This window comes from Lygodium microphyllum, chromosome 17 (assembly GCF_053477565.2).
Source record: "Lygodium microphyllum isolate KBCC chromosome 17, Lygodium_microphyllum_v1.1.10, whole genome shotgun sequence".
Taxonomy (NCBI): domain Eukaryota; kingdom Viridiplantae; phylum Streptophyta; class Polypodiopsida; order Schizaeales; family Lygodiaceae; genus Lygodium; species Lygodium microphyllum.
In genome coordinates, this window is record NC_141151.1 from 3,471,049 (window position 1) to 3,615,227 (window position 144,179).

At 41.2% G+C, this 144,179-nt stretch overlaps 1 protein-coding gene across 4 annotated transcripts; it reads left to right on the forward strand.

Annotated features, from left to right (window-relative positions):
* Nucleotides 1-14,116: 14,116 nt before the first annotated feature.
* Nucleotides 14,117-50,961, forward strand: IPK1 (inositol-pentakisphosphate 2-kinase 1). Of its 4 annotated transcripts, none has more exons than XM_087696918.1 (9): nucleotides 14,117-14,614; nucleotides 15,834-15,873; nucleotides 40,047-40,155; nucleotides 48,881-49,099; nucleotides 49,205-49,358; nucleotides 49,488-49,537; nucleotides 49,668-49,778; nucleotides 49,863-50,444; nucleotides 50,613-50,961. In XM_087696918.1, the coding sequence occupies exons 2-9, from the start codon at nucleotides 15,866-15,868 to the stop codon at nucleotides 50,766-50,768; spliced, it is 1,389 nt and encodes a 462-aa protein (XP_087553044.1). In that variant the 5' UTR covers nucleotides 14,117-14,614; nucleotides 15,834-15,865; the 3' UTR covers nucleotides 50,769-50,961. The 4 variants fall into 4 exon arrangements, with proteins under 4 accessions (XP_087553044.1, XP_087553048.1, XP_087553046.1 ...); XM_087696922.1 differs by having other exon boundaries at nucleotides 40,057-40,155; XM_087696920.1 differs by lacking the exon at nucleotides 15,834-15,873.
* The last annotated feature ends 93,218 nt before the right edge of the window (nucleotides 50,962-144,179 follow it).

A 144,179-nucleotide genomic window follows, 5' to 3' on the forward strand; every position in this document is an offset into this window, starting at 1 on the left:
AACTGTGTATATATTTTGGTGCAAGTATGATGGGAGCGCTCGTGCATACTTAGATATTACGTAGTTAGAAGATCGCGGGTCTGGTTCCTCATAACAATGTGTGGATGAAGCAAAGTTGTTCATGTTGAGGAGAAGTGCACAGGGAGGTGTATGAGATATCATTTGTGTTGTGACAACACAATGTAGCATGATTGAACTCAGTGACACCTTACTTTCGGTAGCGGGTAGCTACTTATATTGCTTGATGAGGAGGTGTACTTTCCATGGCTGTTCGTGCATTGCTTACCACAATTGATTGCAATGGTATTAAGGTGGAGTGCAAAAAGGAATTGTGCAAATGGGTCAGGGTGACAGGTCTAACCATAGGCAAGACAAGCTCCCTAGGTATGTCCCACCCTTGATGTGCCCTGAACAATTGTGGGGGATGTGTAGAGGGCTAGGGAACTAGGGACAGAGCCAGTCGACCAAGATCACTGGGCGTACCTAATTTGAAGGCCCCAAGGTGTCATGATGTGATTGTGAGTGCTTTTTTTTTCTTTCTTTCTTTCTTTGTTTATTTCTTTCTTTTTCTTTTTCTTTTTCCTTTTCTTTTTCCTTCTTTAAAAAAAAAAGAAAAACATGAGTACAACCATTGCAATACGTTGAGGCTATCAACCTTTCAATTGGATTGGGAAATGTCGAGATTCAAAGGCTGTGAAAATGGATATTACAACGATGATTGTGTCATAGCCTCGTTGCTAGAGGAATGATTGTTGAGATGGGGAGATACACTTGAGATTTGCGAAACCTCTTTGTCATGTGTGATGTTGGTATAATTGAGGTAACAGCTATCATGAGTGCTAGGTGTAGAGTTTGACCTAGAAAGAGAGAGTGGCCACTGATCATGCTTTGGGCCGTGCGATGTGGACGATCGGCAAGGATGATTTTCACTTTTGATAGTGAGGCTTCATCATGGCTCCTTGTGAGATTGGTGGTCTTGCGGTGACTTGGGCATTGAACACTTTTGTACAAAGATATGTATCATCCTGCATCCACTTGACACTTCGTGAGAGGATATGCAAGTCACATACATCAATTATAATGATGGATGCAACACAAAAAGATATTACTTTATCAAAATCCTATGGTGCTGACTACAATGCATATCATCGGCACTTGTTAAAGATGTGACATGTATTAGTAGTAGGTAAGGAAGCTTTGTGTAGTTGGGGAGCCTGCCCCTTTAACCACTTAAGGACAAAAATTTATGGCAAGATGGCCTTTGTTAAGCAGCTTATACAACATAGGTTGCCACCCTTCGAGCATTCCCTTGAGCCTTTGTTTTCCTGGCTTGGGAAGTTTTTGGCCTGCGTCCGAGGCGATGTCACTTAGGGCCTCTTTTCGGTGCATACCTCTTAAGGGTAGGCACATATCGCTCTGGTGGAGGCACTTGTGCATTATGCTCCCTTCTACGAAGGAAAGCTTCCTTGCATGCCAGCTGCATTGTGTACTTCATGATGGCTACTGTGGGGAAATCTGCAAAATGTGAACCAAGGTTAGGCTTTGAGGAAGGATAGAATTATTTGCATGAAAGGGATTAAATAGTGGATTATCAAGCGCATATGAGGAGGAAGGGTGAGGTGAGGCATGCAGTGTTTGTTGTGGAGGGATGGCCCCCGTGATGATATTTGTCTTGCTTCGACTGCGGGGTGTATTCCAACCATTAGCAGATCTTGGCTTATGCTAAGTTGCATGGACTGGTTATGATGGAGTGGAGCAGGGCTCGTCCCCAAAAGGATAGACCGAAAAGGGGAAAGGTGTATAGAAGGGGATGGCGCCCCGTCTACACCGTCAGAGATGTTGGTCAAGGCTTCCTATGGCGGTAATGAGGGTTGCATGCCCTCCTCGTGGAGGCAGGAATGGTCACACGACTTCTAGACGTGTGGTGAGAGGAGGACCCGAGGAGCTTAGCCTGTCAAACCCAACTCTTCTCCATGCGCTTGACTATCATTGCTTGTGTGTGTTGATATTATCTATACAGGGTCACAAAACTCGTTGTTTATTTATGCATATATTTATGAATCCATGTCACTTCATGAGGATAAAAACCAAAACTCACAATTGTACTGTAGTGTGGCACACACATCTAGTACTCGTGGCAGCTTACTCAATAACAATCAATATTTTGCAACATCGAGTAGCATGGTACCTTGTCCGAGTCTACTGGCAACATGTAACTCCTCCTCAATGAGGACCTTATCAGTTAGAGAGTTCTCTTGGCTAGTTCAAGCTAAGTCCGTACCCCGAATGGCAGTCAGTATTACTTGAATGGAAGTTGGTGCCACATAGGTTGGGTCTCTTTGAGATCACCATTTGGCCAATCACTCCTCTGTGACTGTCATAATCTGGGCTCCTAGTTTGGCCATTGTAACACGGTTTTCAAACCAATGTTTTTCGAATTAACTTCAATGCTCTGATTGTTGCTTCAATTGCTCTATCTCTAAGAGATTTGGTTGGCAGAGCACATCATTGAATATCACAATTAAGCATAGTTCATTGGCTTCCTCGTCAGAGATGAGCCACATGCATTCATGCAGGAGCCTGTCATAGTGCTCGTCAAGATGTTCTTACTATTCCCAGGATAGGGAAAATGGCAAGTATTCTTTCAACTGTCCCCTAGGGAATGCTCCTATGTCTGCAAGGACGTAGACACGTGAAAATACTTTGAGTTTAGCATCCAACTCCGTTAAGCATTCTGCAACACTTCTATGTTCAATGAGGGCTTGCTCGGTTGCTATCTCATGCAAGGTTCTAGGAGTTTCCCTAGGCTTTAGCATAGTTGGGGGCTCAAGCCTAGATGAGCAAGATTGGTCAATTCTGGGGTTGCTTATGTCCTCAGGGTTTCCATGTTTCTCCTTAGGCTTTGTTATTGCATCATGGTTCTCCTTGGATGTGACTGGTATAGATTTGTCACCCTGTTGTGATAGTGGTCGTATCCACTCTTGATTGGTCAATGCAAGTTCTGTTGTCGGTGAATTGAGTGTTGCAAGCAACCGCCGCTGATGGTGATGGTTGCTCTGACTTATCAGAGCACACAGATGTGTCTGAGGTTTCACCAATGTTAGGAGAGATGGCAATGGACTCATTGGTAGATGGACTCAACGCTTTATTCCTCAGCTCTTCGGCACCCTTGTCTCAATCTTCTTGGGGACAACAACCACTTGCAACTGCTATTGTTGTTTTTGTTCTTTTCTCTTCTTTTTCTTGGGCAATCAAGGTGTATCCCTTGAAGACTCGAGACCTTGAACTAGGTTAGTTGTTGTGTTTGGTTGGGCCTCAACATTATCTTTCTCTAATGTGTCCTCATGGGGCATGGCTGCGGCTTGCTGAATAGCCTTAATAGGTCGATTGGTCAGATGCGCCCTCTCCTTGGCCACCTCTTTGAGAGATTTCTCTTGAAGCCTAGGCTTTAGGTGCTTTGGGAGTGTTAGAGGTGTCAAGGATGTTGGTTGCGACACCTCTTCCACTAGTGAATGGCTAAGGACACGTTCCGCAAGGGGCATCATCACGGCCAACAGTTGTGATTGTTGCAGTTCCTGATTGGAAGTAGTAATGACCAGTTCAGCGGACTGGCCATTATTGGTAGACTGTAGTGTCAAGTCCTTAAGAAGATCAGAAGTGGCCGTTTCTTTTGTTGACCTTTGTGCATTCACTTGTGCAGATCGAGTCTCGGTTATTAGGTTGCATAGGCATATCCTTGGGTCGAGAGCTATGGGTGGTGTCATGTCCCACCTCTTAGACATTTGGAAGCTTAGATGGAGATAAAGATTGGGATTGAGCAGCTACACTTGACAACTACTGTTGTGCTTCCTGTGTCTGTTTCAGGAAAGAGGAGGTAGGAGACTTGGGACTCCTAAGTGACTTTGACACTGGCTGGAAGATGTACTCATGGCTATTAGATGATTTTGCCATTTGCTTTGTTGAGCATTTAGCCTTGCCATGAGCAATGTTATGCCTACGATGCATGTTATCCTCTTGGGAAATCAAAGGCTCCTTCAGCACTCGTGGCTTTTTCTTACCCTCAATGATTACATCTAATATCTACTCATCAAGCACGCTAGGCTAAGGATCTACCCTTCAAATAGTCCTGTTTAGTTTCTTGATTTCGATCGTGAGGGGCTCGGTCACTCTAATGTTTTTGACTCGAAACTTGGTTTTTCGTTTAGATTTCCTCTTATGCTTCTTTGCTCTTGATACAACCTGGCCTTCAACTGATAGGTGAGGTTTTAGCTAGGGGTTTTGGTATCCAAATCCATTGGTTACCTGCGTAATACCCTTGAGCACGTAGCAACGCTTTGGATATCCATCGCAGTGTTGTGTTGGCTCTCCATCAATACCTTCGTCTACAAGGCTTGGGCTTCTTTTGTGGTCTTCTATGATATTTGTAAGTCCAAAGCCTATCCTTGGCATTGCCTCTTAACCTCCTTGTTTCAAGCATGGCCTCGCTCACTAGTTCTCTTTGTTCAACATGCGCTTCTATCAACTCTTTGACCAAGTCCTTGCTCTCGTTACTAGGCTTGCCTTGTATGTCGGAATATTCTATCTTTCCCTCGAGGTTTAATGAGGTCACCCTTACTAAAGGTTGTGATTATCCTCACACCCAGTAGTGTCAAGTGTATCCTTTGTGCTATGTAATCGGCCTCGCACTTCATTGCCCTTTTGAAGGGTCATCCTATGAGGGTTTCCTTTCTGCAATTAACACTATTTGGAGGGAAATGGAATAGAATAGACAAGTTTTCAGTTTCAATGGTTACAAGGATTTTGCACTTCCCCATAAGTGCTTGTGAGTGTCCCCCATAAGGATTAAGAGTTCCATCAGTTTGGTGCAAGCTTTGGTTGGCATAGTAGGGTCCATGCTTCACAGGTCAAGATATTAAAATTAGCTCATTCGTCGATGAGAGCGTCGACAAAGTGCTCTCTTTTTGCAGTGAGTTTGACCCTAAGATAAGTAGATGGTACTATGTCTTCGTCTTCCAGGCCTTAACTTATCATTTTAAGCCTTTTGACAAATGCCCTTGAGTCCCCAACTACACGACCAGATGTGGATTCTCCATTGATATCTTGGATTGTCTATGCATTGCTATTCAAGGTCCATCTATCGTCAGGACCGTCATATCTAGTCATCTCGCAATTGTAGCTTGAGGTTGTTGCATTCCGCTTTGACTGGATGCAGTCCGGACGCAATCTAGACATGTTTTTGTGGTATGGCCTTTTTGCCCTTGTAGGCTAGATTGGCCCATTGAGGTTCTAGGGTCTCTGTTTGTCTTTGTTCAAGTATGGGCTTTTGGTTGCTCTTTTGCAATTGAGGATCCATGCTTATGTAGAGCCATTACTACAATAGGATCTAATTTGGAGGACCTGTCTCACGGCACATGTTTTCTCTCCAATCTACTTGGGGGAGGTGCGAAGGGGGTAGAGCCCCCTCTGCGAGGGTCCCGGTGGGGCAGTCCCCCTCAACCCGCAGGGCCGTTATGGTAAATGCCATGCACGATTTGAAGGACCATACATAGCAAGTTTTGAACTACTTGCTCTAGATTTCAGTCTAGTAATAGAACTATGATGTGCTTTTGGCTCTATGTGGTCTCTGGTCGGTTTCAGAATCTACAGGTTAGAATTTTAAAAAAATCCAAATTCAGCCCAGCAGGTTCGAATTGTAGGGGTCGAGTGGTAGGCATCCGAGTCGGTTGGTGTTGGGCTGAGTCACTCGGCGAGCCGAGGGACGAATATCAAGTTGGTTTGGAATGCTTGATTCGAACGGGTCGAGCGAAGGGCATTCGGCTACGATGGGCTGAATGGTTGATTCGGCCGAAGGCCGATTGGTGACTTGTCCAAGTGGGGTTGGCTGAGAGCTTAGTGTCCGAGTAGGCCAAGGGCCAAGTGGCCGATTGGATTGAGTGGTCCGAGGGCCGAATATAGGACACCAGGTCGAGGGCTGATTTTGGGACTCGGCCCAAAATCCCTGTCACTCGGACGAGACAAACACGATGCATCTTTTCCTTGGACTTCAAAGAATTTGTCGCACCAAGTGATTGAGGCCTTCCTACTAGTTGAGCGCCTCCAGATCCAAGCTACTCATGTAGGGAAAGGTGTGGAATTACCTATGGTGAGCAAAGAACTCCTCGATGGCAAGATCGAAGCGGGTCCACGCAATGAAGCTCTCTCTCCCTCTCTCCAGCTCTCTTGAAACCCTGCAATGCAAAATGTGGCCTTCCTTGCCACTCGTAGCCCCTTATCACCTTGCCCAAGCCTATACTCACCTTAATCTTTCTCCCCTCACCAATATTTAATTCAAAATTTGATTTTTTGCCCTTCTTTTCCCTGTTTTAGCCTGTTATACAACAATAGAAAACCCTATTGCATGCTCCAATGTTTTGCTCTTATCCTTCCTAAATGCAAGAAAAAATCATAAGGGAAATACCTACACTACTCTAACATGCTTTTCCAAGTTCAAAAACCAAAAACCTAGTTGCTAAGGAGATCAAATACCTCTTCAAACTCCCTCGCTTTCTACCTATCTACTTCAAGCACCGGTTCGGAAAAAACCCTACTTCAATGCTCAATTCGGAGCGCACAAGTGCTCAAGGCTTGAATTTATCAGTCCCCCGACAATAGAACCAAAATGTGGGAGCTCTCGCTCAACCGCCAAGACCCACGGACCACTTATTGTTTCAAGTGTTCCAAGCCGAGCACTAATGGCTACCTCTCATATAGCTGACGTGCCATCCATCTCTGTGGGTGTAGTGAGCTTACCTCCATGCCCAATCGAGTTACCTCCTCTCACGAGAACTCCGGTAGCTCCACAATCCAAGTGCAAGCTTTAAGTGAGCTCCATCCTCAAGCTCCTTGCTCCAAGTTCCATTGCCACGAGCAAGAGAAGAGAAGAGAAGAGAAGAAGAGAGGAGAAGATGGAGAGCTTCTCCTCCCCGATCCCTCACCCTCACACACTCACTTCCTTACACTCTCACACTCCCTCTCTCAAGCACAAGCTCAAGCAAGCAAGAAGAAGAAGAAGAAGAAGAGGAGGAGAGCCACTTTTGGCCACACAGAAGAATGAGCTTCTCATTCACTTTTCAACTTTATATACAAAACCCTAAATCTCTTTTGGGTGATCATCCCCTTATCCCCTTTTTTACATGGCTGGCCGTGGCCTAGGCCCTTTTTCCCATTGTCCTCCTATCTTCCTAGCTTCCTTTCCACCGCACGTCTACATTTACGAATTGCACGAGTGAGAGCCCTGTAATCTTAAAATAAATCATGGTGCGCCCTGTGAGTTTTTTACAAAAGTATTGACTTGCACTTTTTCTCCTGTGCCTTTCTCCTTGATTTAGGACTTTTCTGCACTTCTTATGTTTCCAATTCTTCTTGGCACTCCTTCATCTTCTATTTCACTTTTGCCTTGGCCTTGTCTTCTACTTTATATTTTCCATCTTTTTCACCTTGTTCGTTTGAGGGTTAACAGTGCTCCACAAGGCATGTATTTATAAATTTATTAATCTTCAAGCTCAAAAATAGCCCAATTTACAATTAGCATGATTTGGCTTTTGCTTTTGCTTTTGCCCAAATAAAGAATAAAGTGGTTGGGCGTCCAAAAAGTCGGGTTGTGCCCAAATACAATGTCCAATAATGAAATATTTAAACCGAGTGCCTATGCACATACAAAATAATAAATGTTTGTCAAGTGCTTCAATAAATAAGCGCGCCTAAGTAAATATTAGCGCCACTCCTTTAATAATAAGGCGCACATCCATAAAAAATTATAATTTCTTCTAGGTAATTTGAATACACGCCATTGCCCAGTGCTTCCCAATGCCACCGCTGCCTGCTCTACACATCAACTGAAGCATTCACAATTGTTAGAAAATAATAAGATTAAACTAACAAAAGTGAATACCTAGCAGTCTTCAGCTACAAAATAAATAAATAGGTTGGAACTCTGTCCTAATCTTAATTTAATATGAGTGCACTCTAAACTCATAAACGTCCATTAATTTAAATATGTATTTTGCGGAATCACCCATTATGGAATCACCCACGTGCACATTAAATTAATTTGACGCCCGAAAAGGACATGCGTCCCTGTCAACTTCTTCGCACAAGGAATCCACCTTGTGTACGAGCCCCAACAAATAAATGTAGTTTTACAAATCCACCGCAAAATCTTATGAACTCCATCGTGGTATAAAAACCTCACGGAATCCACCGTGGAATATGCCTCTTGGAATAACTCATCAATGAGGGTAAATTAAGCAATGGAAATTTGAGCACCTAGTGTGAATACAAGGATCACTTGGCAAACCTCTAGAGTGAAAAGAGACTTCCTTGGAAGCCACCATATCCTACTTGAATTGATTGGTCTTATCAAGACCCTAGTAAAAAAGAAAGTGATAGAGACCATGTCTGCTTCAAGCTCAAATGCAGGCTTGACCCTAGCAAATTTCCAACAAAGATCTAGTAGCTATTAGCACAATACAATCAGAAGATGAAGATAATGCATGTGGGAGATCATCACATGAGATAATATTAGATTTGGAAGAGGAAAGAAGACTAGGAAAAGATCTGCTATAGCAAGTCGCTAGATTCATGTAAGCATAGAGGACCGATAGGCAAGTGAGAGAGGCTCAACTAAACCAAGTCCAACGTACCTTAGCATTTGTAGAAAGAACTAGACTAAGAGCACACACCAATCGGAAAAGAGTCCTCAAAGTGAACCTCACCCTAGCCAAATTCTTGACCAAGTAGTTTATTAAATAATTCAACCAACGAATAAAGTAGTACAACACTATTACCTCAATCTCGGGTTTAAAATGGCACTCAACACTAGAAACTAAGTGAAAATTCAACCAACGAATAAAGTAGTATAACACTATTACCTCAACTCTCGGGTTTAAAATAGCATCCAACACTAGAAACTAAGTGAAAATCCCTATAGTCACAAAGCATACGAAGAATTACAAACAAGAGGACAATCTCTATAGGTTCATGGAAATGGTTCACTTTGCAAGCATGATGGGAAAGGGTCAATTATTAGATTATGAACAATGCTAAACAACATCTTGCTATCAAGTCTATCAAATACATCCCGACTTACATTGCACCTATGGCCATGTAGGTACTTGCCTTGACCCACAATCGACCGTTGGCTCCATTCGTATCTAGACCGTATCTTTAGTGAGCAAGAACCTCATGTTGCTATCAAACTAGGCTCAAGGTGATATCCTAATGGATATCCTGACCTACATAACACATGTAGGTGCCCACCCACATATATGGATCATTATGTGGCATTCAAGTACAATCCTCACTTTTATTATTGTTCGTTGCCACATTAACCATGTACTATACCACAATATATATCAATAAGGTGCACCTACATTACAAGAAAACATCCTCACACCTCAACATTAACATCTTCCCAAGTCATCCCTTGGAGCCCTAGGAAGTATTGCATTCAATTAGGTGGGGGGAGGGACACCTCAAAACTAATCTCATAACAAAAACAAAAAACTAGATAGTTCAATAGAAAAACTACATATTAGTAGAAGGCAAAAAAAAGGGGACAATTTTTTTGTGCATAAGCTGAATCTAAATTGTTATATTATAAAATATATATTTCCTTGATATCTCACCATCACATGATGTAGTAGGTTCTTTGAAATGGTAGGACAAGGAGACTAGGTCATGCAAGAGAGAATGATCAATCCCTATCTACCATTTATAGATTAAGAATAGGCCAAATACAATTTGAAGATAGAATTTAGGAGGTATCACCACTTCCGATACTATTGGATTCACAACCTTGAAAAAGTAGTGGCCAAGGATGCAAAAGCAAAAGATCTTGTGGATAAATATGGACTGAAGACATGTATAAGCTAGGGATTCAAGAAGTTTTCTATTACTAATGTGGGTGTAACTTTAGCATATCATGAAGGCTTGGGATCATTTTCTAGTGTTTTGAGCCATGTTCACATCAGTAATGCACTCCTTTGATTATAGATGGAGGAGAGAAGAGTGATGCACATCCTAGACTAGTTGTATGACCTATCCCCATTGTACCAAGAAAGAAGATGGGTTTGGGATGGGTGTTATTGCTATATAAATACAAATCATTTCCACTACATCCAAACAAACTTAAAAAGAATTCAATGGATAGAGAATGTGAAGGTCATAACTGCTTTCATATTCACTCCATCAAGAAGAAATGCAAAAAAGGGATGGGACTCTCTGCCTTTGCATCGACTACCATGGGCTAAACCAAGTGACAATCAAGAACAAGTATCGGATTCCAAGGATATATGAACTACTTAACCACCATCTTTTGGGATCACATATCTTCTCAAAAATTGAGCTAAGATCAAGCTATTACCAAATAACAATCAAAGGAGAAGACATTCCAAAGACTTCCTTCAACACAAGATATGATCATTATGAATTTATAGTGATGTCTTTTGGATTAACCAATGCACCTACAACCTTCAACAAGTTAATGCAATATATTTTTTGGGCCTATCTTGATGACTTTGTCCTTGTTTTCTTTGATAAAATCTTGACCTACTCAAAGAAGGACAAATATTATGAGCCGCAACTCTGAGTCATCCTTGAAACAATGAGGACACACAAACTTTATGCCAAGAAGAAGAAATGCGCCTTCTTCAAGAGGCATATTGAATATCTTGGATTCATAGTATCTAATGAAGGGATTGTAGTAGACCCTACCAAAGTCAAGGATGTGTAATAATGGGCACCTCAACAATGGTTAAGGAAGTCTGAAGTTTTTTAGGATTAATCGGATGGTATCGAATCTTTATCAAGGACTATGCCTTGATTGCTACACCCCTAACTGACTTACTCAAAAAGTAAGTTGCTACACTGAACAATCTAGTTTTGAGAAGCTTAAACAAAGCTTAATCACAACTCCTATCCCAAGACTACCTAACTTGAGCCAAGAATTTGAAGTTGTGACTAATGCAAGCTCTCTTGCATTAGGTTGTGTAATGCGAGAAGGTCATTCGATAGTCTATTCTTCTAAGAAGCTAAAGACTCATGAGAAGAATTATGCTACTTACTCTAGAGTTACTTGATGTAATTCATGCTCTCAAACTATGGAGGCACTATTTACTTGGTAGCAAATTCACTTTAGTCATTGACCATAAGAGTCTCAAATCGATCTTCACTTAGGTAGATCTAAACATGAGGCAATGACAATAGATACAAGTATTACAAGAGTATGATTTTGAGATCAAGTACAAGCCGAGTAAGGAGAATGCCTTTGTGGATGCCCTAAGTCGCAAAGCATTCTCAATGTCCTCATCTTAGAGGAACTCTAAAGCAAGATCTCTGGCAGCTATGGTGTCAATACTTATTAATTTGATAATAGAAATGGCCAAAGAAGAGGCATAAGGATCTAAAGCATCAACAAATGATAAAAGAGACCCTATCCAAGGACAAGCTCAAGTATTTAAACTTCTTTGTAAAGGAACAACTTGTTTACTTCAAGACAAGACTATCCATACCATCGAGTCAAGCGGGAAAACCTAAACATGCTAAGATTCCAAGAAAGCTCCAGCCACTTGACATTCCACAAATGAAATGAAAATTTTATGAGCATGCATGTTGTAGTTGGATTACCCTCCATCTAAGGAGGATATAACTTAATCTAGTGATTGTGGATATGTTGAATAAGGTTGCTCACCAATCAAGACCAACTATAAGGCTTCAGAAATCACAAGGCTCTTTGTGAAAGAGATCTTTAGGTTGCATGGATTGCCTAAAAGGATTGTCGATCGAGATTCTCTTTTCACTTCATACTTCTCAAAGAGCTTGCTTGAGGCCATTAGTACCCAACTTTATTTCAGAATAGCCTATCATCCCCAAAATTGATAGTCAAACTGAGTGGGTGAATCAAGTCATTGAAGACATACTTAGAACTTATTGTTGCATGGAACCAAAGCAGTGGATACGATACTTACCTTTGGTTGAATTTGCCTACAATGCATCCTATGATCAAAGCATTTAGATGACCCCATTCCAAGCTTTGTATAGACAAGAATGTCTAGCTCCATTGAACTTTTTTGACCCTACCCTAAGGGTAGAAGCTTCCAAGAATATGTTGGAAGAAATAGATGAACAAGTTAAGGCTATCAAACAAGATATTTAGGCTGCCAAGGATTTGCAAAAAGCATATGTTGATCTAGGAAGACAAGAATGAATCTTCAAGGAAGGAGACAGTTTTTGTTCGTGTTTATCCTAAGAAGAGTTCCTTGTCCTTGGGACAATTCAAGAAATTAAGCCCAAAATATTGTGGGCCATACAAGATTCTCAAGTGTCTCAAACTCATGCCTATAAGTTATAACTTTCTAAACACTTGAAAGTCCACAATATAGTTCATGTTAGCTTATTTAAAGGCTATATAGCCAACCCTAATCACATTCTTGATTATTGATAAGTTGTAATGCCAAGCCAAGGAGTCCTTGAGCTTCAACCTAATAGGATACTTGATGTAAAAGAATGCACCCTTAGAAGTAAAACACTTAGGGAGTACCTCATCTAGCGGAAGAATTACCATGAAGAGGATGCTACTTGGATTAATGAGGAAGCCCCGTGTAAGCAATATCTCTAGTTTCTTTCAAGATGAGAACATCTCAATTCCTCTAAGAGGAAGAAGATGCAATGTTCCTCCCCCTTGATATGAATTCTTATTTATGAGAAAAAGCAAGATAATGCAAACAAACTGCACTGAATCAAGTTGGTACTATCATTCACAAATCATCATGCATCATCATAGTTTCAGGCCATCCTGCCTCAATCATGTCGATACCATACAATTGTTCGATAAAAAATATCATCGAAAGGATCAAGAGTGAGAGGGAGTTTGTCACATGAGGTGACCATAAGTTGCAACAAGAGGGGAAGGATAGCCTTTAGCTAAGGCTTCGCAAATGTATGATTCCCATGTACCATTTCCACATATGCATAGAGAGAGAGAGAGAGAGAGAGAGAGAGAGAGAGAGAGAGAGAGAGAGAGAGAGAGAGAGAGAGAGAGAGAGAGAGAGAGAGAGAGAGAGAGAGAGAGAGAGAGAGAGAGAGAGGGAGGGAGAGACAAACTACAATTTGAACCTCTTACTTGATGCTAATAGCATTTTGGGAAGGTCAAGGTAAAGTCAAAGTGCAAGTTTTAAACTGTGTTGGAATTATTTGATTTGTTATTTTTTTGGAGCGCTTCAATGTATTATTTTTGGGCATTTGCACTATTTGTTGTACTTCATGGACTAAAAATTTTTGTAGTCATGTTGAAGGGTGTAGATTGTGACCTATTGCTAGGCTGCCAAGCTAGATGTAGAACACACCTGATTCATTGAAGCTAGGAGAGAGGGGGGAACTTGTAAGAGAGAGAGCGCAAGAGAGAAAATATAAAATTTAAAAGAGAGAGGGAGAGAAGAAAAAAAAAGAAGAAAAGGGAGGAGAAGAAAAGGAGAGAGAGAATATAAACATAAAGAGAGAGAATTATATAAAGGGAAAAGATAAAATTTACATACTTTGAAAGGGAGAGAGAGAGGGGGGGAACATGTAGAGAGTATTATAAAGAGAGGAAAGATAAAAATTAAAAAGAGAGAGACAATAAAAAATAGAGGAGAGAGAAAGAGAGAGAATAAAAAATTTAGAGAGAGAGAGAGAGAGAGAGAAGGAAAAGAAAAGAGAGAGAGGGGAGAATAAAAGGAGAGAGAGAGAACCAAAAGAGAAGAAAAAATAAACTAAAATAAAAGGCAGAGAAAGAGAGAAAAAATTACACAGGGAATTTGGAGAGAGAGATAGAGAGTAAATAAAAAAAAAACAAAGAGGGAAAAGAGAAGAGAGAAAAATGAGAAATTGATTGTTGAACAAAATTAATGTGCGATGACAACTTCGTTTGCCACGTTGGGGCACGCGTGCAAAATGCTAATGTTTTATTATTATGATACGTGTTATTCCACATGCCATGACCAATGGCTAATTGACGTTCCATAACCATGCCAAATGTTATTCCACATGTCATGTGAAAGGGCTAAAGGAAGTCTCTAACACATGTTTATGTCGCTCACTTTGACATACGCCATACATGTGACACACAGTGGCAGTGTCTGTGTGTGTGTTACTGTTCTGTGTGAACGGTAACTCACTCACACACAACACACACACACTCTCTCTCTCTCTCTCTCTCTCTCTCTCTCTCTCTCTCTCTATCTTCCCCCTCGCTTTCTCCCTCACTTTCTCTCTCAGGAGATTTCCTCCCTCTCCCTCACCCTCTCTGGAGTTCCTCTCCTCTTCCCGAATTGGTACTCTCCTCTTCGTGCTATGGTCGTTCCGCATTTCTGCTCACCTAGACCCGAGGATGCGATCATTATTGCTTTTTGCGTTGTGCGATCACCTGCAGTGGCTTTTGCATTGAAGGAGAAGGAGAAGAAGCAGTAGCAGGAAGGTGTCTGAAGACAGACAACAGGCAAACACGCCTAAACAGGGAAGACCACCATTAAAGGAAGGACGGTGATACTCAGGAGCCGCGCTGGTTGACATCACCACATTTGCGGACCGCCTACCACAGGTCAGTCGATCGCCTCACCATTTCTTCCCACAGGATTGATCAAACGAAAGATTGAGAAATGTGTGCCAACAGTGAAGTTTTTCCTCTTAAGGTGTCTACCTATCGATCGAGCTACCTGTGCAGAAGCTATGAAAAAGTTTTGTTTTTAAAGTTAAATATTTCGAGGTATCAGCTCTAGGACGTTTGCTATCTTTGCAAGCATGGATCACAGATTTGTTTATGCAGAATTTTGCAAGTCGATGAACGCTTTGATGACTGCGTCAATAGACACTTTCAAAGGCTTAAAATCCTGTGGACTTTCCTGCCAGATAAAGATCCTGACGCTTTAGAAGTCCTTGCCTATAGGATTGGTCAAAGTTAAGTATTCAAAAAGCTAGATAAGATTTATTAACCGATTAACAGATTTTGAAAATGAAAACTCCTAATTGACATCCTCAAGTGTTAGTTGCCAAGCATCTGGAGAAGATCTGATGTGTACCTATTATAGCTTATGAAAGGAGGACCGGAATATTGAGAAGCACATTGGCAATGGTAAGTGTATGTTTGACTTTATAGGCTCCTAACTATGTTCAGTGTAAGAATGTGCTGCAAATACCCATTTGCTCTGAGGAAGTCAGGGAACGTGAATTGAACACCTTCAGTTCCGGGTGGTGCTCATCCACCTTCAGCGGAGGCTCAAGCTCCATCCTATCTACCTTTGGATTAAACAAATGATGGGGTTCCTACCCCTACTTACCAAGGTGTTGATTAGCTGGTAGCACAGTTTGCCTCCATGGCTTTACCTAGTGGACCTGCTAGCCATTCCATTGTGCCCCAACCGACATTTATTTGGACAAGCTCAAGGTGGAGGTAGCACTTTCACTCCACCAGTTATGGACAACTCTTACATGTAGTGGATTTCGGATGTATTCACCTTGTATCCAATGTACTATGCTACAGTACCTTTGCCATGAGTTCACTACTTAGTGTACTAGTCACTATGAGATGTATGCAAATGAGAATGAGTTTTACCCAAGCATTGAAACTATACATTTACATTAGTTTATGATCAGTTTGTGATCAATTTGATATGAGTCTTGCATTAGTTTATGATGAGTCTGGAATCAAATTTTGATCAATTTCAGCTTAGTTTCTAATTAGTGAGAGATTAGATTATGGTCACTTTTGGATAAGTTTTGTACTACTTTCTGATCAAGTTTTGCACTTGATTTGTGATCAGCTTGGGATCACATTTGCAGTAGATTGTGACCAATGTTCAGGTCAGTTTATGATCAAATTATGCTCAATTTTCAATGGTTATCAGCTGGTTTCATGGACAAGAGCATGTTAGTGAATGCCATTGACAATTTTGGCCATGGTTTATGTTGAGTTTATGCTTTACTATAGTTGTGAAGTTAGAACAGTTAAGAAGCATAAGTTATGGATGCATCCAATGAGCTTCTAGCGACAGTTCTAGACCGATTCTCAGTTTTATATTATTTTTATATTGGCTGGAAATTTTCAACAAGTTTTGGGCATATGGCATGGTTAGACAAGAGTGGCCAATGCTGTGACTGAGATGCCTTATGGAAATTCTAGTGCAGTATGCTTTTGTTTTGACACAATATAGTGCAATCGAGAATAATTGTAGGGATTTCAAGGGAGAGGTTTATCACAGGGATGTGAAAATTGTGAAATGCTTTAATCTTGCTAGTAATATTTTTTAACTTAATAATCAAATGTGCAAGGTTGCTAAACACATGTAATGCACATGGCAATTATTTCATGGTTGATGGTCATAAACCTTGATGAGTTAATGGACATCAAAGGCAAAAGTGTTAGAGAGTCATTTCCTGGACAGCAGAGTGCCACGTCAGTAGTACGGACAATGCAGAGGAGCCATGTCAGCAGGCGCAGGTGCCACGTGGCACAACAATAGTTGGATATGATTTTTTTGCAGTCGGCTAGGTTTTTTGTAGAGTCAGCTACATTAAATGCAGTCGACTTGATTCTGTCTATTTTTTGTGATATTTTCTTCTATTTATTGTAGATTGATCCAGCACTTGAGATATTCTGGATTTTGAGATGTGATAGAGACAGCCTGCTGTGATTGATGGCAAGTGGGTTGACGGAGATCAAGGTCCTCAAGGCGGAGACAAACGCATATATTTTCTCTGCACCCGTGTATATTTCTGCACTTCTATACAGCATACTACATTGTAGATTTTTTGCGTTTCACTGTCTCCTCTCTCTTCTCTCTGTGTTCACTCTCTCTTAGTCTTTGTTCCACGCTTCCGCATCGCTGCACTCTGACACGGTTTTAGAGTGGTGAAATCGGACTGATTGATTGAAGAACCTACCTAAAGAGGAGATTTCAGCACTTCTAATTACACTGTAGATTTTTTGCGTTTCACTGTCTCCTCTCTTTTCTCTTTGTGTTTACTCTCTCTTAGTCTTTGTCCTACGCTTCCGCATCGTTGCATTCTAACATGGTTTTAGAGTGGTGAAATCGGACTGATTGATTGAAGAACCTATCTAAAGAGGAGATTTCAGCGCGACACAAGGCTGCGTTTTCAGCATTCGAGGGCGAGTGGGAGGGCTGCCCATTGGAACAAGGCTGAAGCAAGTGTGGGCGTGCGGGAAAGGAGTCCAGCTGGTGAATTTGCTTCAGGTTGTTGCTGTTCGAAGTGGAGGAAGGCTGTGTTTTAGGCCTTCCACTGCAGATTTTACCTTTCCTTCGCCTCTGGCAGCTGAAGAAGGTTTGGGAAGCGGAGGAAACAACTCTAATAGGTTGTGTTTACACAATCAGAGGGGGCTGATTTTGCGTTTGTGTAAGCATTGTAGGTGAACACGTCTACAGAGACTGATTTGAAGTTCAAGGAAATCATGGACAGGAAGATGCTTGTTCTATCGGCTCTTCCATCAGATCAAAAGCTTGATGGCGACGATTATCGCACTTGGCAGGTGATGATGTTGGCCATTCTGGAGTCTTATGATTTGGCAGAGCTTGTGATGGAGGAGATTAACAAGCCCTCGGTAAGAGATGAGTCCAAACTCTCTTCCAATGCTTGTGTGGAGTTGACCAAGGCCTAGTCTCATTGGGACAAATTGAATACCAGGATTCGTTATTTTCTTTTTCTGTCTCGCACTACAGTCGTGATAGCTCACATCGAGCACTTGATGGTGGCTCAAGAGATATGGTTAGAGCTCGACCAGATGTATAACCGGACGACCTTGATAAAGAGGGTCTCTTTGGAGGTACAGATGCGGACCTTGTTCATGAATAAGTCTTCTTTGCTTCGGGAACTCATCAACAAGCTTCGGCAGCTTCAGATGCAAGTTGAAAATGCGGGGAAGCTTATTTTCTCCGAAGACACGGCGATCACTTTGTTGTTCCAGTTACCGCCATGATTCGGTATCTTTTATTCCGCTCTTATTGCATGAGGACAGGAGTCGACTCTTCGTGGTTTCTATGGTCCTGGATCAAGAGGAACAGTTGAAGGGACATAATGCTTCCAAATCGGTGGTTTTAGTTGGTTAAGCCTCTCAAAAGAAGGGGAAGGACCAAAAGAAGAAGAAGGAGGACAACAAATCCAAGAAGGACAAGGAGAAGGAATCGACTTGTCATATTTGTGGTAAGACCGGTCATTGGAAGGAGAATTGCCCTGACAAAGACAAGGACACCAAGAAGAAGGATACCAAGGATTCTGGAGCGGTGGCTGCACCCTCAACAGTTGCTTTTCTACACTTAGCAGTTATTGAGCACTCTACACGGAAGACTTTTGATGTTGCGATGACAGCTCCCCAGGCTCGAGAGTGGATTGTGGACAGTGATGACTCACGGCACATGACTCTTTCTCCTGTTGGTGTTACCCATTTGCGACCTTCATGTGGATAGATTCTCATTGGAGACAGCTTTTCTGTGTCTATTGCTATGCGGGGTGAGATGCAGCTGATTCCAGATGGACGTGGTGATATCCACACTTTCGAGGTGTTGCGTGTACTAGGCTTGGGGTATCATTTGCTTTCGGTCCATAAGATTTGTTCTCTTGGTCTCTTGGTGGAATTTGACAGTGATATTGTTCGAGTTCTTGATCGTGGATCAAGGAAGGTTCTTTCTTCAGGATATAGTGAGAACGACATCTACAAATTGAGGTCTTCTACAACTCTTAACTCTCTTTTTTTAAGGTGTCGCGAGGATCGTTTGTTCGAGGTTTGCCGGACATAGTAGTGAGCCATCAGCCATGTGTCTCCTGCATTCATGGGAAACTGCATCGGGATGCGATTTCCAACAAAGCTTCGAGGCGGTTTACTTAACCTATACAGCTTGTATCTTCGGATCTTTGTGGCCTGATGAGGAGCGAGTCCTTGAAGGGAGCTTGTACTTCATGTTGATCGTAGATGACTATAGCAGGATGACATGGGCCTATTTTTTGACATTGAAGTCGGAGGCTTTCTCCCGCTTTAAGGATTGGCTTCTCTTTGAGGAGAACCGATTTGGCCGGTGATTGAAGACCTTACATTCAGACTAGGGCTATGAATTTATGTCTAATGAGTTTGCTGGTTTTTGTGCAGATAGGGGTATTCACCAGGAGTTTGCTAACACCAACACTCCTCGAGAGAATGGCATTTTGGAGCGGAAGAACAGAAGTGTGATCGAGATGGCGTGCACCATGATGGAGCATCGACATGCACCATGATGGAGCACCTACAAGGGTTGTGAATTTATGTCTAATGAGTTTGCTCGTTTTTGTGCAGATAGGAGCATTCACCAGGAGTTTGCTAACACCAACACTCCTTGAGAGAATGACATTTTGGAGCGGAAGAACAGAAGTGTGATCGAGACGGTGTGTACCATGATGGAGCACCGGACATACACCTCAGTTTTTGTGGGCCGAGGTAGTGGCTATCGCAGTTCACATCCTCAATCGATCTCCCACTTCGGCCGTTGATAGGATGATACCTTTTGAGGCTTACTTTGGGACTAAGCTTGATATCTCTTATTTCAGGATCTTTGGATGTGACGCCTATGTGCACATCCCGAAGACGCAACGTGACAAGTTTGCGGCGGCTTCCCGCCGACAGATTTTTGTTGGCTACAGCTCCCAGTCCCAAGGTTATTGTTTGTTTGATCCTGTGAAGCGGGATGTCTACATGAGTTGAGATGTGCGGTTCGTGGAAGTTCCGGCCACGGAGGGGGGTGAGAAGCACCCCGTCCTTGGAGATCCAGAGGGGAGAGTTGGGCTCTTGAGACAATTCCTTTGGAGCTAGAGCCTTGTGATGGAGATTCTTCTTCTGATTTTGAATCTTCCCTTCCACCGGCCACCCCAGTGGAGCTTCCGCTGATGGATGTTCCGGAGTCTTCAGCAGGTGGAGAGCGATGGGGAGAGGTCCGGTTGTCTCCTTGTTGGGCCCGTGATACACTCCGAGATTCAGGGATTGAGGGGATAGATCCGAACTGGAAGGCCACTTCACACTCAGATTCTTCCTTGGCGGATGGTTCCTGCTACCATCAGTTGATTGGATCCTTGATTTGGCTACTCAACACCCGTGTTGATCTTTGTTTTGCTATGGGTTTTTGGGAGGGTTCATGAGTGAACCCAAACAGGTGCATTGGCAGGCTGCCTTGAGGATTCTTCCGGTATTTGAAGGGGACTTCTGACTTAGGGATTTTATATTCCGTAGGTACAGATGCTTTAGATCTTGTTTTTGCTGGTTGGAGTGACTTGGATTGGGCTGGTGATGTGGACCACCGGCGGTCTACTACAGGCTACTGTTTTATCTTGGGTACAGGTGTTATCTCTTGGAGTAGCAAGAAGCAACCCATGGTAGCCCTTTCTTCTACTGAGGTTGAGTATCGGGCCGCGTCTTCCACCACATGTGAGGTTGTGTGGCTTCGGAGATTGTTGAAGGAGCTTGGCTGCCCTGGCAATGAGAGTTGCATTGCCTTGGTACGGAATCCTGTATTCCATGCCCAGACAAAGCACATTGAGATCCAGTATCATTTCATTCGGGAGAAGCTTCTGGATGGGACCATTGATGTGGAGTATTGCAAGACGGAGGATAATCTTGCAAATTTGTTCATGAAGGCACTTCCCCAAGCTCTTCTTTGGAGACATGCCAGATCCCTCAGTCTTTTGACCTGTCCAGGATTTGAGAGGGGGTGTTAGAGAGTCATTACCTGGACAGCAGCGTGCCACATCAGTAGTACGGATAGTGCAGAGGAGCCATGTTAGCAGGCGCAAGCACCACGTGGCACAGCAGTAGTCTGACAAGATTTTTCTGTAGTTGGCCAAGTTTTCTGTGCAGTCGGTTGCAGACCTGATTCTGTCTATATTTTGTGATATTTTCAGTGATAGCTTGCTATGACTGATGGCACGTGGGCTGACGGAGATCGAGGTCCTCAAGGCGGAGACAAACACATATATTTTCTCTTCACCCTTGTATATTTCTGCACTCCTATATAGCATACTATGCTGCAGATTTTCTGTGTTTCACTGTCTCCTCTCTCTCTCTCTTCTCTCTATTTTCACTCTCTCTCAGTCTTTGTCCTACGCTTCCGCATTGCTGCACTCTGACAAAAAGTTATGGCAAGTTATGCTAGTTGGGATTTGGTTGTCAATTGGCATCTGTTTTGACCCTAGGATAGTTAGTTGGCCATTAAGTGTTAGTGGTGATACTAGGGATGCATTTTGATTGGGGATCAATTTGGTGCTAGTCTAAGGGTCAATTGTGATTGGGGACTACTACATGTTGCAAATGGCCTAGCCACATTTAATTTTGGGTAGGGTTAGAAGGGCTGAAATTAATTTTGGTTCTAGTCTAAGGGTCGATTGTGGTTGGGGACCATTGCAAGTTGCAATTGGCCCAGCCATTTTAATTATGGATTGACATATTAATTTTGGGTAGGGTTAGAAGGACTGAAATTAATTTTCAGAATCAATTAATTATGAAAGTTAATTTGATAGCTGAAAATTGTAGGAAAATGAGATTAAAGATTGCCACTTGGCAAAAATACCCATGAAATTGAGAAAAGCATTTTCGGGGCTGGTGGAGAGCCCTTCAGTGTTAGCAATTTGAGAGAGAGAGAGAGAGAGAGAGAGAGAGAGAGAGAGAGAGAGGAAGGTTTACGCTGCCAGTCCAATTCTCTTCATAGATTAGCATTTGTTGAAGGTGACAGCCATTAGAGGGCTCCAAGAGGCAAGTGATTGCAGAGGGACTCCGCTGATCCAAATGCTCCTTGCCGTTACAACCGATCAGCAAGCAATTCGGGCCAATTGTCCCTTGATCTTCGCCTAGGACTTGTACAAATGGGACCACATACTAGCCAAATATTGCCCCGAATCAAATGGGATGGGTCGGTATCTGAAATCCTTGACATTTTCTTGAATTTCAGCCGCTGATTTCAGTGTAATGCCTCTATTTGGCCAGCATAGGTCCCAAGGTGGTTGCTAAACCCTAATTTCTACAAAGAATTAGGGTTTACAGTAGAATTCTCATTAATGTCCAGCAAATCTGACTAAGAACACCTTCAATTGTCTGAGATAAGCTGAAATACCTAGGGGATAGGTTGGAGAAGGTGAGAGAATGCTGAGATGAGAGAGAAATCAGAGTTTCCTTGCGAAAAATTGCTTCCAATTCGCTTGCTGCCCACTCCAACTAGCAATTAATGTAGGTGCCTATTGTCTAGAGGCATAAAACCTGCTGTTGCCTGCATTACATGCTGCTGTCTCCTATTCCTAACACCTAAATTCGTCACTTGGTTTTGGAGGGCTCCTTGCAGCTGTCACTTGCAGTCAATGGGCTCTTGTAACTCCCCAAAATTGATTAGTAGTAGCCTCTTCTCTCTTGCTACAAGCCGATGAATTGAATGAGACTCTCCGGCCCCCAAATATCCTTCTCTACCATTGTATGGGTATTTTTGCCAAGTGGTAGCTTCTAATCCCATTCCTACAGCATAATGGAGTAGTGGAACGGAAGAAAAGGTCACTTACGGAGATGGCAAGATGCATGTTGAAGAGAATTTGCTTAATTTTTTTTTGTTCGATGTTATTCTTTGTGTCCCTTATGTTTTGAATAGGTGTCCCATGAGAGCTTTACGCACCATCACTTCTTATGAGGCATGGACTGGCTCCAAGCCTTCTCTCTCTCATAGGAGAATTTTCGGATCATTGGTGTTGGCTCATGTGCCTTCTCAAAAAAGGCTTAAACTGGATAATAAGGCTGTTTGCTGCATATTTATTGGATATAGTGCTGAAAGTAAAGGATACCATCTTTATTAAGTGTTTACAAGCAAGGTTATTGTTAGTAGAGATGTTATCTTTGCTGAAAATGCTTCTCACCCCTTGTCGGATTGTCAAAAACAGCGTACTATTGATGCTTAAGATATTTTTGACAGCCTACTACCGCTTTTCTATAGTGACTCTACGGTTGATCCTTCTTCTCAGCCTTCCTTTCCAACTTCTATCGATACATTACAATAGTCTATTCAGCCTGATTTACAGTCACGACAACATCATGATACCTTGTTTGAAGAGCAACCCCTTGTTCTTGATCAATTGGAGCATACAAGGGTTGAAATAAAGAGTCCCTTCTTGGCTGCTAGACACTCCTTAGGACAGCAAGCAAGCTCTTTCTTTGGCTACCTGCACACAAGCCTATGCTTGTAAGAATCAAGGTAATCTTCTTGCATGTGCATTATGATCGTTGGGTGGAAGCAATGAGGGTAGAGGTTGATTCCATCCATTTGAATGACACTTGGGAGCCATGTGACTTGCCTCATGCAAGTGTGCAATAGGTACCAAATAGGTTTACAAAATTGAAAGAAAGTCAGATGGTTCTATTGACAAGGACAAAGCCCGCCTTGTTGCCAAGGGCTATGCCCAATAACAAGGAATCGACTTTGAGGAGATTTTTGCCCCTACCTCTTGCATTACTACCATCAGGAGTATTATTGCCCTTGTTGCCTACTTTCATTGGGAGGTGCTGTCACGAGGACGTGAAAATTTGATGCTTTGCTTATGTTTAATTGACATTTGATTAAAGGATTAATCAAATGTGCAATTCAAAGATGCACGTGTTGCACATGTGAGGTGCAAGCTACTTTTTTACAGTTGAAGGTCCAAGGACCCTGTGAAAAAGATGGGTGTCAAAGGCAAAAGTTGTAACAAGTTGCACTCATTAGATTCTAGGTAAATTTTGGTGTCAGTTTGCCCCTAGGACCATTAATTGGCCATTAAGTGTCAGTGGTGACACTAGGGACTAGGCATTAATTAATGGATTAATGCTTGTCCAAGGGTCAATTAATGCATGGGACTACTTTGGGTTGCAAATGGCCTAGCCAATTAATTTTTGGATAGGCAAGGTCAATTTTTTGAGCATGGATTAAGGGTTGAATTAATTTTCAGAATTAATTAATTCTGAAAATTAATTAAATGGCTGGAAATTGCTGAAAATGGATTATGAAAGCTGCCACTTGGCAAAACTTTCCCATGCAAGTGGGGGAAAGCCTAAATAGGGCTGAAGGGAGAGGGAAATCTCGTTTTTTCATTTTGGAGCTGTTGGACTGTTGCTGCCAGCTTTTGGGGCCATTTCCCAGCCATTGGAGACCATTTTGGTGATGGAGATTGCATATTCTTGACCTTGGGAAGCTGGCAATTGCTGTTGATGCACTTTCTCCTGAAGATCACAGTCTCTGATGCTCCTATTGTTGTTGGTGCATTCGTTTGGGATTGGTACAGCAGGGCAGCAACTGACTTTGATCAGTTCTTCGCGACAAATCTCAAAATTTTCTCTCTCTACAGCATTCTCTCATCTCCTTCAGTCTATGCTCAACCATTCGGAGGAGATCTCAGTCATTTTTGGTGGGCTGATCTGTAATTTCTTTAGTAAACCCTAATTCACAGCAGAAATTAGGGTTTAGCAGCCACCTTGGGATCCGTGCCAGAGATTGAAGGCTCAAGGGATTGAAATCAGCAGCTGATAATTGAAGATTATCAAGGGATTTCAGGAGCCAGCCCATCCTAAATTGATTTGGGGCAGCATTTGGCCAGCCAAGGGTCAAATTGGAGAAAAAGTCCTAGGTGAATCAAGGGGCAAATGACCGAAAAGGCTTGCTGGTCATTTATGATAGCAAGAGCAATTGGTTAGTAGGAGGAGATTGAAGAATCTCAAGTTGTACTCCTTCCAATTGAATGAAAGCTAAAGAAATACCGTAAGGGGTGCCAGTTTGGGGCCAACAGGGAGACTACTATCCAAGGATGTTATGGTAAAGTGTGTATTTCATTTTATGTGCATTTATTTATTGCTGTAATTAACTCTTAAATCAGGTTATCACCACCCATTCCAAGAAGGAAGGCTGGTTTCAGGTGCATTAATTGGACATCAAGATGACATTTCTCCATGGATATCTCACTGAAAAGGTATATTTGCAATTAAAGGCTCTAAGCACAAAGTTTGCCATGACTCGTCTCGAGAAGACTTTGTATGGTTTAAAGCAAGCTCCATGGGCTTGGAAGTTGGTATGCTTGCATACATTCTCATCTATTGCATCTTGGATTTCAGAATAGTCCTACTGAGGCTACTCTTTGCATTCGACATTTGGGATGCTTTACAACTAATTAGCATTTTTAAATAGCTCCAAAACATGCTTAATTAATGAAAAACACAAATTTGGTGCATGGTTCTTCGAAAGAGTTTCAGTGGTCCCCCAAAACCCTAATTTTTTGGAGCACCATTCAACATTTATAGATGGACAAGCTACCCACCATTTAGCCTCATCCTTTTGTGTAGGTTTCTCACTCTATCGTGTAGATTTCAGCCATTAGCCACCCACCATCACCGACTGTGGGCATCACTATCCAACCCTAGGTGGCTTGTTTTTAGTCATCGCTTTGCTGTTTGGAGATCTCCATTTGCTGCATTATAATAGTACTTGATCAACTTGCATTTTCAGCATTTGGTGCTAGGTGATAGATTGTTACAATCTCCCCCATCGGGCAACTGTTGTAGTACGTGTGTTTTTGTTGTCTAGCAGGCCGTCTACACCAGCAAATACTTCTCTTGTTATCGCCTGACAATTCTTTGCCTTGGGTGATTAGTTTTTAGCCTTTCTTTGGTGGTACATTGTTGCATTTACTAGATTTCAGCCTCTTATTGCTGTGTTTTGGTGACCAACCTGCTGCCCTTCATTATTCAGCACTCTCTTATCTCCGATTGGTGGTTACTGTACTTGGGATCCGTCTCCAGTGGATGTCCATTGCAATGCTTTGCCTTTGGGCATTCTGTATACTCTTACATTCATTCACTTTAGAGTTTCTTCTCTTTGTATTTGTGTGTGTTTGAGTTTTGAGTTTTTGCATTTTACATTTTGTGTTTTGCATTTAGAGTTTGAGTTTTGTTTGTCTCTGTTGGAGTCTTTGTGTTTCAATCTTGGTCGTACATGTTGTGTTTCCTTAGTGCAAACCCTAGCATATCCTCACAACACTAGGGTTAGGGTTGGTTTTAGGCATAGTGATAGGAAACGGTCGGAATAGCCCCCCGGCACGCGGAATCACCGTCCTCGGCACGAAGTCGTCATGGGATGCGTTGCAAATTGGTGAAACGTTCCTTGTCCCGTTTCAGATAGGGAATGCAGTGTTCCTTGTTTGAAATGGGATAGGGAATGCCATGTGGCATCCACATACACATACCTTTGGCCGGCCGCTGCTCCCGCCCGATCGTCTGCGACTGTGCGTTTCGCCTGCCTCTTGCGTGCTGCTCTCGCCCGAAATCGTCTGCTCGTTCCTCCCCCTTGACCAGTCCGCACAGCGCCCCCCGTTCCCTGTTGTCCCGCGCGAGTCCTAGCCTCCAGTCCCCCCGTCTCCTCCCGCCTCCAACCTCTCGTCTTTCTTCTTTCTTCTCCCTTCTCTTCTTCCTTTTTCTTTCTCTTCACTTCTCCCTTCTCTTCTTCCTTCTTCCCTGGACTTTCTCCCTTCTCTTCCTTCTCCTCTTCTCTTGAGTCTTTCTTTTTCTTCAAGTTCCAAGACTCTTGAGCGAGTCTTGACTCTTGAGCCTTCTTCCTTCTCTCGAGACTCGAGTTCTCACTTCTCTTGGGCCATTTTTATTTCAATTTTCAACGTGAAATGGCTTCTTCTTTCCGCCCCGCTCGTTGGGCTGGTGGTTGAGGAAGAAGGTCCGATGATTGGTCATGGTGGGAATAAGTAAATACTGACTGCCCATTGAGTGATGGAGGATCTTGACCGTGGACTTGCAAGCTTTGCCCATACAAGCGAGCTAGTGGAGCAGACAAGGTAATCCATTGAGCTGAACATTTGTATTTCGAATTTTTATCGATTTTAATTTTTCAAAGTTACTTAAATATTAGAATATGGAATATCAAATGCCACTTGTTCCATTTTATGCATAATCATGTCCGAGCTCATCTCCTACATGAGCCAAATTTAGAGGTATAGTTTTGTCGGAATGCGACCTTTGAGAAGCAAAGGAAGGTTTGTGACTGTGTAGCAGGTTAACAAGCTTATCTTGCATGTAGACCACGATGTGTTGCAGTTGACCGTGTAACTTTTGTGACACCATCCCCATCAGATGTATCTAAAGCAGAATCAGTATTAGGAAGTGCTACCTCCACACCTATTGCAGGCATTGCATCGGCCATGGCATCAACAACGCCACATGTTGTACGTAGACAAAGCACACTTGATGCTAGTTGGGATTCCAAGAAGAAGGAAAAGGTGAATACATCAGTGGCATGCTTTTTTTACCATGACCACATTCAATTTCGTGCAACCAGGTCAGAGTATTTTAAATTGATATGCAAGAAGATTGGTGAGTATGACCCTTCGTATGTACCTCCATCATCAGAGACCTTATGCACCACTTTTCTCAACAAGAAAAAGCGCCTTGTTGAGTAAGCAAGAGTGACTAGAAAGAGCATGTGGACTAAAAATGGAGTTTTCTTGATTTTGCTGATGGTTGCAGTGATATACGCAAGCGATCCATTCATGATATTGTTGCTTATTCTCGTGGCGAAATGTATTTCATATCTTCACACGATGCATTAGGGATAGGAAAGTCAGCAGATGTACTTGCAGTAGAGTGGGTTACAGGTATTGAGCTCATTGGCCCAGAGCATGTTGTGGGATTTGTTACAGATGGAGAGTCCGCAAATATGGCAGCAGGTGCTATTATCTAGGGGTACTATCCGCATATTACAGTTTCATATTGTATGGCTCATTACTGGAACAACCTACTAAAGGATATTAATAACGTGTCATGGATGGACTTGTCATAGAGCTGCTTTGTTTTGAATCACCAGTTTCTTTGCCGTCACTTCTTTTTGTGGTTAAAGAAGATACTTTTAAAATACTTTGATACCAGATTTGCCTTTAACTTCTTGATGCTAGGCAGATTAAGAGAATGCAATGGTGCCTTGAGGTAGTTATTTCTTAGTGATGAGTTTACCTCATCAACATTGGCAGATACTTCTATAGGTATCTTATGCTTGGAGAAAGCAAATAACTTCACTTTTTGGGATGACGTAAAGCGGATAGATGATATGGTATCACCTATTGTACATTTATTAAGGGTTATGGATGCTATGCAACCTTGTATTGGCAAGGTATATAAGGCTATCAATAGGTTGAATGAAAAGTTGCAGGAGTTGGCACCAAATAATGAGGCGTATGAGGAGATACGCCATTTAGTTGTGACGAGGTGGAACTCCTATAGCTCACCCATGCATGCAGTTGCATTTGTTGTGGATCTTGAGTTCCAGGGCAAGGGTCAGGAGAATGACATTGAGGTTATGGATGCATGGAGACTTATATTGTCTCGTCTAGTGCTTGATCATGGTACAAGACGAAAGATCAAAGATCAGCTTACTAGACGAAAGATCAAAGATCAGCTTTCATGTTATAGGACCTTTTGGGGTTCTTTTGGTTGTGGGGATGCACAGGAGGATCGCTGTAAGATTGGGGCAGCTTTGTGGTGGGAGGACTATGGTTCGGATGGTCTTGAGTTGCAACAACTAGCCATCCGTATTTTGAGTCAGTCAGTTAGCTCCTCTTGTTTGGAGCAATTGTGGAGTACATACGCTCACATTGCTTCAAAGAAGAGGAACCGTCTTGGTATGGAGAGGGCAAACGATCTAGTATTCGTTAGTACTAATTTGAGGGTGTTATGTAATAGTATGACAACAAAGCCCGATCCATTCACAGAGTGGGAGATGTAGCAAGAAGAGGAGACACATGCTGATGTTGAGGGAGATACATCAATTCATTCACAGAGTGGGAGATGCATCAAGAAGAGGAGACACATGCTGATGTTGAGGGAGATGCAGCAACTCATGGTACACATGATGATGAGACTGGCACATTAGGAGTAGCTAGAGCAACCTCAGATCATGATGATGATCTTTGATTTAGTTTACTTATCACGAGTCTCATGATACATGACAGATAATACATTGTATATGATATTATGATCATTGATGACGGTGTGACACTTGGGCTGTTGACAGTTGTGCCATGCTGATATCATATTTGTACTTGAGTCTTGCAGTCTTGGAGTTGTCCTTTGGGCTATTTTGGCTTGCCGCATTTTGCTTCAGTCTAGAGATTAGACTTTATATTTGTAGTTTTTCTTGGGGCAATGAGCATGTTCTTTCAAAGATTAGACTTCATATTTGTAATCTTTTAAGTTTTTTGGCAATGGGACCATAGGCATGTTCTTTTAGCTTAGACTTTAAAGTTTAGTTCATTGTTCATTGTTTTATCATTTGTGGCATATGTATTATGCATTTTATTATTTATAATTGAATAGCTTACCTCTTGAGCCTTGTAAGTTGCAATTCAATTTCTAATGAGTAGTTTAGAATGATGCATGATATCTTAAAGTTAAAACTTTAAATGATTTGTCCTTGTGGATTATATACCTTAGTTTTAACACTCCAAAGTCCATATGGATTTTGAGTGAAATATTAATTTTTTTTCATGAATTTTAATTTTTTAAATGCCGTTCCCGTTCCCATGTCCCCGTTCCTTAGGTTTGGCGTCCCCGTCACCGTCACCGTCCCCATCCCCGTTCCCTGTTCCCGTTCTCCTTTTCATGTTTCTGTGGTTTTAGGGTTTTGTATGTTGGTTAAGCCATTAGGGTTTCATTTTTGATTATTTAAAGACACCTTGTGCCTCATTTGCACAAGTGTGTGGCATTGTTTAGTGTGATTGCCTTGAGCATTGTACTCTCTCTCTCATATTAATATACTGCTTTTCATTCATGATCGAGTATTGTTGTGCATTGATTAATTTTTTCATTCTCATTCATTTTTCATTAATTTAATCATACAATTGCTCTTGATGTTGAAGATGTAGCGGAATAAGAAAATGCAGGTAGGATGGCAAAAAATGCAGCTGTTTCCATGCACAAAGATGACATCAGCAGGTCATAGCAGGTCATCGATGAAAATATTAGTAGGGCTTCCCACTCTTGATTGGAAGGCAGCAGTAGCAGCTTGGAAGACTTAGCAGATGACTCTGTGAAAGTTGTGTCAGCAGGCTGACTGTTTGCTAATGAGTTGGCAGGCTGGGTGGCAGTTGGAACAATCTTCCTCCACTAATGGCAATGTCCTCCAACTGAGCAGCAGTAGCTCCAAGATGGGGTATAGACAATAGTGTGAGGAGAGGTGGCTGTAAGCTGAGGGTAATGATGATTGATAAAAATGGGTTACAAGGATGCCCACAATTGACTCTATTGATTGAGGTTTTTAAAGCATTTGTCCTACTGTTCAAATTTTTGGTACTTAGCAATATTTGCTTTTTGGGGCTCTTTTAAGGGGAACTAAATAGGGGTTAATGCATAGTAATTTCAAATTGGTGCTAACCCTAATTTTAGTGGCTCAACAAATTATCCCTAGATAGAGCCATGGCATTATGCCACATATTTAGGGCAATTTTCACCACCCCAACAGGCAATAGATCGAAGCCATCATTCCACCACCATAGTATGGCACCAGCCAAGATGTGCAGCCCTCACTCCTGCAGCATCTCATGATAGGGATATTTATATGAGTTAGCATGCAAATATTACACATCTCTGCACTTCATCAGAAGTCCTCCTTGCCTCCAACCTCCATGAAGAAATGTATTATATCTTTAGGGGAGCATGTCTGTCCTTATTCAAGCCATCAAAAGAATGCTCACACTCCAAACTTCACCCTTTCTCATATTCAAGACTTCACCTAGGAAGGATGGATTGAAGAACACTGCATGGTACATTCAGACAACAAAATGCATCAAGGCTGTTGATAAGCAGCACACATCCACTTCACTAACTCTACTTGCGTTTGGACAGAGAGCATACATATACTAAAACAAAAATAGAGACTATAGACATATGGGATTGTGGTGCCTTACCGCATTTTGGAATTCCCCATATATATGACTGTTGGTAGGTGGAAAGGTGTGAAGGGAATGGCTGCAGATGCCCCAAAGTAAAGGCAAACATTGTCTAGTGTACTAAAGAGGAGAGAAGATATATGCATTCACCACATATGATGTGAGAAGTGGCTTATTTTTGTGAGGGGAGAGAATACTTGAATACATTGGTGGCTCTTTTGGTGTTTGATTTTGAATAGTAGATATTTCCATTACTTGGGTCTGTGTGCATGTGTTTTGCTATCCTATAAACTTAAACTATGTAGTTGCCAATGTGAATGCAAGTTATAGTGTGCGACCTACGGGATGGGAAAGCCAAGCTCAATCACTAAGATGCTATCAAGCACTCATCAAGTATATCATGTTAAAATTTGCTAATTTTGGGCTGTGCCCAATGTAACTTGTGTGGTGTGGACACTTATTAATGTGTCAATGTGGAAGTGTGGTTAGGTCGACCTTTAGACCTAAACCTTAGTTGCACTTTCATCTATTTTTTTCAGTTTTAGCAAGCGTTTGTTCATGTTGCCACCATCTCGGCTTGGCTCTCATGGAGGAGGACGAGGAGTTGCTGATGTTTGAGGAATTGTCTCGATTAGCTGCACGTTGATAGTAAGTAGCATGCGTATTGGACCCAAAAATCGCAAAAGCCCCTAAATTCTTGTACAAATGTCGAAGAAATTGCTCAATGTTGGCAATTTCAGTGGAGATTTGTGCATGGGGCTTCAAATTGGGCAAAAGCCTGACATTTTTGGGTATTTTCGCCCCCTCGAGAAGCATGTTAGTGGATTCAAGAGGTAGCAGTAGTGCTATGGTGGTGTGTAGGAGGCAGTTGTGTTGGCGGTGGACTAGAGAAGCAAGCGGCACAACCAAGGCAGTAGGCGGTGTAATGTAGGGCAGCTGGCAGGTGCGGCTGAACCTAGCAGCAATGCTAGCAGAGGCGAACTAGGACAGGCACATGTGTTGCTGCAGTAGCTGAGGTGTCAGGAGGTGGGAGTCCTAGGTGATGGCAGAGCAGTAGGTTGTGCTGCTGCTGGTGCTGTAGGCAGCATTGGCTGGCAATGTAGTACAACTGCTGGTGGACAGTGCAGTACACCAAATTGGTGGAGTTGGCGGAGAGGGCAAAGCAGTGTGGTAATTGGGCAGCGCTGTTGCTGGGCAGCACAGGGCAGATTGTCGCAACAAGCGGAGCTGGCCTTAGGCAATGTGCAGTTGATGGAGATAACTCCTCAAACGTCAATAGCTCCTCTAGCAAATAGGTGTAGTAATATCATTCAATTGCTGTCTAGATTAGATTTGGCAGAAAAGTTTATGGAATTTTGGGGATTTTCAGCATTAAATTACTGAAATTTGTATTTGGCATGCATTCCAAGGAAAGTGCAGTGGTGCTTTAGTGAATTGCTGTTTATTGCAGATTTGATACTGTTTTGTGCAATCTTGGCATGCATGTCGGGACACTTGACAGTTTTGGACAATTTTTGTACTTGCATTCAGATCCCATGTTGGGATCTTGGTACTTGTGAGAATACATTTTGCACTTCAGTTTGGAAGTGTTTGATTGTAGTTTGTGCACTTTATTGCTGCAATGGCTCAGCAAGGTCACAGTGACCACAACAATAAATTGTGTGTCCTCACTCAGGAGGATAAATTGGATGGCACCAACTACTTGTGGAGTTTCATGGTGTGTAATTTGCTTGTTGCCAAGGGTTGGTGGGATTTTGTGATTGGCGAATCAGCTAGAGCAAGAGGGTTTGCACCTTAGCTGCCTCAAAGAGGGGCTAGAGGACAGCAAGATGCCCTTGTTGCTACCCACATTCACAGAAGAACAAAGGAAATGGGAGGAAGCACATACCTTATCTTTGATTGATTTTTTAGTCAAGAGGGCAATTATACCTCATATCCGGTCACGTAGGACCTCAAAGGCAGGGTGGAATATCCTTGAACAAATGTTTGCAATGTTCAATGAGGCCGGAATCTCTTAAGAGAATTGGTAAATGCACACATGGATGAGGGTGATGCTATGACAAATCACCTTACTTACATCCAAGATTTGAGAGAGCAAATGCTGAATATTGATGAGGTGATCAATGAGGAGATGATCAACATCATCCTGTTCAAGAGTCTTATCTTGGTTTTCACACTCCATTGAATTTGTGTTTGAGGGGGGGCATAACAACCTTTGACATTCATGGAGTTGACTAGCCTCTTGTTGTGGGGGGAATAGACTCGAAAGAACATGGCTATGAGATTGGGTGATGTATCTATGCTCTCTAAAGTCTAGGTACAAAAGCAAGGACTAAGGCAATCAACATGTGAAAAATCAGCCTAAGGCTGATGTGGGACAGCTGTCTGGCAAGGCTGCCCAAGATTCAGATAAAGGGAAAAAGACAAGAAAATGCTACTATTATAAAAAGCTAGGCCATTACATTGAAGAATGAAAAAAAAGATTGGCCAAGGAGAAGAAAAAAGACTCCGGTTTGGCTGTCCAAGAGACATTAGCCACTCGGTTTTTGGATGGTGATGCTACAACCAACTTTGTAGGACTATGTATTTTTGACATGCAGTTATGACACCTCTATGGTTGATTCTACATTTGAAACGTAGCATACATGGTACTTTGACAGTGGGGCATCCAAGCACATCACTTCATGGAAGCGTTTTTTTACATCTATGCATTGAGCCCTTGTAGGGAAGAGAGTTACATGTGTGAATAACTCTAGCTGTGATGTTTGTGGCATTGGTTCAATGTTGATTATTGTGGTAGATGGATCAGACTTCATGCTTTGGATGTATTGTTTGTACCTAGGATTACCAAAAATCTCTTTTCAATTTCAACATTCAATAAGCAAGGCTTTCAGGTCATCTTTGAAGATGATAAGTGCATTGTTAGAGATAGAGAGCTTGAGTATGCTCTTCAGTTGTGAGGCACCTTGTATCAGGGCCTTTTCTTATTGTATACATATGGGAGGAGATCTCATGATGCTTTGGTATTTAGCACACTCACGTTGGCCATGTAGAATGTAGAGCTATGGCATGCTCGTTATGGTCACATGAGTTTTCACAGTTTGATAATAGTCCATCATTGTTAGATAGTGGATGCCTTGCCCCTTGTTGAGACTCCGCCTCCCCATGTATATGAAGGATGTATTTTGTTAAAAATGCGTCGTTTTTCCTTCAAAAAGGATGGTGCAATGCATGCTGTCTGTAGGTTGCAGCTTGTACACTTTGATGTATATGGTCCCATGTGGACATGAGCTCTTGGGGGTCATCTATATTTTGTCACCTTCATAGATGACTACTCTTGATACACGTGGGTATATGGTCTCAATGCAAACTTTGTTTTATTGATGCACCTTAAACACTTGAAAGAGATTTAAAAGTGCAAACACTTTGTATGGATAGAGGGGGGAATACATGTCTCCTGCATTTGAGACATTCTTGCTTGAGAATGGTATCGCACATCAAGCTATTGTGAGGATGATACCTCAATAGAATAGTGTTGCTGAAAGAAAGAATTAAACACTAATGGAGAGGACTAGATATATGTTGAAAAGTAAGGGTCTACCACATAAATTTTGGCTTGAGGGCTTTCAATGTGCTAATCATGTGCTAAAATGTGTTCCAACAAAGGCACTTTAGACTGTCACTCCTTTTGAGGCATGGCATGAGAGGAAACCGAAGGTTCACTACTTTCATGTGTTTAGATGCATAGCCTTGTTGAGATAAAACATGGTTTACAGTTGATTACCATTTTTAAATAGTCCCAAAACATGCTTAGTTAATGAGAAATTCAAATTTGGTGCGTGGTTCGAGAGAGTTTTAGTGGTCCCAAAAAACCCTAATTTTTGGGGGCACCCTTCAATGTCTATAGATAAATGGGCTGCCCACTATTCAGCCTTATCCTTTTGTGCAGGTTTCTCACTCTACCATGCAAATTTTAGCCATCAGCCACCTACCATTTGCTGTCCAACCATCATTGACTGTAGCTCATCGCTATCCAGCCGTAGGCGGCGCCTGTTTTGGGTCATCGCCTTGCTGTTTGGAGGTCTCCATTTGCTATATCATCATAACACTTGATTAGCTTGTGTTTTCAGCATTTGGTGCCAAGTGACAGGTTGTTGCCATCTCTCCCACTGGGCAATTGCTGTAGTACATGTGTTTTTGTTGTCTAGCAAGCTGTCTACATCAGCAAACACCTCTCCTATTGTTGCTTGACGATTCTTGATCAGTTTTCAACCTTCCTCTGGTTGTACATCGTTGCGTTTACTAGATTTCAGCCTCCAATTGTTGTGTTTTGGTGATCAGCTTGCTGCCCTTCATTATTCAGCACTCTCTCATCTCCAATTGGTGGTTACTGCACTTGGGATCCATCTCCGATGGACATCACTCTTCGACACTGCATTGCTCTATATTTGGGCATTTTGTACACTATCATTTACAGCATTCATTCACTTCAAAGTTTCTTCTTTGTGTGTTTGTCTTTATGTTTGAGTTTTGAGTTTTTGCGTTTTGTGTTTTGCATTTAGGGTTTGAGTTTTGCTTGTCTTTGACTGAGTCTTTGTGTTTCAGTCTTGGTCGTACATGTTGTGTTTCCTCAGTGGAAACCCCAATGTATCTTGACAAGTCTATGCTCAATTTCCAAAAGAGCTTCGTGGAAAGCTCAATGATAAGGCCTTAAAAATGTATCTTTATTGGCTGTAGTTCGGAAAGTAAAGCCTATCGGTTATATGATCCATGTACTTGCAAAATATTGTCAGTAGGGATATTATCTTTGCTGAAAATGTAGCCTTTTTGTATGCTCGATTTGAAATGCCACTGACATATGATTCAGGCGATGTTTTTGAAGGTCTTTTGCTACTTGCTTTTGGATCCGAGCCTGCTATAAATGCTCAAACAAATGTATTACAGCAAGCTGTTGCTGTTGCTCTACATACCCTTGATCAGCAATTAGTTGATCATGGTTTGCCTCTAGCAATGGAATATGTAGTTGAGGAAGAAAGGGCTGCTGTAAATGTAGGAAAAACAATCCCTAGATGGCTGTTGTAGACTCTCTAGGAGAGCAAAGTCGATGCTTCGTTACCTAAACGCACTAGAAGGGCTACTAGACAAGTAGCACGTAATGTAGAGGGGGCACACACATTTGGTTAACAGTATGGAAGTAGAGGCTCCTTTTGATGATCATGGGTCTATGAGCTTAGTGTTGGATAACGATAAGTCTATTTTCCTTGATGAAGCCTTGCAAGGTGCACATTGGTTGCGTGCCATGCAAGAAGAGTTGGACCCTATTGCTACTAGTACTACTTGGGATCTTGTTATGTTGCCACTTGTGAAGAAAGCTATTGGCACCAAATGGGTTTTTAAACTCAAGCGTAAGGTTGATGCACCGTTGATAGGTATAAGGTACTTTTGGTAGCTGAAGGTTATGCCCAAAAGAAAGGCATCGATTATGAGGAGACATTTTCTCTTAAGTTTTATATGGGCACAATGAGGTGTTTACTGCTATGGCTGCACATTATGGTTGGAAAGTGCATCAGTTGGACATAAAGATTGCATTCTTGAATGGTGATCTTCATGAGGATGTCTTTATCTCGCAATCTCCAGGGTTTGTGGTGAAAGGAAAAGAGTACTTGGTTTGCAAGTTGCATAAGGCTCTTTATGGATTGAAAGAGGCTCCTCATTCATGGTATTCAAAAATTGATGCTTACTTGGCCAGCATTGGGTTCAAAAATAGTCCAATTGCTCCCACTCTCTACATTAAGAATAAAGGGAGGGACTTGTTGTTCATCATTCTTTATGTGGATAATATGCTGGTCACTCGACCTAGAGAGGATTAAATTGCAGATTTTAAGGCTGATTTGAAATATGCTATTGCTATGTCAGATATGGGTTGCTTACACTATTATTTGGGAATTCAATTCCCCAAAATCAGCATGGTATCAACATGCCACAATCACAATATGTGAACAAGTTTTTGCACGGGTTCAACATGCAAGATTGGAAATCTATGAGCACTGTGATGGAGCCAAGGCTGAAGCTGTCCATGCATGATTGTAGTGAGATGTTTGATGTTGCAATTTATAGCTAGGCTATTTGTTGTCTTATTTATCTTTTGCAACACATGCCTTGATATGGAGTTTGCAATATCTCAAGTGACCACACTTATGCACAACCCATAGACAATATAGTGGCAAGTTGTTAAGTGGATCTTTCGCTATTTGCAAGGTACTTATACGTATGCATTGCTATTTCCTAGGGGGAGACTGTGGAGACTTGTAACTACAGGCTCACAACAATTCAGAATGGGCTGGTGAGTTAGAAGTCTACTAGTGGACATTGTTTCTTTATGATCCGTTCATGCATTTCATGGCTTAGCAAGAAACACTCTACTATGATTACCTTGTCTTGTGAGGCTGCATACAGTGCAACTTTCATAGCAATAATTGAATATGTATGGCTATAGAGATGTTGGCCGATTTACATATCTCATTGGAGGATTCTACACCCATTTTTTCCAATTGACAGTGCTATTGCAATAGCATGAAATCACATTTTTCATGCTTGCATGAAATACATTGAGGCTCACTATCATTATGTTAGAGAAAGATGCTATGCAGGAGAGATCAGCTCAATGTATGTTCCTACACAAGAAAATATTGTAGACATTTTCACTAGAGTGTTACCTTGTGAGAAGTTTTGAGTATTTTGGAAAGTCCTTGAACTTACTATCCTTTGGTGATTGATCTTCCTTGGTACATCACATTGGAACTGCAAGGGTGTCTTAGATTTTGCCAAATATTGGGTAGCGTCCAATGTAATTTGTGTGGTGTGGACACTTGTTAAAGTGTCAATCTATTATGTGTACACCTAGTGTCCTAGGATATTAAAGTAATGACGCTAGGCTCTAGAGTAAATAAACCTAACTCTAGTTAGTTGGTGGAAGTGTGGTCCGGTCAACCTTAGATCTAAACCAAAGTTGTATTTTCATCTATCCTTTTTAGTTTTGGCAAACAAGTACACTCTCGTTCAGCTCACACAGTCTACTGTTCATTGTCTACTCTCTTTTTTCTCTCTATCCTCCATAGCCATCAGCTGGTTCTTACATGTCAAAGTCAGAAAAGCTGGCTGATCAATGGGGTAGACATTAAATCACAAACCCTTTAATACATTAGCTTCCAGTTATACTAGTTATTTAAGACCAAGCCTTTGAGTTTCCCATAGTGTTGTTCATGCATTGCTTGCCATTCGTGAGGGCTTATAGCCAGCTTCCAAAAAGGTTTGTATTGTTAATACATAACTATTCATATACAACCTGCTAAAGCTATCAAAGCACATAAAACGTTTGACCAGCTCCCAGCTCAAAATGTTGTCTCATGGACTGCAATCATCAGTGGATATGCTGAAGATGGACTTGCTAATTAAACAACGGGATTTCTGCAGAACTTAGAAGATGCAGGCAAATAATGTATCCCCAGATGGCAATACATATTCATGCAACTTGAAAGCTTTTCACAGCCCAAAACCTACAAAAAGAGGCCAAGCAATACCAAGATGCTGGTAGTGAGGATGGCTATTGTACATGTGATGACACAATCATTACCATTGGGTCTCATTGATGGAATATATGCAAGCATGCGGGTCATTGAGAGGTATGATAATTCACATAAGCATGATGTACTACGTGGCTGTAGATGCAACCAAATTTTCAATAAAAATAAACATAAAGATGGTCGATAAGATGAACGTTGGTATATTGAGCAGTCTTCTATCCACTAGTGTGTTACAGAGGAGTTATGCTTCATTGTAGTGGAGGTTGTGCTTTTCTTGGTCTTGCTTGGTCATGACACCCATGATCGAGCTAGAGGCAATGCTGCTGCTAAGAAAGGTATGCAGTATGCTTTGGGCCACGGGCTTGTGAAGGATCAAGGGTGGGTGATGCAGGGGGAAAGGCACATCTGATCAGACATATGAGAAACAGTGGCTCAATTTTCACTTTTAAGCTCACCTATGACTGCACCACATTTTTATGTGAAATAGACGGACATTGATGTACGGTCTCTCAGGTCTCTCAGATTTTTCAGTTGGGATCCTGTGAGTTCAGTTCACCTGTCTCCATGTCTAAATTAAGATTGGTAATATAAAAGCATTGCAGTCTGAGGTTTAAACTTCAGTCACATTTTTCTTGCACGATAATCTTCTATCTTGAAGCTGTAACATTGAAGTATCACCTTTTACAATTAGAAATTTGGCAGTTTTTTTGAGCTGAGTCCCACACATACATGTGCTTTGACAGTGGCTTATCTGCTTAGAAAGTAGCAACAATATGCATCAGAGGCATTTATAGTAGTCAATAAGTACATATCCATGGTTTTCTGATGAGCTGAGTTGATAGTTTTTCACAAGTTGCCCAATGGCTTACAACTTGGCATGTCAAACTTGGGCTAAACAACTAATAGGAAGCTTCTTATTACATATTGTTGTAACTCAGAACAGAAGAATTGTAAATTTGTATATCCAGTGGTGTTTGCAACTGATGTATGAACTGGGGGAAGTCTTTACTTGCAGATTGAAGCCCATTGCTTAGATTATGATAGATGATTCAATGGTTGCGTTAAATTTGCTGGTCTACAACAACTGTTTTGTCCTGATCTAGATAAATTGGTATATTTGCATGACCTTTTCATGACCAAGCATTACAAGTTCACCAGAGTGTTTGTTGATGGTGATACGTAGGACTGAAAGATTCTAAATAACAATTTAAGGTCGCAAATTTCTTGATCTACCACCTTTCTTTGTTGGATGAAGTGAGTTGGACTTGCAGAGAGATTGTGGTGCAAGTACTCCACTGTCTTTTTGGCATCTTGTTATGTATACACAGTAGTGAAATTTTACGATTTGAAATCTTCTTTTTCAAATCTGGAATAATTGCAATTCATTTAATAAGGAACCTACCACTTGTGTCATTAGCTGTCACTGTAAGGCTTCCAAGTTTGTATTTTCTAGACCTGAGGAAACTCTCTTTTTGCAAGGGACACAAAGATGCTAAACTTAGATGCCGCTGATGCATCTTGCTGGTTCTATCGTGGAGAAGGTGCTGGCAATATTGTGCTCTTCTACCAAGGCTCTGACTCTGCCCTTGTAAGTCTTCTACTTCATCATCATAACCATAACCCTATAAGTTAACCAGACAAACTGTATCATCAAACTTTGATCTCATTGTTGAAGATTAATAAAACATTATTTAGTCTACATGCATTTGCTATAAAGCACATGAAACTGTTGTGGATTGATTAAACATTTAGAATGCATATAGTTTTGCTATTGGATTTAATGTGCAAGCGAGGATTTTAGGTTGTGCTTGAAAGAAACATTGTTTTGTGTCCATTCTCAGGGTCACCCAACAGTATGAAACTGCTTAATTTGCAAGATCGCAAACTCCGTCTAAAAAATTATTCTATGAATTGAGTTATATGCACAATAATTGTGGGAGTTTAACTTAGCAGGGTTTGTGTGACATATCATTAATCTTCTTAATCACACTTGATCAACATTGCCTTTTTTATATCCAAATGTTTCCCATTTAGCTATTCTATAAATGGATGTTTTTGAAAGAGCACACTTGCAGTGTAGCAGCTTAAGTATCTCTTTCGTTTAATAAGTATGTTTCATGATTCATCACGCACAGGGAGGGAAGGGGGAGTTGTTCAATGGAATTCTGAATTGGCCTCCAGCAATTTCAATTTGCAAAGTCTTATTTTGAAACTAAATGATTTTTTAGATTGAGAGTGTCCCTTACCAAAGGATAGATTATCTATCAAGTTTGTATAGCTGAATGATGTTAGTAGTATGGGCTTTCATCAATAGGTTCAACAGTGGCTTATTTTATGCTAGTGACGACAATTATTAAAAGCTCTGCACATGGCAAACTTTTTCATGGTGCAAATAAGTGATGCATCAGAATGCACACAAAAGAGTAAGAGATAAAGTGAAATGATAGGATGAAGCAATGAACTGATTTGCAAAGCAATGCAGAAGGCTGAATACAATGCAGCCCTTGCATAAGATAAGATGTTGTTGGCAGTGAGGGTATTGAAAAGTAATGAGTAGAAAGGTGGATGACAGAAATGTCCAACAGCATGTTGCCATATGACAGGTTTGACCTAATATAGGCACATACAACTTAGTGACTTCGAGTGGCATGGGTAGCCCAAACTAAGATGGGCCCTAGGGCCTAGGCAGTCCAGAAAGTGGACAAACATAGAAACTATGACAAAAAAATGGACAAGCTGGACAGAGCTCTTAATTTCAACTAAATTTAGGGCTCATACGAATGAGATGACCAATCGCTAGCCCCCCCACTTAGGTCCTAGGCATGCAGACATTGAGGCAGCAAAAGCAAGGGACAATTTGAAGGTGTCTAGTATATTTCTCACGTACCACAATATAGAAGTTCTAGCTCCCAATCCAAGATTATCACTTGACCATTAATAGTAGCGAACCTCAATGTGCTGTGTTTTTGTGTGAAACACTAGGCTTTTGGCTTTGGCCAAGTGGCTTTGAATGTTGCACTACAGAATTGTTGACCATTGTTGTGGGGAGTTCCTCAACAGCTTCCTAGATTGCTGCACAAGCAGCTTGGTTCTCTGCCTCTTTAGAAGAAAGATTCATGGTATGCTGTTGCTTGCTGCTTCACGGATGGACACCTAAGGCTTAAGCCCTAGGTAAGATAGAAACTTTGTAATTGATCTCTAGGTATTTGTCATCTACTCATTCTAGAATTGTCCAACTTGTCACTGTCAAGGAAAATCCCTTCTCTATACTAGGGTTGTCACGTTTAATGACGTCCAATTAGTACCGTTCGATACTAGTACGGTACTACTCAAACTAATAAATCTTGGATCTACGTTTGATGAAAATTCTTTAACATATAATTTAAAGTCTATACTTAATGTTTAGACTTAAAACATACATTTAGAGACTTTACTCAAAATTTAGTGCAAAAGAGAGTTGAAACAAGGATCAACTTTGAAGACTCAAGAATGTAGTATGAAATGATAAACCAACAACTTTATTATGAGCCAAATGGGAATCTCATAAAAAAAGGTTAACAAAAATGGATCACGTATGGTGTGACAAAGATGATCAATCTCATATGAGTCAGGACATAAGCTCTAGAGTCTAAGTACTCATATCACTCTTAGCACCGGAGCTAGAAGCATCCTTGCTGGTACTTGAGGAGTCATTACCCTTATCAACAGAATCACCTTTACTAAGTACATTGCCCTCCTCATTATACTCAGGCTCCCTAAGCTCTGTACAAGAGGTAGTGATAGGTGTATCCTCATGTGCTGCACTAGGAGTGCCTCTTGAGCCACTTCCACGCCTTGTGTAGCATCTAAGGGCCCCACGATCACCATGGGTAGTTAGTATCAATGTCGAAGTAGAAGCTTTACCACTAGCGGTATGAGAGCGCCAGTGTGCATGGGTGCAAGAGACTTGTTGGTTAATCTCTTTGAGCTCCAAATAAAGATCTCTAAATATTTGCTTCTTCTCCAAGTTCCTCTCATGAGTCACACTTTGAAGTGTGCTTACGAGGAGCTTGAGCGCATATATATTCATCTATACATTAAAAGGATAAATAACTTAGAGTTAGACTAAATAAATAAAACATATCTAAATATGTTATAGGATTCAGTTTCATACGGTATATGTGTCTAGCCGTAAACATCTCATGCATGCTATGTAGTATGTGTAAATTGGAGCGACTAATTGGAGCAACAATAACTTAGTTGCTCCAATTGTTACGTGCCAAGCTTGTTGCAAATTTTTGTGTGCATAAGGGAATAGGCAGACCAATTTCTCTCACATGCACCCGATGAGCAATCCTAAAGCACATAGAAGAAGAAAATAGATTCAAACTTCAAAAATCAACCTTGCAACTAATATCAATTTAGAAGAAGTAAAATTTAAGAGATTAGAGATTTTATTGTAAACTTGTGCAAGGATGTGTAAAGGCACTTTTTGAAGGTGGGGAAATTGGTAGCTAAATGACTCTTATAAAAAAAGAGACTTTACTAATGAATCTCTCTTCCAACAAATCTTGGAAGCGAAAGTGGTGCCCCTTTGATCACTATAGTTTATGAGCTCTTGGAGGAAGGCACCATGATGCTCTTTTGCCAAAATGCGAGATGTAAGAGTGCTGCGAACCCATGGATGATTCACTTCATTCACTTTCATCTCTTTTTTGTCAAAAAGAGAATATAATCTCTTTTTGTTGTGGTATCTAACATGTCACTAGGAAGGGATGAAGGAGAAATTTAGAGGGAAAGAGGGAGGGTACAATATTCTTGAGACTCGGATGGTGGATAGAGAGAAGGAAAATGTGAAATCTAAAAATTAAAAGAACTTTAAATGATGATTTAAAAAAAAAAAAAACAGAGAGATTACCACGAAGAAAAAGCTTCCTCATCCAAGATAATTGATGCTTCTATCTTTGCTATTGTATGTGCCATAAGATGATAGAGAAGACCAATAGTGGATCCCTTCATGTCACTTATGTGAAGCATCTTGTATATGGGTGTGACAACAATGACAATGTCCCTTACGATCGTCTTTTGGAGCTTGTGACAAACGTCATAGAGACACACGAGAAGAAGCCACATGTTCGCAAAGTGCCTCTTTGAAGACTTCTTCAACTCCAAGTTCAAGTATGAGCGATAAATCGTAAGAACTTGGACCTAGCTGTTGATGAAAGTGATGATTGTATAAGTGTTGTCCACAATCGTTTTCACCCACTTCAATTTGTCTATATCTTCCATAAGAAGATCTAGACAATGTGGCACATGGTGTCCATACTATGGATAGAAACTCGGCCTCAAGTTTTTGTCCCATAGAGGTGTAACAACTTGCACAATGGTTGTGCACCAACCCATAAAAATTAAGATCATGCATAATGAAGTTAGAATCAATATATTTGAGAATTTTCAAGTAAATAAATTAATGAATTTAGGAAGTTGTAACTTGCAAGTAAACAAATCAATTATCTCAATGATGGCTTGCTGTATGTGCCAATACATAAAGGAATCCATGGTTTTTTCTCCCTTGTGCTGCCATCCATCACTTGTAGAAAGTACGTACCAAGCAGGCAAGGGACAAGGATATTGATACTCCCTTTTTTTTAATGGTCGCTCCATCTATTGAATAGGAGCATCTGTACGTTGCCCAACTGGCACACACAGGCTCAAGTGACTTATAAATCCTCTCTCTCTCTTCTCATTAAGCTTCCTTGTATGCATGTCATGGTATGGGATACCGTACCATTCCTTGCATGGATCCATGGCGGCAACAACTTGCACCATGTGCTTCCATCGATCCAATAAAATGATGTGGAAAGAGAGATTGCACTCAATTATGATGTGTGCAATCTCTATTTTGGCTTGTCTTTGCCTCTCTTTGAGAAGAGAGAGAGGACTGGGTACTTGGCCCATTGCTTGGGCAACAGTGGTTTGCCTCTTTGGCATAGGTATCCCACTTGAATGGCTCCTTGTTGATGGGATAGAGGAGGTATCTTCAACGGACGTGTCATGAGGACGTGAAATTTTATTGCTTTTCTTAGCATTTGATTAAAAGTTAATCAAATGTGCGAATGCCACTAGCACATGTGAGGTGCAAGTCAATTATTTCATAGTGTGGGACCTAGGATCCCATGATATTAGTTGGTGCTAAAGGCAAAAGTTGTAATAGGTCATGCATGATAGGTACTAGGTGATATCCGGTGTTAGATTTTGGCTTAGACAATTTATTGGCCACTAATGTTATTGGTGACATTCGAGAGTAAGCATTAATTAATTAATGTTTATGCTCTTATTGAGGTTAGGGGACACAACAGATTCTGGATGGAGATAGTAGTAGGACTTCCAAAGGTGGACTCTTGGATTGTTGGAGGAGACTTCAATAACCTGGAGTCCTTAGAGGATCAATAGGGCAAAGGCAGAGATTACCAGGATATGGGAGGGGAGGAGCAAGAGGCATGGGAGGTCTTCCTTCTCACAATAGGAGCACGTGATGCTTGGGGGGACCCAGCTTTTCATAGGAGGGAGAGGTCACTGGACTTCTGTTGGGGATACAGGTGGCTGGGTGGAGCTCTTTTGGAGCCATTGGACCTGTTCTATGTGGGAGAGTGGGGGTGCTCTAGAGGAGGCTAGGTAGGGGAAATGACTAACACCACTTTGTCTGATCATTGCCTAGTTTTCCTCACACTTGATGCTCTTGCTTCAGCCCTTACATGTGATCCTGTTGGATCCCTGACTGGATCTATAGAAGGGAGGAGGTAAGGAGGCAGATTGAGCAGCTTTGGACTAGGGAGTGGGCCAACGGGGACTGGATCACATAGGAGGTTGCATAGGTCTTAGCCAAGTCAAGCAGGATTTGACAGGAGGCAGCCCTACAGGCCAGGCAGCAGTGTTGGGAGGAGGAGAGAGCACTCCGGCTAGGCCTAGTAGCCACTCAGAGACTACTCCAGGAGACACCAGGGGATCCCACTCTCCACACATAGGAGGTGTGCGTACAGGCAGCCTTCGCCGGTCTTGAGGACAGATGCCTTGAGTTCTCCTTTTGTACCTTAGTAGCCTTTTGGGCGCGGAAAGGGGACACGATGTGCAAGGAGTTTTTTGAGGTGCATCAGCCTCGCACCTCAAGAGATCAGATTCGTAGCCTCCATGATCAGTACAAGAGAATTTGCTCTAGCCTAGATGAGGTGATGGAGATTGCCATTGACTTCTACAGACAACTTTTTTAGCAGGAGACAGACTCCAGCCAGAGTACAACGTTGTAGATAGCAGGTCTAGGATTGCATTCCGTCCCTTGTCACAGAGGAGATGGGATGCTCCCTCCTAGACCCCTTCACAGAGAAGGAGTTAGCTAAGGCCTTCCATGAATAGGATGGGCAAAAATGCAGGGGAGAGGCCTTCTTCACTACCTACTGGGAGGCGGTGAAGGACCCCCTACTACTGGCTTTTGAGGAGATTTTTAGCTTAGGACGGATGCCATGGAGTTTATCGACAGGTCTTGTCAATCTCCTCTCCAAAGGGGGAGACCGGTTGGAGCTATCCCAGTGGAGAGCGATCACCTTGTTGTTAGTGGCCTATAAGGCACTAGCCAAGATGGTTGGTAGTTGACTCCGCCCCGTGTTTCCAGACATCATTCATGATACCCGGATAGGTTTTGTCCATGATAGGAGTATCCTAGACAATGTCTTCACTTTCTTCAAGGCGACCGAGTGGGCTCGGCATAGTGGTCAGGGATTGGCAATACTCCTTGATTTTGAGAAGACCTATGATAGGGTTGATTGGGACTTCTTAGAGAGCACCATGGCGAGGTTGGGCTTTCCCCAAGCATGGACAAGTGGGGTTTCTGCACTTTATAGATCGGCCACTAGCAAGGTTCTCATTGGTGGCAGGAGGGGGAAGGAGTTTCAACTAGAGAGATCTATCCGCCAAGGTTGCCCTCTTGCCCTGTATCTTTTCATACTCTTTGTGGAGGCGATGTCCTACTTCCTCTGCTCATGTGTGAGCGGGCTACGTTGCCTTTGACTTCCGGTGAGGGAGGAGACGGAGTTGTTGGACCTAGAGTATGCAGATGATACCACTCTTTATGTAGAGGATGATGAGCTGATGTTGGAGAGAGTGAGACTAGCTCTGGAGGTAGTTTGCATTGCAATTGGAGCAAAAATCAACTAGCGAAAGTCGATTGGTTTTCTTATAGATCTGGACTCTAGGACGGAGTGGGGTGTCCACTTGGGGTTCAATGGGTGAGCAGGGGATAGACCATCCGATATCTAGGGTTCCAGGTGGGACTCGACATCACTCCTGCCTAGCAATGTCTTCCAGTTCTTGACTGTATTAGTCGGAAATTGGCCTATTGGAGCACAATCCACCTTACCTTAGCGGGCCGAGCCCTCGTAGTCAACCAGGTCCTACTAGCGATGACTTGGTACACCGCCTCTTGTTGGTGCTTCTCCTCGTCTTGTGTGGTTTAAGGTGTTGCAGCAGGCATTAGGTTGTTAGCGAGAGGAGCTGAGGTAAGGAGGAGAGATTGACTCAACGATCCCTTAGGAGTGGCTAGACCCCCCGATCCGAAAGCCGTTGGAGCCTGGTGAGGTGTGGGCTGCTAGATTCTTAGCGGCAAGTATCCCCTTACAGGTGGTAGGTAGAGCGGGCGGTGCCTCCTATGGGACTTTCTTCACCGTGCAGGATGGGGGGCGGTTGGTTCTTGACAGAGGGCAGCAGGATGAGGAGGTTGTTGTCCTTCCTTGGAGGAGGATTCATGTGGTTTGACTCCGGGGGAAAACTTGGTGACTGGACCCTCATGTGCCCTAGGAGGAGTTTTGTGAGTGGCGTCTTTGGATATGGGAGAGCAAGCCACTTGGTGAGCTAGAGAGTGGCTATGGCCGGCCACTGCAGTCACCAAGTAGCCATTGAGGTTCTTGGAGTACATAGTCAGGATTGGTAGACATGTATTGATGTAGGAGGACATGGATTGGGTGCCTTTGCGTAGTAGATATTGGGCGGAGCACAACATTATAGATGCCTTTTGTCGGACTTTTTGGCATCTCCTGTGGGACAGCTGGAGGCCAAGGAAGGTGTCGTATTTCCTTTGGCTTAGCTATTGGGAGTTGGTTGGCTTAGAGCAGGATGGAGGTTGCAAGCGCTGCCCATAGCAGCATTTGGAAACTCCAAAGCACTGCCTTTGGTCTTGCGAGGCGTCACAGCTCGTGTGGAGAGGAGCCTACCGTATTCTCCGCTATGTGGCACCCAACCTTGGATATATCTCGTGGGGGGCTTCTTGCTGGAAGGCAGTCAGGCAGGGCCATCACCTTTTGTATGAGGTCGGGATGCAAGACATGATTTTCCTCATTGAGGTTGGGCTTTTGTGTAGTGGTCGGCTTGGAGGCTTTACCCAGCTCTAAGTATTGGATCCCATAGCAGAGCGCTTAGAGGTATGGGAGATCATAGGGAGTCTTACAGGATGGCACATTTAGAAGGCACGTTGTTAGGTGGTTTTTGGCAGGGAGTGCCTTTTAGTATATGCAACTTTGGCAGAGCTTTGGACCTTCATTATCCACTCCCTCCGTGGCTGTTGGGACGAGGTGCAAGGCGAGTCTCGAGCTTGTCAAGAGCTCCATCTTCACTTTCTGCTCACTTGGGGTGGTCATGACCTGTTCTTCATGATGTAGACAGGCAGCCCCAGATGGCGATACAACCCCCCTCCATGGCTTCTTGCCCCCGGACCCCCTCGAGAGGCTTGTATACACGATGGATTTGTGATTTCCGTCAGCTCCAGCTAGTTTGTTGAGCACATACACTTCGTTGTAATCAGCCTTCTAAGTAATATAATTAGCCATATTTTACTTGCAAAAAAAAATATTGCACAACCCTAATTCAAATGGACAACTATTGCTTGAGGTTAGTGTTGTTAGTTGGGGTAGAGCTCAAGACGGTGAGGAAGTGACTAGGGATTGCTATGACCTTGCATATCTCAACTTTTTATGCCACGTGTGTCAATCTTGAAAATTCTAGCAAGAGCCCTTGGAGACCATCTCAGGCCAAGATATACACTTGCCCATGGAGAACTTTGTTCTATGATTCATTTAGTCTTGGATGAAATGATGTTGGAATGCTCGACCATTGCTTCAATCAGCTCATTTCTATCAAGAACTGGTTAAGATGTTTTAGATGGATTGTTGGATATGTGATATTGTTTCCTGTCCAGTAACTCATCGTCATATGGTTTTGGTACACACCCTCAAATTTAATGTGTAAAAGCTTCTCAGTCAAGATATTCACTCATTTTCTTTGTTTGGAAGGTGGGAAAAGTTCTGCGGCTTCGGAAAGCTGTTTCTGGGTCAAAGAACTCTGCAAAGAACACCAACCAAGTTGGAAAGCCAATTCTTTCAGAAGAGGAACAGATTCTGTGGGCAGAGTGGCCATCTGTTGCTGGTGCATTGACAGAAGAAAGTATGTTACAAGCGTATGCGAGAGATGTTATAAGTCCTTTGCTAGGTCCAGACCTTCTAGATGCTGGGGTAAGTCAGAGCCATGTATTGGAAATTATCTTATATAGATGCTCTTTTATATGTCATTCCCCTAAATCATTAGACTCTATTGGTGGATGTTGCACTGCATTGTAGGTTCTTGTTTCCGTGTCTGCAGAGTTCTCAGAACTTCTTGCACACAAAATAATTGGCATCCGCCCTTCTTGGAGATCTGAGGTCAGCAATATCAACACATGCAGCGGCACTGCCCTTCTTATTTCAGATCATTCAATGTTATGGCCCTCCAATGGTGCATTACAATTTTCTTTTAAATGCAAATTCTATTGAGGCATGAAGGTCTATTAACACTGCTATTATAATAAGGCTACACTGATTTTCTTCTCTTCCACATACTCCTTGACATTTTCACTGAAAGCAGATGCAGTACCAAAGGAGAACTGTCGGTCTAGTGTGTCTGTAGAAATCAAGGTAATTTTGCTAATGCTTTTGCAATAACTTGACAATCATTTGATTCAGAGTCCAATGCTTGCAGTAAAACATTAGGATGTTTATATCTGCAGTGACCTTCATTGCTTTTTGTAATGGCCTTAAAAAACAGCCGAAATGTGGATTTCTTCCGGACTCAGCCCTTATTGCTGACGATAACTTTATCAAGCGAAAAGTTTCACGATTCACTATGCATCAGATTTTGAAGCTTTCACTACAGCAGGTTTTTTCCCATTTCAGTATTCAGTGTTTACTTGCTTTTCTTAATATGATTAGTCTGATGTTACAACTCATTTGGATGGTGCAGATAAAGAGAGTCAGCCATTATTCTCCACTAGATTTGTTTTCTGGAAACTTAGAAAGAATCAATCAAGCAGTTGATAACCTTTTTGAGAATCCCCAGAACAATCTACGAGTCTTTATTGATGGAAAGTCTATTGTAGTCAACACAGATTCAGAATGCCCTGATTGGGAGGTCTTGGATGAAGCCCTGGGAAGCTGTATTTCTGGTACCAAAGGAGCTAGAGTAAATATTTTGAAGAGGCTTGTTTCCCAGATTCTGTATGAATCAAGTGCATTGAAACATTTATTGGCAGCACAAAAACTTGATGTGTATGACATAGAAGGAGCTATACATGCTTATGATAAGTTCTGTCAGAAAGGTACAAGGCTGGTGCACAAAAACAATGTACATACCAGTTTTTTGGAGAGCCTTACTGTGGAAGAAATTATGAAGATTTTAAGGGACTATCTGATAGCTGCTACAGCGAAGGATTGCAGTCTCATGGTCACTGTTCAAGAACTATCAACTAGTGTGACAAAGAATGCAACGGAAGAGGACCAGAAAGTGGTTCACTGTCCACAAACGGGAAAGCCTATTTTTTATAAGGTAAATATGATTTCCTAATCCTTTCTGAAGTCCATAGTGTTTCCACGATTTAATGTTAAAGACGCTGTGAGCAGAGTGAAGCAATTTGTTTTCTAAATCAGTTATGTGCACCCTTGAATATTGGGGCTAAGTTAGCAATTTTGACACCTGTCTTCTGTCTATACGCAGATCCATTTTGTAGACTTGGATTTAAAGCCTTTGCATAAGATGCTGCATTACTATCAACTTGATCAAGAGATTGTTAAAGCATACAAAAGCATGATGGATAGCAATTTGTCGTCCCAATTCTCCAATTCAAAGGAGACTCAGGGATATTCTGCTTAGGTGACTGGGGCATGAATGTTATTTTTCAGGGATAGGATACTCTGCTTAGGTGACTGGGACATGAATGTTATTGTTCAGGGATAGGATACTCTGCTTAGGTGACGAATGTTATTGTTCTGGTCTTTGATATTGTTAAAATAACACATAACTAGTTTGATCTATGATGAAAGAAAATATAGGAGTGCCAATTGTGACTAGAATATCCAAGTGTGCACATGTCTGATTTATTAAGTTAAAATGATGTTTGCTGATCTGAGCTGCATGTGGAGGTGATTCCATCGAGAGAAATAATTGCAGCGCATAAAGTTACTTATCTGGAAAATTCGGAAGGCTAAATGCAATTGGCTCATGCATACGATGGAGGACCTCTTACAACACAAGTGGGCCATACAATCTCCATTTACTTAAAGAAGATTACTTAAAGAAGCAGTTAAAAGGTACAGATGCTCAATAGCATGGCTGGATCTGAAAGGAGCAGAGCTGATGTTTGGGAGTGCATAGGGTACCCGGGGTGTTGGGGGGTTGGTGTGTTTTGAGCCAATTGAAGCATGGCATGCCACCTTGCAATGCAAATTTTAGGCTATATTTTCACCAAGTGTGGTGAAAACATCCCACCTTTTGTTTATGTTATGGATAAAGTGGACATTGTGGTTTGAACACCAGCTGACATCGGGCCCTATTGAGGTGCCACCATGTGAAGCTCCTAATAATCTCCCAACCTCTGTTCAGGATTCACTTCCTCCATAAAGATGGTATATCAAACAAGTGAGCCTCATAGAAAAGGTAATGCCTAGCTAGAACCAACCAACTGATAACACTTCAATGTGAGCCTCCGTGTGATACCGTACAAAGGATTTTATTGACTCCTTGGTTGTGTGATTCCAAAGGTAGAGTGCATCAGGGTCTCAAAACACTGCATGGGACATCTTTGACATGAAGTCTTATTGCATCTGCACCGATCAACTGCCCACAGCCAACCCTGCATGATTAAGCAGCACATAAAGAGACGTTCATGGTCACCAGTTATCCCACAGGCATATCTGAAAGGCATTTACGAAAGGCTCTATAATGTTTTGTTTGGCTCCATGCCTGCTCTCAGAGGGCCTACTGTCACCATCTCGCTCTAACGAAATAAGTTTGCCAGTCTTGGTCATATAAAGAAGTAGCTCACCAACCACTATGATATCGAGCAAGTTGGGCATTGTCATTGTTCTTGATTCCAATCAAGCTTATCTAAGGCTGTCCTCACATACATAGCCACCGCGTATATCACTCCTAAGAGAAGGGGTAGGGGTCAAGCCTCTAAATTTGTTATGATCAGTGTCAAATGATGGTCTGCCAAGCCACATTGACTACGAGTCCTATGTGCCATGCGAGCTAGATCATGGGAAGTTTTAGACAATGCAATGTACATGCATTGTAAAAGAAGTCTAGGTCCACCAAGGACCCCCTATATCAGATTGTTTGCCTCTATTCATCTACTAGAAGCTGCAATATGTATTGCAATCCAATGGATTTGGAAGCTACTCCAACATCATCAGGTCATCCTCCATCCACATGGTTTTGATGTTCTAGGCTGACTTGGAGCCCAAGTCATTCGATTTCGAGTCTCTGCTCACCTATCCAAACTAAACCCAGAAAAGTTTCAAGCATGAGAATAGTGTTCGAGAAAATAAAATTCTATTCATAATACCTTCGAGAAAATCCTATTGAGGTAAAAAATACAAAGTACAAAGAAGGGGTTATATAGAAAAAAGTGTCAAGAGTTCCAAGTTTGTAGGGAGGTCTCTCTTCCTTGCTCCCAAAACCACTATGCATTCTCTTGTATCTCTTGGAGTGTAGATGGTCTACATCCAAATCTTGGAGAGTCCCCAGTGTTTATAGCATGGTTAAACCTCACATTCCAAATGTACCGCTATAGTACTAGCTACTAACTCTCATTTGTGATTGTATCCCTAGGTCCATTGTTCTTGTCTCTACTATCTCTTGGCATACAACTTGTCAAGTTTCTTTGCTAGCTTTGTTGCTCAAAGGGGGAAATTCCTAGAATATGCATTGGAGTCATCTTGTTCCTATTCACTCTCTTGGCTTGCCTCGACTTCCCTAACCTAATGTGTGTCAAGGACCTTGATGGGATCAACTTTGGGGACTCTACATGGTGACCATAGAGTGTTGGAATGATGGTGTGTCATACGGTAACTCATGGGAGGCAATAAGTGTCATTGTCTTTGCACTAGGCTGTGTTACTACACTTTGAGGAGCTACCACTATCTTGGATTGTGGAATCTCTAGCTCTCAAGGGGCAAGAGGAGTATTTATAAAGGATTTCAATGGTTGGGGTTGTTGCCACAAGGGCTATAAGTTTGAGGTCGCTAACCACTCTACACTATCCCTTCACTTGTCTCTATAGCTTTGAACCTCTTTCTTATGTTTGTGTGCTCTCATGTTGCTAGCACTATCTCCTTTGCTTGACATTTATGTTGTCTTTGGTGTTTTCTCTCACTCCTTTGTGGCTTGGTTCTATTGCCTCCCTTGTTCTTAAAGTAGGCTTGCAATTATTATGTCCTCGGGTATTTTGTTGCCAGATGTCCGATCATCCTACAAGTGAACCATTGGCCAATTAGTCATATTTATGAGGTTGATTAGATGATGAAGCCCTCATTGACCTTGACAATCGAGGAAGGTTAAAGATTGTGCGGGTCTTGATGTTGGTTTGGGGTAAGGTACACAAGGACTGTTTGGGACATAATGAGGTTAGTAGATGGGTATCAATGCGGATCCTTCAAAATTGCAGTAGGAAAGGACTTGTCTCTTTGTATGATATGGTTGAAGAGGCCACTAATCTCGGATAGGTATGAAGTACTTGTTTAGGCCATGAAAAGAAATATTGATGGCGATGCCATCCCTAAGGGATGTGTATTCTCAATTGTTGACCCATTTGTCAAAGTGCACCAGTGATGACTTGACATTAAGCAGACTAATGGCTAGTGTTGCATCCAAGTGCTTCATTGAATTGAGGTTGAAGCATTCCTTTACAACGGTACCACTTTTGTGACCTTGCTTGGGGTGTTGGTGAGTGTCTTAGGTGGAGTCCTTTAGGACGTGAATGGGAGGGTGATCAACTAGTCTTTGCAGGTTAGAGAAGACCCCTCAAAGAGGGCCAACACTTTGTCCCCAAGTGCAAGCTCTGTGTTTGTAGCGAAGTGGATTAGCCGAAAGGCATTGGCCATAGAAGTGGAGGTTGCATTGTAACCCCACAATAGTGCTGGATTGGTTGCAATCTTTTATGACTCACTAGCTCCATGTCTAGGTGGTGCCAATGCTATGTGGACAACTAGTGTTAAGCTTTGTTCTAACACCTAAGAGGGGTGTGTTGAACCAAGGGAGATGGGTGCAACTTAGGCAAGTTACTACACGAGAGTCCTAAGCCAATGCTATGTGGACAACTAGTGCTAAGCTTTGTTGTGGTGATTCTAACACCTAAGGGGGGTGTGTTGAACCAAGGGAGATGAGTGCAACTTAGGCAAGTTACTACACGAGAGTCTTGAAGGTGCCTCCATGAGGAGTGTGAACATAGCTTTGGTCGAAGGAAGCATCCATGGAAGTAGAGGTGGGAGGGGCAAGTGTGTGGGGGTAAAATGGGAGTGAAGCAAAGTGGCCTGTAGAAGAGGAAGGCAAATGGCAAGTGGGAGAAGGATGGTGACGCGTAGGGTAGGGTGATGGGAAGTTGACAGGTAGGTAGGGAAGTTGATAGGTAGGGTGTGGGCTAGGATGAAGATGGGAGTGGTAGGATGTCACGCTAGCATGTTAGGTGTTTGGGGGAGGGGGTATGCTTGTCATTCCCCATGCTCAACTCTCTTTGCATTAGCAAACATCCATGCCCCAAGCACAAGAATATGAACTTGTATCCATCGATTTTTTAGATTGGGCTAATTATAAAGTAGCACGGCTAATAGATTGTCAACAAATGTGGCAACCTTCAATTCATTGAAATTTGTTGTGGGTTTGCAAACAAAGGATGATAAAGCTCTTGCTCAACCTCAAGGGTGGAGAAAAATGTTTCTGCATAAATGTTCAAGAAATCACCATGTTTTAGAGTTTAAGAAAACAAGGTTTCCACTCAACTAGTAAGGGAATAGTTCATAGACAATGACAAATCTATCTCATCCGTTTGATGATGTTGAAGGTCAAATTCATGCCATTGATCATCAACTTGATGTGCTTTTGGGGGATGCATACTTACTGGCCTCACTACCCTAACATGCTTTCTCATATCTTATATACTCCCAAGTCTCTTGCTCTTCATGTGGCTTTGGCTTGAAGAAATTATCGTATTGCCTTTGTGAACAAAAAGAAAGAGGTGACATGATAAAGGGCATCTTGTCGGACTCACAACTCCATTTGAAACTCCTTTGTTGACACTCCATTGTTATAGTCTTTGAGAAACCCATACAAGCCATGGTACCCTCAACTAGTACTAATCAGCTTGGAATATACTTTATTTGAGGTGTCTTAGGAGAAATTTTCATATTCTCAGCCCTAAATGCTTTAATCCTAGACAAAGCACTCGAAGTCCAATCCCAACTTTGAGTCTTAAGTTTACAATTATGGCTCTAATGGACATGGAATTGGAATCATTACTCTTAGGTGTACGATTAGAAGTGATGGGAGGCTAAAGTGTTTAGTTGTGTTTTTGATCTAGCCAAAACTTAACCACCAATATCATCACTCTATCATTGCGAATTTGTACAATCTATTATTAAAGTATTGTAAAAAAACTATATTAGCCATGTTCAATCCAACAAGTATTGGGCCTAATTGCCATTGAGAATGCAAACTTTTAATCAAATGTTTAACATGGATGACATTGTATACCATCCCCCCTGAGTAGACAATCAACCTTGCTAGGAGGCTAGGTGACATCATTGATGATCTTTTGGAACATTGTTAAATAGGCAAGGCAGTTTTCTAGAGGGTGAAGATAAAGGCTTTGCATATTACATCTTTGGGGCTCTTACATTCTTCATTGAAAAATCTATCATTAAATCTTGTTGAGTAAACCACAAAGTACTCCATCTAAAACCAACCTTCTAGAATTGAAGGGTAGTAAATTACATTCTGACACATACTTAATTTAGCATGATGATAAATTCAACAAGACATCAACAGATTGTTCGAGTTAAGAGTGCTCTCACACTACACACGATGCTTATTCATCCCAAAGTTGGGGCCCCTTTTAGTATTTCTTTAGCTTATTGATATATACTCAAAATTAATTTAAAATGATTGTATTTTTAGCTATTTCATGGCATAATTGTTTGAAGAATGCACAATGACATTGTCACTATCAATGTTTGCATCCAACCAACTGTAGAGTGTTCAAAATTGCATATGAGCACTTCAACCTACAAGTCCTAAAAATAACATTGTATTTGAACCCAATTTTGTGAAGCATTTGCCTTGACAAATGTTTTGTATAGTTTCCATGCAATCCCATACTATTGCTCTCATAAATAGAGAGGTTTCTTGTGATGTTATTGTAAATACATCACTTTCTTCATAATGAAGTTGTCCAAAAAATTGTTAACTACATTCTCGAAGGGCAAGTTCTTCACAATGAAGTTTTCCAGAAAGTTGTCAACCTTATTCTCAAAGGGAAAGTAGAAAGAGAAAGGAAGTGCAAAATGCTAAGAGTTAGCTCTAACAACACATGCAATGCTCATTATCAACATTTGGTTATGAGATACTTACAATTTTTTAAGAAAGACATTATGTGGTGGCTATATTAGTTGAGAGCTAGACTCACTTTTGTGTAGATTCTATTATATTTTCAGTTAGGAGAGAGTCCAAGTTAAACTTCAACGTATGCGTATGTCTCAAAAAACTAGTCAAGGGCCCAAGAAAGGGATAATGTGTGGGGAACCCTAACATTCAAATTCATGTATAAATGCTAAAAAATGAGTCAAAAAAGGCTATTCTTATGTATGCCAACTTGAGAGCTCCCTTCTCTTGCTTCCACTATCCAATATCGCATCTTATGGGAACCTAACATTTAGCAAACATATCAACATTTTTGTTCCATTCTTGAGACAGAAAAAATGGATAGTTGAGGCCCTTGCACTCTTATTGTGCGATGGAATAGGATGCTTATCACGATGACATGCACACTCGAAAACGTTTATGGATCATTGGTTTGATTCAAGATTGTAAGAGTCAAATCCAAGGAATATTTACAATTTGATTCAAGATGGTAAGATGCAATTACGCTCATTGGTTTGATTCGAGATGAAGAGTCATCTCCAAGGAATACTTACAATTTGTTTCGAGACACTATAGTTGTAAATGTTTGATTCAAGATGGTAAGATTCAATTAGGTTATGAGATACTTATAATTTTTTCAAAAAGATATAATGTTGCAACTCTATTAGCTAAGAGCTAATTTAGCTGCAACATAATATCTATTTGAGACACATTGCAAAACCAAATAAATCATTCTACCAAGCCAATTGAGTAGTTGCAACATCCCCAAAAGCTTGGCGTAGGTACTCCTTCAATAACCCCTTTATTTCCCTTATTTATGAATCTTCCACATATTTTTGTATGTCCATCAAAGACCCCAAACATGTAGCTTTGCTTCTTGGGTTAGTCCTTTGAATTCTCGACATAGTCTTTGCCACCTTTGATAAATTTGGCATGTCCACTATTTGTGCATTAGTTGTATCGTAATAGTAATGTATTCTAGCCTATGGCTATCTTCTTTGAAGATCACACCAGGTTGACCAAGCAAATGCCTTTTTTTGTGAACACTATTTTGTCTACCATTGTTTTTGTTTAAATGTGCTAGATTTATTCCCATTGCCTGCATGGAAGATTGTGCAAGGCTAGCCAATCTTGTTCTAGAAGAGGATTCCACATCCTGGTTGTAAATTTTTTTACTCATGTCTTGCAATCCAAGGCCAATTCTAGTTCTTGTACCTTTCAAATATGCATTGTATTTTACACTTTGAATATTTGCCATTGACATGTTTGAACCAATTGCCTCAAACAAAGTGATTTGTTTTATATAAGGCATACTTGCTCTTATGCTTGCATGTTTTGTCTTTGAAAGGTTGGTAGTTAGCATTTTTGAGTGTGCCTCACCATTCTTTGTTCCGATGGAACATACAACTCCTTTCTCTATCAGGCATTCTCTCATTAGCATCCCCAAAGTACAAGTCTATGCGAACAACAATCCAATCGGCATTGGACTCATTTGCCATGAAACCTTTGAATTCTAGTTTTTCAAATCCCTTACATTGAACCCCATCATTCAACATTTTTTGATACTCAGTTCGTGCGTATCTATTCTCCACCATGAACTCACATCTTGCCATGGTAGCTCTCGTATGCATGGGTTATATATGTGCATAGATATTGTTCCCTAGAATGATTGTGCAAAAAAAAAAGAGAGAAAGAACTCTCTCTCTCTCTCTCTCTCTCTCAATAGGGCATGATGTCGTGCCCTATTGTGAGAGAGAGAGAGAGAGAGAGAGAGAGAGAGAGAGAGAGAGAGAGAGAGAGAGAGAGAGAGAGAGAGAGAGAGAGAGAGAGAGAGAGAGAGAGAGAGAGAGAGAGAGAGAGAGAGAGAGAGAGAGAGAGAGAGAGAGAGAGAGAGAGAGAGAGAGAGAGAGAGAGAGAGAGAGAGAGAGAGAGAGAGAGAGAGAGAGAGAGAGAGAGAGAGAGAGAGAGAGAGAGAGAGAGAGAGAGAGAGATGAAATGATATGATATAAGTTTGCAAAAAGGTCAAAATGACCTATGAGACCATGAGTTGCAATCATTTGTATGACAGTACAACTAGCTTTAAAAAAAAAGTAAGTGAAGATCTAATTAATAGTATAAGAAGACTAATAGCTATATCTAAGGAGAAATCTACGTAACAAATAAAGAGATCTAGTTGATATAATTCCATGGTGATATAGAAGACTTGCCTATCAATAATCGCATGTATCTACATATGCAAGTGTCATCAATGCCTATGTGGAGGTTGGTGATGTTTCAATCGACCAAGATGGATAGCTCAATCAATCAATATCCCCTATGTATGTGTAGATGATTGAGGCTATGGCTATCTTGACACCTCCTAGATCTCTCTTGAGAAGTTTGTACGCTATCTCTCGGTGGGGCCTTGGTGTCCTAGGGCTATTGGATTGCTAAGGAGAGAGTCTCGATGTGGTCATATCTCCAAGAGGAAGAGATCAAGGCACTTCTGGTCAATAAAATCCATGCTCGACAATCAATGAGAATTTGAAAGGATTTACCTTGATACTCAACAACACTTGCAAGACTCTGTCCCAAAAGAGTATAATGGGAAAGAGTAATACGATGGTGGTCTGTTTGAAACATCTCGAACCACATGATCCTCCATAGCATACATGTTAGCCATAGATGTCCTTCAATAAATACTTGCAAGAAAACAAAGAAGATTTTGCCACACAGGAAGAAAGGTGACCAATAAGGGGTATCTCAAGATAATTGAGATCCTTCAATGTTATAGAAGACTAACTAGGACAAGGTAGGTGGGGAGTATTCAATGCCGAAGGGAACACATAATGCATGGTAGAGAAAAGGAGCAATAAATGTAGAGTACAACACATATTCAATCTATAATCGTAACCAATCTACAAGCTGTTGATAATGTACCAACAACACTAAAAAATGGTGTACTTGCAATAAGCACAAATTCACATTGTTGTTGGCTTGAAAAAGAGGCTCTCAGGCCCGAAAAGAAGTTGCCCTGGTAAAAAAAGATCAACCAGTTTAAAATGCAGCAGAGAGAAAGGATATTGTCCACTGGTAAACAAGCTGCCTAACAAGGTCACCCAACTAAGAAGAGGTACCGCCTAGCAAAAAGGAGGCTGTCCATAGTAGCAAAACACAAATGCAAGGGTGTTTGCCTATATAAAATGCATGCAATGTAGGGCCTATTCTTGCAGCAAGTGTGTGAGGGGATGTCTGCACAAAAACATAGGTGATATAGGACTTGGTTCTATAGCACATGTGTTGAGGGCTTTATGTAGAAAATATAGGTCTATTTTGCTATTGCCTAGCCAATAGAATGATTGCCCAACTTGTTTTGATGCCGCTTGGGTGCAGTAATGGTGCCACCTAGCCTGTAGAGGATGCCTTGGAGCAAAATGCAAATTTGCATTGGTAAACACAGCCTAAAAAAGTGCTGGAAACAAGCCGCCCTACCTTGTTTAACTCCAAGCGCAAGGTCTGTAAGTAGCATGGGGGGATAATGCTGGTAAGTTTTTTCATGGGTAGTATGCTTCTCTTTGAGATCTCCAACTTCCACGTGTGGCTTTGATACCATGTGAGAGTGCACAATGGTGAGAGGAAAGTGAACACGAAGAGAAGGAGACAAAGAGAGAACACATGAGAGAGAATGAATTATTTGATTGCAATGAGTGAAGGTACAAGGCTGCAATAGTATGCCCCAACATTTAACTCTACATGTTAGTGTGGGCGGCATACGCTAGCAGGGGGATGAGTGAGTGAGAAGGGCTAGATGATCACGAAGGATCAATGATGGATAATGAATAATGAAAGTGGGAGGGTAGGCTGCCTATGTATAATAGGCAAAAAAGAGTGAAAACCCTAAATGTGGTCAAATCCCAAAAAAATAGCCAAAAGTGCACAAAAAAATGGACTAATGTGCCCTCCACCTAAAGTGTCTAAAACACATAAAATGATAGAGAAAGACAATGTCATATCTGCTAATGTCCTTGTCTGATTCAAATTGAGGCTCATATGCAGGAGATGACCACGCAAGACACACATGACTGCTAGCACTTACATGCTAATGAGACACGAAAATCTATCTTCAAAGTTAATCAAAGCAATGTCTCACAGGAGTACACTTTTAATTGCAATGAGTGCATGAATGTAGTCAACATTTTGAAATTGCATTTTCCGATCATTTGTTCTATTACCTAATGTTTTCGATACTTGATAAGGTCTATGAGATATTGCTTCCTCAATGTGGGTGATAAAAGAGCCTTTAACAAATATAAAACTAGATGATTCTCTAAAAGCCTTGAATGGATGGAATGTGCTAACAACAGTATTCTTTTATGGCTTTGAGTAGCAATAGCATTCTTTTTTTCTTTGGCACCAGTAAGGCCAATTATAGGTATTGTCCTCATGGATAATTAGATGACATTCTTTTTACATGCACCAATTTTAACACTTTTGGTTAAGTAGCCCTTAGTTGTAAAATTCAATCAATTTGTCCATGCAACTTTGCTTAAGGAGTCATATAAATGCCAATCCTATATTGTTTTGCATAGATATCTTTTAGCTCCCATCAGGTTGCCTGCATTCAATTGGCCACATCAGTGCTGGATATCTTTCTTGCCAATGCGTCTATTTACCCCATGTCTAGTAGCATAGTTAGCTCTACAATAACATGGTTAGCCAAGTCGCAAGGTACCATAAAAGAAACTATAATTGATTTAATGAGTCATTTACAGTTTTAGAATGCAAGCGAGTTTATACTTATACATGCATAATCTTTGAGACAAGAATATGACTATTCGTAGGATCAACCAAGTAGCTATCTTTCATTACACAAGCAATGCTGTTGTTGCACATTCCAACTCCATATCAAGTGTGGTTTGCAGGCGTAGAAAGGCATGACCTAATCACCAATGTATTTTTTATGTAAAGAGAAAGAGGGAAGGAGCACAAAGGCTCTAAAACATATAGGGAGAAAAAGAAAATGACAAATTGAGAGATGCGACTAGGCACCAAAATTGAAGCGAAAAATGAAGCATTTGCGGTAAAAATGAAAGACACTTGAGTTTTCTATGCAAAAGCGGGTGACTCGAAACACGTTGAAGGCATCTGTTTGTCAATTAGAGTTTGTTAGATTTAGAGTTTGTTAGATGGCCCATTTAAAGAGGTGCAACTTTAGCATTACAAAGCATCTAGCTAATCTAGAGGTCGAAAATAGCGTCTAAGAGGCTAATTCAATAGTAAATGATACGAGGAACATGATGTGCTTTCAAATCTCGAATCTGAGTTTGTTTGGACCTCTAATTTTAGCAGAACCACTTGCGAGAAATGCAAACACAAAGGGACTTAAATAAATATTTTATTATTTAGTAGTTAAGAGAGCTTAAAACTCAAATTTCTCATGATTGGGGGCGGGGGGCACATTTCTAGTTGCACCTCCCTCCTTTCCCATTTCTAAAAAAATGGGATTTGACAATTGAAAAAGATGCAAGGATTTGATCAATGTACTTTTTATAATAATAATTAGTTTTTAAAAGACGTTCACATATAGAAAATGATGAAAAATGGAGTTTTGATGGAAATTGAATGATTAGATGGATCCCCATGGTGTGAAATAATAGACATATGTTTGTGCAATGTTTATATAAATTCCATGGCATGGATATTGCTTCAACATAGCCTCACATTGTGTGTTAAAGTACATCTATATGCAAATTCTCTCATTTCGCTACATACCTAGGAATATGATAACGCTTGCAAAATTTGTCGATATAGGGGGTGGTGCGAACCAGAAAATGAGATTAAATGTGTTGGATTTTTGGTCTTTTTCATATGCATATAGGTTGGTTTTCTTATATAATGAAGATAGTAGCATTGGGTTTCTCAGTGCTATCTTCTACATTGGCGCAATATGTATAATAAAAAGCACGAAAATATATAATTGTGCCCATGTAACGCGATGTTGTTTTTTCTTTATTTGTGCACTTTAGATCATTTCACCTTGCATGGAAAGAGTATAAAAGCATGGTATTGGAATAAACATCTTGGATGCATAGCATTTGTTTGGAAAAAAACCCATTGACCCACATGGAGTGGAAGAGGATCCCTAATTGTAGGTTAGCAAATTTATTCTTGGGGAAAACATTATGAGGTTGTGAAAAGTCTCCTAGAATGATAAATACCAAGAGAGGTGTATCTTGGGGCCAATCCTTGGGGTGTAGGAGAGTCATAGGGGCTACAATAAAGTCGACTAGGGGGTGGCCTTCATGTATGCGATTCAAGGTGAGATAGTTACCTACGTATGAGAAACTCCTTTGCTCGGAGTCAAGAGGGGTAATTAGTTGGACTGCAATCCAAAATTGTATCTACAAATGCAATAGTTAGAAGAGTTATTTATAGTACCCAAGTACTCTTGGTGTCTCAAGGCTATGTGAGATCATTTAGCTTATTTAGGAGCTCACGGTTAGAGTTGCGACTAGAGCTATTAGAGCTAGTGTTGAGTCCATTTTAGGTCCCAATAGGTGGTGGTGTGTTTATTGAGAGTCTTTAGGATTCCTCTAAGGACTTGAGACTTGGTTCTTGAGTGTATGACTATTTGCTCAGAAGCAAAGAAAGGGCTATTAAGGCAAGAACATGAGCGCAAGCTAGGGATCTCTCAAATTCAACGAGAGAAATGTGAAGAACATGTAAGAAAAATTTGTAGAAGTTTTTTGCAAATCGTCCTTGGATTGTACTAGTCCATTATATCTTAAAGCTAGGGGTCTTATAGTCCCCTGCAATAAGAGTAGTCCCAGTATACGCAAAAGTGGTAGTTTACCCTTAACACCTAAAGCTAGGTAGTCATCTCCTTCTCGGACCGGCTGAAGCGATGGATCAACACTACCATCTAATGGTTTTATTATCAACATCGTAGTTGTCCCTCATAAGTCTATTTCTATATTTGTAGAGAGGACACAAGCACTCTTAATACTCCCTCAAGCAATATTTGTAGGGTCGAATGTTGCCCAAGGCCCATGATATCTATGAAAAATAGGCAAGATCCCACCGTAAACCACGGGTCTGTGTAGCCACCAACCCCTTTACAGATCATAAAACCCTTAATACTCCCTCAAGCAATATTTGTAGGGTCAAATGTTGCCCAAGGCCCATAATATCTATGAACAACAGGCAAGATCCCACTGTAAACCATGGGTTTGTGTAGCCACCAACCCCTTTACAGATCATAAAACCTAATGTGGGGGGGGGGGGGGTGGCTCGTGATGTCACTGATATGAATCCTCTACATTGAATATTTTTTAGGAAGTTATGAAACATTACATCGACATGATTATTGAACAATATTGGCAGATTTAGTTGTAAGTGGTATGATGGTCAAGACTTCCCTCTAAACCTGTCCCAATGTTGACTATGACATATGCGAGAAGTCCGGTCACATAGCCAACACTTGTTAGAGCAAGATTAGTTCCTTCAACAAGGAAGTAGATATCCAAGTCCTTTTAATTGCCAAGTAGGACAAGGAAACAATCTTCACAATAAGATGAGGGACCAAAGTAGATCTTGTAGAGAGGAAAAATTGTTGTGGAAGAACTACCTAGTGGTGGTGGCATAAGTTTGATTGAAGTAGTGTGTGTTAATGCCATAGATGCTTCTGATTTGTGAGCAATTATGAGAGGTCTGAAGGCCAAAGAGGAGGATAAAGATAATGCAAAACAAGTTGAGGTGACCCCTAAATAGGATGATAAGGGCAAGCAAATACTTAGCCTAGCATAGAAGGTGGTTCTTTGAAGGCTACTGATTGCAAACTAGACCTAGATAAGGATTCGATGAAGAAGAAAGTGAAGGCAAGTGAAAAGGTGCCTAAGACCAGGAGAGCAGATAGTTTGACCAGAGAGAGAGCTATAGCTAACTTTCACGAATCTAATCTAGCAAGTTCTCTTTGTGAGGTTTAACCTCATGCAACTAATTAAACTATCCTAGGGAGTGCCTAAGGAGTTTAAGAAGATCCTTTGCATTGGATAAATTATTGAACCCTTGGGTATAGCCTATGTTGGTGATGACTAGTTTAAGCATGCCAAAAAACATTGCCCAGGGTACCAATGCATATTGATGGTATATTGGTGGACCATGCCATTGTGGATATAGGATTCTTTGTTAACATTGCGAGCTTGGAATTGATGGAGACCATCGACTAATGAATCAAGGAGAGGAGTCACCAGGTTAACTCTAAATGAGCTTGTAGAAGCTCATGATAGAATTAAAGATGCGGATATGATAGAGATAGACTTTGCTTTTGTTGAATGATTTCGGTCCAATAAAATTAGGGTCTATGCTCAACATGGAAGAAAAGAAGAACCATGTGTCCTTAATCTAGGAATTTTGTGATATATTGGCGTGGAGTTATGATGAATTGAGTGGCATTCCCCCTAGTTTAGTTGTCCATACTATTCCCCTGAAAGAGGGAAGTCGACCCACTTACAATGAAAAGTGAGATGCATGCCTTTTGAGTTAAGGAATGAGCTATTCGAAGAGTTACACAAGTTATGTAAGATTGGCATGGTATTCCTCATGCAACACATCGAGTGGTGTTTGCCAGTGGCTATCATCAGGAAGAAGAATAATAATCAAATCCGACATTGCATTGATTTTAGAGAGCTCAATAAATAGGATTATTATTTGCTATCGTTCATTGATAAAATCCTAGATCAATTAGTAGGTAGGGAATATATATATTTTTAATGGACTATTTTGCTAGCTATGATCAAATGGTCATTGTTCATCCTCTACATAGAAGAGGTATATCATAGTAGCAACGACTAACTATTTTATAAAATGGTCAGAAACATGATCAATGACAAGGAAGGATGATGCAAATGAAATCTCTATCTTCCTTCTTGAATAGATAATCTACTAGTTTGGTTTGCCAAAAGAGTTGGTGTCAGACTGTGAACTCATTTCTTGAATAAGGTGATCAAAAGATTTGGTAGATTAAGTATAATAAAATGACACCTTATAATCCATAGGTGAATGGACAAGTTAAAAGCACCAATAAGTAGCTTGTGGAAATCTTGTCAAAGATTGTTGAAAAAAAGAAACAAGTTTGGGATAGGAAATTATGTGTGGTTTAATGGGTGTACAACATGGCCTTAAAATGAGCTAATGGCCACACCCTGTTCAAATTAGTCTATGGAGAGGAGTGTGTATCGGCTCTTGAGGTTGAGTTACCTACAATAAGATTCGCGATCAACCATTCTCTAGGAGATAAAGCTACATTTTTCGAGCACTTTATGACCTTAACACATCTCGATGAACTCAAACTTCAAAGTTTATTACATCAAAAGTAGCCAAGTGTCATATGAAATAGCTTCATGATGTGAAAGCGAAGAAGTATATCTTTTAAAAAATGACAACTAGTCTTGTACTATAATGCACGTAGGGAGTTTTTTACTAGAAAAGTAGAGGCTAAGTGGAATGACCCCTACATAATAGTTAGAATAGATAAAAATAAGTCCACCATATTATTAGTAGATTTACAAGGGATGGAATTTAAGAATAAGGTTAATCTTAACAAGACTAAGTATCAATATTTATAAGCATACTTATGAGACAAATAGCCTTGCAAGTTTATGCCATGTTGATTTGAAACCTACAAGAGAGGTCAAACCAGTTGATGGGATGGCTAATCCCTTATTTGAAGCACCCATACCTAAAACAAAGATACTATCAAGGAAGTCTTGTTTGGTGGAACAAAGGAGACAAGGTGATTGAATAAGAAGATGGAACATTTGTTTAGGAATAGTAAGGTCTTCTATCATCACTATTGGAGTATCCTGACAAGTATCCCTTTAGGTTTCAATGAAGAAGGTTGGAGATGGAGCCTTTGGTTCATCCTCTAGATATGCTAAACTTCAATTATCATAGTTACGAATAGAGATATTGACAATGGCCGGTTGTGTAAATCCTTTATGGACCTATACATTGTATTTTAATGAAGCATTCTAAGGGTCCTAATAAGAAAGGGAGCATTGAGGTGATCATTAGAGATCCCCAGCGTAGGGTAATGATGACGATGAAATTAGTTGCGTACCTTAGGATAACATTTACTAACAATATGATAGAAAATAAAACCCTAATAAAATGGGACTGAACATTATTAAGAGAGGCGGTATTTTTCAATTATTTAGTAAAGGGGGATTCCTTGTTGATATCGTATCAACTTAATGTGTTGTATAGGTTCACAATCCCATCCTTTATATGTATTATTGTGCTACTATAGACTTGATTGTCAAGTTTGAAATAATTTCTCTTCAGCTAGTTTTGCAACATTGGAAGAACCAGTTTTCCAATTCATTAGCAAATTATGCGCATGAAAAATATCTCATTTTCAAGTGTGGTCATGACTTTGGTATATCTCTTGATGTGATGAGATAGGGCCTGATCGATTATGGGGACTTTTATCTCAACATGCTTTATGAGATAGGTTGTGGCCAGTTTAGGTAATGTAAAAAGTAGCCAAGACCCATCTACCATTATTATCTTGGACCCATAAGCTCGTTAGATGACATCTTATGTATACGTCTCTTGCTATATATACACGAGGTATGGGTCATAATTTGATGCATCTAGTTTAGAGCTAGGAGCCCTTTGTTTTTCCTTGGAATGGAGTATCTTGTTACATGTCCAATACTACTCCAAGGGGGGATGTGGTATAAGCTGTATTGATTTATTACTTTAGTCAAAGAGGACCGATTGTTTTGGATATAAATATTATATTTCATTAGGCTAGGAGGATCATTCATTTTGCAGTGAAATGATTTACTTTGTTAGGCCTAAAGGGCCATATGTCTGGTTGGTATGGGTGTATTTAATGGTTCTCTATTTTAGTGTTGTACTAGCTAGGTTTGAATAAGCACCTTAAGGGATCCAATTGCTACATGGAAGCCTCTTATGGCCACTCGAGCAAAGGTATTGTCTTTCCTTTCCAAGTTCTTTTCCCTTAAGCGGAATGTGTATGTGTATTTGGGGACATTTCTTTCTTTGTTGGGGATTGGTAGTCAAGGTATGAAGTCCTAGGATTAGGTCATGTATATTTGGGGAGGTTTGAATAGTTGTCCCCACCTCCTGAGAAGATATTGTTAGGCATACAAAGATCTGTCTTAGAGGTAACCCTAGTGACCATGTCCTCCTAGCCTACTAGGAAACTTATTCTAGGAATTCCTATTAGTTGTGAGGTATTAGGGAAGCTTGATTAATAAAAGAAGAAAATGATAAATGTATTTGAAATACATATGATATGGAGATGTGCAAAAAGCGTCATAACCCCCTAAAACAGTGATATTGAGAGAAAAATCAGAAGAGCAGATGTTTATCACCTTGGGAGAGCCTTCTAAGTTTCTAGAGACAAGTCAGACCTCTAGCTAATGCCTTGCCTTCTTGGGGTAAGCATCTAGCCAAAAGAAAATAAGAATGGTTTGATCGAAAATAAAAGTGAGGGGAGAAAAAGGATTTAGTGTCACCTCATGAGAGCTTGGTAGGTTCTTGGGTACTGAGATTGGACTTGAGACCAATGACATGTTTTCTTTGGGTGAAAATATGCTCAACTTCCTCCTTTTTTCACATTCGAATATGAAATAATGAAGAATATAAAAGGAGGAACATGGAAAATTTATGAATTCAAGTGAATCAGGCTATAGGAGTACTCGCCTAGTAGAAGTTCATGGTACAATTATCCCAAGTTAGGTTGGCAGGTCAGATCACCACTTAGGATGATCTCTTTGATAAATCTTTTAGTCGGTTTATGTTAGAACAATTGATTAGCAACTAGCTCTTGATCTCTTTGTTAGATTATGCTTGGCATATCCCTTGTGGAATCCATGCTTGCTCTTTGTCAAGGAGTAGGGTGAGAGTTGTGTTCTATGTTATGATGTGTATTTTATTTGAAGCAACTTGATACTCACTATGCTTTATTTGTGTGTAAATCAATTCACGGTTTCGATGGCCTAAGTTTCTCTACCAGATGGTCACTAATGAGATGTCTGATTAGGTGCCCAAAGTGAAGTCAAAACTAAGGCATTTGCAGTAAAAATGAAGAGATGCTACTATTTTCTAAGCAAAAGCAAGTGGCTCGTGTTGGAAGCATTTGTTTGTCAATGAAGTTTGTTAGATGGCCCATTTAAAGAGAAGAAAATTTAGCATTACAAAGTAGCTACCTAATCCAATGGCCAAAAAGAAATAGCATCCAAGAGGCCAAATCAGTAGTACACAATGTCAAAAATGTAGTTGTGCCTTTAGATCTTGAATTTAAGTTCGTCTGGGCCTTGATATTTAGTGAAACCACTTGTTGACAAGGTGAATGCAAATAGAATGAACTAGAAATTAGTGGTTAAAAGAGCTTAAAACTCAAATTTCTCATGATTGGGAGGGGACACATTTTTTGACGCACCCTCTCATTTCTCAAAAAATGGGATTTAGCAACCAGAAGAGATGCAAGGATGGCCTTGACCATGAGATGTTGAATTTTATAACTCCTGATGATCGCCACAAAAATTATTGAAAAATGATGCATTCTATCAAATGGTCGATTCTCTCTCTCTCTCTCTCGCTCTCTTTCTCTCTCTCTCTCTCTCTCTCTCTCTCTCTCTCTCTCTCTCTTCTCTCTCTCTCTCTCTCTCTCTCTCTCTCTCCCTCTCTCTCTCTCTCTCTCCCTCTCTCTCTCTCTCTCTCTCTCTCTCTCTCTCTCTCTCTCTCTCTCTCTCTCTTGCAGTAATGGTTGTTCATACGAGCTGAGAGGGATAGGAGAAAGGGGTGCCAGAATGTGACATGATGCGGGCACACACACACACACACACACACACACACACACACACACACACACACACACACACACACACACACACACACACACACACACACACACACACACACACACACACACACACACACACACACACACACACACACACACACACACACTCTCTCTCTCTCTCTCTCTCTCTCTCTCTCTCTCTCTCTCTCTCTCTCTCTCTCTCTCTCTCTCTCTCTCTCTCTCTCTCTCTCTCTCTCTCTTGCAGTAATGGTTGTTCATACGAGCTGAGAGGTATAGGAGAAAGGGGTGCCAGAATGTGACATGATGCGGGCAATGGAGCAAAGGAGCATGAAGGTGACTATTAGTGGCTATGTGGAATGCCATTAGATTGCTTGAGCGATCTCGTAATCCTAAAAATAAAGTGATTTTATGGAAAATCTTACGATAAGTCTCATTTTATTTAAAATTGGTAAGAAAATGAATGGTATATGAATATATAAGGCATATTTTCTAATTAAAAATCAAAAATATATTTTCTAAATACTTTATCAATGTGCTTTTCATTATAATAAATTGGTTTTCAAAAGGTGTTCATATGTGAAAAATAGTAAAAAATGGGACTTCAATAGGAATTGAATGATTAGATGTATCTCCGTAGTGTGGAATAATATATACATAAATGTGTAATGTTTGTATGGTTTCACTGGATGGAGATTGCTTCAACATTGCCTTATATTATGTGTTAAAGTGTGTTTCTATATACGGGTTTTCTCATTTCTCTACATGTCTAAGAATATGATAACGCTTGTAAAATTTGTTGATACAGAGTGGTGAGAAGGGAAAATTGAGATTAACTATGCTAAATTTTTAAATCTTTTTCATATGCATATAGGTTGGTTTTTTTGTATAAGGAAGATAGAAGCATGGGGTTTCTCAGTGCTATCTTCTATATCGTCGGAATACAATATTATGTGAAAAACATGAAAGGATATGATTGTGCACATGGAACATAATGTTGTTTTTCATTTTCTTGCGCACTTTAGAGCATTCCACCTTGCATGAAAAGAGCATAAAAGCATGGTATCGCAATAAACCTCCTGGATGCATAGCAAGTGTTAGAAAAAACATGTTGACCCATGTGGATCCCTAGCAGTAAGTTAGCACATTTATTCTTGGGGAATAGATTATGTGAGGTTATGAAAAGTCTATTGGAATGAGAAATATTAAGAGAGGAGTATATAACAATGCTTTATATATTTGAGAAGGTACATCTTGGGCCAATCCCTGTGGTGTAAGAGAACCATACGGGCCACAATTGTCGGTTAGGGGGTGCCCTTTATGTATGTGATTGGAGGTGAGATAGTCATTAATGTGTGGAAAAATCCTTTTCATGGAGTTGGAAGGGGTAATTAGTTGGACTATAATCCAAAATGGTATCCACAAATGTAGTAGTTAGAAGAATTAGTTATAGTACCTAGACACTCCTAGCCATGAGGCCGTGTGGGGTTGTTTGACTGTTAAGGAGCTTGGCTAGAGCCATGAAAGCCAGTGTCGGTGGATCCGTTTTAGGTCCCGACACAAATGGGAGGTCTCAAGTCCTAGCAATCCAATGAAAACTTAGGGGTTTTTAGGGTTTTGCAAAAGTGCATCACAGTGTCAAAATTTTGAGTCATCTTAGAGTTGCTACTCACACAAAACACGAAAGCATGCAATGCTTTCTTAGACACACCAGTTACTAGACTATAGATGCTTTGTGTTAATCTACGTAGCAATTGCTAGACTATTGTATAAAATCTTAGTGAACTAGGAGTTCAGCGGGTTTAGTATATGTAAAGCCTTACTATCACATGCATTCACAGCCTAATTTAAAAATCCATTATCTCAGAATTTTTTCTTAGCAGAATGTACCCTTTTCCTATTTAGTCTGTGAATATTTCTAGTGAATGATACCCTTTTGCTTGTAAAAATTTCCTAAAGTAGGTATTTTAAAAATCCATTCTATTGAAGCCACATGATTTTCTCACATATTTTTGAATAACACTCTCGAGATTGGAAATGGATTGAGGGGTGTCATATGAAGCATTAGAAAAGACTTTGATTGTAACATTATGTTTTATGTGCACATTGATGTATCCAAAATTACAATTAGAGCAATACTCTACCAAGTAGGAGAACACAACATGGATTTTTAATGAGATTTTATCAATTACCTTCTAGCCACCCCCTTCACATTCTTCATAGACCATCAAGTCTTATATTGAGTAAAGAAACCATGCACCATAGGCTGCATTGCGAGATGGCTCCTATTACTCTTGGAATTTGACTTTAAGATTGTTGTGCAGAAAGATAAGCAATACTTTATCACCTACCACATGTCGAGAGTGATAAGTGGGGAAAAAGTCATGGGGATCAACAATAATCTCCTAGATTCCTAGTTGCTCATCATGCAATAGGTTCAGCTTTTTAAGGCTACCTAAATTCCCTACTGGGCTGATGAGATTGTGGATATTCTAGGACATTGATTATCAAAATGCCCAATAGAAGCTCAACTTACATGTCTACTCTCATTAAGATGAAGCCATACCAACTAAAGGTAGGAGAGTTGTACATGTTAATGTAGGATGGATTGTTAAGAAGGTATATAAGTGAGCACAAATTCAAGGATGTATTGCACGAGATATATAGAAGAATAGCTAGAGGTTACTTCCATGCCATCACCATGGGTCAAAACGTGCTACAAGCACAACTGTAGTGGGTGGCCAATACTATTCAAAGATGTCGTGCGATTTATTAAGAACTATGATGAATGCCAATGCAAAAACATACCTATCAAACAATACAAGATGGAGCTAGTGCTAGTTTCAACCCATAAACCCTTTCACAAATAGGGGAATCCACTTCATGGGACCAAGTAGCCCCATAATACAATAGTTCCAGCATTTTATATCATAGTTAGCAAGAGTAACATGGAAGAACCATGCAAGAATGACCACCAAGTTCTAATGGGAACATGTAATATCAAATTTTGGATATCTGATAGAAATAGTTAGCAATAGAGAGAGACACTTTATTAATGAAGGAGTAGAGTACTTACACTCCACATTCCTAATCATACACCAAAAGTTGGAACCATACTATTCGTAAGTGAATGGGCAAGCAAAGTATCTAGTTCACAAGATGATCAGGGACAAAAAGCTCATGGAAGCTCATGCATAGCGAGCTGCATATAAGACTACTGCACGTCAAACCCCTTTTGAGATTAACCTACAAAGGATGGGCTGAAGTTGGAATAGTTGACAAAGACTCAGCTTTTAGCCACTCGTGTGCTAATCGTAGAAAAATGCCATATGAAGTCTTGGTTTAATAAGCATATGCAACAATAATCATTTGGCCAAGGAGATCTAGTCCTCCTATATTTGCTCATGGGACATAAATAGAAGCTAAAATTTAGAGAGCTAGGACCTTACTAAGCTTCATGCTATCAGGTGAATTTGAAATGTAGAGCTTGAAACCCTTAGATATTAAGATGTCAAGCTTAACATGAGCTTACACTCACATACCTAGATGACCTTCTACATTCATATCACTAGAATGGTTGGTACCTACATCGACATATGCTTCTAGTGATACTTACAATTAGACACATCAATTATTGTACCTACCTAAACTATGGGATATCTATCTAGTAAAGAGTGTTCACATTATGGATTGCTTGTAGATTATGTATATTATACTGTCTCTTTATTCTTAGTAGAGGATTATAGTGGAGAAGAAGAAGAAGAAGAAGAAGAAGAAGAAGAAGAAGAAGAAACATTAGGGTTTTTAACTCCCTATCTTATGTCAATTCTTTGTGTGTTGTATGTCTTGCAAGAGCTCAAGCTCCCTCCCTCCCTCTCTCTCCTTATCTTTCCATGGTATTAGCCTCTCATCTAGGCAAGGAGTTGTGAGCTACAAACACAACAATCTACAAGGAAGTCTTGCTAGGAGTAGACATGTGAAGATATTTCTTCATATGATCTCTCATTGACGAGTCATCTTCACACGCTTGGAGTAGTTGAAAGAGCATTATAGACCTTGGTTTAAATCTATGTAGTCAAATTTTCATTCCACATGTGTTTCAGCTTAGAAATTATCTATAAATCAATCTAGTAAGGTTTGAGAACTCTACAAACCTTGTCATTTCACTGTAGGTGTTGGGAGTGGCAAACAAATTTGTAGACTATAAGACACATTATTGGTGTAACTTAGCATATGCTAATGTACTGAGATCAATAGTGAGGATAATTTACTTGAATTAGCAAGTTATTGAGATAATAACATATTGTTGGGTTTATTACACAATGTTTGAGGGGTTTAATCAGATTGTTTGTGACGAGATTGACAAGCATAATTTCCATGCTTGGTGGAAGTTTAGATTGACCAACTTTTTTATGGATAAACACTATTGGGACTATATTGAAGGAGATTATACTGAGGCTTCACAGATATTAAAGAAAAATGGTTCGATTTGAGCATGCAAAGATATTTAAGAAATGGAACCACGGTGCTCAAAAAGTTATGTATTGGATTTCCATCAATGTTTTAAACATCAGAGTGACCCAATCAAGACAAAACATAACCTAGACTGATAAAGAAACCTTGAGGAATTTTGGAATACCTATTGATCTCACCAAGAGCCTAAAGATGCACACAAGTATAAGTGTTTGCAAACTGAATTCAAAATCCCATCTCATAGAGTAGAAGCTATAGTTGGACAATAGAAATACATGGTATAGAGAAGACTCAAATTCTGAAGTTAATGGGGACCAACTCATCAAGCTAGTCAACTTAAAACCCATGGGAATCCCACATATCACAGTGGTTGGAGCTACATCTTTGAGAGAAGCCTTAAATGATTTCTAGGAAAGTATAAATACCTTCCAAAATACTTTGGAGTTTAATTCATACACCACGACTCTTGAGGCTAGGGAACAATAATTTTAAGAATTGAAGGACCAAGGAACTAGCACTCTTCAATCGATTGCTCAATATTAAAAATGACACAGGGTAGCAACTTGAAAATATGCAAGTATAACAAAAAACAAGGAGAGCATAGACTAAATACCAATTGATTTCCATCACATTCAAGCAAATGTATTATCCACAATGGGATTGTGCTACTTCCATCCTCTTGTGTAGCTAACGTCTCATCCTGATGGAAGCTTCCCCATGGGAATCTTGCCCTAAAACAAGGTGCCAAGTTTGACACTCTTTATCCCTTGTATCTGGGTCTATAGACCATGTTTTAGTAGTGAGATTGCCATACCACATGTATTGTTATGGCATCACTGAATTAGACACATGTCAGTAAAGGGAATGAAAATTCTTACATGTTTGCAATATCTTTCACCCCTTGACAATAAGTGTTTTGACTCTTGTGATTGTCTTTATGGTAGACAGACTTATAACTTGCATAAGAATTCTAGCATTAGGCGCATGGCTAAGCCTCTAGCTCTTATTCATTTTGATGTTTGTGGACCTATGTCTTCCAAGCCGTTAGGTGGTGCGAATTATTTGGTTACTTTCATTGATGATTACTTGAATAAGGTATGGGTATACCCCATAAAGTAGAAATTAGAAGTCTTGGCTACCTTTTAGTGTTGGCTTGCTTTTGTTGAGAACCAATTTGGGTATAGGTTGAAATCCCTACACTGTAACAATGCAGGTGAGTATGTAATTAAAGCCTTTGAGTAGTTTTGTGATGAGAGAGGTATTAAGCACAAATTGATTGCCCCGTACATCCCACCTCAAAATGATATGGCTACGTGCATGAATAGGACGATCCATGAGTGAGTTCATAGTATGCTTAGACAAGCAGGAATATGGCATTACTTTGGGCTAAGATAGATACTACTGCAGTACATTTGATTAATCGATATCAATACACTAGTCTTGATGTAATTCATTTTGTAAGAGCGTCAAGATTCCTCCTGTGCAAGTTGAAAAGTCTAAATGGACATAGATGAAGGGATAAGGCAACTAGAAGGGAATAGGGAAAGAGGACCTTCGCAAGATGTCTGGAGGGTGAGGGATCTTGGAGAAGAAGCTCTCTATCATCTCATCTCTTCTTCTTCTTCTTCTTCTTCTCTTGCATGTGACTATGGAGGATGGAGCTTGGAGGTGGAGGCTTGAGGTTGCTTGAGCTTGCAACTTGAATCGCGGAGCTATTGGTTGGCTTATGGGAGGAGGGTACTCATTCGGGCATGAAGGTAAGCTCAATATACCCCCATAAGATTGAAGGTGTGTCGGCTAGGTGAGAGATAGCCATTTGTGCTCGCTTGAAATACTTGAAGCAATAACCAGTCTATGGGTCTTGGTGGATGAGCATGAGTTCCCACTACATTTTGGTTTTGTTGCTGGAACAAACGAATTCAAACTTGAGCATTTATGTGCCTCAAATCGAGTGTCGAAGTAGGATTGCATCCCCAACCCGCTGCTTGATATAGGTAGGAGATTTGGGGTTTTTAATCTTCAAAATAAGTAAGTATTTTGGGTTTTCAATGAGTAGACAAGTAGGATAAATCATTTTAGTATTTGGTTTTGATTCTTGTTGCATCTAGAGTAAGATAAGATCAAGAAATCGAAGTGAATCAACTTAGGGTTTTTGGTGTAAAAAAAGCCAAAAGAGGGCACAAACAAGGGAAAAATGGGAAAAAAGAGCACTTAGATGTGTTAATACACAAGGGAAGTGGCTACAATAATGCGAGCAAAGAAAGGATAACCCGTAGTTCCAAAAGAGAATGTTCCTTCTGCCAAGACTGTGAAGTTCAACCTTCCTCGGGAAAAGCAGAACAATGCAATCCAGGATAAGGAAGTACATAGCACTACAGAGCCACAGAGAGCTACAAAGATAGCTGCAGAGACAGGACCAGAGATCCAGGAAATAGAGGATGCGAAAGTACCTCCACATGAAGAAGAAGCGCATATGTTTCTACTCCTAGAAGAAAAAGGGAAGATAAAAGTGGGCGTGGCCCCATTTCCCAGACGATTGGAAAAGCTTGTGGATCCTATCAAAGAGTATGATCTGGCCAAAGACCTAGACACCTTTAAACCAAACCTAACATTCCGACAGTTGCTAATACTATCTCCTAGTTGCTGAAAAAGATTCAAAAGCATATTGACAAGAAGACATAGCCTAAGGATTGTGACCCCAATAACAACAAAGTCTAATAGAGCCTTAGAACTTGTGAAGGAAGTGGATGTGGCTAACGCCTTCCAAGATCCTGGAATCCCAGAGATTAGTGTATGGATAGAAGGATGCTTTATTTGGGATGCATTGATTGATGGAGGCTCATTAGTAAACATAATGACGGATGTGATAATGAAGAATCTAGGTTTCCAAGGAATTCAACCTACACGGTGGCTTATCAGATTGGTAGACCAAAGCAGAATCAAACCGTTGGGCATCCTCCCATACGTAAAAACAACCCTTGTGAGAAGAGACTATTGGCTGACATATTTGGTGGTCAAACCAAATTCTTATGGAACCTCATATCCTGTGCTGTTGGGAAGACCTTGGCTTTTTGAAGCAAGAGCCAGGACGGATTGGTTCAAAGGGACCCTAACCCTAGGCAGAGGACCCAATAAAGTGGTGTTGAAATTGTATGGATCACAAAAAGGCAATGGATCTACATCCATCAAAGTCATAACAGACTCTTCCAATGAAGTAACAGATGGTACATCAGGAGACGAAGAGGCTATCAAATAGATCTTTCCCAAGAAAACAGAGGCACGGTCCCTAACCGTAGGCACTGTAAAATTACCGAAGGAAGCCAAGTCTTTGTCCATGGGAGAATACCTTCTGCCTCAAACCGAATTGACTTCTGAAATCACCTCTCATAGCGAAATAGAAGCGTGGATGTATCGTTCTCCTTGTTACATGGCAGTCACAAAGTTAGAGATCGAGTTAGAAGCAGAGACAGCCAGAGACAGAGGCAGAAGCAGAAGTAGACACAAAGACGAAGGACATGTTCTTCTCCTAAGAGCCTCTATAGAAACAATGGCGACAGAGACTCCATAGGAAGATGATGAAAATTATGAGGAAGAAAAAGAAGTAGGTTATGAAAGTGCAATTGAAGAAGTTCCTCTGATAGCGAATGATCTTGTTGATGTTCCTATAGAGACCTCAGAGGCTGAGGATATCGGGGTGTTGGATGGAATGACCATGGTTCCATTTGGGTTGACCAATGGATCACAAAGCATGCAGAATGTGCATAAGCAATGGATCAAAGGTATAAAAATTAAGTTCACCAGTGGCTCCTGTCTCCCTGACCATTCATTCTAGAGAAAAGATGATGATGATGCCCCTTGTCAACAGAAGCCAGAGTCATCAGAGCCATGACTTATAGAAGGTCCGTGCTATGTGACATTCCTAGACACATCCTCTGAAGATGAATCTCTAAGTCCAGAAGAAATCGCCACTTACATAGAAGTGAACAAAGCTCTGATACCCTTCCAGAAATCCCAACAGACAAATGAGTCATCTGTTCAGAAGGAGGACATGGTTCTAGTGCATCATCACAAGATGAGACCACTCCCTTAAAGGAGTCGGGATCTTTACCCAGAAGCAAGTCGTGGGACATTTATCCGTGAAGTGGAAGGTGAAAGTAAATTGACGTTCCTAGATGTTGAAGGTATTGAACGTCACTTGAAAGTGGGTCTAAATCTTCTAGAATAAGAAGTAATGGTCCTGCGAGACCTACTAAAGGAAAACTTAGACATGTTTGCTTGGTTGTATAAAGATCTAAAGGGGATTGATCTCATAGTATGCCAACACCACATCGATCTAGAGCCTGATGCCAAACCTGTGAGAGACAGAGACAAAGGCGTATGAATCCCAATTATTCTGCTCTAGTGAAGGCTGAATTATTGAAGCTCCTTGAAGCAGAGTTCATTTATCCCGTGCCTAACAGTGAATGGGTTTCGCCCATTGTGGTCGTACCTAAGAAGTACTGGAAACTTTGAATATGTATGGACTTCCAAAAGCCGAACTCCAAGACAAAAAATGATCATTTCCCTATCCCATTCATAGACCAATTCTTGGACACAGTGGTAAGCCATGAGCTCTATTCCCTCTTGGATGGTGAGAGCGGAATTTAGGTGACGGGAAGTGCTTAAAAATAGCAAAAAATTATGAATATCAAGGGAAAAATATTCACTGTCAAAGGCGGCGGCTCGATCTAGGACGATTTTAAGCATCAAGTGCTTGACGGGCGCCCGTACGACACTCCGAGAATTTTCATAATTTTTCCGTGCACCTGTGCTAGTCAGTGGAGCTGCCAATCAGTGCGGGATGTCGAGACGAGCTCACATAAATTTTCAGACTGACGATCGGAGTTCGTATGCGGAAGATGGCCCAAAACCGGCCGGGGTGCCCACAAAGGGGGCCAAATTTAAAAATTGAAAGGGTGTGATTAGTGGGGGGTGCCCTTTGGCCCCTCCACCCCCCTAAATTTTTCGTGGGGGGGAAGGAAGTGCCGTGTAGGCAACGACGCGGAAAAAATGGCGTCCCCCCCCCATAATCGAGATGCTAGCCTCCATGTAAGGCATATGAGAGAGCACACAGGCTGACGACATCTATCTTACGCTCCGTATCGCCGGTCTCCGCTCCCGCAATGGTGGACTGTAGAGAGAGAGAGAAAATCAGTCTTTCTCTCTCCTCCTTCTCTCTCCTCTTAACCCCCGTTCGTGCGTGGAAGAGTATAATGGAAATGGATGGCCGGATGGATGCCGACTCTTGACGAGACTGAAGGGCAATGCCAAATCATTGTAGATTGCTGATTCCAAGCATAATTCATGGCTAGAAATCAGTCATGGGACGTGCCAAATTTAATGGAAAAACCCGCAAGACACGGTAATAATTGTTTTTACAAAGAAAATGGCCTTTTGATGCAAATTTGGTTGATAAAAATGTGTTCATATGGATTGAGTTTTGAGTATGTCGTGCTTTGAGTTGTTTTCGGGCTGTTCATCATTTAAAAATCAGAAAAACCATGTGCGGGATAGCGGAAAATAGAAAACCGAGACACGAAAAACCATAAAAATGAGGGAAAATAGGGTTTTTGGGCTAAAAATGATGCAATAAATTAATCCACACCTACTAAAATTCTTTTTCTGCTGAAATGAACTAAGGGCCACAGCCCATAAATTGAACTTAATTTTCAGCAATTAAAAAATGGGAGAAAATGGGAAAAATTGCAAGAAAATGGTGAAAAAAAACCCTTAAAATAGGGGAAATTTATATTTTGGGCTTCGGAAAATTAGGAAAATTATGAGCAATGTCCGTGAATGTATAGTGAGGCTGAGGCATGAAGATTTGCTTCAGACCAGCCTTGCTTCCGTGTTTTAGTTCGTTTTTTTTCCGCTTTTGATATGAAAAATAATGGAAAAAGCCGTAAAATGACATGCAATGAAGCAATACTAAAACGGGGGAGGGTAGAATAGATAAAAAGTGTCTAAATGCTACTTGAAATAATGGAAAAGTTGCTGATTTCTATGCATAGCATTTAGGACGAAAAATAATTAAAATTAAGAGCCTAGTAGCACGAGGATCACCTCGGTGCTAGGCCCATGCAATGAAGCATACAATCGTTAGAAAGAAACCATGTAAGGGATGTTTTTGCACTTGTGCACGATACTGTTTGCTAAATGTTTGAGCACTAGACATCCACGAAATGCATAGATCATATAGAAAGTTAAAAGTATCAGTGACCAGCTCCTGGACATGCATTGCAATTGGTTTATTAGAACATGACCTACGATGAGAGGCAGTGAGGTACCCATGCTGTAGGCTAGTCATGGGGTCTAAGGGAAAGAGAAGTAAGGACAATGGTACATTCTTGGACACGCTTATTTGGTACCTTGAGCGACTTTTGTGCGATGTGTCTATTTGTTGAGCGACGCACTGAGGGGCCAATCCCCAAGGTGTAGGTGAGTCGCAGAGGGTTGACGGCATTCAGCCGTAGGAGGAACCCCATGTGTATGTGATTCGAGCCTTTTGGCTATGTGAAAGGAACTCCCTCTGAGGAGTAATATTGGGTTAGGATCAGTTGGACTACAATGTATTACAAATGCAATGTTTAGGAAGGCAGAGATTTCGACAAACGCTCCTGGCCGCGAGGCCGAGGGGTTGTCTTGTGTGTAGTGACGAGGCCGGGCTAGTGCATGAGCCAGTGCCGGCCCGTTTCTAGGTCCATCAGTGGTGCGTCTGCCGGGAGCCGCTTAAAAGTGGCGGTTCTCGAATCCTGGTTGTTTAGGGACCAACTAGTAGTTTATGCCAAAGGATACTGTGATTGATCCATTATTTATCGATAAGCATCATCTAGCAGAAATCCAAAAGCATGAAAGAGACGAAAGAGCTAGGCGACATGCTGAAATTTTAGGAGATATTCCCCTAAGCGTAGCGGTGCTGAACCCTTACGAGGGAGTGGATCTAGTGGTCTTGGGGCCACAAGTAGTAAGTTAGGAGAAGGTGGAAGCTCTCGTGCTCCCCTTCCTTCTATAAGCCAGTCCACGTCAAGTACGGGAAGTGTAACCCCACCGTCCCCTATTCCTAGTGCAAATCCAATCTTTGTCATGGCGCAGCCTATTGCAATTCCAGTAGCAACGACGGATTTGCCGGCTCTAGGTTACCCGCTACCCATTTTTAATGGGCTAGTTGAGGAAGATGTGGAACTCCACATTAGGGAGTTTCAAAAGCTGATGTTTAATTGTCGCATCCAAGAAGAAGGACATTTAATGATGTTCTTCAATATGACTCTCAAAGGAAGAGCCACTATATGGTATCATGGTTTAGAAGCCGGAACCATATTGAATATTGATTCATTTTATGGAGCTTTTCGAAGGGAGTTTGCCCCTGAAAGGGGTGGGCAATATTGGTTGCGTGTACTCAACGTGACCCGCCAAGAACCACACGAGGATATTCGTGCTTATGTGAAGAAAATAAAAGAGGTTTTCCGTAAGTTGGACACCTCTATCCCTATCCCCGCAGCTGCCCAATTGCAATATTTCCTACATGGTTTGGACTTTAATATCCAATTGCAGTTGAGTAGTGTCCCCTTGGGGGATATAGATACTGCCATTACACGAGCACAAGAGGTGGAATCCCGACTACAAGCAGCCTATGCTTCTCGAGGCAATTCGAATATGGGTTTAGTATTGGGAAACAATATGGCAATAGCCAATGGCAGTAGTGGTCAAGGGATAGCGATGGCTAACCCTAATGGGAGAGGGAACATGATACAGAATGTGCCTTTATTACCAGCTCCCCCTAGCATATCGATGCCTACGGGCAGTCAAATGGTTCCAAATGGTGGAAGCCAGGCGGTCAATCCTAACACCATGCCTGTGGCTCAACAACCAGTGCCTAATTGAATTGTTAGGCCGATGGAATGACATGGTAATGACCAAGGCTATGAGTCGAGTTCTTCCAATGTTCTGGGCGAGGTTAAGGACATGATGAAGCATTATACCGACATGATTACGGAGCAGTATCGACAAATAGCAGTTGATGTCAACTTCCTTAAAAAACAACAAAATTTGATAGGAAGTAGATACCCAGATGAGGGTGCACCATCGAGGTTTAGTTGCAAATGGTGTGGTGGGCAGCACTATCCAAGAAATTGCCCAAATGTTAAGTGCGACATTTGTGGAAAATCCGGCCATTTAGCAGCTACTTGCTAGAGTAAGATCAGTTCCTCCAGCGAGGAAGTCGGCAACCAGGGCTCGTTAATCATCGTGCCCAAGGAAGTGATTCCCAGCGAGAAGATGGGCCTAAACAAATACTTCAACGACCCAAGACTACAGTGGAGGAGCTACCAAGTGGTAGTGGGGTTAGTTTGATTGAGGCTGTACGCGTTAACGATGCTGAAACCTCTAATCTGCGAGCTGTCCTTACAAGAGGTCAAAAGGGTAGAGAAGCCGACAAGGATAAGCCTGTCGACGGAAACCCTAAACAAGGTGACAAAGGAACGCAAGTTTTGGATCCTGCCATGGAAGGGGGACCTTTGAAGCCCGTAGAAAGTAAAGCCGATAAGGAACCACCAAAGAAGAAGGTGAAAGTTAAGAAAGAGGCAATAAAGCCAGTTCAACGACCTAAAGAGCGGATGGTTTGGCATGAAAAGCGAGCTCTATCAAACTATCATGAATTCGATTTGGCGAGCTCTCTTTGCGAAGTCAAGCCGGATGTGAATCTTTTACAGCTTATTAAGCTTTCCCGAGGAGTATGCAAGGAATTTAGAAAGATTTTACGTGCCGGGTATATCGTAGAACCTTTGGGTATTGCGCGAGTTGGTTATGACTGGTTCGAGCATGTTGAGAAGCATTGCCCAAGGGTTGCAGCCTATGTGGATGGGATATTAGTAGATTATGCCATTGTCGACACGGGATCATCTGTTAACATTATGAGTTCTGAACTGATGGAAAGGTTGGGTCTTGCGATTCAGAAAGATACCTCCACAATTCTCAGAATGGCAGATGATAGTTTGAGACAGCCAGAAGGCTGCATTACTAAGGTCCATGTCACTGTTGCAAATGTAGAATGCTTGTTGGACTTTAGGGTGATTCGTTTTGCAGGCCGGCCAAGTTACCAAGTATTACTCGGACGACCTTGGATCTTGCAAGCGGACTGCCAAGTGGATATACCCGCTGGTCGACTGATGTTCGGCAGAGGTGCCCAGCGTGTGGTGGTTGATGCTTATCCTGAGTCCCCGTAGAGTGAGAGACCTCCTCTATCTTCTACAAAATTGGAGACATTAGAAGATTTATCCGGCAGTGAGACATCATCAAGTGATGAGTCCAAAGAGGGATCCACCACAGAGGACATCTATCAGATCACTTTGAACGAGCCGATAGAGGCCCAAGATCGTATAAGAGATGCAGATGTTATCGAGCTAGACCTTGGTATGCCTGATGATTCACAGCCAATCAAATTAGGTTCTATGCTCAGCTCAGCAGAAAGGGAGGACTATGTGGCCTTGATCCAGGAATTCCGTGATATCTTTGCCTGGAGTTATGATGAGTTGAGAGGCATTCCTCCTAGTCTTGCTGTTCATACAATTCCGTTGAAAGAGGGCAGTCGTCCTGTACGGCAGAATGTAAGGCGTATGCCTTTTGAACTGAGGGACGGGCTGTTTGAAGAGTTACAGAAGCTTCGGAAAGCGGGTTTGATTTTTCCTGTGCAACACACGGAATGGTGTTCGCCAGTTGTGATTAGAAATAAGAAGAATAATCAAATCCGTTTATGTGTAGACTTTAGAGAGCTGAATAAGCAGACATTTAAGGACTACTACCCGCTGCCATTTATTGACCAGATTTTGGATCAATTAGCGGGTAGGGAGATATATTCGTTTATGGATTGCTTTGCAGGATACAACCAAATGGCAATTGCAGAAGAGGATAAGTTGAAGACAACTTTTATCACTGTATTTGGTACTTTTGCGTACCATGTGATGGCCTTTGGTTTATGCAATGCGCCTGGTTCGTGGCAACGAACAACAGATAAGACATTCGGTGACATATCCCCTGAAGAGTTGAAGGTGTTTATTGATGACTTAGGGGCTGCCACCGTGAGAGGAAGGTAGTTGATCATTCTAAGAAAATGCTTTGAACGCTGTAGACAATTTTGCATCCCCTAAACCCACGGAAGTGTGCTTTTGGAGTACCTTATGGACTATTGCTGGGTCATGTGGTCAGTTTGGTAGGAATTACGACAGACCCCGAGAAGGTTAAAGTTATAGTTGCCATGGGTCCACCACGCACTCCGAGGAAGTTCATAGCTTTCTGTCTTCGATTGGTTACTACCGTAGATTCATCAACGCCTTAGCAGAAAGAACGTTGCCGCTTACCAATTTATTGTCCTTTAGCTGTTCGTTTGTATGGGGTGACCCTTGTAAGGTAGCATTCGAGGATGTGAAACAAGAGCTAGCAAGAGCGCCCGTTTTAAAAGCACCTAAAAGAGGTGAGGTGTTCTATATATTCTCAGCAGCCACCATGTATAGTATCAGCTGCTGTTTAGCCCAAATTTGGGAAGAGAAGTGGTACCACCCGATTGCTTTTGCTAGTCGGAAGCTGGGGGTATCCAAAATCAACTATACTTACATGGAGAAATTGTGTCTAGCGATGGTCTTTGGGACCAAGAAATTCAGGCATTACATTCTCTATGAGAAAGTCGTGCTTTATACGAAGGCGGAGGGGCTTTGATTATTGATGAATAAGCTACAGCCGCCTGATCGTCTAGAAAAGTGGTTGATCACTTTGCAGGAATTTGATTATGAAATCAAGAGTAAGCCACCAAGGTTGCAAGGCATCGTGGAATGTCTTGTGGACTTTGGGGAGCCGAAAGAATGTGTGGCTGAAGGTAATAACATGGAGTTGTTATTCAAAATAGATACGGCATCTATTCCCTCCTGGTATGCTGCAATAACGCATTATTTATCAACGGGAGAGGCGGGATCCGAATTATCTAAAGCTGAGAGAAGGAAAATTAAGCAGCAAGCGTTAAAGTTTTCTTTGATCGCAGGTACATTATATCGGCAAGGGGTTGATGACATCTATCGCCGGTGTGTGATGCCTGACGAGGTGCCATTCATTTTGGAAGAGTGCCATGATTCTGCTTGTGGTGGCCATTTTGCTGGACGGCTTACAGCACAAAAGGCTTTAAGAGCAGGTTATCGGTGGCCTGCCATCTTCCAGGATGCGTTTGCGTATGTTAAGAGATGCGATATTTGTCAACGACATGATAATCGAGAGAATAGGAAACGACCACTCACCCCTATTATGGCGATACTTCCATTTGAGAAGTGGGGAATAGACTTTGTGGGTCCTATTACTCCGTCGTCGACTACGCAAAAGAGGTATATCATTGTCGCAACTAACTACTTCACAAAGTGGTCAGAAGCACGTGCAACAAGGAAAGATGATGCTAAAGAAATGGCTAGTTTCCTTTTAGAGCAGATAATATGCCGGTTTGGTCCACCAAAAGAAGTAGTGTCGGATCGCGGAACCCATTTCTTGAATAAGGTGATTAAAGGTTTGACAGAGATGTGGCAAATCAAGCATAACAAGATGACCCCATATAATCCGCAAGCCAATGGGCAAGTTGAAAGCACCAACAAGCAGCTTGTGGGCATCCTGTCCAAAATTGTGTCGGAAAAGAAACGGGATTGGGATAAAAAGTTATACGTGGCAGTGTGGGCCTACAATACGACTTTCAAATGAGCCACTGGCCATACCCCGTTCAAGTTAGTATATGGGGAGGAGTGTGTCTTGCCCTTAGAAATTGAGCTGCCGACTATTCGGTTTGCCATCAATCATTCTTTGAGCGATGAAGATGCACTTTTTGAGCGCTTGACGACACTGGCACATTTAGATGAGCTTAAGTTGCAGAGCTTATTGCACCAAGAAGTGGCAAAGCGCCGAATGAAGCAGCTACACGACCTCAAAGCCAAGAAATACACCTTTAAGAAAGGACAGCTTGTTTTGTATTATGACGCACGACGTGAATTATTCCCACGCAAGCTAGAGCCTAAATGGGATGGGCCCTATAGGATCGTTAGAATAGGAAAGAATAAATCCACAGTTTTGTTAGCTGACCTTGAGGGGATAGAATTTAAAAATAAGGTTAATCTTAATAAGATTAAACCTTATTATTTCTGATTGCACTAATGCTATGACTGCCTTGCAAGTCTAGGAGAGATCGATCAAGCATCTGCAAGAAAATCGTGATAGAGGTTGATGGGTCGTCTGATCCCTTATTTAGAACACCCATATTTGGAACAGAGGTATCATCAAGGAAAGCTCATTTGGTGGAGCAAAGGATACAAGGTGATTGAGCAAGAAGGCGGGACATTTATTTGGGAGATCAAGGTCTTCTGCCATCACTGCCTACAAATTTTGACGAGCATCCCTGTTGAATTCAACGATGATGGAAGGATGGAGCCTACAGTCCACCCGTTGAATATGCTGAATTTCGATTACCATAATTACGAGTAGAGTTCAGGATGGCGGGATATGTAAACCCTTTATGGACATACACCTTGTACTTTGATGGGGCGTCCAGGGGTCCATGCAAAAAAGGAAGTGTAGGAGTTGTCATCCGAGACCCCCGACGACGCATTGTCATGAAGTTAGCTGCTTATCTCGGGGTGAATTTTACCAATAATATGGCAGAATACAAAGCCCTGATTATGGGTTTGAATATTGCGAAGAAGGGTGGTATCCGCCAGTTGTTGGTGAAAGGGGACTCTCAGTTGGTTTTAAATCAACTCAATGGGACATACATGGTACGGAATCCCATCCTTTGTATGTACCATCATACTGCCATAGCCCTGCTAGACGAATTCGATAGAGTGTCTTTTCAGTTGATTCCACAGAATTGGAATCAGTTTGCCAATTCTTTGGCTAATCTTGCGTATGAAGAGGACCTCTTCTTTAATTGTGGGCCTTGTTCCGATATATCTATTGATGGTGAGACAGGACCTGGTCGTTTGTGGGGTATGCTTTCTGAACATGCCCTCTTTGGCAGACGATGGTTGATTTGGGTGATGCAGAGGGTAAGCGAGACTCATCTGCCTTTATTATCTGGGACGCATAGACTGATTAGACGACACGTGATGCGAACACCTCTTGCGATATACGCAGGAGGGATAGGTCATAATTTAATGCACCTAGTTTAGGGCTACGCGCCTTTGTTCCCCTGGGAATAGTATGCTTTGATGTCTATCATGGTTGTTTCCAGGTGGATGTTCTGTATAGTATTGTTTGATTTCATTAGGCCAAGAGGGCCGATTCAGTTTTGTAGTGAAGTGTTTCATTTCATTAGGCCAAGAGGGCCATTTCCCTGTCTTGTGCAGGTACGTTTAATTGGGTTTTTGTTTTAAGTTCTGTGCTAGACAGGTTTGAAGGCAAGCTTGGAGGGAGCCTTTGTCACAGCATCGATGGAAGCTTCTTGTGGCCAATCCAGGTGATATTTCTCCGTTACGAGTACCTTTCTTTCCTGTTATATGTGTATCTGTACTTGTCAAGGGGGATACATTTTTGTTGGGGACCGGCAACCAAGGCATGAAATCCCAGGTTTAGGCTTAGTATGTTTGAGGGAGGTCGGAGTAGTCATTGCCTCCTGTAAAGACATTGTCAAGCATCAAAAGACCTGTTTTATAAGGAAGTCCCAGTGGCCCTGTCCTGCTAGCCTGCCAGGCAGCCGTTCTAGGAGTTCTTGTTCGTAGTGAGGCAGTTAGAGAAGCCTGCCAGAAGATAATAATGATGATGCCCAGAAACTCTGTACATCCTAAAAGATGAATATAAATACGAAGGTGTGTAAAAAGGGGTTCTAACCCCTCTCAAAGTAAAGAAAAGAAAAGAAATGAAAATGTGTAAGCAGTTGATCATTGCCTTGCGAAGGCTTGGTAGGTTCTTGGGGACGAATCAGACCCGAGGCCGATACCTTGTCTTCCTAGGGGTGGCTTCTTGCCAAATATAATACCAAAACAAGGACGGTTGGAGCGAAAATAAAAGTGAGCGGGAGAAAAGGATTAAGTGTCGCCTTGCAAGGGCTTGGTAGGTTCTTGGGTGCCGAGACAGGTCTTGAGGCCGATGCCCTGTTCTCCTTGGGTCACTACGCTCAGCTCCCTCCTTTTTACATGCCCAAGTATGTTCATCCAATAAAAACCCTAAACGAAGACATGTACTGAAAGAAAATACTCTTTGATCAGGCTATAGGAGTCCTCGCCTTGCAGGAGCTCCTAGTTTGTGTTGTCTTTAGTTGGTAAGTAGTGCAGACTACCACTTAGGGCAACCTCTTTGATAGGTTTTTTTAGTTTGGCTGTGTTAGAGCAGCTGGTTAGTGACTCACTTCGCATCTTCTATTAGATGATGCTAGGCCTACTTCTTGTGGATGTCATGCCTTGGTTCTGTCCAGGGGTAGGGGAAGCATTGTGCTGAGTTTTAATATATAATTGTTTTGTATCAGTTTGATGCTTTTTTGGTTGTTTATGTGCAAATATGTTCGTGGATTCGACGGGCTGAGTCGCCCTATCCCGTGGTCGCCAATGAGAGCGGAATTTAGGTGACGGGAAGTGCTTAAAAATAGCAAAAAATTATGAATATCAAGGGAAAAATATTCACTGTCAAAGGCGGCGGCTCGATCTAGGATGATTTTAAGCGTCAAGTGCTTGACGGGCGCCCGTACGACACTCCGAGAATTTTCATAATTTTTCCGTGCGCGTGTTCTAGTCAGTGGAGCTGCCAGTCAGTGCGGAATGTCGAGACGAGCTCACATAAATTTTCAGACTGACGATCGGAGTTCGTATGCGGAAGATGGCCCGAAACCGGCCGGGGTGCCCACAAAGGGGGCCAAATTTGAAAATTGAAAGGGTGTGATTAGTGGGGGGTGCCCTTTGGCCCCTCCACCCCCCTAAATTTTTTGTGGGGGGGAAGGAAGTGCCGTGCAGGCAACGACGCGGAAAAAATGGCGTCCCCCCCCCATAATCGAGATGCTAGCCTCCATGTAAGGCATATGAGAGAGCACACAGGCTGACTACATCTATCTTACGCTCCGTATCGCCGGTCTCCGCTCCCGCAATGGTGGACTGTAGAGAGAGAGAGAAAATCAGTCTTTCTCTCTCCTCCTTCTCTCTCCTCTTAACCCCCGTTCGTGCGTGGAAGAGTATAATGGAAATGGATGGCCGGATGGATGCCGACTCTTGACGAGACTGAAGGGCAATGCCAAATCATTGTAGATTGCTGATTCCAAGCATAATTCATGGCTAGAAATCAGTCATGGGACGTGCCAAATTTAATGGAAAAACCCGCAAAACACGGTAATAATTGTTTTTACAAAGAAAATGGCCTTTTGATGCAAATTTGGTTGATAAAAATGTGTTCATATGGATTGAGTTTTGAGTATGTCGTGCTTTGAGTTGTTTTCGGGCTGTTCATCATTTAAAAATCAGAAAAACCATGTGCGGGATAGTGGAAAATAGAAAACCGAGACACGAAAAACCATAAAAATGAGGGAAAATAGGGTTTTTGGGCTAAAAATGATGCAATAAATTAATCCACACCTACTAAAATTCTTTTTCTGCTGAAATGAACTAAGGGCCACAGCCCATAAATTGAACTTAATTTTCAGCAATTAAAAAATGGGAGAAAATGGGAAAAATTGCAAGAAAATGGTGAAAAAAAACCCTTAAAATAGGGGAAATTTATATTTTGGGCTTCGGAAAATTAGGAAAATTATGAGCAATGTCCGTGAATGTATAGTGAGGCTGAGGCATGAAGATTTGCTTCAGACTAGCCTTGCTTCCGTGTTTTAGTTCGTTTTTTTTCCGCTTTTGATATGAAAAATAATGGAAAAAGCCGTAAAATGACATGCAACGAAGCAATACTAAAACGGGGGAGGGTAGAATAGATAAAAAGTGTCTAAATGCTACTTGAAATAATGGAAAAGTTGTTGATTTCTATGCATAGCATTTAGGACGAAAAATAATTAAAATTAAGAGCCTAGTAGCACGAGGATCACCTCGGTGCTAGGCCCATGCAACGAAGCATACAATCGTTAGAAAGAAACCATGTAAGGGATGTTTTTGCACTTGTGCACGATACTGTTTGCTAAATGTTTGAGCACTAGACATCCATGAAATGCATAGATCATATAGAAAGTTAAAAGTATCAGTGACCAGCTCCTGGACATGCATTGCAATTGGTTTATTAGAACATGACCTATGATGAGAGGCAGTGAGGTACCCATGCTGTAGGCTAGTCGTGGGGTCTAAGGGAAAGAGAAGTAAGGACAATGGTACATTCCTGGACACGCTTATTTGGTACCTTGAGCGACTTTTGTGCGATGTGTCTATTTGTTGAGCGACGCACTGAGGGGCCAATCCCCAAGGTGTAGGAGAGTCGCAGAGGGTTGACGGCATTCAGCCGTAGGAGGAACCCCATGTGTATGTGATTCGAGCCTTTTGGCTATGTGAAAGGAACTCCCTCTAAGGAGTAATATTGGGTTAGGATCAGTTAGACTACAACGTATTACAAATGCAATGTTTAGGAAGGCAGAGATTTCGACAGACGCTCCTGGCCGTGAGGCCGAGGGGTTGTCTTGTGCATAGTGACGAGGCCCGGCTAGTGCATGAGCCAGTGCCGGCCCGTTTTTAGGTCTATCAGATGGATTCAACAGATACAACCAAGTCCAAATCACAGAAGAGGACCAATCCAAAACAATCTTCACAATAGAATGGGGAACCTATGCTTACAAAGTGATGTCGTTTGGACTCTGTAATGCTCCTGCTACCTTCCAACAAGTAATGATGGCTGCCTTCCAGAACCATCTACATGATTTCATTGAAGTGTATCTCGATGACTTCTGTGTCTCTAGCCTAATCCGGGAGCATTAGGAATACCTAGAGCAATGTTTTGACAGATGCTGAGAGTATAGGATTTCTCTCAACACCAACAAATGTGTCTTTGGCATCTCATCATGAGTTCTTCTAGTCCATATTGTCTTTGCACAAGGGATTGCAACAGACTCGGTGAAGATTGAGAAGATTGCCGCCTTGACAGCACCAACAAACCTCAAGCAATTGAGAGGATTTCTTGGCCATGTGGGCTACTACAGAAGATTCATTGCACATTTTGCAACCAAGGCAGCCCCTCTGCACGATCTCTTAAGGAAAGATGCAGGTTTCCTTTGGACTGATGAATATGAAGAAGCTTTCAACACCCTAAAACAGTGCCTCATCAGAGCACCCATCCTCCAGTCTCCTAATTGGACAAAGGAGTTTCATGTTCACACAGATGCATTGGTCGAAGGGCTAGGCATTGTATTATGCCAGAAGGGTTCTTCCAAGTTGGATCAACCAATATATTATGCAAGCTGAAAGGTCACTAATAGAGAATGGAACTATACAGTGACAAAGCTTGAGTGCTTAGCAATGGTGTTTGCATTGGAGAAGTTTCGACACTATCTACTATCGATGCATTTCAAATTCTATGTGGACCACGAAGCCCTGTCCTTCCTGATGAACAAAGCAGATGTGAAAGGGCAAATGATGAAATGGTTGCTCCTATTCCAGGGGTTTGATTTTGAAGTGATCACTAAGTCTGGCCATTCTCATGTCCTAGTCGATCATTTATCATGGATCCCTCAAACTGCAAAAGAGGAATAGATGATCCGGACGTCCTTGATGCTTCCTTATTCTTGGTTGAGACTGTAACTCCTTGGTATGCAGACATAGCCAACCTCCTAGCAACTCAACAGCACCCCCCTTGCATCTTGAGCCATGAGAAGAATAGGCTACTATTGGAATCAGGCCCCTATACCTTGCTAGGTGGTGCATTGTACAAGAAAGGTAAAGATGAAGTGTTGCGAAGAAATGGTACAGGAGATGAAATCGGCATAGTATTGAAAGCATGCCATGATGAGCCATGTGGTGGACACTTTGCAGGAGAAGTGACAGCCATAAAGGCTTTGCTCATAAGATAGTGGTGGCCAACTCTCCACAAGGATGCCTATGACTACTACAAGAGATGTGATGCTTGTCAACGAATGGGGAAACCCACCAAGACCAATGCCATGCCCTTGCAACCCATTCTTCCCCTAAAGCCGTTCGAGAAGTGGGGGATTGATTTTGTGGGTCCCATTGATCCGCCCACCAGATGAAAGCAAAACAGACACATCCTAGTATGTATGGGCTATGTCACCAAGTGGTATGAAGCTAAAGCTCTGAAGCAAGATGATGGCAACAACATAGCTGTGTTCATGTATGAAAACATCATCACCCGTTTTGGCAGTACCGTAGAGCTTGTAAGTGACCGAGGTACTCATTTCATTAACAAGATCATGGAAGAGTTGACAGAGCTGTATAAGATCTGCCATCTCAAGTCCACCTGCTATTACCCCAGAGCCAATGGCCAAGTTGAAGTCACCAATCGCATTCTCTACTCAATCCTGACAAGGACGATTGCCGCACATCGTTTTGATTGGGATGATCGACTTACAGAGGCCCTCTGTGCATATAGAACTTCTTATAAGGTAGCTACATGACAAACTCCTTTCTAGTTGGTGTATGGCAAAGAAGTTGTCTTCCCTATTGAGTTGGAGTTTCCCTCTTTGCGAGTGGTAGTCAAAGAACGCCTCGAAGACGATGAGTCTCTCCAGTGCCGCATATTGCATTCGGAATGTTTGGATGAGATTCGACGGATGGCCCTACACAGTGCATGGAAACCACTCAAGTGCAACGCAAGGCCTATCATGACAGCTTCATCAAGCACAATGAGTTCAAAGGAGGTGATCTTGTCTTGGTTTATGATTCCAGATTTAGCAAGTTTTCTGGCAAGCTTCAACAATGTTGGATGGGTCCCTATAAGGTACTTACTGTCAATCCTAATGGTTCTGTCCAAGTGTAAGCTGTCGACACTTCTGAGGATCCCTTTCTCATCAATGGCTATCACCTGAAGAAGTACTTCCCTCCCTGGGAAACTTGACAATCACAGTTGACCCACCCTTTCCCTTTTGGGCATCACACTATCCTTCTCTTTATGCTCTTGATAGCCCTTATGGTCTTCCTTATGAGGCATTCTCATTCTGCTAGCCCCTCCTAGATACCTCCCATCCTTACTCTGTTCTCCTCTCACCTGATCCAGTAGTGGTGATGCGGATGGTCATGACATATGTACTTCTACCATTCTCTTTATTCATTAAAAAAAATAAAAATAAAAATACTATATATATATATATATATCCGTCATGGGAAAAAAGGACTTGGGTCCCTATTATGGCGACCTACTCTTCAAGAAAAGGTGGAAACACCCTCGAAAGTAGGACAAAAAGAAAAAAAAACAAACTATTATGGGAGAAAATGAAGCAATTCCCTGTCATAGCATGCCTCGTTTCAAGAAAAGGTGGTAAACACCCTTGGACAGGAAGCTAGCTGTGGAAAAGGTGGTAACACTCCACAATTCAGGATAGCTAACTCACTAGCATAACTTCTTCAAATACAATTTCAAGCCACCTCCCTTGGTGCGTTGTTCTTGCAACTTCATCAATCCGTCTTACCCTCTTTAATAGACAAGCTGTCATACAAATCATCGAAGTACCACATGTGTTGGCTGCCTCTCTGGGTATGCCTTATCTTCAACGCCTTAATGACAATAATAGACAAAACGATCTTCATTGACAACCCCTTGAGTGATGTGAGCTTTCATCCTAACCGGATGGGGATGTGAGTATGGTCTGTCCTCTGTATCTATCAATGAGTGTGAGACAAAGGGTGGGATGAGTAACCAGTCCTTCCCCTTCAATTCAAATGAGAGGTTTGATGTGTGAATGTAGTGTTGTATGCACAGGTTGGGCCTCTCAATGCACAAAGCCCGATTTGTTTTTGTGCACTGCACTATAAGGCTCCCTGGCCTTCCTTCTTACACCGTATGCCGGCACAGGGTGGGATGCACAGTAGCACCATCAAATGCGCACATGGCATATAACCCCTGCACAAGCGCAAGTGAGGATTACATCAATGGGTGTAAGGAACAAGTTGCCCTCCTGTATTCTCAAACAGAGTGTGAGATAGAGGGGGGGCAGAGTGTGACTAGTGTGTCCTCAAAACAATCATCGAGAGGTGTGGATGGAGGGACATTACAACATTGGAGTTAGGTATGTTTTTCTTTCCCTATGCACCCATGGGATGGGTCTCTACCACCATCACAAGCCACATCACCTTGTTCTGTACATTGCATGATAAGGATCCCTGGCCTTCCTGCTTGCACCTATGCCAAATAGTTGGAACACACGAATGCTAAAAGGACCTAAAATGGGCCGGCACTGGGTATGGCACTAGCCAGACCTCATGCACACAACAGATAACCCCACCACACGGCCTCACGGACCAGGAGTGTCTGAGTCTCACTCTACACTAATCAATTTTGCGTTTATATTGAGTCATAGTCCAACATTCACCATCTTTTCTCCTCAGAGGGAGATCCCATAATATATAGGCATATTGCCTCATAGCACAAACATAAGGAAGCACCTCTCGACTGATGCGACTCTCCTACGCCTTGGGGATTGGCCCCAAGATGCATCGCTCTAACATAGAATACATACGATACAAGCTCCACTCTTTCATTTTGAACGTATTCTAGGAGATACCGTATCCTTTACCAAATAATTCCCCAAGAAAATGATCAACTAGCCTACAGCTTAGGTTATCTTCCCACACTCAAGCATAGGTCATCATAATGAAAAACACGTGCTATACATCTAGTTATTCATATTCCGATAACCATAGTTGATATGCACATGCAAAAGTGGATGATTTTAATATGCTCAAACATAATTTTCAATCAAAAACGTATCGTGCACAACCAAGCTTTCCAAAGCTCATTCACTAACTCGTTGCGGCGATGTAAGGATAGCACCGAGATAACACTCATGCTACTATCCTCTTAATTAAAATACAATGAACCCTATAGCATGATATGCATCATCAAAATCAGCAATAAACAGCACTCAAATCGCATCATTCAAACACCCCACCCCCTACGTTTAGGTACTGCTTCCGTTGCATAGGTGTAGGAGTTCATTTTGTCATGTTTTGATGTATGAAAAGCAATAAATCACGAACTTTGACAAAGAGATAGGGCAAACTGAGGCTAAACCTCATGCTCCACCACTACCATGCATTCACACTCATTGTGTTTTTTCTTATTTTTATGAAGTGTATTTCTATTTTTTTTCTTGTTTTTTCTAAATTTTTCGTATTTATTTGACAATAATCACTATTATTTTTTGATTTTCCTTATACCAATCTTTTTAGCATGCTACAATTTGATTTTATTTTTTATTTTTTCCCATAGGAACACATTTCACCCACTCGAAACTACAAAACCATCATTTTACCCTTAAAAACCGCATTTCGGATTTTGCGGGATTTAAATAGCGCATGTAAATCATTATGAAATCAGAATTTTTTTATAGATAGCAATTAAACATGATGCAACCAGCACTCAAACAAATTTTCATCGCATAAGAACATCATTTCCCTCATAAAATATCAAAAAACCTTCATTTCCTTCATAAAAAATAGTCATACTATGTTTCTACGAAACCCGAGATGCATTAAATGACTGTGTGACCAGCAGATGGCGGAGCTTCCATTGCTCTCAATTCCAAGTTGCACATCAAGCTTCAGCATCTCCATTATCATTTGCTTCAATCTCCTTCCCGATTCCTCCTTCGAGATAATGCACATGAACAGCCCATAGAGGGGAGAGAGAGGGAGGAGAGAGAAATACTAAAAATGAGATTTTTAAATCCTCCATTAAAATGGGCAAGCTTACAACCATCGTGTTCCTCTCTCTGCCCTGATCGAGAATCTCCCTATCTCTCCCCAAACGGGTTTGAATTGGAGAGGCATTGAGTAAAAATGAGGAGGCGCATTGAGGCTTTCCTCTATTCAACAATTTTTGCATTAGTTTCAAGGCTTTTATTAAACCTAAGGTTTAAAACATTAAAATAACCAGTTCATCTTTTTCTGTTCACACTATCCCGTAAGTGGATATTTCGATTTTGAGGGGACAAACGAACTCCGATTTGCAATCCGAGACAGCGGCTTCGTGGCGTCGAACTCCATCAACCAGGCCTCTCCTATGCACTTTACAGCCTCCCGATTTGGTAGCTACTTTATAAGGCCGAACCTTGCGTGTATTAAATGGGGGGTCAAACGACTTCAGATTGACAAACCGAGACTTGCGTTGGATTCTTGATGCCGAAATGCATCTAGGAAAAATCCAACTCAGCCATCCGCCATTGTTTGATTTTTCATGAAAATTGGCTTGTTGACTCGTCCAGGCCATGTTTCCGCTTTAAAACGAGCTCAAACCACTTCTTAAAGTTGGTTCCTAAAATGCACCTCTCATTGGTGACCACGGGATAGGGCGACTCAGCCCGTCAAACCCCACGGATAGACTTGCACATCAACACAACCCTAAAAAGCATAAAGCTTATACAAAAAATACTCAACAAAACACATAATAACTTTCACTCTACCCCTTGACAAAACCAAGGCATGAAATCCAGGAGGATTAGGCCTAGCATAATCCGACGGCTCCAAAACACGGCTAAGCTAAAAAGAACTATCAAAGAGCTCATCCTAAGTGGTGGTCTGAACTACCTACCGAACTGAGGACAACTCAACGAGGAGCTCCTCTTAGACGAGGATTCCTATAGCCTGATCAAGAAATATTATCTTTTAGCACATTGTCCATTTAGCCTTTTATTTTTTGTACTCAAGCGTGTAAAAAGGAGGGAGTTGAGCGTAGTGACCCAAGGAGAACAAAGGCATCAGCCTCAAGTCCTCCCTTGATACCCAGGAACCTACCAAGCCCTTGCAAGGCGACACTTAATTCTTTTCTAACACTCACTTTTATTTTCGCTCCAACGGTCTCGTATTCTTATTCTTATTTTTATAGCTAGCTACCACCCCCAGGAAGAGAAGGCATTGGCCCTAGGTCATGTCTCATCCCCAGGAACCTACCACAGGCCTTCGCAAGGCGATGACCAACTACTCAAGGATTGGTCTTTCTTTCCTTTTCTATTTTTATAGGGGTTAGAGCCTCTTTTTACACACCTCTATATATTCATATAAGTCCTTTTAGGTATTTAGGGTTTTTCCCGTTGTGTCATCATTTTGTCTAGTAAGCTTTTCTAATTGCCTCACACTAACAAGAACTCCTAGAACAGCCACCTAGTAGGTCAGCAGAACAGGGTCACTAGAACTTCCTTCTAAAATAGGTCTTTCAGCGCCTGACAATGCTTGTACAAGAGGCAATGACTACTCAGACCTCCCCTAGACATACCGAATATAAACCTGGGACTTCATGCCTTGATTGCTAGTCCCCAATAAATAAAAAGAAAGCACCCTTACATACACATGTATCATTAATTTCTTAAGGAAAAAGACTCGGGAAGGGGGACAAAACCACCTCGAATGGCCACACGAAGCTTCTCTACAGTAAAGGCTCCCTCTAGTGTCTTTGTCAATTTGTATGATGCAATCACTAAAACAAAAAACCATCAAATGTACTTGCACCAAACAGACATAGAGTCCTCTTGGCCTAAAATGGATAGGTCATTCTAATCCATGCAATACATGGTCTTCTTGGCATATACACCACATCCTATCAAACTAACCAGGATACCAAGGATAGCATACAATAGGATGGCTAGCCCCATGCTACTCATGCCATGCAGCTCAAGGTTTGATCTTGAGCTCTTGTAAATCTAACCTTGATATGGCCTATACTTCCTTGGGTACCATTAGCTAGGTGAATGACATCATTGGGCTTGCATGTTCCACATTTATTGTCATCCAAATGAACTGGTCATTCAAGCGGCTTAGAGGCTCCTTTAGCATAAAGAATCACAGCTTGGTGCTCATTCAAACCTTTCCTATTTGGGTTCTGGCATAAGTAAACGTTGCAACCCAAGCTAGGTAGGCTTTCAATCCGAGGCCCATCACATGACTGTATCCTAGAGCGATGCATATTGTTAGATGTATCATTATGGCATTTTATCACACCTACGCGGGAATTGATCACAATATATCCCCATGGTGTTATTAACCTTGTATCTAACACATCAGCCACATTTTGAGAGATCTTGGGTTTCCAATCCCATCTCACGCCCCTTCTTTCATTCTTAGGTTGCCTCGACTACCCACATTGGTCCAATGGACTCACTATGGATTTATCACTATTACCAAATGGCCTCACAGCCTTATGGCTTCTATTTAGTATAGGTGGCCCTTTGGCATGCCGCATCTTCTCTACCCGAGATGTCTTTACTTGCCTTTGTCCACTCTACAATTGCCTATTTATAGGAACCATGCTCTTACTGATAGGAAAAACATCTACTCGAAAGCATGACTCTTTTAAAGATGGCAAAGGTCTCTTTAGAGCCTTTCCACTGGCAAACTAGAACCTCCTGTAGGATACTTATCCACACTCATTGACTAAATGGTTCTATCAATGTTCATGTCACAACTACCTCTCACGGAAGCATTGCAAGCCTTGATGGGACTTATTGGGCTTGGAATCTTTTGATCCCCAGGGGGTATATTATCCCTACTATTGCCATTTTCTGCTTGGAGATTTTGGCTACCAAGGTTCCCCTCATAGGTTGCATTGGTATCAACAAGTGAGCTGTCTCCGTATAGAAATGGTTGGAAGCTAGGATGCACTTGTACTAACCGGGAAAAACTCCAAAAGTTTTGCCAACATCTCTGAATATGTATCTCATAATCAATGGCATACATCTTTGCTTCCCGTAACAACTTAGGATTCCACATTCCCACTTGGATTTGCATGTTAATCTCTAAGCCACTCAAAAAGAGCTCGCATAGCACATCACCTGGCAATGCAGTAGCTCTTCTTGGCCAAAGCCTCAGAATATCATCAAAGGCTCTAGCGTATTCTTTAACAGAAGGATAGGACTTGTGCCTAGCTGCCCTAAAACTTGGGTCATAGGTACATTTTTCTCATATTCATCTAAAAATTGATCACTCAACTCCTCAAAGGATTTAATAGACCCCCTTGGGAGGCTCCAATACCATTTTCTAGCTACTCCCTTCAGGGTGCTAGAAAATACAAGCATATGATGAATATCATTGAACCCACTTGCAAGGCAAGTTAGGCCATATTCTTTTAAGTGCAACATTGGGTCCTCATTTACCAACCCATGAAATACTAGGAGATCCCTATAAGGAGGAGGGCATTTAGTCCTCTCCTTTGGGATTAGCACTGGGCTATTAAAATATTCATATTCATGACCTAAATCTAGTGTCTTGGGGTCTCCAACCTCTTCCATTTCCACCTTTACTAGTGTAGGGAGGTTAATATTATCATTGCCATCCCTTTTTGCCAACTCACAAAGTGGTCTAGGGAGTCCTATAGCTCTTAGCATGTCATTCCGATCCTTTCTTAGAGGATCTTCCATATCTTGCCCCTTCCTAGGCAGTTCCATGATGGCTTTATCTAGGAGTTTCTACCCCTCATCAAAAGCAAACTTATCCTTTGCACTTAGGACCTAGGGACTGTGCCTTTTAAGCAATGGTTTTCCCTTTACAGCTAGGGCTTCTAGTATCCTTGTGATACCTAAAATTTTGGCATGATGCCCCATCACATGGGATGTTTCAGCCATAACTGCACTCCACTGTATGTCGAGTTTTTCCCATGGCACTACGGCTTTAGAATTATCACTTGTTGATGCCATGACTGCCATAGCTTCCAACACACTTGCTCCATGCCCTCTAGGTTGATGGATGGTTATACATGATTTCTCTTGGGTAGAGACCACACCAAGGCGAACCTCGGCCCATGCCATTGCATTAGAGGATGGGGTAACCACTAACTGATTACTCTTCTCATCACGTAAATTATCTTCTGTAGAGGACTCATGCTCTACATAACTAACTAAATCCATCAGTAAGTTTTGTATAGGGAAAGACAAGGTTTTCCATCCTTGAACAAGCCCCATTTTATGGGCAGCTTAGCATACTACTAATGGAAATTATAAACTTAGGTCCCTTTACAACCTAGATTCAGAAACCGCCACTTATAAGCCACTCCCAGCAAACGCACCACTGTTGGGACCTAAAATGGGTCGACACTGGCTATGGCACTAGCCGGACCTCATGCACACAACAGACAACCCCACCACACGGCCTCGCGGGTGAGGAGCATCTGAGCCTCACTCTACACTATTCCATTCTGCGTTTGTATTGAGTCATATTTCAACGTTCACTATCTCTTCTCCTCAAAGGGAGATCCCATAACATATAGACATAGTGCCTCGTAGCACAAACATAAGGAAGCACCTCTCGGCTGATTATCGTGGCTCCACTACGACTCTCCTACACCTTGGGGATTGGCCCCAAGATGCTTCGCTCCAACATAAAATACACACAATACAAGCTCCACTCTTTCATTTTGAGTGTATTCTAGGAGATACCATGTGTCCTTACCAAATAACTTCCCAAGAAAACGATCAACTAGCCTACAGCTTAGATCGTCTTCCCACACTCAAACGTAGGTCATCATAACGGAAAACAGGTGCTATACATCCAGTTATTCATATTCCGATACCATGGTTGATATGCACATGAAAAAGTGCATGATTCTAATATGCTCAAACATAATTTTCAATCAAAAATGTGTCGTGCACAACCAAGCTTTCCAATGCTCATTCACTAACTCGTTGCGGCAATGTAAGGATAGCACCGAGATAACGCTCATGTTATTATCCTCTTAATTAAAATACAACGAACCCTATAGCATGATATGCATCATCAAAATCAGCAATAAACAGCACTCAAATCGCATCATTCAAACACCCCACCCCCTACGTTTAGGTACTGCTTCCGTTGCATAGGTGTAGGAGTTCATTTTGTCATGTTTTGATGTATGAAAAGCAATAAATCACGAACTTTGACAAAGAGATAGGGCAAACTGAGGCTAAACCTCATGCTCCACCACTACCATGCATTCACAATCATTGTATTTTTTCTTATTTTTATGAAGTATATTTTTATTTTTTTCTATTTTTCTTGATTTTTTAGTATTTATTTGATAATAATCGCTATTATTTTCTAATTTTTCTGATACCAATCATTTCAGCATACTACAACTCAATTTTATTTTCCATTTTTTTCCATAGAAACACATTTCACCCACCCAAAACAACAAAACCGTCATTTTACCCTTAAAAATCGCATTTTGGATTTTGCGGGATTCAAATAGCTCATGTAAATCATTATGAAATCAGAATTTTTTGATGGACAATAATTAAACATGATGTAACCAGCACTTAAACAAATTTTGATCGCATAAGAATATCATTTTCCTCGTAAAATATCAAAAAATCTTCATTTTCTCCATTAAAAATAGTAATATCGTGTTTCTATGAAACCCGAGACGCATTAAATGACTATGTAACTAGTGGACGGCAAAGCCTCCATTGCTCTCAATTCCATGCTGCACATCAAGCTTTAGCATCTCCATTATCATTTGCTTCAATCTCCTTCCCGATTCCTCCTTCAAGATAATGCGCATGAACAGCCCATAGAGGGGAGAGAGGGGGAGGAGAGAGAAAGACTAAAAATGAGATTTTTAAATCCTCCATTAAAATGGGCAAGCTTACAGCCATCTTGTTCCTCTCTCTGCCCTGATTGAGAATCTCCCTCTCTCTCCCCAAACGGGTTTGACTTGGAGAGGCATCGAGCAAAAATGAGGAGGCGCATTGACGCTTCTCTCTGTTCAACAGTTTTTGCATTAGTTTCAAGTTTTTTATTAAGCCTAAGGTTTAAAATATTAAAATAACCAATTCATCTTTTTGTGTTCACACTATCCTGTAAGTGGATATTTCGGTTTTGAGGAGGCAAACAAACTCCGATTTGCTATCCGATTGGACAACAGCTTTGTGGCGTCGAACTCCATCAACCTGGCCTTTCCCACGCTCTTTACGGCTTTCCAATCCAGCAACTGCTTTATAAGGCCGAACCTTGCGGGGATTAAATGGGGAGTCAAATGACCTCCGATTGACAAACTGAGACTTGTATTGGATTCCTGATGTCGAAATGCATCTGGGAAACTCCAATTCAGCTATCCACCATCATTTGATTTTTCATGAAAATTGGCTTGTTGACTCATCCCGGCCAAGTTTCCACTTTAAAACAAGCTCAAACCACTTCTAGATCGAGCTTAAAGTCAGCTCCTAAAATGTATCTCTTAAATGCACCTTCAATTGGGCACACTGGCCTACTCCCTCCAAATCATTTTTCCCTTGCTCAATTCTAAATTGAGCGTGAGTTGTGGGATTTCATGCTTTTTCATTGAGCGATGTGCGTCATGGGGCGAGTGACTGTTCTATCATCCTCCTAAGTGCCCGTGTGCTAAGAATTCTATTCTTCGTCATCGGCACTTGAATCAACAAACTCTACCGACAAAGCTATCTCCCTGGGTGTTATTGCATGGTCCCTATCATGCTAGACGTGTTCTGTGGTGAGCTGTGGTACCTCCTGCGGACGATGGCTCCAATTTTCCTACATAGATAACAACTGTTCCCTTCAACCATCTCTACGAAATGAGCCAAGTGTTCCTAGCCCTACCTTTCTATTTGTCATTGCATGTTATGTCTTAAGTGTGGGGACATCAATGTCCAATCAGTTGACAAGTCCTAGGCCGTGTCGATCAATCTACTCTAACCAGTAAGGTCTTCAGTGTGGAGACGCATCTTTGTGTGTCCGCTATGCATACCCCCTGCATATGTCATTACCCTATCATGCTTGTCTACCACGTACTATTTCTACCCTGATGGGGTCCCTTCCCCACCCCCCACCCTCGTACCCCTTGTCATCGAGGCTGTTTCCCTTACGGTTGCTTTTATTATGCAATTTTTTCCCTTTTCTATGTGAACGCACCCTACGTTCACCACACTCGCGATCCAACCTTATAGCCCTGTTTTTCCCTTCCCATGATACACTTTTTCTTTTTACATCCCCCTGTTCCGCCTTATTGTTTTTGTGTTATTAATTTTTACACAACGATTCTCACGAATTAGAAGTTTTTCCATGTGAATGCTCCTTTATTGTTTCGAAATGCTGATCTGCTATGCCAACCTTGACCTGCGCCTTCCCCTGGACATTTTTCCTTTTACTTGCTTGTCATTCTAACATACGGTTTGTTCGTTATTCATTTTTGTGTGGTTTCGTGCCTTTTTCTCATATGTTTTTGACCTTTTTTCATGTGAACCTGCCTGATTCTCCTCAGAATTCAATTCTCACTTGATAGACTTGTCTAGCCACCCTTCCTACACAAGTATCCTTTTTCCTCCGCCTTGTTTTGCCCTCTGAATTTTTTGTTATTAATTTTTATTGGATTTTTCGAGCTCTATTTTCTTGTTTTTTCCATGTGAATGCCCCCTAACCCAAAAATGCATTCCAATGTGATAGTGCTGTGAAACACTATTGTATGAACATTCTTCCTTTTTGTTGCCCTTTGTTTCGGTGCCCGGCTCTTTTTCTATTAATTTTCGTGTCCCATTTCAAGGGTTTTTTTATTTTGTTTTTTTCATGTGAATGGGTCTCATCTTCGTCGAAACTGCATTTTGACATGATAGGCCTATCTGGCATACCTTTTCGCACATTTTTTCTTTTTTTCGCACTTCATTTCAGCACCTGGATTTTTCGATATTAATTTTTATATATGTTTTTGGGCCTGATTTTTGCTTTATTTTTCCATATGAACGCCTTGAATTGTTCCCAAACACTCCGTTGCACTCTTCCATTGTCTTCCCCTTGACTTCTGCCGAGTTTTCCTTTTTACAACATTTCGTTTTGGCACATGGTTTGGGTTTTATGGCTTTTTCCATCCAATTTGTGCCTATCGTGCCTCTCACGCCACGCATGACCGTTTTTTTTTTTCAATTTTTCCTCATGCCGTCACGTCTGTCGCATCATCTTGCACCCGTGCCGCCATCTCGCCCCCGTTGCTTCCTACCACTGTAAATTTTTTTTGCCTCACCCCGCACTTATGTGCGGGACAAGGGAAAGTTTCCTTGTTTTTCCTTTATTATTATTATTCTTCTTCTTCTTCTCAATTATTTATCTTCATTTTTTATTTTTATTTTTTTCACACCCCCCATTTCAACCCCCCCCCCCCCCGACGGTTTTCCCTCCCCTCCCCTTCTCCCCTTTCTCTCTCCTTTCCTTCTCTCTCTCCCTCTCTTTCTCTCTCCCCAACTCCATCTCCTCCACTTTCCGTCCTCCTCTGCCTCCCCCCTTCTCCCTCCCTCCTGCACTTCTCCTACCTCCTCCTCCTCCTCCTCCTCCCCTCCTCTTCCTTCTCTCCCTCTCCCCCCCACCCGACGCCATCTCCTCCTCCCCTTCGTCTCTGCCATCGCCCTCCCTTCTCTTCCACCACTCCCTCTCCCTTTCACCCCCCTCCTACCTGCCACAGACATGGCCGCTATGCCCGCCCTCCCTCTCCTCCATCCGTGTTGCCATCGCCACACCACGCTCGCCATCGCTGCCTCCATCCTCGCTGCCGCCGTGCACTGTCGCTGCCATCCAGAACACCATGTTGCCGCCTAGACCACCACGTCGCCGCCTTCACTGTGGTCGCCACAGCTGCCACAAGCCTCCCTCGCCATCCGCCTCCTTCTTGCTCGCCACCTACACCCAATACCCCCCTACCCTCCACCCTGCCAGCCCATTCCCCTACCCCCCCCCCCCCCCCCGCCCCCGCCTGCCCACCCCATTCCCTAAACCCACTCAACCCACTAATTCTCCCTTCACTAACCCTATTTCCCCCCCACCCTAACTAACCCAACCCCCCCACTAACCCAACCCAACCCCCCCCCCCCCCCCCACTAACCCTTCCATTACCCCGCACCCCCATCACCTAAACCCTAGTCCCCCCATCACTTAATCCTCTACTGCCCCAACTTAAACCCTACCCGACTACCCCGCCCCCCCCCCCCCCCAACACTCCTCTTAGCCCCCGTTCCCATCTCATGTTCTTGTGTGTGGCTTCGTGCGCGCATTCGTGAGCTGCCAGGGACATTCACGCGCGAGGATGCACATGTTCGTGGGTGTGCGTGGCTACTGTTTACACGAAGCTGTTGTTCACACGCAGCCAGATACTCCATTTTTCATTAAAATTTTGTCAAAAATCCTTTAAAATACATAAAATGATAATAAATAATGAAAATTTCCATTAAAATACCTAAATTTTCCTTTGACCAAATAGACATTTTTTGAATTATTTTTCAAAGCTGAAATTTCACAAATAAATTGTAAAAAATTTTAAAAACTTCAAAATTCATTTAAAACCCATTAATAATTGGTTAAAATCATTAAAAATAAATACAATTTAAAAATTTTAAAAATTCCATCCATCTTTTTCTTTAATCTTAAATTTTTTTAAAAAGCTAAGCATGCTTTACAGCATGGTCAAATTTTTATTTTTTGGAAAATTCTTGAAAAGAAAAAGCATGTTTCTTGCTTATTTTTTTAAAGAAAAAATGAGATGATGGTTTGGTTTTTTTAAATGCGCTTACCATGTTCAAATATTTTTCGGTTTTTTGTTGGCTTTTCTCTTTTGAGATTCATTTGCATTGTGAGACTGTTACGTGCGCATTCAATATCCTTACACACACTCTCTCTCAGGTAATTCTTTTCCCCCTTCTCATTTTTTTCCTCTATCCCAAAATTCACATATTAATTTCTAAAATGAACCTTAATCACCACCATGGTATATGCATCCGCGCTAAACACACCTTTTGAATTAAATAAAATCAACCAGTCGTTCCCTTTGCACGTGCTACGTGCGTTTCAGAGGCACCTTAATTTTCAATAAAATAAACTAGTCATCACAAAAATGCATGCGCTGAAACCGAAGAGCGCTTCAAACACATCAAATTCTTAATTAATGAATTTACATTTAGAGACCCAATCTGGGTATCGAAGTCTGGGATTCGTTAAAAGTACCGTTCCACCTTAATAAATTGTAACTGGCAATTCAAAAACAAACCACCATTTTCTTATTAAGGATTACAACTTAATAAAATTTCACCCACTTTTAATCATTTATTATAACAAACCCTTCACTAAAATCATTTCTCTCGCTGCACTTTCTTTTTTCCCTTTTCAATAAACACGCTTCGTGGGATGGGTACATGTAGTCTTCAGAATGGTCTTTCTCGTCACTGATAGTCAATGGTATTCTGGTTGTGTTGTGTGTGGTTATTGATTTGGTTGATTTATACTGTTAAGGGTAGGATTTGGATTTATTTTTCATTTTATCTACCTGATACAGGTCTCGGGTTCCATGTCTATTGCATAGCATATAGCTTTCGGTCGCATTTGTCTAGAGGTCATGTCGAAATTTTTTCTAAGATGTGCCTTGCTTGGGGATAGTCGATCGAGTCCCATTTAAAACCTTGGTTGATATCATATATTTAATCTTCTCTACTTTTTTTGCAAGCATCTCTTTTGTTTGTGAGTTGTGTTGTGTGTTTACTATCTGAATGGCACCTCGTACGCCTCCTCCTGTTCAATACATCCCATTAATCAGCAGCAATGATTATTCTTCCCTACTGACTTTTGAGCCTATTGCAAAAGCTAGCCTTGCATCTTTTGTGGTTGCTTCTCTACCTCTAATTCAAGATGATCCAGCCCTTTATGATGAGTTTCTCGCATCATACAGTAAGAAATCGGGCTTGGTTCGTGGTACTTCCATGGTCCTGACACCTAGAGGGTTAGGGAATTCTTTGTCCCTTCCCTACAAAGGAAAACCCTTTGTCACTGCCAGACAGTTATTCTCAAATGAAGACATCCTCAAGTTGTTACAGAAGCAGACTAAAGAGGTCCTCGATGTCAAAAAGGTGATTAACACTTCAGGAGTGTCTTTCTCAATGATTACTAATCCTCTCTCGAAGATAGTCTACCAAATCCTTCAGGACAGGTTCATGCCTGCCAAGACACCATCTCACTACTTGTCCAAGGAGCTCTTCACAGCTTCCAGGATGGTTTTGAAAGGGGTTGCCATTGACTGGAGGGAGCACTTACCTTGTTACGAAGATGGACCAACATTCTGTCAAGGTGACTAGAGGGAATGTTACCAATGTAACCTTTGCTTCATATTTATATGCTTTTCTGGCATATTCAGGCCTTAAGAAGGGTGTTTTACCTCCTCCTCCATCTCATCCAGTCCCTCCCCCTCCACCTTTAGAAGATTCAAAGCCCATTGACATAGAGGATACTGACTCTACTCCTCCATTGGTCATTCAATGGAAGCGCTTGAAGCATGTAGTAGAGACAATTCCACCAGTCATTACTTCAGTGTCAATTCCTGCTACCTCCGGAAGCGAACTCCCTATCTACCTCACATGCAACAACTTATTCATGGCACATTGAGAGGGTTCTTTGGATATATATGTTCCTTCGCTGAACCGCTTAGTGACAGGGGATGCCATTCCTTTCCTTTGCAAAGACATCTAGAGTTCTATTGAACTCTCAGTGACAGCTTGTGCTCAACAGTTATATTCTTCTTTCTATGAAGAATTGATGCAATCCAAAGACCAGATGAATAAGGCAACCACAGAGCTAGCCTCTACCAAAGAAACTATTTCTGATCTGTTTAAGCAGATGGAGCAGCAGACAAAAATGATTGAGACCCAGAGAGAAGAAATATCTTCTTTGAAAAATCAGCAGAAGCTCAGTCAGAGGTCACCAGGGTTTCTAAAGAGAAAGAGAAAATCTCAAGAGTTCAAGACTCTTCGGGATACAAAACTGCCAGATTTGCAGACTGCTCACAATATAGTGGAATCCCAAGCCTCCCAGATTAAACAGTTGAAGGACCAACTTGTACAATCACGATCCATTCCTCCAAGTCCCAGTGTCCCCATGATTCCTTCTATGTCTCAACAGGACTTGGCTGCTCTTCAATGAAATGCCACTTTATGTCATTTATTTCAGGCCAAGGTTGAGAGATTGCAGTCTAGAATGGATATCTTATGGACTACTTTTGAGCAGTTTATGGAGTTTGTTCCTCCCGCCCACTCTTTCTTTGTTCATTATCAACAACAGAAGTTGGTCTTTTATGTTCAACTTTCAACCATGGATTTATCTCCTCCAGAGGATGGCTGGAGTGGAACTTGCTCTACGGATCTGTTGTCTGAAGTGGTTAGGATGGTGTTTGAGGATTCAGTAGTCCTAGATTCAATGTTGATGTCCTATATGTACTTCAGAGGTGACTTATTAATTCCAGACGATGAAGACCTCTCTTGGTATGTTGGAGATGTAGTCTTGCAAGCAGTACTCTATGTACATCAGTTAGAGCTTAAGATTGATGAAATGTTTCAAAAGTATTCTTCTAAAGTAGTTGAATGTCCAAAGGATTCTTGGCAACCAACTGAGGGTATATCTGTTATCCTATCTTTCCAAGCAACCTCCTTTTGATCCTTTATTTTTTGAGGCCTATGCTAGACTTTCTGCCTTAGGACCTTCAGTTCCATCCTTGACTTACTATCAACAAATGGCTCATACGTATGACACTTATCTGTCTCTTTTCTAGAATACCCCACATGTCATTTTACCCCTTCTATTTCAACCTGAAGATGCATCCCATATTCCTATTTTTACGGAATGTCCTTTCATCATTGATCGGGTATTTTCTCCCCTTCTTCCTTGTCCTCCCCCATCTTTTCATTTCCTATCCACGTTCCCATCACATTTCCTTACTCTCTTCCTTTCTAATACTGCTAAATTGTCGGATTCTCCTGCCTTATCTTATTCTTCTTTTTACGATTTTGCTTATCTCTCTCTTCATCCTTTATCCCTTATTCCATTCCTGTCTCTTTCATCTTTTATTCAGACTCCCCCTCAATTGGTTACAGAATATGAAGGTTTTGATCAGACAATCCTGAGAAGAAGAAGCTGGAGTGCTAGAGATTCTTTGACGGGACCCCAAATTAACTGGCGTGTGATTCCAGGAGAATGGAAGACTGCAAATCAAGCAACTATTTACGTTTTGCTCAGCTTCATTCTCAATCTTTGGATCCATCAATGAGACTGTTCATTTTTCATGGTATCTAGCTTTATACACCGTCACTCTCATGGTGATCAAAAGCAAATGCTAAAGTTATGTTTGGATGTCAATATAGATGTGGATACCCATTAGCTGGATGTGCTTTATTTTCATGCTTTGTACTTGCCAAGTAGATTTGTTATCCTACTAGAGAGAATGTGTTGTTTACAATTCTTGCAAAATCCTCCAAAAACCTTTGTGGATGAATCTTTATCCCTATAAAGGTTTAAAAATTATCAATCCTTTAAAAGGGATCATCTTCATTGATCCGTTATCCTTTGTAAATTTGATGCTGGATCGGAATACATCTATCTACCTTTTTCCTTCTAAAGAGGTGCCATTCAAATATTGTTTGTGCAAGTGGTGTGAGTTGTGGTATGTGTATCTTATTTATCTTTGTTGGAGCTGAAGTTAAAGCTAGATTGATGAAGATGATATTGGATTAAAAGCTAGCAGAAGATAATGCTTATTTCAAGAAAACTCTTATATCCTTTATGAACATAAAGGATATAATTTTTTTTAAACAAATGAACATAATATCCAAAAGGGTGTTTTCCTTTCATTGTAGTATTATCAAATATATAGGTTACTTGTTGGGGTCGTGGTTGGGTGATTATTGAAGATACTAAAGAAGATCAAATTGAGCTCTTTATTGACCTTATGCTCTTCTTTTCCTTGGGTCACAAGGACACTTCCTTTCTAAGTGTGGGGATATGTTGAATGCTGAAATGACTAGATTTTTTTGTTGATCTTTGTTATTTTTTAGGCCTGAATGACTAATTTTTTATAGATTTTGAGTGATGTTTGGTTGTTTTGGAAGTTTTTGAAAGTATTTTGAATGATATTGATTATGTTTTATAAGCTTATGATGATTCTTAGTAGAAATATGAGGCTTTTGTGATGTTTTGATAGGTTCTGTTGAGGTTGTGATTGGTTATGATACCTTTTGTTTAGCTTCTATTTTGTTCTGATTTTCTTCTATATAAAGCATGGATTGATGATTGATGAAGGTTGATGTCTTTTAAAAACTTATTGAATATTTTTTTATAGTTTGGAATGTTTTTAGTATGAGTTATGGGGTTCTAATGCTTTCTGTTGACCTTCTATAGAGCCTCTGTTCCTGCTATGTTCCTGTTCTGTTCTGTTCTGTTCTGTAGATCTTTTATAAGTGTTCTATGGAATGTATATGTGACTTTTGAAAAGTTTTCTAATTTTTGTAAAGGATAAATTTAATTTCAGCTTTAAAAAATAGAAGAAGTAGCTGCTGCTGAAGACTGAAGAGAAGACTAAAGTGAAGTGACAGTAGTGAGCTATGAAGAGACACTGTAGTGGCTCTGGTGTCCTTTCATACGTCCCACACCTCTTGGGAGGTGCATCCACAACCAAGAGAGGATTATGGAGAGTCATTATTGAGTTTTGTAGTGAGGAGATAATGTACTATTGATAGAGAGGGAAAGAGAGAGTTAGAGATAACCAATTCTATCAAAATAATGTATTTATTTATGAGAGATTGAGATAGAGACTATGAAGACAATGAAGATGAATTATATGTGATTATTTTCATTCAAAAATGGTGTATTCTTTTGTGTTTCTTGTTCTATTGATGGATTCTATGAAGATGTTGAAGATCATGGTTGATTCTATCAAATCCGTGGGAGATATCTACCATGATGTTGCATGAAGATTTATTCTTTTCCTTGTTGTGGTTATCTAAAGAATGAAATAAAAGCTTGTTGATGTTACAAGATAGATTTTCTTGCAATAGAAACCCTTTTTCCTTGGTGTCTCTCTTGGGGCTTCAATTCTTGGGAACTTTTTCCTCATCTAAGTTAGCTACTCTAGTGGCAACTAGGGGATGCAATTGTTTGGGTTTCACTTTGAATTTGAGTAGCAGCTACCAATTCCATGGATTTAGCACTCAAGGGTGACTATTTAATTAGATCCTTAGACTAATTGGAAGTATTTTTTGTCTTAGAAGTTTTAGAAAAGATTTTTTGCAATGCTCTTTGAGGGGAGATTGTTGATCCTTAGTTGCTTCCTTGGCTATGCCTTGAGGATCCATTTTTGAGGTTGGAGCAACTATGTAGGGCTACTACTAGATTTTCTATTTTGATTGGGATGATGAAGGCTCTTTTGATTTGGAAAATTATAGACATTTGGGTATATTATATATTACCTTAGTATATTAACTGTCATTGTAGGCCGGTTCTATTCCTTATTCCTTTCAAATGAAGCTACAACACTGGAAAAGTATAGTTTTGGTTCATGCTTCTGAGGAGACTTCTCTTTGGACACCTTTAAGTTCCCTTGTGATTTGGAAATTTTTTTAGCCAATTTTGATTTGGTAGTTGTAGGCTCTAGTATTTTTTTTTCTAATAGATAAATACTTGCTTTTTAGTGATTGGCTTGGTTGGTTTTGATTCCTTGATCAATTTATTTATTGGTTTAGGTTTTTGTTTATGTCTAGTTCCCCTTTTGCTGACTAGGATGGGCTTTGGTCATGGTTAGCGAAGGTAGTGTGGTTGTGCAAGTGCTTTAGGTAGCAGTAAACAATGGATACTAAGTGCATAATAGCCTTGAGCATGCAATAGAGTTTTGAAAACCATTGTGGCTTCGATTAAACTCTTCATCAATCTTTATACTGATAAGTTGTTGTTTTCTTATTTCTTTTCCATGGAGCCTTTTGATATCTAGTTGCGAAAAACCATCAAGCCTATTAGACTGGTCCTAGTGGCCTTGTCCCCCTATTGCTTTGCTCCAAGAGAAGTGGAATTGAGTGGCTTCTATTTTTCCTATTGTGGCTTCGATTAAACTCTTCATCAATCTTTATGCTGATAAGTTGTTGGTTTCTTATTTCTTTTCATGGAGCCTTTTGATATCTAGTCACGAAAAACCATCGAGCCTATTAGACTGGTCCTAGTGGCCTTGTCCCAATATTGCTCTGCTCCAAGAGAAGTGGAATTGAGTGGCTTCTATTTTTCCTATTGTACTGTAGGTGGTTCTTCAAGCACATTCTTGCTATCCTTATTAGTTATTGTGGTTGACACTGAGGCTAGTTTCTTTCCTTTTCTTTAGGAGCATTAAACATTTCCTTTAATAAAAGTTGTGATTATCTTGACATTAGGTAAGCTTAAGTATATTTGTTGCACTCCATAATCAACATCACATTTAATTGAATCCTTGAAAGTTGTTCCAAGTAGGACCTATTTTCCCACATCTCAATTTTGGGAAGCATATAAAATATTATTGGTATGCTCTCAGTTTTGATGGTCATGAGAGGAGTTTGTATTTACCTAGGAGGGAATATGTGGTCCTCCAAAAGGGTTTATAGGTGTGGTTGTTGTTACAAGTTTTGATTGTTCAATTTCAATCCATGCATGGTAGACTAGGATATTAAAATCCACCCCTTCATTAATGTGCCATCAATGATGAGCTCTCTTTTAGCACTAAGTTTGACCCTAGGAAATATCACTGGTATTAACTCATTGTCTTCAAGGTCAATGCTTGTGATGAGCTTTCAATTTGAAATGTTATGTCTTATAGACCCATGGGGTGCTACTAGATGGTTGGCATTTAGGAAGATACATATGACTAGTGTTGTATCCATTGCATATTAGGTCTATTTGATCTTTTGGGATGGGTTCTTGCCTTTTTGGATGGTTCTTTGGCATATGCCCAAGTTGATTGCAATTCCAACACTCAACCATTTCTCTTGGCTAGTTCATACATCTTGATTTTCTATGTCCTAGCAACATGATTGGAATCAAGTGATAGTCCATGAGTATTGCATCACCCTTTTGTACATAACACAAAATCTTGTGTAACACTCTTCATTGCATTGTTCTTCAATAAGATATAAAGGTGGATGGCTAGGAGGGTATGTTACAATTGATCCTAGGGGTTTCAATATCCTTTAAGGAGTAATCTAAGCCCTTGGAATGGTTGGTCCTTGATTAGGTGGAGCTTGCAATGCTAAGTGAGGGATTCTTTGATAGGAAGAGTCTCCATTTGTCTTGTTGGAATCTGACAATTCCATGTGGAATAAGGTACGTGAGCCTTCCAAGGGCTTAGCAATAGACTACATCATGGTCAAAGTGACTGTAATTGGAGAAAACTCAATTGGTTCTATAACACCCTTAAGGAAAGTGGTCTCCACCATCTTGTAGATCTGAATAGGATGCTTCTAGATGCTTGGCATTTAGGAAAACCTTAATACATATGACTAATGCCACACAAATTATATGTTAGGCCTATGTTAACCCCAATGCAAAGAAAGTAAAAGAAAATCAAAAATACATAGGACAAAGCACAAAAAAATAGCCCAACGAAAAAGTAGGAGGATAGGGGCCAAAAGTGCAAGAAGCAAACTTAAAAGTTTGAGGGAAGTACAAAAGGGAAAAGGCACATTTTAAATATAAAAGAACACCCTAAATCCTTGTAAAAAAGCACTAGGCTCCCTCCTATGCAATTTGTGAATGTAAATAGGCATGGGTAAAGGAACAATGTAAATAGGAAGGGAATAGGGAAAGAGGTCCTAGGCTAAAATGGCCTATCGTGTAAAAAAGGGATGGGTGCCCAAGAGGAGTAGGCCATGTATAAAAAGCAACTTTTGTAGGGAAAAAACTAGCTCTCTTCATTTTCTTCTTCTGGCTCTTGCTTGTGCTTGTGCTTGAGAGAGGGAGTGTGAGAAAGTGAGGCAATGAGTGTGTGAGGGTGAGGGACCACAATGGAGAAGCTCTCCATTTTCTCCTCTCTTCTTCTTCTCTTCCCTTCTCTTCTCTTGTCTCGCATGTGGCAATGGAGCTTGAGGAACAAGCTTTCTTGAGCTTGCACCTTGGATCATGGAGCTACTAGAGAGCTCATGGGAGGAGGCAACTCGATCAGGCAGCATGAAGATAAGCTCACTACACTCATAGGTGTGAGAGTGTGCTTGGCTATGTGAGAGGTAACCATTGCACTTGACTTGAAACACTTGAAAAAATAAGAGATCCGTGGGTCTTGGTGATTGAGTGAGAGCTTTCACATTTCAATTCCGTTGATGAGACCAATGGATTCAAGCTTTGAGTGCTTGCGCGCTCTGAATTGAGCATTGGAGTAGGGTTTACCCCAAACTGGTGCTTGAGATAGGTAGGAAGCGAGGGATTCATAGGGCAATGGATATCTTTTGCAAGTAATTTTTTTGGTTTTTAAGATTTAGACAAGTAGGTTGGATTAGCTTAAGTGTTTGCTTGTGATTTGGATGCATTTAGGTAGAGAAAACTCAGGAAAAACAGAGAAACAAACACTAGGATTATTGCTGTAAAACAGGGTAAAACATGGAGAAAAAGGGGCTTCAAGGAATTAAGAGAGGAAAGAGAAGAGAAGGAGGATGTGGAATACTGAAGGACAAGCAGTTTAAGAGATAGAGAGAGCAAGGGCGAGCTCATTTCTACACTCAAGGTTTGAGAGAGAGAGAGAGAGAGAAAGAGAGAGAGAGAGAGATCTTGATAGGTTTGTTGTATGGGAGTAGGGAGGCAAGGAGAGCTTTGATTTATGTGATGAACACATTTGTAGGCTATAGGTGAGTTGTTTTGATTGCTAACCCCTTGTTGGTTGAACTTGGAGCTTGCCAGGGACTAGGAGGATGCATTGATGAGAGTGTTGCGCCAAAGATTCATTGAGTCTACGCTCGTTTTCACCATCATAGTTGGATTTTGTCTGATTTCTAGAATTGGACTGTCTGCTGACTGCCAAATGTTGTCCAATTTCCATAATCAGACACATCAAATCATCAAGGTCGTTCACTGTATTTATAAACGGAATTTAAAGCAAGGAGCTCTACAAGGCCTTGGTGAGCAACTCAAACCTACAAAGGGATATGCTAGCTAGGGTCTTTGAAGAAGCCATACACATGGATGACCTACTCAAGGAGAGAAGCTTCAGAACCATGACCCGAGATAGTACTACCACTAGATCCTCAAAGAAAGTTATGACCATTGATGAGAGGTCTAGCCAAAGCACACAAGACAAGGCAAAGGGCATTGACCAAAGCCAGGACTTGGTAGACATGAAGCTAGAGTTGGCCAAGCTTTAAGAGATGATAAGGAGGCCCACACAACCTCACGTGCAATGCGTGCATTGTGGAGAAAATCGCCTCCCAGTCCTGTGCTTTGATCATGGGTCAAGATCATGTGCTAACTGTAATAAGTCTAGGCATGGCGATGCATTGCCGATTTCCAAGACAAATTCCATACTTGCAATCATACAATTAGCCATATTACCTAGGGAATAGTCTAATGAACTTTAGGAGGGGAGCTCCATTAGCTCTCCCAGCACCCAACAACTCAAAGCTAGCCATCCCTAGGTGGACATCAATCCTACAGGGATACCTAGACCACATGGACCCATCGTGACCCATCCATCAAGCCACACTCTGATACATTACGTAGAGGAGCGGACCGAGGATGAAGCATACGTAAACCCTTACATCTTGTATGACAAAGAGGGTAACCCTATCTTGATGGATTTCAGTGATGGCATTAGGCAGGGGAAGAGGTAGAGGTCTAGGAGAACAAAACCAAGAACCCATTGCGTGCTGCTAGACTTGCAGTTACCCAAGGCATATCTCATCTCACTACCTCAAAAGGGAGAAAGAAAATAAGAAGATCCATATGAGAAGGAGAAAGAGGGTTGAGACAAAGGTAACGCTCAAGAGATAGATAGTGCCACCACATTACCCAAGGGGAAGCAAGTCACAGATATAGAAGCGGAAACATCTGCTCCTAAGACAACAAAAAAGGGAAGTGTCAAGACTGGCGACCCGAGGCACCAATTGGAAGTAGTGGATGCGGTCAAGGAGTGGGTGAGAGAATCCCAAGACCACCTAAAAGAGAACATATCATAGAAGACGAGATCAGTGAGCTCTCTAGTGTGAGCACACCAGTCTCGCCTACACGGTTAAGATCTAGAGACGCATCCACACCCCATGTAGCACCGCATGGACAAAGATTAGACATCATAGGCACACAAACTAGCCAAGATCACTGGCAAAAGGGCATAGAGACTAATGGAAAGCAAGTGATTGGCAACCTACTCGCAACATTGGTATCAGCCCACTGTGATTCTACCTTTGGGAGAGCTACTTAGGTAGAACCCAGCACTATGGCAAGGGTTGAAGCAATGAGCAGAAAGACCTGACAAGCTTGGAGTGATTGGCTTGCATGACCACGATGCAGTAACACATATGACAAGCTTAACCCTAAACTCAATGCTGCCTAAGTCCTTGCATGTAAATGCTTTTTGGGAAGACATAAAGATGCGAGTGATCTTACCCATCAATGCATTAGGAGATAGAGTCATTGTGCTCATCACATATAGTCCTACAGGTTGCTTGGGATAACGGGAGTCTAGTTCTCAATGAACTTCATAGTCATGAAGGGATTGGACTACAACATCCTACTAGGCTGACCTGAGATGCAAAGCACACAAGTTATAGAAGATTGGGGCAATGGTCTAATGTTCTTAGGCAACAAATCGGAAGTTGTAAGAGTCAAGATGGATGTAAAGAATGACTAATATAACAATGGAAATGAGCAGGAAATCAAAAATACTCTAAGGTACAAATGACAAGAAATGAACTAAAAAGAGATTCCAACATGGCCATGCCATGGAGCAACTTCCATTACCATAGCACAATGTAGCCATGGGCTATCATCCGAGTACAAGAATATGAAAGATAAGAAGGACGAAATTTTTGATAATGCCAAAGAATAATGCTACATTGGCAATTCTTGCCTTTTTATACTAAACCCTAAGTCCTCTTTTCTCTTGGCTCAAGTATTTACAAAGTTTTCACTTAGAACAGGCTTCATCTCTCATGTTGATCATTTGCTTCATTACAAATCATCCCCTCCTAGAGATGTTTTTTCCTCAAAACTGAAGATAATGAAGTATTAGGAAAGTAGATAATGAAGAAAATTATGTCGATGAAGATCCATAAGCATATGGAAGCACTTTGTGTGAAGAAACATCATAACGAACCTGAAACAGTGAATTGACTACTTGCTGTCCAAACAGGGGTGCATCAGTAGAATTGCCATAACTTTTGACTGGGGGTGTCCAAATTCAGTGATTAAAGTGTAGAAATTAAATACACATCCTGAGACATCATCCCATACCATCAAGATCAATTTTTTATGTCATTAAGGCAATTTAATCAATAACAATATTTCAAAACAGCAAGCTATCCCTGCACAGACGATGATCATTCATTTTGCAAAAGCCATGGAAAAACGTCCAAATAATAAGAGGGTTGCCAAGTGGACTCTTCCATAAGTAGCCCCTTCCATTCGATCAAAAATTGAGTGAGAGTTTGGTTCCTAAGAACCTTTTTCACGCTTACCAATAATCTTCTCAAGTTCATAAACAATCAGTCCATCTTCATCAAGTGGTGAAAGCTCTTCAATAACTTGTACATCCTGCCCAATATACTTCTTCAATTGTGATACATGAAAAACATCATGTATGTGAGTAGTTGAAGGTAATTGGAGCTTATATGAAAGCTCTCCAATCTTTTCCAATGCCAAATATGGGCCATAAAATCTATGAGCTAACTTGTTATTTCCACCTTTAAGGGATGCATAATGGGTCTTGGGCACCTTCAAGAAGACCTAATCTCCAACATCAAACTCCATGTGCCTCCACTTATCATTAGCATAGGACTTCATGACATTTTGTGCCTTTCGTATGTTTTCTTTACATTGCTTCATAAGCATCTCCGTTCTTTCTAATTCGTCCTTCACTTGTGGATTCATGTCTTCATGAAACATGGCTAAAGAAATTTGAATCTTGTATCCATAAAGTGCTTCAAAAGGAGCCATCCCAATGCTCATATGATATGTGTTGTTGTAGCAAAATTCAGCAAGATGCAACCAATTATCCCAAGATGATTGTGTGTCATGACAAAAGTGTCTTAAGTACACTTCCACCCATCAATTAACCCTCTCTGTTAGACCATCAGTTTGAGGGTGGTAAGCCATACTAGGGGTAAGAGTAGTGCCCATGGAAGTAAACAAACCCTTCCAAAAATCTCCCATGAATCTAGTGTCTCTATCCGACACTATCCTCAAAGGCATACCATGTAGCTTGAACACTCCTTCCATGAATTGGTCGGCTACTTGCTTTGCTGAAAATTGTGTCTTGATTGGAATAAAATGGGTTGATTTGGTAAGTCTGTCCACCACAACAAAAATGCTACTCCAACCGTGCTTTGTGGTAGGGAGGCCCATAATGAAGTCCATTGAAATGTTTGTCCATTTTCCTTGTGGGATATGCAAGGGTTGAAGGAGACTGGCTGGTAATAAAGAAGAATCTTTATTTTGTTGACATTCCAAGCAATGAGAGACATACTCCTTCACATCCCACCATAGGCCTTTCTGATAAAAACTTTTGTGCACTTTGTCAAAAGTCTTAAAAAGTCCAAGATGACTAGCCAAGGGTGAAGAATGCATTTCTTGATGAACTTTCAGCATGAAGTTGCTTTGAGGGATCAAGTAGATTTTCTCCTTATACGATAAAAGTCCATTATGCCATTTGAAGTTTGAAAATTCTTCATTTACCTCTTGTTGTAATTTATGAATTATTGTGGCAGCATACTCCTCCATCATATATTTCTCTTGTATGCCATTTATCCAATCTTTATATATAGTGGAGACAGTATTGCATGCCCACATCCTAGAGAGCGCGTCCGCCACTACATTGTCTTTTGTATGCTTTCTCAACTGTGTATGCTATCTCAAAATCATATGATTCAATTGCCAACCACCTTCTTTGCTTAGGAGACAAGTTAGGCTATGAGAGTAAGTACTTCAACACCCTATGGTCACTTTTCACTTTAAGGTGACTTCCATAGAGGTAATGATGCCATTTTTTGACTGCACGTAGTATAGCTAGTATCTCTTGCTCATATACATGCATTTGTCTCTCTTTTTCATCAAATTTTATACTCTCATATGCAATGACACCATGTTCTTGGGCTAAAACAACCCCCGATCCTCTCCCACTAGCATCCACATAGATCACAAAGACCTTAGAAAAGTAGGGACAAACCAATATGGGTGCTGAAATGAGGAGTTGCTTCAGCTCATTGAAGCTCTTGTCAGCCATTTCATCCCAAAAGAAAGCTTCTTTCTTTAACCTATCGGTTAATGGTGCAGCCACATGAGCATAATTCTTGATAAATCTTCGGTAGAAAGAAGACAAACCAAGAAAACCCCTCAATGAAGTGGTATTTGTTGGAGTAGGCCAATCTTTCACAAATTGGACCTTTTTTGGGTCAACCTTGATGCCATTTTCTCCAATGATATATCCCAAGTATTCTACTTCTTTGGCCATGAATGTACATTTGCTCGCTTTAGCAAAAAACTTGTGACTCCTCAATAAGTCAAAACTTCTCTCACATGCTGTAAATACTCTTTTTTGTCTTTGCTATATATCAATATATCATCAAAGAACACCAAAACTGTCTTGAACAAAAGTAGCTAAAGTATCTTGTTCATTAAAGCTTGGAATGTAGTCCATTTGAAAGACCAAAGGGCATAACAATGAAATGATACAATCCCCTCTCGGTCCTAAATGCAGTCTTGTATTCATACCCCTCCTTCATGCATATTTGATGGTATCCCGATCCCAAATTGATCTTTGAAAAGACCTTGGCATCCTTCAATTCATCCAAAAGATCATCAATCCTTGGTATTGGATTCCTATTTTTGATAGAGGCCTTGTTCAAATCCTGATAATCTATGCACATGCAAAATGAATCATTCTTCTTCTTGACTAGAAGAATGGGAGAAGCAAAGGGAGATTGACTTGGTTATATAAGACCCATTTCAAGTAGCTCCTTTACTTGGTGCTCAACTTCTTCTCTTTCCACCTTTGAAAGGTGATATGGAGGTTTATTGATAGGCTTAGTATTTGGAAGCAAGTCAATGGGGTGATCCACTTCACGCTTTGGAGAAAGAGAGGTAGGTGACTGAAATAAATCATTATACTCTTCCAACAATTTGCAAAGACAAGGATCCATATTTTTTGAAGGAGTAGAGGGCTGATCCTCATCAATATTTGACAAGAGAAGGGTAAACATACATGTCTTTACATTGATTTATCTCTTAATCTTCTTGGTGTTGATCACCTCTAGCTTCTTCTTCCCAATCCTTTGAAGAGTAATTTATTGTCCATGCCATTGAAATTCCATTTGCAGCCTATTCAAATCCATGGTAAACCTACCAATACTTTTCAGCCAATTGCAACCAAGTATGATATCAATGGGACCCATCTCCAAAGCTATAAGATTCACTGAAGTGGTACAAGATGATGATAAAGTGATGGGAACATTGGAACAAATCTTTTTACTGCTCTCATAAGCTACATTTTCCACTTGGATTCTTAGTGATGAAGGCATTTCTTGTGTATACAACTTTAGCCCATCAAGAGACTGTGTATTAATGAAGCTATGTGTGCTCCTGATATCAATAAGAATATGAGCAACTCTTTCATTAATATAGCCTTTAAGATGTAATGTATTGTCCCCTTTGGAACCATTCCAAGCATCACGGGAGATAGAACAAAGCTTCAATGAATCTAAATTTTTCAAAGCATCATCCATGAAGTAACCACTTGGGTCAAATGGAAAACCATCCATAGGGTCATAGAATTCTTCATGGCAATCATCATCATGGTCATGCGTCTCCTCAAGAGTGGGTAACCAATCAAGCTGAGATAGATTGCCTTCATTTGCCTTAGCATCTCATTCCTCTTCAAAGATCATGCTCACTTTGACATTCTTGGCTTTGCATTTTTTCTTGTGATCGGGAGACCATTTCCCCACATTTGAAGCATAGACCTTTTGCATACAAGTCCTTTAGCTTGTCATTAGACACATGCTTCCCTTGCATAGGAGCTGAGTTTTTGCCACTAATTTCAATCCTCTTTCCATCTTATCTATTTTCAGCATTAAATCTAAAATTATTGCCCTATTTTGGTCCTTAAATAGTAGGAAATGTAGGGATCTTGCTGTAGGTATTTGTTGGCTTCCCTCCTTGCTGAAATGCAGTCTTTGTCTGCCCATAATTTGTAGTTGTTCTAGTGGACTGGTTTGGCTAAAAATGTTGTTGCCTTGTTCTTTGCTGAAAACTCTTGTATTTTTTACCATACCTTTCAGCCAATTGTATGGCATCTTGTAAAGAGGATGGTTTCATAGCTTCCACTTTTGAAGAAAGAGAATATTCAAGCCCAAATATGTACTTATTCAACTTGGTATTGTCGAATATGCCTTCCACATACATGGAGAGGTTGAGGAATTGATTAGAATAATCTCTAACCGTTAATCCCCTTTACTCAAGAGCATACCACTTCTTCTCCAACTTCTCTTTTTCAATAGAAGACACAAAGACTTCGATCATTGCCCTCTTTAATGCATCCCATGTTAAGAATTCATTACCAGTCCTTGACATGTATCGCCATCAAGTGTGTGCATATCCTTCCAAATGTAGGGCTGCTAATTTTATTCTTGGCATTCTCCGGTCTATGATACAAAGAAGAATACATCTCAAACTTGTCAAACCATTCTTCTAATTTGATAGGGGATGTATTTTCACCCTTGAAATTAGAAATGGTTATTTTCTCCTTGTATTCGCACTCATATTGATGAGATTGGCCATTATTGTGTTGTTGTCCATAAAAGCTTGGGCCAAAAGAATTTTGTCTTTGAACATCATTATTCCATGTTCCATGAACATATTGTTGTTGTTGTCCATGAATATTTGCAAACCCATTTGGCTGATTAAATTTTCCTTGCGACAGAGAGAAAGAGTTGCCAACAACATGAGGATGTCCATAGACTTGATGTCCATACATTGGAGAGTGTATATTTGGTGTGGCATTCATTGGTGGTTGTTGTCCACTCATTTGATGAGGCCAAATCTTATTTGAATGAGGGCCTTTTTTAGAGGGCTAATTATATACATGATTATTATTGACATGATGTTGCTGTCCATAAGAATTTGGAACTGAATTCACATGACCATGTCCATTGTATGGATGCTACCCATGAGAATTATTACCTCCACTTGCTTGACCATGATAAGACCTTTGTTCTTCAGCTTTCTCTTCATGTGTAGATTTAGGGATAGTAGAAGGCTATCCATAAAAAGACTTGTAAAAAGGATGGCTTCCATGTGTGTCATCATCAAGCCTTGAGTTAGCTTGGGCCTTATCTTCCAAATCTTGTCCATGAGGGCTAGTGTAGGTCTTGGGTTGATTTAGGGGCTGAAATTGAGGTTGAAAATGAGAGGGTTGGCTCTCCAACTTCAAAGTGCCCAACAACCTTGGGAGTTGTGGACTTTGACTACTCTTGGACAATTGGTAGACTTGGAGCATTTGGAATAGCTGTAGGTAATATCCTCTCACTCAAGAGAGCCACAAGCTTTTCAATGCCCGATTTCATATCCTTAATGTCATTGGAGAGTTGTTGAAAACTGTTAGAATCAGTAGAGACATGAGTAGTGCCAACCCCAATTACTTGTTTGTTTATTGCAGCATGTGTTGAACTTATCTCTAGCTCCTCATTATCATGGTTCTCTTGGTAAATAGCCTCTCGTGAAGTTTCACACTCTTTATCCAGCTGATAGTGCCTTAATCCTTCACTGATAGTATCCATAATGGGTTCCTTTCTTTTATTTTTAGCCATAGGTGACGTCTTGTCTTGAGTTTACAGCAAAATAAAAAATCAAATATCTTGAGCTCTAATGATCCAAATGACCAACTTCTTGGCTCTTTATAAATCTTAGGATGTCCCCTTTCAAATGATCTATCAACTATTGAAGATGGTTGAGTACAGAAACTTCTATAAGCAATTTACTGTAGTTGTCTGGAATTTCTTGCAACCTGTGAATGCTCTGTTCTAGTCATTTAATGACTTGTACCATCAATTTCATGCATGTACCAACTATGTAGACCTGCAAATGAACTCCATACATTTGCCAATACTAAAAATAACCTTTTCAATTAACCAAGGATTGGATAATTCCATTGTATGCTGCAAAAGAATGACCTATCAATGGAACTTTGCTTGAAAATCCTGTTCCAACTCTTTATTACTGACCCAAATAACAAATGCCACCAATAGCATACATCTTGCTCATCATAACTCTGTTCCCATTTGCCAATATCATTGCATTATGTTGCCATACATTTGCCTTTAATCATATAACCCATGCCAAATATACCATGCTGAAGGCTGAATTCTTGTGCCTTTGAGTGGTACCTGCACCTGAACTTTAAATGCATGGGGTCTGAGACTTGAGGGGTGTGCGAATTTCCCTCTCAAGCCGGTTTGTGCTCCCCTTTAGGGTCCTTGTCATCAGTAGGGGAGGGTCACCTCTCTTTTGTCCTACCAACTCGCCTAGCATCCACTTTTCCTCGTGGGTAAAGACATGGCATGTCAATGCTAGATTAAGAAGACATCATAGAATGAATTTATTGGAAAGGATTTGACTATCATTTCATGATATGCATGAGCTTGGAAGAAATTGGACTGGAAATGGAGTGAGATTAGGTAAGGAATACCTACATCACAGTGACTCACTACTATACAATTGTATTTCACTTACCAGGGCAATATTTTTTCATTCAAGGCAATGAGACAAAAGGCAAACAGTTCAATGTCAGGTTAGAGAAGAATGGGTGAGAATTTGAAACATTGGAAGTGATTATATTCAATGAATGTAAGTGATTAATCAGTAATTAATCACTAGGGTTGCTAAATGGATTATTCATGAAGTGCTTTTAAGAGAATAATTGGAATTCTGAATCATTTTAATCCCTCATTCATCAATTGGATTAGCTCAGAAATTGGATTCAGAAAGGAGAGATTAAAGATTATTTAAAATACCTCATATGCTTGTGAATGATGAATGTAGTTGATGTGGATTCCTCACACAAAGATGGACTGTCTTTAGCTATAAAGATCCACAGAAATTCCCAATTTGAGCATGCTTCAATGTAGGATAAGCTCCTAGCTTCATATGGACTCCATTGGTGCCACATGCTTCAATGATGGTTGATGAAGGAGTAATCTTCTTCTATTTGATGAAGAACTTGGAAGATGGTAGATAATAACTCCAATATAAGTTGAAAACTCCAATTATTGGCAAGAGAACCAAGATTTTCACTGACATTGAAGATACAAGCTGTCCAAAGCTTCCATAGATCAAAATGAACCCAAAGATGCTTCAATGTTACTTCAATATTGTCAATGGATTGAAGCCACATGCATAAGCAAGCTCCGTGAGTGATTTGCCACCAATACTCCCTTCATTTGCTTCAAGAAATCAAAGATTCTCTGTTGCTATCCCAAAACTTTCAAGAATAGGGTTCACAGAAGAGAGGAGATTCCAAAAATGGAGAGGAATCTTGCCAAAGCTTGTAGGAGACCACTAGTCAAGTGCTTTATAGCATCAATCATGAGTGTCTTAAGCTCCATATCTCATTTTTGACATGAAGTAGGCCTGAATATGTAGCAAGCTCAATTTACGCTATTGCCTATTGATGTGTTCCTAGACAAGAATGAGGCATAGTGTGCCATTCCACCATTCCATGGAAAGCTTGAGAGATGGAGAACAAGGCTGTGAAGTCCCCAATTTTTGGTCCAAGACTTGGTCACGAGTGACCAAATTGGTTGGAGCCTGCCATTATCCACCGGTTTAAGACTTGGTCACGAGTTACCAAATTGGTTGAAGCCTGCCATTATCCACTGGTTCATGCCAAGAACCTTCATCTTAGTCACAGTTTGTGACAAATCTCCATGTCAGACCACGGTTATGGAAGAAATAACTCTTGATTGAATTTAACTGTGGTTTTCACTCCTTACTCGCTGCAACTAAATCTAATGGATGAAAATGACTTTTGACAGGATCTAAACTAATGCTATGATACCAATGTAAAGAATGAGTAATCTAACAATGGCAATGAATAGGAAACCAAAAATACTCTAAGATACAAATGACAAGAAATGAACTAAACTGAGATCCTAGCATGGCCATGCCATGGAGCAACTTCCATTACCATAGCACAATGTAGCCATGGGCTGTCATCCAAGTACAATAATACAAAAGACAAGAAGGATGAAATTTTTTATAATGCCAAAGAATAATGCTACATGAAAGGTGAGAAGGATCGAACCTTGCACGCGAGAGCTATGGCGGGAGAGCAAGAGCAAGAAAGAGAGAGACAAGAAATGGGAACTCCAACAACCACAATGTGTGGTCAGGCCTTTCTTTATTCAAATTGTCACTAAAAGAATAAAGAATAAGTGACTATGACGGGCGCCCTCCACCTGCAGTGTGCAGTGGTGGGTACTGTCAGTGTAGTAATACACGGGCGGCTAGGCGGAAGCGCCTTTACCCCCAACAACCTCCCACTTAAAGGTGAATCTGCCCCAATGAGAGAGAAAAAAGAAAATATAGTACAACATGTACACATGTACAACAGGATGAGGAAAAAGACGTCATCTCATCCAATGCTCATCAATCTCCTAAGGAAGGCAAAGTGCTCGATAGTGTGGCTTTTCTTGAGCAAGTCTGTAGAATTCTGCTCAATCGGAATCTTGACAAGGTCAACAGACTTGTCCTCAATGACCTCGTGAATGAAGCGATATCTTACCTCAATATGTTTCGTCTTCGCATTGAAGACCAGATTCTTGGCCAACTAAATGGCACTCATAGAATCCGAATGCACTGTAGGCATAGCATCTGTCATACCAAGGTCTACAATCAAATGGCCTAACCAGATAGCCTCCTTGCAAGCCTCTATGACTGCAATATACTCAGCCTATGTAGTAGAAAGAGCCGTACACTTCTGTGCCCTGGATATCCAAGAGATAGCCCCTCTAGCATAAGTGAACACATAGCCAGAAGTGGACTTCCTACTATCAGCATGTCCTGCATAATCAGAGTCAGTGTACCCCATGACTCTTGTATTCTAGCTACCATAACAAAGACACATATCTGTTGTGCCTTTGAGGTACCTCATGATACCCTTCACGGAATCCCAATGTTTCTTGCTAGGTGTATCCATATAACGTGCCACAACCCCTACTGCAAAAGCAATATCTGGATGGGTGACTATCATGGCATACATAAGACTGCCCATGGCTGATGCATAGGGAATCTTAGCCATCTTGACCCTCTACTCATCTGTCTGCGAACAATCGGCCTATGAAACCTTCACATGAGAAGATAATGGATAGCCAAAAGGCTTAACATCCTGCATGAGGAAGCGCTCAAGGACTTTATGAATGTACTCCCTCTGTGAACAGATAGAGTAGTCCCTAAGATCTATCGTGTGTAATGTGCATACCAAGTATATGAGAAGCATGTCCCAGATCTTTCATCTCAAATCTCTTCTTGAGGTGAGCCTTAAGAGCATCTAGCTCCTCATGAGTTGTCCCTGCTAGAAGCATCCACATAGAGTACCAAAATCAGTAAAGAACCGTCACATGCTTTCTTCATGTACAAGTATGGATCCATAGCACTGTGGTTGTAGCCCTGTGACTGCATGAATGCATCAAACTTATGGTACCATTTCCTAGGTGCCTGCTTCAAGCCATATAGACTCTTCTTTAGCTTGCACACTAGGTGTTTCCTGCGAGGGTCTGTAGAGCCCTTAGGCTGCTCCATGTAAATCTCATCATGCAAGTCCCCATGTAGAAAAGTTGTCTTGACATCCATCTGGTACAAGTCCAAGTCAAGCTGTGCAACCAAGGCCAAGATTAAGCATAAAGTGGTCATCTTGACCACAGGAGAAAAGACTTTATCAAAGTCAACACCATGCTCCTACTTAAAACCCTTAGCAACCAATCAAGCCTTGTATGCCGGCTTGGGGTGTCCAGGGGTACTTTTTAGCTTGTAAACCCACTTGCATGGCAAAGCCTTCTTACCCTAAGGCAAGGAAAGCAAATCCCAAGTCTTATTCGTATGCAATGAGTCAAGCTCAGACTACATAGCCCTCTCCCAAGAGTGACAATCACACTTCCCTCCATTTTCACTCTCTTATTTCTTTCCCATCCTTACTAGTTTCTTCTTCATTTTCCTTCTTGTTTGCTCTGATACCAATTGAAAGGTGATAAGGATCAAAGCTTGCACGTGAGAGCTATGGCAGGAGAGCAAGAGCAAGAAAGAGAGAGACAAGAAATGGAAACTCAAACAACCATAATGTGTGGCCGGGTCTTCCTTTATTCAAACTGTCATTAAAAGAATAAATAATAAATGACTGTGACGGGCGCCCGCCACCTGTAGTGTGCAGTGGCGAGTACTGTTAGTGTAGTAATACACGAGCGGCTAGGCGGAGGCGCCTTTACCCCCAACACTACATTGGCACTTCTTGCATTTTTATACTAAACCCTAAGTCCTCTTTTCTCTTGGCTCAATTATTTACAAAGTTTTCACTTAGAAGAGGCTTCATCTCTTATGTTGATAATTTGCTTCATTACAATGGACATTTGGAATACCATGATAGACGATCTAGATGCCATCTCCGCTATTTTAAAAGGAGACTCACAAGTCAGCAATTCCTATGAGCCACTAACAAATTATATCCCTTGCCTCAAGGGGACAAGAAGGATTGGATGCATGTGCTAGCTACCATCGATCTATTATTCTCAAATGATAAGAAAGATTATAAGTAGGCTACTAGAGTAGTGGTGAGTCGCACAAAGTCACACCATCTCAGCTTTGATAAAGAGTGGGATCTCGCCATCAGTACCACTTTGCATGATGGTCAGGAGCTCTAGCAGTTGACCAACACCTATCCCCTTCCACGTCCCATCTAACAAACTCAAACTCCATGGGATTCTTGAATACTTGATGAGAGAGCTCACTGGTAACCTAGCTACCAATCTCAAACTGCTCAAGGACCTCATGGATGAGCCGAAGTGGCAATGGACCAAAGTGCATGAATTGAGCTTGTTGTATGATTTGACACTAATCACATATGAAAATAAGGCTTAGAGCAGAAACCTAGGAGATGACGAGCAGTCAGAATGTGATGATTTAGGTTATGACAAAGACTACTACTCTACAAATGAGGAGAGTGAGAAAGAGGCCAATACAATAAAGTATGATATGGACAGTGGAGTAATCGAACAGATACAAGTAGACTCCAAGCCACAAAAAGGAAGCGTCTTTAAGATTGAAAGAGGAGTTGTCAAGACGGGATGTGACCATACTTGGTTGGGTCCACCTAGGTATAATGGACTATGAACAAGCTAGATTAGTTCAACCAAGTATTGCACCACTCTTTAAAACTGAATCAGCCTCAGATTTGCACCACCATGGGAAACTCCTTCTTCTAGTGAGGGTTGTGAGTTTAACTCTAAATCAAAAGGGAGCGCTAAGATTGATCTAGAGATACCCCAATCACCTAAGACCAGATGCACCAAAGGGAATCTACTAGACCACCTAAGGCACAAGTGGTTGAAGGAGGAAAAGAGGAGGCAATCAAAGAAGTCAGAAGCCGAAGAGCAAAGAACCAAGTTCTACTAAAGCACTTGATGAAATTCAAAAAGGGTGATAGGGTGGTGATCTTGTTGGGAGTCAACCTTTATTCAAAAAGGGTGATGAAATTCAAAAAGGGTGATAAGGTCAAGGAAGTCAAATTAACACCAAAAGGTGAAAAGCCTCAACCTTTATTCATAACCAAGGACCTAACTCAAAAAGAGGAAGCTGATCTCATCACTCTCCTATGAGAGTACATACATGTGTTTGCTTGGTCCTTAGGTGAACTAAAAGAAGTAGATCTGAGGATCGTGACTTATAATATCCCTATGATTCTTGATACAACACTAGTCAAGCAACGACCATACCCGATGAATTCTAAGTATGCACACGCCATAAAGGAGGAAATAGATAAGTTGTTGAAGACTGAATTCATATACAAAATAGAGCACACAGAGTGGGTGTCATCTATAGTAATTGTCTTAAACAAGAAGAGGAAGTTTCGAGTGTGTATGAATTATAAAAATGTCAATGATGCAACTAAGAGGGATAACTATCCCCACTACCCTACATGGAGCACATGCTTGAGAGAGTAGCGGTGGGGAAGGAAGCCTACAATTTCCTAGATGGCTTCTCAAGCTACCACCAGGTGTAGGTACACCTTGATGACAGACATAAGACAACATTTACGATTGAATGGGGCATATTTGCCTAGATAGTCATGCCATTTGGGCTAAGGAATGCATCAGCCATCCACAAACTATAAGGAAGTTTAGTGCTTCCTAGGACACACAAGGTACTATTGGTGATCTATTCTAAATTATGCATTGGTTGCTAGACCCCTTTACAAATTGTTGATTGTGCTAACGAGAAACTAAAGAAGGCTCTTATGACTATACCAATCCTACAAGCCCTAGATTGGCACATAACATTCCATGTTCATCATGGGAATTGTTTTGTGCCAACCTAGTGAACATAATCTCGATTAACCTATAAGCTTTGCTAGTAGACAACTCACTAATACATAGATAAATTGCTCCATGAGCAAAGAGGGAAGGCCTAGCTATGGTGTTCAATATGAAGAAGTTCCATCATTATCTTTTAGCTACGCCCTTTACCTTATTCATTGACCACCATCAAGCTTTGCTTTATTTAGTAAACAAACCTTGTGCTATAGGAGGACGCATAGGTAGATGGTTACTTCTACTTCTAGAGTTTGACTTTCAATGGTTGTATGCAAGAGTAAGCAGCAGCACTACGTGTGGTAGAACATATGTCTTGCATACCCAAAGGAGAAGATGTTGACCAGTGTATCGAAGAGATTACCTACCAAATGTGCACCTTTCTAGCATGTCCAATGGGAGAGACCTGTACAGGGTTGATCTAACACTGTATTGGGTAGATGACATAGTCTAAATTGTAGAGTATGGATTGCCTGAGAGATCTAAATAGAGGGCTAGGCTAAAGCACCTTATCCTCAAAGTTTAGCCCTATAAGTTAATATAGCTAGCTAGCTTTATAGACTAGGATGACATGATGGGTTTTTATGAAGATGCATGTCTGAGCACAAGATGCATGATGCACTTGCCTGAAGTGCATGGTGGAGTTGCTAGAGGACACTTCAATGGAGACATTATAGCATGCAAGGTTTTGCAATCCCAATTGTGGTTTCCCACTCTATTCCACGATGTAGCTAAGTTTGTGAAGCATTGTGACGAGTGCCAGAGAACCAAAATCCCCATCTGTAAGGACAAGATGAAGTTGACCGCGATGATAGCACGATAACCCTTTGAAAAGTGAGATTTGGCTTCATTGGGCCAATCAGTCCTACAACGTAATACTCATAGGTGAACTACATAATTGTGGCTACAAATTATCTCACAAAATGGGCTAAAGCTCGAGCTACTAGAAAGAATGATGCTAGAACCACAACTAAGTTCCTTTGGGAGGAGCAAGTGATCTTGCAATTCGATTATCCCATCAAACTAGTTAGTAATCAAGGCACACACTTCATTAATCAAGTGATTGCCCATTTTCTATCTACCTTATTAATCATCCATAGGAAATCCTCACCATATTACCCTCAAGCTAACTGTCAAGTAGAATCTACAAATGAGATCCTAGTGTGAATGTCCTAACTAAGGTAGTATCCACCTCGTGCACTAACTGGGATAATAAGCTCATGGCCGCACCATGGGCTTATAGGATAGCTTACAAGATGGTTGTAGGGTAGACACCATTTAAGATAACCTATGGGACCAAAAAAATCCTACCAGTGGAGTTCTTCGTACCAAGCTTGAGAGTGGTAGTACAAGAGAGATGGATGGAAAGGAAGCATGGATGGAATTCCTTTGTGGAGTTAGAACACCTCTTTGAAACCCAATTGCTGGCAACTCATGCACTAATTTGCGAAAAGCCAAGCTACGAGAGCTGGCTTGACAAGCATGTCAAACAACCTGACTTGGAGCAGGGTGACCTAGTGCTTCTATACTTAGTGAAGGGCCATAAGCAAAAGACAAAGTTCAAGGGATCATGACCTTTCAAGGTTCGCAACATTATTCAAACCGGCAACATAGATCTAAAGACTCTAGAGGGGGAGAGCATAGGTGTCCTTAATGGCAATTGCCTCAAGAAGTACTTCCCTCCAATGCACCCACATCACGAGCCTCCAATGCTAGACCTGCCTATGAATGTGAGAGCAGCCACCATCAGTGTGAGATAGAGGACGAGGACGAGGACGAGGAAGTAGTGGCACCTACATACTTGTGTATATCGGTCACTGGCCACAAGACATATACCTTTGATGCACTCATTGATGAGGAAGCGAACTGTAATATCCTTACACACAATCATTGGACTCTCATTGGTTGGCCCCAATAACAACCTACTAATGCTAAACTCGGCCCCTTTGGGGGGCAATCTTATTCACTGGTGAAAAAGTGCAAGGTAGAAGTCTCTATCGAGACTAAAAGCCTACCATTGATCTTCTACATGATGCCTAATACCAAGGCTACTTGTAAGGAATTGCAATTAGAATGTGCATTCAAGAAACAAGAAAAATGCAATGTTGACTACGACTCACAGCATATTCACCTTACAAGTGGCAATGTTTGGATAGTGACGGATTTCAACAAGGGCAACGTGGCTCCCATCTAAGGTCACAGTGCCACCGATAGAGTAACTTACTGCCAAGCCTAAGGAGGGGGGTTGTGACTTATCCCAATGCACCACAACAAATCGGCCACAACCACCAACAAATGCACCAAAACTAAGTAGCAGCTCAAATGGGTACACAAACAACAATCGCAGTCACCTAGAAGCCAATCTGCGTGAACCCATAATCCCAAAACCTTATGCCCTAGGCCTAGGAGAAACTTTTAGTGCTACAGAAACCGATGAATGGTTAAGTTATGATGGGTACCAAAAGCCCTATTGTGTGCTTAAGGCTACTACAAAGGCAACACTTGGATTTGGTTGCCCAAGACCACAAGTGGCATGCATGTCCCTTGGCCACCACCTTCCAACTCATCTCCACAAGACTATAAGCTAGCTAGGTATGAGAACTAAACTGACCCAAAAAGAACCACACCCATCAAGCCCCAATAGATCTATCGACCAAAACCGCGGCCCACTACATCCGAACCGACTCAACTTGACACTTCTATTGTTCCAATTGCTTCACAAGCAAAAAGTAGCACATCAATTGAGCTGCAAGACCAACCCATCACACAAGTGGTTGCCAGACACCCCACTAACTAGCCCATGCAACAGACATCAGTAGATATGTTATCTAGTCCAACCCAACCAAACCAACCTCCCATAGGCCTTTAACCCTCCGAAGATCTATCCTTACTTTGACCTCAAACCTAGAGGTGAATACGAGGGATGATCTGGTCACCTACATCAAATGCTTGGATGCCACCTTCAGCATGTTTGCTAAAGGCTATGAACGGTTGGATTTAGCCTCCTTAATGAGCCATTAGCAACGAAAGCACATTCTGTGCCATGCAGTTGGGAGGAATATGAATTCGTGTTCATCAAGATTCTCGAGGTGCCAAGGACTTGGTTGTCAATAGGATTCCTCGAGAGCAAGCTCTCAAACAGCAGTTGCTCACCACCTATAGCAAGATCAAAGTCTCTGCAAAAACCTAGGTACTAGAAGAGCCAAAATAGCTAGCCGACTCTAACTCTTTCCTTCTATGAAAATGATAGGCTCTCTGTCTTCCAATGGGAGCAAGAGGGCTGCCAAATTATGACCAATGCCAAGCAAAGATGCACAATCAAAACCTCTAATTATGATCCAATCTATGTGGCTCCTACCTTGTTCAAAGTATTGCACGTAATCGACCATTAGAAGAGCATGTTATGGCCCATCCCTATTTGGATCTACTCCTAACTAGGGAAGAACTACACATAGCTAGGAGGATGAGCTCTAGTGACTTCCTAACGGATGTCCTGACCTACGTTACACACATAGGCATTAGGCCTCAAAACATGGACCATCACACCTACTTAGTATAACCCATTGTTCTATGCATGGCTCATGAAGAAAGAAAGCACAACAAGCAGGTACTTAACACCCTTAATCCTTCTTCCTCCAATCCTAGGAACGATCTTCATTGTTCCAAGGGGGAGGGGATAACGTGGAGAAGAAAACATGACTTGAACTCCAAATTTTCAAACAAAACTTCAAAAGTAAAAAAGGAAGAATAATGTGAACTTGTACTTGAGGAAAATTTTTATGGAATTCATGCTTGGAATGTGTGGACTGATTGCCCCTTAATATTTTTCTTTTCATGCAAAAGGTACTCTCAAATGAGCTAATTGTAAGTTGTTGTGCCATAATAGGAACTTGAGATGGCACGACGACTTTTGTTCTTAGAGTAAGACTCAAGTCTATAACCAACTAAAATACCGCAGTGTCAACAATTTGGAAGAGTTGGTGAACAAGGAAGGCACAGTGAATCAAATAGTTGATCAATGCAATCTCCATAGAAATGTAGAGAAGGTTGGCTAGAACTTTTGATGCAAGAAAGAACAACGGTATGGTGACCATCAGAAAGTTGTACTTAGCCTTGAAATAGTGGAGAAGGCATTAGGGTTAGCAAACACACAAGGAAAGAGACTGAAGAGGGATGTCTACGGCATCCTAAAGATGTTGAAGACAAAGTGCACACCAATGATGGGATTAGTCTAGCAAACATCCCTGACCTCACCATCCAGTAACAATCAAAGATGGTGCATGCCCTTTATCTAGTCACCGATACAATACCCTCATAGCCCAGATACCAGTGCTCATGCTTGAAAGCATCACAATAGGAGCTGTAGATGAAGTGAATTTGAATGCCTATGTCTGTTAAAATGATTGAATTGTCAACCAAGGCATTGTAATCAAGCCAAAGACCTGCAAGAGGTAAGTCGCCCAGCCACCACGACAAATTAGACATAAAAATGCCTGCATCAAAAGCATCTATGATAGGGTTTGGAGGGGTGTTGGCCATCATCCAAGAAGCCGTGAGAGAGATGGAAAGAGAAGAATAAGTAGGGGAGACTTTGAAGAGGTCTCCTATTCAAGAGCTACACCTCTCCTAGTCATAAAGAGCCCATCAATGTCTCCAAAAGTGAGAAATGTGAGAAACGAAGAAGCTAACAAGCCATAGAAAGAAAAAGAAAAGTGAGCTACAAGGAAGGAAGGAGGTCAACCCCAAGCACAATAGCAACAAAAGGGTTCCAGCGAAAGGACCATTAGTGAGCAAGGTGGGGAGGGTCGAGTCTATTGAGACTTCAAGCTCTTGTGTGTGACCGACAGTGTCTTAGTTGTGTCCAGCTATATCAGCAAGTGTGGGACATTAAATAAGTCGGTGACTTTAGGCTGTGTGAATGGTCTATAGACCTTAGAGTGTTATATTCACTTCACTTATATGTAATATGGAATAATGAAGAAAATGAGATGAAAGCATACAGCTCCTCACTCTAATCTCCAACCCTTATATACACACACACACACACACACACACTCTCTCTCTCTCTCTCTCTCTCTCTCTCTCTCTCTCTCTCTCTCTCTCTCTCTCTCTCTCTCTCTCTCTCTCTCTCTCTCTCTCTCTCTCTCTCTCTCTCTCTCTCTCTCTCTCTCTCTCTCTCTCTCTCTCTCTCTCTCTCTCTCTCTCTCTCTCAACATGGTATCAAAGCCATGAATGGGCTCTACGGTGGATTGCATTTTGGAAGAAGACTTGAAGACTGAAGGTGAAGGGTTCCTAGGAATATCAAGCTGCTTGTCATTGTTGTTTTTACAAGGTATCTGTTGAAGGTATTTCATCTTGCTTGAAGGAGATGTTGCTTGGGTCCTGTCTGGAGCATTTGGAGGCTTCATTGACCACATTAGAGAGAGCACTGATCATCATTTTGCTTGAGATTTATTGGAATACACCCTACATTGCATCACGTGATTGCGTGTGTTGTCCAAATGGTTCCCCATGGTGGCTAATAATCAATGAAATAATCACTACTCAAGTGATCTACAACTTTCATACACACTTTGGAAGGTACTTGAAGGTCCTAACATGGAAATGCATTGATGGAAGCTCGGTTTGAAGGTTATGCACATGTACACAGATTTGGAACAAAGAATGAACTACTGTAAACAGTGAATATACAGCATACACTGGATCTTGGTTGAAGCATTTAAGCTATCTAACATGTATTATTGGCTCCATTGAAGTGTAGATACATCTTGGAAGACATATGTATTGTGGCTTATGCATTTGAGCTGCAATTTCTTGGACAAAACACTCAAAGTTGAGAGTGTATGATAGGCTGAAAACTATCATAAAATTGTGGACAGCAAGCACTCGTTTTTCCTGAAGCATTATGTAACATTGGTGAGCTTCTATCAAATGTATGACATGGCATATGTCTGCTAAATGTTTGGAGGACTAAGATGAGCATTGAATGCTCATGAAAGCTAAAGTTTGAAGCTGGAAACAAATGCACTGATATTATCTTGGCTGGGTACAAACAGGGAATGCATTCTATGACATTGTTTGTTGAAGATAGAGTACCTATGGTTGTTTGTATGGTCATGTATTGACCCCTACATTTGATAGCACGTGTATGAAGTACTTTGAGGACATTTTGGAGCTAGATAAACCTGATTTGACTGAGTATTGGCTAACTGCAACCTACAAGCAAGGTATTTAACACTTGTACTTGATGTATATGCACTGAACTATGTCAGCATGATTATGTATGGACTCCTACATGCACTAGTAGATGTCTGAGAGTTTTTGGAGCATGTATGGCATGTATACATCTCAGTTCTATCCTTGAAAGAGCTGTTGGACATTGATAGTCTACAAATTTCAAACTGCATGTTTGGTTGACTATAGTAAGGTTGCGTGATACAGATTTATAGCAACTACATAGTCTATGTGGTGTGACTGATATATCTACAGGTTATGCCACATAGTTGTGGATAGTTTTGAGAAGTTAATGGGCTGAAATACCCTGATTACAGCATACACTTAATTGTAGAAAACTATCATAAATAGTCAAAGATTGCAGTAGGTCAGCTAGACTTGTTGGCTTGCAAGAAGTCAGGTGTTGACTAGCCATTGTCTATTACAATATGGAAAATGCAAACAGAACTGACAACATAACCCAGATAGTGGGAAAAAAGCCTGATAGGAATAATTATGCCATATGGAATTTTTGCATGGAGAAATTCTTGATAGGTAAAGGATATTGGGACTTGGTGACAGGTGTTGAAGCTAAACCTGAAATCCTAGAAGGAATCCTACAGGTGATCAAAGACGAGCGCACCGAGCTTGGTTGGAAAGAGCTCGTAGGGTGCTACACTGGTTATCTTTGTGTATCTTGGATGCTATGATAATGCAGATCATGAATTGCAAGTCACCAGCAGATGCATGGAACATATTGATCAAGTATTATGGCACAGCCACGAGTGCCAGGAAAATACAGTTAAAGCAAAAATTCAACAACATGGAGAGAAAAGGCAAATCTGTACAGGATTATGTCACACAGAGATTAAGACTATTATGATGAGCTGGCATCCATTGGCACACAAGTTGAGAATGAAGACATGGTTGCAGTGATATTAAATGGTTTGGGATCTGAATATAAGTCATTTGATACTTCCATCTCTATGCGGGATGAAATACCAGATTTCAATGAGCTAGTTGCATTGCTTATTCATGACAAAGTTAAATTTGGCTTGGCTACAGGCTCCAACAGCTCCAAGAGCAAGGATGTTGTCTTTTATTTGCATCAATGCGGGCGTGGCAGCCATGGTAGAGGTTATGGTTCTGGAAAAGGAGGCCAGCAAAATGTATCTTATGGTCATAATAACTAGCAAGGTTCAAATGCAAGAGGAGGTGGAAATCTCAAGGGCAGGGGGAGATCTAGCCCTGGAGGCAAAGGCTCCTGGCAGGAGCATCCATCTGACAATCCTAATAAGGATAAGGATTGTCACTACTATGGAAAGTATTGTCATATTGCCAAAGACTGCTAGAAGAAGCAAGGCAATCAAAAGGGCAAGTAGCATGGACATTATGCATCGTCTAGTGAGACAAATGATGCTTCTGGGGATAGATTGTTTGCCATGACATATGTGAAAGACAGGGCTGCTGAGAAGTCTACTGAGGATGCTTTTTGGTATATTGATTCGGGAGCATCGAATCATATGAGGCCTCATGGTGGTTAGTTTACTGACATGGTATCTGACAGGATTGGCTATGTATGCATAGCAGATGACACACAGCATAGCATTGAACATAAAGGCAAAGTGCCTTTGGTAATCCATGATGGCAAGAAGAAGAACTTACACGATGTACTACATGTCCCATCAATTACTAAAAATCTATTGTTTGTGGGCTAGAAGACTGAACAGAATTTGCAGGTTAGGTTTAATAAGCATGGTTGCTTCATTGAGGAGTTTGGTAATGGCTGCAAATTGATTGCTCGTGGTCATAGGAATGGCAGGATGTTTACTATTGATGCCACTTTGCCACAGCTGAAATTAGCCATGTTTGCCCATGGCTCTGGCATAGTTAGAGATTTAAAAATCCAGCATAAAAGAGTGGGGCATATTAATATCTAGCAACTGCAAATGATGCAGAAGAAACAGCTTGTTACAGGTCTACCCAAGTTTGCTTACACGGATATTGGTCATGTTTGCGATGATTGTCAATTTGGTAAATAGTCAAGGTTGACATTTTTCAAGCATGTAAGAAATAGTAAGCGACCGTTGCAGTTGGTTCACTCTAATGTGCGGGGGGCAGCCTATAATGCATCTATGGGAGGCTCTAAGTATTATGTGACATTCATTGATGACTTCAATCGCTATACTTGGGTTTATATACTGAAAAAAAAGGATGAGGTGTTTGTTGTTTTTTAGCAATTTAAGCAGCATGTTGAAAAGGAATTTGATTGCTATATCTCTTATTTGAGATTTCACAATGGTGGGGAGTATGTGTCAAATGAGTTTGACAGTTTTTTGGCTGAAAATGGCATATGTAGGCAGCTTACATGCAGCTACACTCCACATCAAAATGGGGTAGCTAAACAGAAGAATAGGGTCTTAATGGAAGCTATGCATGCAATGATGAATGAGAAGAATATGTCGCTCTATTATTGGGATGAGGCTGTTATGACAGCCATGTATATCTTAAATAGGACTCCCACTGCAGGTATTCACAATATGACACCATTTGAGAATATGTATGGCTACAATCTTGATATCAGTCACATGAAAGTATTTGGCTATCTTGCTTATGTGCACATCCCTGATGAGAAGAGGAAGAAGCTGCATCCGAAAGCACATAAGTGTATCTTTATTCGTTATTCACCAGAGAAGAAGGCATATAAATGCTATGATCCCTCTACTTGGGAGACACTAGTGAACAGAGATGTTATCTTTGATGAGATGGCATCTTGGTATGCATCACCAACTGTAATGCTTGCAAAGAGTCAGGTACCCTATGGATAGGCTGACTTACAATGGTTATTCTACAAAGCATTATGCGTACATGACAAAAGTGATGGAGGTCAAAGAACTTGCTACATATGCTAAAGTAGTGATGGATAAAAATTGGTGCATAGCTATGGATGAGGAAATATCTGACTTGGCTGAAAATAGAACATGGGATCTTGTACCACTTCCAAAAGGAAAGAATACCATTGCCTGCAAATGGGTCTACAAGATTAAATGCAATTCAAATCACAATGTAAAGAGGTACAAAGCCAAGTTGGTCACTAAAGGATATGCTCCAGTATGGGTTAGACTATGAGGAAACATTCAGTCATGTTGCCAAGATGGCAACCATACGAACAGTGATCGCATTGGCTGCTACTAAAGGCTGGAAATTGCGGTGGATGGATGTTAAGAATGTGTTTCTCAATTGTGATTTAGCAGAGGATGTTTATTTGGATCAGCCTAAAGGGTATGTACACCCTAATTTTCAGCATTATGTATGCAAACTGTAAAAAGCATTGTATGGCTAAAGCAGGCTTCGAGAGCCTAGCATGCAAGGATCAATAATTACTTGCAGAGTTTGGGATTCACTATTGGCAGGGCTGATCATAGTCTGTTTACAAAAAAGATAAACAAAGGTTTGGTAGTGTTGGTTATTTATGTGGATGATTTGATAATCACGTGTGATGACGACTTTGGGATACTGAATGTTATGAGAATGCTAAAATCTGAATTTGATATGAAGGACTTAGGTGAGCTAAAGTACTTCTTGGGTATTGAGGTGATCAAGGCTGAAAATGGTTTATGGCTGATGCAGAAACACTATGCCATGGAAATGCTAAAGAAATATGGCATGGTTGAATGTAAACCACTGGATACACCTCTTGATCAGAATGTCAAGTTGGACATTAGCACTGGAGCTGAAATTGATGATGTGACTATGTACAGGTAGATGGTTGGAAGTTTGATCTACTAGGCCTGACTTGAGTTATGCAATTGGGCTCATAATTCAATTCATGCAAAAGCCTAAAAAGCCACACTTGGATGATGTTAAACGAATTATGAGATATGTAAAGTCCATTGTAGATTACGAGATGTTTTATGTGAAAGATAAGCCCTTGACACTGGTTGGATACACGGATGCAGATTGGGCAGGATGCTCATATGATTGCATGTCTACGAGTGGTTATACCTTCAACTTTGAAAGTGGAATGATTAGATGGAGCAATGAGAAGCAACCTACGGCTGCATTGTCTAGGATTGAGGTAGAGTACAAGGGTGCTGCATTAGCAGCATGTGAGATTGCATGGCTGCTTAAGCTTATGGCTGATTTGGACATAGAGGCGGATGCTCTAGTGACCTTGTTATAACACAATATTAGTGAGTTTGGGAATCTCCCAATTCTCATTTTTTGAATACTAAAAAGGTGGTACTCAGATAACATGCCCATAAGTTTCTCAAAACCATATGATGTGACCTATCATTGGAATGCGCTTGAAAAATGTAATCTATCGAGCTATAGAGCACTCGATTTGGAGTTATAGTGTTCACAAATCAAAAGATTTAACCACATGTCCCAAACTTATGGGAAATTTTCATATTCCCCAATATGGTGTTTTATGCGACAATCTCAGTACTGTACTACTAGCAACAAATCTAGTTTATCATGCCAGGACTAAACACATTGAGGTACACTACCATTTTATGAGAGAGATGGTTCTTGCAAGGAAAGTAGATCTTATGCATGTGAAGATTGATGAATAGGTTGCAAATATCTTTAGCAAGTATTTGGGTAAAGATAAGTTCAATCGATTCCGACAACTACTTAGTGTATAGGTTTTATCTTGAGCTTGAGGGGAAGTGTTGAGACTTCAAGCTCTTGTGTGTGACCAACAGTGTCTTAGCTGTGTCTAGTTATATCAGCAAGTGTGGGATATTTAATAAGTTGGTGACTTTAGGCTATGTGTGAATGGTCTGTAGACCTTAAAGTGTTGTATTCACTTTAGTTATATGTAATATGGAATAATGAAGAAAATGAGATGATGGCATACAGCTCCTCACTATGATCTCCAAGCCTCTCTCTCTCTCTCTCTCTCTCTCTCTCTCTCTCTCTCTCTCTCTCTCTCTCTCTCTCTCTCTCTCTCTCTCTCTCTCTCTCTCTCAACGGGGTCCCATCAAGCCAGGGGGAGCAAGGAAAAATCATGTTGAAAATCCCGGGCAAGAAGAAGGAAACTATGACAAGAGAGAACAAATCCCTAGCAGCTGTGCAGAGGAAATCAAGGAAGCTAGAGAAGGAATGGAAGAAGAAGCAGGAAGAAGAGGAGGACCGCATGTGAAAGGCAGAAGAAGAGTCCAAAAGGACAGAGGAAGAACAAAGGAAGAAGTAACAAGAGGAGGAGGAAAGACTAGGGAGAGAAGAGGATGAGCAGATGGCTCTTTCCATTAGGCTGTTAGTCGAGAAACCCTCCTAAGCAAAAGAGTTGGCTAGGAGAAGCCTAGAAGACGCACATGGAACCAGCTCCACGACAATAGAAGCAGCTGGAGGACCTATAGTGGAAGGCAAAGGGAAGAACCCATTAGACTTGCCCCCGCCCGTCATGGTTGCCAGCACGAGGCCACCACTACCACCACACAAGAAACCACGGATACAATGGTGAACCAAAGCAACATGATGGCTTGCGTATGATACCTAGTCAACACAGTGCAACAACTCAGTCTAGCACACACTAGAGGAGCCCTACTACCAAGGATGAAGAGGCCTGCTGGTGTGGACACAAAATCAAGAAAAGACCTGAAGAAGGCCAGGGTAGAAGCCTCAACTATGTCCATACCCTTGGCCATGCCAAGATCAACAAAGAGTGAAAGAAGAGAGGAGGGCAGCAATGGCAGAGTTGGGAACAGAAAGTGAAATATTCTCAGCTTACCAACTCAAAAAAATGCCAATTAGCCACCTAGTACAAGCAAATAAGCGTCCTGAGGAAGGAGTTGGAAGCCAAAAAAGGGACTAGAAGGGACAACAGAGGAGAAAAATGTAAAAGAGCCATAGTGAGGAAAGAGGAGAACATATGATACTGGAGGAGGACTTTTCAGTCCTCATGTAGTAGCAGAACAAGGAAATGCAAGAACACCTCAACCAACTAAAGATGATCGGAGACAAGCTCCTCACTAAGAAGCTCGAAAGAGTAAGAACCTAGGCCTACTCAAAGTGCCGAAAGGAGAAACAACAAAAGGAACAACTGCTTAAGGAACTACATGAGGCTAAGGCACATGGAGATGAAGTGTCATTCAAAAACCTGGCAAAGGTGGAAAACCAACTCCAAGTGGCCCTCCTTGAGTAAGAACGATTGGCAAAGTAGCTAAACCACCTCAAATAGCTAAAAGAGGAGATGCTCCAAATCTAGAAAGAGCTAGAACAAATGGTCATGATGTTGTCTCAAGGCCAGAATCAGGGCATTGAAAGGGTGGAGGAAAAGACCACCGGAAGATTTAGAGACCTTTCTGAACGCCTTGCCTTGCCGAAAAGCGACCAAATCGTGGCATTGGCAAGGGTAGAAGCAATTGGACGCAGTCTCGAAGTCCAACTGCAAGCCTTCCTAAACACGGGCCTACATGTGACCAATGCGGAGGGCGAGGATACAATAAAAGGGCTAAGGAGGAAGCTGGAACATACAAGATGAGCCCTGAGATACCATCTCCATGAAAAGTCACCAAAAGAGAGCACTATCCTAAGCATTGAGTAGCAATGACAATACTTAAGGCAAGGGCTGGGCTCTCGATGAAGAAGCTGGAAGAATTAGGAATTGGATGATGCCAGGAGGCATATTTCACGGTGGATTCCGTGCCACGGTGGATTCCGTGAGGTTTTACGGTGGATTCTGTAAACTTTTATTATCGGGGCTCATACACAAAGTGGATTCTTTGTGCGAGAAGTCGATGGGGATGCCTATCCTTTTCGGGCGTTTTGTTAATTTAGTGTATACATGGGTGATTCCATAGCGGGTGATTCCGCAAAATACATATTTAAATTAATAAACGTTTATGAGTTTAGAGTGCGCACTCGTGATAAATTAAGGTTAGGATTGATTTCTAACCAATTGATTTATTTATGTAGCTGAAGACTGCTAGGTATTCACTTTTGTTGGTTTAATTGTATTATTTTACTAACGATTGTGAATGCTTCAATTGATGTGTAGAGATAGCAACAGTGGCAGTGGAAAGCATTGGAGGATAGCGTGTATTCGAGTTATCGTCTATATTTTGTTGGGCGCATACCTTAGGCATGGCGCCTATATTTTATCGCGCCTATTTATCAAGGCGTTTGATATTTATTTATTATTTTTGTTTGTGCATGGGCGCACGATTTAGATATTTGTATTTGGACATTGTATTGGGTATGCCTGACTTCTTGGGCACCCATTAGCTTTATTTCTATTTGGCACTAAAGCAAACTCAAAAGCCAAAAGCGTGCTATTTTGTAATCTGGGCTATTATTTGAGCTTGAAGATGATTAATACATAAAATACATGCTTTGTGGAGCGCTCACACAAGGCATGGGGAGAGATTGCACCCAATTGATCTCTTGTTCATGTCGTGCAAGCTTTCTATATGGATTTGTGTTCAAAAAGTAGAGTTCTTTTGTTCTTGGGGACCTTCTGACACTCACTACGCGCGCTTACGGCATTCGATCTATGCACCAGTGGTATCAGAGCGAAGCTGAGATCGAGAGCTTCTAATCGCTTACCATCTTGCGCAAAGGCGAAGCTCCTGGAATGATCGAGCTCTACAGTCAGTTTCATCGCGAACGATCGATGCCGGTGGCTTTCTGGCGGTCAAGAACCTCTATCTGCAGCCTCTGATCGCAAAGGACCGGCCTAAGGAGGTGGAGAACCACTTCTACATCTCCTTCTTCAAGATGTTTTTTTTACACAGTGAGCAGTAAGCTTCTTCCATATCCAAAGTTCAAAAGCTTAAGTCAAAGCTTAGAAAGCTTAGTATTAAGCTTTAAGAAGCTTCAAGCATAAAATTCGTCGACGAGCGGCATGAGTATGTATTTGGCGGCATCGAATCCGTCGACAGTATACTGACATCCCCAAAACAAAAATTCATTTAGCTTTAGATTACTAAAGCTACTAAGCTTCCTAATTTTCCTAGTCTACCAAGTTCATCAAGTTCTATTACTCTGCAAGTCCTGCAAGTTCCCAGAAGTCAAAACCAACTTATCTCAATTACTCCCATAAAGGTTGTTCCTACGTAGAAGCACAAAATTACGGAATTGCTCCCTGGAAGACTCTGTTCACATACCCAGACTTGCTGAACTAGTTTCAGCAAACGCAAAAGTTCATACACAGTTTCTACGAAGACTATGAACACCGCAACCGCAAAAGATAAAGACTGTAAAAGCCAAAAAAAAATTATAAGCCTTGTATACCCGACTTTGAGCTACGCTCATCCCGCTAATCAGATTTCGAGAGTGTGAGGTCTTTTGGATTTTTACAAGATGATGAAACAAAATATGGACGATTTAATGGCTGAAGGTGATCTTCCCGAATCAACGATGGAACAAAAATTGGATTTGATTATGATGCAGCTTGATAAAGAATGAAGAGCCCGACAAGCTTTGCAAGTTCAATTGGCCAATTTGCAAC

Bases quoted from the DNA above. Each gene is read 5' to 3' on its own strand.
- IPK1 (XM_087696918.1), top strand. The intron at 49,100-49,204 runs GTAAGTCAGAGC...ACTGCATTGTAG, and splicing joins CAGACCTTCTAGATGCTGGG to GTTCTTGTTTCCGTGTCTGC. The intron at 50,445-50,612 runs GTAAATATGATT...GTCTATACGCAG, and splicing joins GAAAGCCTATTTTTTATAAG to ATCCATTTTGTAGACTTGGA.